This window comes from Aristolochia californica, unplaced genomic scaffold, assembly GCF_029961685.1.
Source record: "Aristolochia californica isolate CCGP_79_NKW_82.1479 unplaced genomic scaffold, dmAriCali1.0.hap1 SCAF_6, whole genome shotgun sequence".
Taxonomy (NCBI): Eukaryota; Viridiplantae; Streptophyta; class Magnoliopsida; order Piperales; family Aristolochiaceae; genus Aristolochia; species Aristolochia californica.
In genome coordinates this window covers 2172382-2278337 of record NW_027182257.1, presented here as the reverse complement: position 1 = coordinate 2278337, position 105956 = coordinate 2172382, and the positions used below count along the sequence as shown (strand labels likewise).

General features: G+C 37.9%; 10 protein-coding genes across 28 annotated transcripts; 6 read left to right on the top strand and 4 right to left on the bottom strand.

The window, feature by feature from the left end:
* The first annotated feature begins 1360 nt into the window (after window positions 1-1360).
* Window positions 1361-4177, top strand: LOC137934391 (WAT1-related protein At5g47470-like). Its single transcript, XM_068778680.1, has 7 exons — window positions 1361-1702; window positions 1836-1901; window positions 2013-2129; window positions 2697-2916; window positions 3456-3617; window positions 3744-3895; window positions 3978-4177. The coding sequence occupies exons 1-7, from the start codon at window positions 1503-1505 to the stop codon at window positions 4087-4089; spliced, it is 1029 nt and encodes a 342-aa protein (XP_068634781.1). The 5' UTR covers window positions 1361-1502; the 3' UTR covers window positions 4090-4177.
* An 8446-nt stretch (window positions 4178-12623) lies between these two features.
* LOC137935200 (zinc finger protein ZAT9-like) lies at window positions 12624-14167 on the top strand. The gene has a single exon (XM_068779892.1). It carries the CDS (start codon window positions 12624-12626, stop codon window positions 14088-14090), a length of 1467 nt encoding a protein of 488 aa, XP_068635993.1. The 3' UTR covers window positions 14091-14167.
* A 12906-nt stretch (window positions 14168-27073) lies between these two features.
* Window positions 27074-28661, top strand: LOC137934771 (zinc finger protein ZAT1-like). The gene is made up of 2 exons (XM_068779297.1): window positions 27074-27193; window positions 27286-28661. Exon 2 carries the CDS (start codon window positions 27291-27293, stop codon window positions 28269-28271), a length of 981 nt encoding a protein of 326 aa, XP_068635398.1. The 5' UTR covers window positions 27074-27193; window positions 27286-27290; the 3' UTR covers window positions 28272-28661.
* Window positions 28662-33294: 4633 nt separating this feature from the next.
* Window positions 33295-39662, bottom strand: LOC137934126 (asparagine--tRNA ligase, chloroplastic/mitochondrial-like). Its single transcript, XM_068778366.1, has 15 exons — window positions 39580-39662; window positions 39345-39413; window positions 38696-38806; window positions 38022-38129; window positions 37633-37770; window positions 37452-37532; window positions 37099-37176; window positions 36927-36995; window positions 36201-36275; window positions 35946-36029; window positions 35660-35746; window positions 35360-35455; window positions 35188-35262; window positions 34323-34449; window positions 33295-33705 (listed from the first exon to the last, which is right to left on the bottom strand). Exons 2-15 carry the CDS (start codon window positions 39384-39386, stop codon window positions 33590-33592), a joined length of 1287 nt encoding a protein of 428 aa, XP_068634467.1. The 5' UTR covers window positions 39387-39413; window positions 39580-39662; the 3' UTR covers window positions 33295-33589.
* Window positions 39663-40371: 709 nt separating this feature from the next.
* LOC137967188 (mediator of RNA polymerase II transcription subunit 15-like) lies at window positions 40372-49660 on the top strand. The gene is made up of 3 exons (XM_068813664.1): window positions 40372-40953; window positions 47741-49153; window positions 49245-49660. The coding sequence occupies exons 1-3, from the start codon at window positions 40387-40389 to the stop codon at window positions 49341-49343; spliced, it is 2079 nt and encodes a 692-aa protein (XP_068669765.1). The 5' UTR covers window positions 40372-40386; the 3' UTR covers window positions 49344-49660.
* Window positions 49661-49722: 62 nt separating this feature from the next.
* On the top strand, window positions 49723-53548 carry LOC137967189 (peroxisome biogenesis protein 19-1-like). Of its 3 annotated transcripts, XM_068813669.1 has the most exons (7): window positions 49723-50092; window positions 50183-50372; window positions 50465-50510; window positions 50638-50935; window positions 52625-52943; window positions 53147-53188; window positions 53321-53548. In XM_068813669.1, exons 2-6 carry the CDS (start codon window positions 50333-50335, stop codon window positions 53158-53160), a joined length of 717 nt encoding a protein of 238 aa, XP_068669770.1. In that variant the 5' UTR covers window positions 49723-50092; window positions 50183-50332; the 3' UTR covers window positions 53161-53188; window positions 53321-53548. The 3 variants fall into 3 exon arrangements, with proteins under 3 accessions (XP_068669770.1, XP_068669769.1, XP_068669766.1); XM_068813668.1 differs by lacking the exon at window positions 53321-53548 and having other exon boundaries at window positions 49726-50092; window positions 50258-50372; window positions 53147-53246; XM_068813665.1 differs by lacking the exon at window positions 53321-53548 and having other exon boundaries at window positions 49726-50092; window positions 53147-53246.
* Window positions 53549-54440: 892 nt separating this feature from the next.
* LOC137934493 (uncharacterized) lies at window positions 54441-61233 on the bottom strand. 3 transcript variants are annotated; one of them, XM_068778870.1, is made up of 13 exons: window positions 61019-61233; window positions 60879-60932; window positions 60692-60785; window positions 59952-60001; window positions 59554-59603; window positions 59217-59322; window positions 58266-58326; window positions 58087-58139; window positions 57485-57577; window positions 56430-56493; window positions 56063-56170; window positions 55239-55519; window positions 54441-54666 (listed from the first exon to the last, which is right to left on the bottom strand). In XM_068778870.1, exons 2-12 carry the CDS (start codon window positions 60903-60905, stop codon window positions 55284-55286), a joined length of 942 nt encoding a protein of 313 aa, XP_068634971.1. In that variant the 5' UTR covers window positions 60906-60932; window positions 61019-61233; the 3' UTR covers window positions 54441-54666; window positions 55239-55283. The 3 variants fall into 3 exon arrangements, with proteins under 3 accessions (XP_068634971.1, XP_068634972.1, XP_068634970.1); XM_068778871.1 differs by lacking the exon at window positions 54441-54666 and adding an exon at window positions 54935-55137; XM_068778869.1 differs by lacking the exon at window positions 54441-54666 and having other exon boundaries at window positions 54935-55519.
* A 393-nt stretch (window positions 61234-61626) lies between these two features.
* Window positions 61627-64989, bottom strand: LOC137934482 (putative glucuronosyltransferase PGSIP8). 2 transcript variants are annotated; one of them, XM_068778850.1, is made up of 5 exons: window positions 64546-64989; window positions 62952-63210; window positions 62640-62868; window positions 62412-62559; window positions 61627-62328 (listed from the first exon to the last, which is right to left on the bottom strand). In XM_068778850.1, the coding sequence occupies exons 1-5, from the start codon at window positions 64818-64820 to the stop codon at window positions 61788-61790; spliced, it is 1452 nt and encodes a 483-aa protein (XP_068634951.1). In that variant the 5' UTR covers window positions 64821-64989; the 3' UTR covers window positions 61627-61787. The 2 variants fall into 2 exon arrangements, with proteins under 2 accessions (XP_068634951.1, XP_068634952.1); XM_068778851.1 differs by having other exon boundaries at window positions 62640-62841.
* Window positions 64990-70259: 5270 nt separating this feature from the next.
* Window positions 70260-72750, top strand: LOC137934295 (QWRF motif-containing protein 7-like). The gene is made up of 5 exons (XM_068778579.1): window positions 70260-70853; window positions 71523-71759; window positions 71829-71918; window positions 72392-72499; window positions 72670-72750. The coding sequence occupies exons 1-5, from the start codon at window positions 70260-70262 to the stop codon at window positions 72748-72750; spliced, it is 1110 nt and encodes a 369-aa protein (XP_068634680.1).
* Window positions 72751-77040: 4290 nt separating this feature from the next.
* LOC137967211 (uncharacterized) lies at window positions 77041-99307 on the bottom strand. Of its 14 annotated transcripts, none has more exons than XM_068813704.1 (21): window positions 98466-99307; window positions 97175-97666; window positions 96988-97095; window positions 95063-96895; window positions 94397-94513; window positions 94104-94286; window positions 93951-94013; window positions 93628-93699; window positions 93278-93532; window positions 91990-92109; window positions 91453-91512; window positions 81368-81408; window positions 81119-81196; window positions 80932-81016; window positions 80516-80686; window positions 80146-80363; window positions 79967-80061; window positions 78498-78648; window positions 78090-78266; window positions 77823-77997; window positions 77041-77456 (listed from the first exon to the last, which is right to left on the bottom strand). In XM_068813704.1, the coding sequence occupies exons 1-15, from the start codon at window positions 99279-99281 to the stop codon at window positions 80531-80533; spliced, it is 4479 nt and encodes a 1492-aa protein (XP_068669805.1). In that variant the 5' UTR covers window positions 99282-99307; the 3' UTR covers window positions 77041-77456; window positions 77823-77997; window positions 78090-78266; window positions 78498-78648; window positions 79967-80061; window positions 80146-80363; window positions 80516-80530. The 14 variants fall into 14 exon arrangements, with proteins under 14 accessions (XP_068669805.1, XP_068669806.1, XP_068669804.1 ...); XM_068813705.1 differs by having other exon boundaries at window positions 78090-78211; XM_068813703.1 differs by having other exon boundaries at window positions 78512-78648.
* Window positions 99308-105956: the final 6649 nt, after the last annotated feature.

Here is a 105956-nt window from a genome sequence, read left to right as displayed (position 1 = left end):
GAGCTCGAGTCGAGCCCAGTCTCGAACCTAAAATTGTTATCGAGCTTGAGCCCAAAAATTTTAACTGAGTTCGAGCCGAGCTCGAGCTTCAACATACATTTAAATTTTTTAAAAATATATATGTCAAATAAATTGTATATAAAATTATGCATACATTTTACATAAAATGGGACATAACCTATATATATAATACATGTATAAGATTGGGCATGACCTCTACTTAGAATTGGGCATAATCTATGTATATAATACCTGTATAAAATTCGGCATGACCTCTACTTAAAATTAGGCACAATCTATATACATAATACCTGCATAAACACTCAATAAAATTGTATATACATTCCATAAACACTCCATGAAATTGTTTATACACTCCATGCACTCCATGAAATAGTCTAAACACTCCATAGAGTGCATAACATTATGAATAAACTCCATACAATAATCAAACACAATAAAATTAAATGAAATATCACTATTAATTTACAATCACCCAAATAAAATCTATAAATTCACTATAAATTTATAAACTATAGTTGTTTCTCATCATGTTAGAAAATAATATACGTCCCTGCATGAACAAAATCTCCACCTATGATAAAAATAAAAAAATAAAAAAAATTTATTGTCAGATAAAAAAAATATTATTCCACTACTAATTACTTAATATCAAAAAATAAAATATAAAAATCCATTAATTTATTAGGGTATTATTGATCATTCTTTAATGTCACCTATATATCTAGTTATGTGCATTATAGTATCATTATATTTTCATATGTATATAAAGCTAAATGAATGGTAGAATGGGTCATGTGGGATCAGCAAGTTTGCCCACCCTGATTCAGTTAAAGTTGATTTGATCAACTTCGTTACCTTTAACTCTTCAGCCTTCAACTACCAGACCTTCTGTTTGCTAATTGACGGCTCCATCACTGCGCTACAAAAACACGACTATGATTGAAACCCATTTTACTCAGAAAAAAGAATAACCGATAACAACCATGGTTTCACGGTGTGTGAATTATAAAAATAGCTTATATACCTGTCTACGGCAACGAAAATGGTTGAAAATATGATTCTTTCAATCAATCAAAAGCGAAAGGTTTTCATTCTTATAATTTTCTTTATTTTGCAAAAGTAGGACTTTCGGCCGGCGAGATTCAACCAGTATCGATACCTTACACTGGTATTTACAATATCCTTCATCCTTGCTTCCTTGGCGTGTGTTGGGTCGAACGAGTGGAGATCCTTGTAAGCCCCAGAATTCCCAGAAAGCAAACATGGACGGAGCGTATAAGCAACGAAAGGAGTCGTTGCCAGGAACCAAGGCTTCCAACGAACACCCTACCGCCATAGCTACAAAACAACGCTAGACTTCTCTTCCAAGGAAAGAAGCGTAAAAGCAGCAGCTTAGAAAACTAACAAAAGCAAACAGAGACAGGTCCGATTTTCATCTCACCTGCAATTACCGTTTCTCGGTGTGGAGAAAGAAGAAGATGGTGAGCGTCTCTGACGGTGCAATGGTCGAGCAGTTCCTTTTAGTAGTGGGGCTCATTGGTGTTCAGGTGGTTCTGGCGGTGTATGGAGTGCTCATCTTCAAGCTTCTTGCCACTGGGTTGAGTCTTTTCGTTTTTATCGTTTACGGAAGCTTGGTTTCTGCCGTCTTTCTCTCGCCCTTTGCAATCTTTTGCGAGCGGTGAGTGGAGAAGAAATGTACAGTCATGAAAAGAACTGGGAGAAGAACCGATTTTAATTTCTTACTTTTTAGTTCAGTTTCAGTTGGATCCAAGGGTTGTGTAAACTCTCTAACTTGGGTCGTCGCTGAACAGGAGCAAATGGCCGAGGAGGTTCAGTCCCACATTGCTGGCCCAGTTACTGTTCATCTCGTTTGGCGGGTAAGGAAAGCCGATATCTATTTTCTTTTTTCTTCCACAAGAACGATGGTCACATTAAATTTTGTGTTTATGGTTACTGGGTTTTGATTTTCTGATATGGAATTTGCGTAGAGTCACTGCTTTTCAATCCTTGTTGCTACTGGGAATGAGAAACACCTCCCCAGCAATCGCTTCCGCCATGCCCAACCTTGCTCCTGGAATCATCTTCACTTTTGCTTGGATCTTCGGGTATCTCTCTCTCTCTCTCTCTCTCACGAATGGACTTCGATCAACTGTGATTGATTAAAGTCGACGCACCAACTAAGTTGGTGGAGAATTCTGAACTGCCCCAAAACAGAAGAAGGTCAGGTTGTAAGAATTTCCATTTCAACTCCGACGACAATTTCCCTATCGGAGTTGCGTAAGCAAATTTAACTTTTTACAGCCAACTTTCCAGTACTTGAAACCGACCTTTGAAAAGCACAGCACAGAGCAGTTGATTTCCTTGTCATCCATTTCTGTTCGTTAGAGACACTCAGACAGAAGTTGCTGATACGCTTCTGTATCGTCTCTTTCGTCTCCACAGTTGGCAAAGAAAAGATAATAGATTCTGATTTGCTGAGGATGGAGGGATGGGATCCATCTTCACCGTGTAAATGGATCTGTTTATCCTCACTAACTTCTTAGAAGAAGGTGATTAACTAGGTTAGAGGATTTAGTTCAGGAGATTCTTAGACAAAAGCTTGTAACCAGAAATAGTTCGATATTAAGTAATGACCCTGATATGATTTTCTGCCATTCTTTCTGGTTTTTTAGATTTGAGAAAGTGAGCCTGAGATGTTCATATTCTAGAGTTAAAATCTTGGGGACGATTGTGTGCCTTGGTGGTGCCCTACTGATGAGCTTCTTCCAAAGATTACCATCGGTTCACAGCCTTTCCCCTCACCAGGACAATGGTTTTCAACAAGACAAGCTTCTGGGTTGCATTTATCTCCTTGCTGCTGTGGTTTTATTAGCCTCTGTAATGATCTTACAGGTATACTGGTTCTTCTTGGCAAGGTTATTCTTATATTTCAACTCTTTTTGTTTAATACCTCTCAATATTTTTACAATATTTTCTCTATTTTTTATAATATTAAATTGGGTTATAAATGATAATTTCTTCTTTCCTTTATCGATATTATTTACAACAATGCCACTACATTTTATCATTGAAAATGATAAAAACAAGAAAATTTTATAGCAAAAAGTCTCTAGCATTGATTATGAATACATAAACCAAAAGAAATTGAATATTCAATGTCATTCATTTCAAAATTGACAATTAGATACCACCAAACTTGGATTTAAGAGGCCACACATAGCAAAGTAATGTTTTTTGCAGTTGATAAGACTCGAATGCCTCAAAAAAATTTAAATAAATGGAAACGAAACAATGGAATCAATCCCCTCTTCCATAGTCAGGTCTAGATGTAAAAATCAACAGAAGCTGGTAATTCTTTGAAGGAAGGACTCAGAGTCTCCATGACACGTATTTGAACATTCATCGATTGTTCTCTTTGTTTCTTTTCACAGACTGCAGCACTGAAGGAGCTCCCTGCACCTGTAACCATGTGTGCGATAACATCTCTCGTGGGTGCCGTTCTCACTGCCCTTGTTCAGCTACTCCGGGAAGGAAAACTGGAGTTCAAGTCCGATCACCTGCCTTTGGGAACTCTAATTTTTTATGCCTTGGCGGTAATTGATTCTCCTCTCCTGCATCTGTAGCATTTGTTTTCCATGGTGAATTCGAATCTTCTAGGCATGAATCCTGTAAGAAGTTTCAGTTGAAATAGAGGTGATGGGTGGATTTTGAAAACGCAGGGAGGAGCAGTGAATGGCCTGTGCGTTGTATTGCAGACGTGGGCGGTGAAGAAGAGAGGGCCAGTTCTGGTCTCCATGTTCAGTCCGATCGGAACAGTCTGCTCAGTCATCATCTCTGCTCTGACACTTCGAGAGGGGATCACTCTGGGAAGGCAAGCCAATTCACATATCTTCTTCCAGTTTTTTCCTTGTTCCGTTTTTCTTTACTGAGTATACTATTTGATCTGGCTGCAGCCTTTTCGGAATGTGCTTCATGTTCATGGGACTCTATTTTGTGTTGTGGGCGAAGAACAGAGAGGACTACTTTCCAGATGATGAAGACAAGCAGAAGCCTCTCTTGGGTTGATTGGTTTTAGAATCATTTCTGTAAAATGCTTGTTTCCCGTTGTATAAAAGAAACAAATGAAGGTACCTTTCAAATATAATCCAAATAGCAAACCCATTGCTAGTCCCAACCATGGTTTTTTCAACTCATCAAGTCGATTAGCGACTCGGGCAAGTCAAATCCAGATTTTGAACCGGCCGAGTCTGAGTCATAGCAGGGACTCGATTCTTCTATTCCGACCGAATCCCTTCCGACTCGCCTTGAGTCATGTCACCAGATAGCCGAGTCCTGATCTGACTCAGCTGATTTGACTCGGATTTTCATGTGCCCAAGTCTAAGTCAGAAAACTATGATCCTAACAGGTCCAACTGACATGCCTTTGGGACTCACTTGACATGTTTTCAACAATACTATGATAGATTAGGATTTAGGTGAGACTGACAACAAATATTTAAGAAGATTATGCTTGGAGATTACCATATTAAACATCCAAAGGTCTTTCCCATAAACAAAAACAGACCTAAATTTTAGGTCCAAAAACATATGACAAGTTATACATATCAAATCTTTGTTTTTGCAAATGTTAGATGGAAATTACACCAATATAAAGATCTAAACGAATTCTGGTAATTTCAAATATATTCCTCTTAGATGCATATTTGGTTCAGTCAGTTAAACCATATGTATCATGTCAAAAATTTGATTTTTTTCCTTTCCCTTCTTCCCCCATCCTTGTGAAACAAACACCACTACTTCCCTCTTTTCAATTTCTTTTCTCTTTCTAACTTTTCCTCTCCTGTCATCTGTTTTTCTTTTCTCCTTCTGTCTTTCCTCTTACATTCTCCTGCTTATCCCCCATTCCTTCCTATCCCTACTCCACCCCAGCCTTTTCCCCCATCAGATCTGCCAGATGCTTACCAAATAACTACTACAGACATGTAAGCTCACTGGAATCTTCTCCAGCTTCAGCTACCAAAGAATCAAAAGGAGAGGGATTGCAGAAAATTAAACAGACAATGGTGGAACAGTAAGGAGATAGGGAAAAAATAAGAGAAACGAAAACAAGCAAAAGGTCGACAGAAAGATTGAAGAGGAAGACAAGTAAATGAGAAGAGAAAAAGGAAGAGGTAAGGACAAAGGAGAGAATGAAAAAATGATAAGAAGAGATGCATGAAGGCCAGTCAATGGAAGGCGACAATAAAGGAGAGGAAAAAGGGGGGTGGGAATGTATGAAAGGGATGGCAGCGCCACACAAACTTCGAATGAAATTGAACACCCACACAGTTTATCAATCAAGATAATAACTTTAATCAGGTTATAGAACATGAACATAGCTTTTTTTAAGACCAAGGAGCTAATTTACCAAAATATGAATATCACACAATTTCTATGCAGGAGCAGAAACCTGATTTGTCCAAATAAGTATGGATATGGATATTTTTCTTCCCTTGCTAGCTATACTAAGCTCTCTTGTTTTACAGCTAAAAGTTAATGGTTGAAGTGCTGAAGCTTGATCCTTTTTTATTCTACACTCAACATGAGGACCGTGACAGAAGGCTAACAAAATGATAAAGCTGTTATGTAATGACAGCATCAATCAATTCACTTAAAAGTTCGCTTGAAGCAAATACCTAGAAAAAAAAATCAAAGAAAAACACGGTGTTGGAAGATGTGCTGTTTCAATCACTGGAGGATCATTTTCCAGCTTCTTCTTGTTCAGGCCTGCCGTACCTGTGGTTAAACTTTGCAACTTGGCCAACACTTTGGGCCATCTGACGCTTAGCTCTAAAATGGTAAACTTTACCTGTGTGGTGTATCCTAGTCATCATTTCCTGAATCAATCTTCCACTTTAAATCACATATGAGATCCATTGCATTTGAGGGTGTATCCCTTTCCTTATCTTTCAATCTGATAATCACATAGTACAAGACTATCAGTATTATAATCCGACAAGACCTAGCTAGAGAACAGCAACAACAAACTCTATCTGCATATACAAACTTGACACATGAAGCATAGTTCACGAATACAGTTTCCCTAGATGTTTGGAAGGAAAGCAACAATATCTATAACCTTTGTTTTTCATTGAGAAATTGTCTACCACTTTTTTTTTGTAAAGGCAATGAGCAACTATATTTGATTTCTGGAGACATTAGTCTTCAGCCAAGTACTAGGTCAATATATCAAAAAGGATGGGCAGCAACATGCAAAGAACTTGGGCCCTGTCAACACCCAGATTTTAGGTCCCTCCTCAATACATTTTTTTCTTTTTTGATAATTCTACTTAGAACCTCGATGAAAGGTTATCAATTGTCTTTGCTGTAGTTGTTAGAAATAGATATTGCACTATTTGCTGTGGTGACTGGAGTGTATGAATATCTATGATAAAATTGAGACTATTTGTTGGCCTGTCTACAATACTATCACGACAACATTCTTCTGTCTCAAACTAATGATAGCATGAAATTAGGAATACCAAGGAAAATGTAGAAAAGAAGGGAAGACAACACATATGCAAATCTACAACAAAATCAGGAAAAGGACGGAGGGCATTATTGCAACAGTGATAGTCAAACTAAAATGACAGGGAAAACTAATGGACCATTGATCTTTGACACTTGGTAAGTTCAGAGATTTTATCTTTTTCTTTCTCCCATCTACAATGTATAGGAAAGAGGATAAATTTACATAGATTATTGACCTTCTGAACCAGCCTGATCATCAGCTTACTTTGGCTGGGTTTTGAAAAACAAAATATCAAAGTAGTTAACCCAATGTGCCACCAATAAATTTACAATCGTGTAGGAGAAAAACTTGGTGTGACTGGGTACTTGTGCTACCAAATCCTTCTTTTAAGGGATTGTAAGAAGCAGTCTGCTAAATAACTAATCGATCTCCATCAACTAAATAACTAAATGTATGTAAACTGTGATAAGTAAACGTCGTACAAATCAAAAAATATAATAAATTTTCATGAAAGGGCCAAAAAAAGGACTTAAATTCGTTAAGCAATAAGAAATGACATATAGATGAAATAAATCACCATGCACATTCACCATTTACGTATTTTCATCCACGGCCATCACTTTGAACACACAACAAAAATAGACATGTTAAATTCACTTAATCACAGAAACAGAAGACAATCTACTTGTAAGTTGCTACCATATTACATGATAGTCTACGGATCAACTGAAAGCCGATCATTCATGATGAACACAAGTAACACGAGTTTGGAGAATCAGCGAGTGTGGGCTGAGAAGAGAAGAAAAGCTACCATGCATGCTCCGTCCAAGGAAACTGGATGACAATTCGTCGCTAAAATGAAAAAAGTGTCAAACAAATTTATAGAAACTACGAAGATTTGTGAGAAAATCACAAGAAAATTGGCCACGTTGGAGTAATGCCTAATTGAAGGTAAATTAAATGCCTTTAAAAAAATCGATCAGAATGAAATTTAGAGAACAGATATCAACAAATTGCAGAAACCCCCTCTCCCATGGAAGAAATAGAGAATTGAGGATACACAATCCACCCGAGAGACCAAATGAAACTTGAAAAAAGTTCCAAGAAACACTGCTCACCTTTAGATTTATAATTCTTCAAAGTTCAATGAAATAACTCACACCCCCTTAGAGATTATAACAGTCCAAACTCTATAGAGTTTACAGTAACTGTTAAAAAGATCAATTCGCTTTCAAATTTCAAATCTTTGGATGGAAGAGACCAACACTAAACAAAGCTTGAAACAAGTGCCCGACTACAAAATAGAGAAACATCACTTTGATTTTTTTTTCCCGTGTTTGAACGACGCAAAAATGCTGTGTGAAACGAAGAGGACTAGTTCTTCTTGCAGAAAAATCCCATTAAATCCTTGATAATTCTTTCAGCTAAAAATCCTAAAAACTTCAGTTTTCTAATAGTGTCATCGCATTAAACATATTAAAGAAACGGATGCAAAGAGAGATGACTCGATCTGCATACCTGAAACCCAGACGAAGGGGAAGCGGGGGAGAAAAAAAATTGGATAAAGTAATGGAACCCAGACGGCCACGGGTCTGGAGTAGATGACGGCCTCGGCAACAATGAACGGAGGCGGGACTTGGGAGGCTTTCCGGCGTTCTATGCCTTTACTCGTCGGGTAACTAAAAAGGGTGCCCTCTGTAAGTGAAATGTTAGTGCCCTCTATGAATTGGGAGGGCTTGAATTCACTTTCCCTCCCGTGGGAGGGGTTGAATTCACTTTCCCTCCCGTCCTCCCTCCCGCTAGAGAAAGTGAAATACAGTTGTATTTTACTTTCCCCTGAATTTATTTTCTCTCCCTTAATTACATTGGGCGCTCAAGCTGGGGGCTGTCGGGAGGAGAAAAAACAGAATTCTCTCTCGCACACGACCGACCTTCGGCGATTTCAATCGCCCTCTATGCGACTTGTCTCCGGCGTTCAATTCTCTTCCTCTCACTGTTCCGAACACCGACAACCTTTGTTGTTTCCCATTTTTATATCCATCCTATGTCTTTCACTGTTTGGGAGGTAATTGCGGCATTTTTTTAGTCCCCATCCCCCCTCTTCTTCTCTCGGTTTCATCTTCTTCCTCATTTTTTTATGATCTAGTGTAATTTTCGTGTTTGATTTTGGCACTTTGTAGTCTCTCTACAATGTCTTTTCCCATGCTTGTTGTTTCCTCTCTTTTTCCCTCATTTCTCTCAATTTTTCTTTCATTCCTTGGCGCTCAAACAATTTTCTAGCATGGCAACAGTTGGGTCTCTGTCGTCGTAGCCCTTAGACATCAGCAGGCGAAACAGACCCCCTTCTTTGCATACCTTATTATTATTTTTAAGGCAATCAGGTGGAATTTTTAGAGAAATCTAACATTACCATTGTTAATAGTAATTAACAATGAATGATTAATTAATATTTAATTTCTAGTAAGTAATGAAGTAGTTTATAAAGTAATTAATAAAATTAGTGGTTGATAGTAGACACCTAAATAACTCATTAATCAAATCATGGTAATTATTGGCTAAAAATTAATGATTAATGATTGGTATAATAGTGAAATGTGTATTATAATTAATGTTGAATTTATGGTAATAAAAATAAAACATAATAGTTGTAATATAAATTACTAAAATATGTTTACCGATTAATACTTAAATAGTTAATAAATTATTTGAGTAGTTAAAAATTATATTATGTAAACATTAACAACTTAGATATTCCCACGTGCAGCACGGGGGAGCAAGTGCAATTCCCTCACGCCTCCCAACCATGTTTGAGTTATATTTGTATTATTTTTATTTTTTGAAAATCAGATATATCAAAATATTTTATTTAATAAATAATCTATCTGTATTTTACACCACACTTTTCATTGTACACACTAACACAAACAAGTACTTTACATGACATCTCACTTTCCCTACTTCACTTTCCATTCCACTTTTCCCCTACATTTACATTGTGCACTAACCCCCCTTTATGTTACTAAAACATCCAATCAAATTTGTAGCTGCTAAATTTTACAAACTATACCAACAAATTTCTATTTTACTGGTAAAAATTTAAATTATATTAGTGAAAAAGAAGTTTCGTTGGTGTAGAATTCCAAAATATGTACTAAAAAATTTGAAATTCGTTGTTACAGTGTTAAGCCTCTTCCAAAGAAAAAGATAAAATTCACTACAAAAAAGGTTTGTAAAGAAAATATTAAAAATAACCCTTGTAGTAGCTAATTATTACCGCTTTGAAAGAAAGCTTAATGGAGTTACCTTTTACTGAAACTCAAGAACAACAGTACGATGCAATTGAAAATATTTAATTTTACAGGAACTAAGCAATAGTCTCATATGGATTAGAGAGTACAAATAGTTCATTAGTTGAAAAAGATGTTTTTTTAAGTTAGTCATTTTGGGGTAAGTCTTGGACCCAACTTCACATGGTATCAAAGCAGGTACTCATATGTGCGTCTCTTCCCAAATTATCCACATGTAGAGACTCAAAAAAGGGAATACACCTCAATGAGGAGTGTTAAAGAGTAGTTTCACCTAGAGTAATGAGTACAAAGATCTTGAGTTGGAAAAGCTTAAAGTAGAGAAGAGTGGCTTTCAGAAAATTGTTGGCGTTTCTCACTAGAATGATTATAAAATGGTTGGAGGAAGGCTGGGAACAAGTGAAGCAAAGGGAATGAAAAGATGGTGCTTAGGCACTCAACGTGGCGTAAGCAAGCCACTAGCATCATAGTCAACTGTACTCAGTGTGGTTGTTGGGTTAATTAAGATTCAAGTTAAGTGAACACATCTCTTTATCACTTTCTACTAAAGAACCCAATTAGGGCTTTTCTCATCTTTTGAGTGGAAAACAATTCTCTAGTTGTTTTTCATAGAAGATTGACTTCAGGTTCTTCCAAGCATTTGCGAACAGAAATAAACTCGAGAAAAATTTTTCCATCCAAATGGTGTGGGTCCAATCTACTACTTCATTCAATTGACACGTGTACAAAATCGAACCACACGATGACTCCCACTCTCCTAGCGGCGGAAACTACAAAGGTAGCACACAGCTCGAAAAGGTGGATCATGGGATGTTCCGTAAAGCGGGAACAGGGTCCCGTGCGCAGGTTAGAGCAGTCGACACTCCATAGAAAAGTACCCGATTATCGACTGGACAAAAAAGAACCTGAAGCAACAGACGCAGTCCCGCTAAATTAAGCGCCGGCGCATCTTACGCCGAATACAACGTGGAAACTGAAATGAGCGGTGAATTATTTTGTTTATCATTTTGCTATTTACTGCCGTAGATCAAACAGGTCTTAAACAGACTCGGGCCCCGATAAACGGTTTCCGAGTACAGCGACTGAGTGTACACGAGGCTGATTCTGTAATCGCGAGATTACAGGCGGTTATGGGGCCCAGCTCGATTCTCGAAGGGAGAAAGAAGCGCTTCGTTCCGCAAAGATGCCTAATTAATGTGGACGATGTTGTGCCCCCATCACTAACATGACCTGCCGGCGTCCGGCCATAGCTTCACTCTCTACCAATAAATGAGATTTTTTAAACTGTAAATTACAAATTAATTAATTTTTTATTTTAAAGAAAAATGACTATAAATTACTTGAATAATACCATTTTGTTCACATTGTCTCATAATTTCGTCCACTCTTGTAGGTGGTAGTTTTACGCACCTAACAGATCAGTCTTTTGGGTGTATTGGCTAGCCGCTGTCATAGTATCAGAGCTGGGCATGCCACGTCCCGCGTTCGAATCTTGTGAGAGGCGGTCAAGAATAGGCAGGGTGGGTGTCAAAGTGGTTCTGTCCACTCTTGTAGGTGGTAACTTTCCACACCTAATCGATCGGTCTGTTGGATAGCATTGGCTAGCTACTGTCAGTTAAAATACATATTGAGAAAATAATTTATTCAAAACCGATATTATTATAATCGGGTCAATATTTAGACAAATCTAAGTTTAGAGGACTTTTTTCGGACAAATCATTATATAATTTTATGTGAAGTACTTAAATTATACAGTATTACAAGTATAATGATGGTTAAATAATATTTCTTAATTGCTTAATTAAAGCATCAAAGAGTGCACTCTTGCTTGCTACTACTATCTTCATCTTCAAGATATAAAAATATAGGGTTAAGAGTAACAACTTGTCTAGAATTGATGAGAGCCTTTCTTTTTTGTCAAACTCTTTGATTGGAACCAGGACAAAATGCTTGGGTTTTCTAAGCCAGATGGCCCTTTTCTTCCTTCTAACAAGGAAATTTCGTGTTTAGGCATCATGTAAACTCTAAGCAGACTTTAAACGTTACTTATTTATTACTTTTAGTAGTGTCGAAATGATTTTTGTTGTGACCGTAATATTTTTTTTTTTAGTTCTAGAGTTTGTATTCCACGTGAATGAGTCTCATTCATAGGATGAAACAGAGAGCGAATACGTTCGATATTATGGATTTTTTAATTAAGATTAAGAAGGGTGTTTAGAGTTTAATTGATAATAGGAGAAGAGTTGGTTTTGATGAAATTTAGATGGAGGGTTACAAAAAGGAGCGGACCAACCGACAAAGGAGGAGAAGTGAGGTAGTTTTAGTTTTCTTGGCTTGGAATTGAAGGGACATGAATAGGTCGGCAGTTGCATCGTCTCTCTCTCTCTCTCTGGCTTTGCGATTCCCATCTCTCGTACGCACGAGCGTCGCCGGAGGACACAGGCGTTGACCGGCGGCGCCACTGGAGAGAAAAAGTCTCCCGTCGTTATTACGTCCCTCCACTTGTCGCTCACTCGACTCTCACTCCAATTCCCTACATCTGCAACTAACCAATAACCCAACTAAAAACTAGGACTCTGACACCACCACTCCCCTCCAGACACACCGAAACTAACTTCGCGCTCTATCACCATACATACCTTCTCTTACAGCTACTAAAACAACAACAGACCCTCGCTCTCCTCTCCTTTTGTCTCTCTCCTTCCCTCTCTTTCTCTGTTCGTTTTGATTTTATTCGATTCGATTGATTTGGGGTGATTCGAGGCGCATCTGTGCGTGGTTTCATGGCGGTGTCCATCGATCAGCAACCCAGTTTCAAATTCTTTTGTAGAATCTGCAAGAAGGGGTTCGGATGTGGGAGAGCTCTGGGTGGGCATATGAGGGCGCACGGTATCGGGGACGAGTCGGGTCATATGGACGACGACGACCAACCGAGTGATTGGGAGGATAAGATGGGGGGTGGGACACCGCCGGCGACCAATAAAAGGATGTATGCTCTTCGCACCAATCCCAATCGATTGAAGAGCTGCCGGGTGTGTGAGAACTGCGGCAAGGAGTTCTCGTCGTGGAAGTCGTTTTTGGAGCACGGGAAATGCACGTCGGAGGAAGCTGATGCGGAGTCGCTGGTCTCTTCGCCGGGATCGGACGAGGAGGAGGAGGGGCGGAGGGGGTGTGGTGGGTGGTCCAAGGGGAAGAGATCGAGACGGGTGATCAAGGTGGGGAGCCTGCTTCCCAACTGTCCGTCCAGTGAGGAGGAGGACCTCGCCCATTGCCTGGTGATGCTCTCTACCGCCCGGGTGGAGCCCCCCGTGGCGGAGACGGAGGAGTCGTGCGCATCCGCCAGTAAGGAAGAGGAGCGGCAGCGGGAGGTGATGGGGGAGGGGAGCCGGGCGGCGTCGGCGGAGAAGGCCAAGGGGGTCCCGCGGGGGTTGTTCGAGTGCAAAGCCTGTAAGAAGGTTTTCAACTCCCACCAAGCGTTGGGCGGCCACCGGGCGAGCCACAAGAAGGTCAAGGGTTGCTTCGCCGCGAAGCTCGACGACCTGGATGAGAGCCTGGTAGACGAAGATGTCATCACCCACGACGAGTTCTTGATCGGCTCCAAAACCAGAGCCATCGTCCCCTTCGATCACCACCTCAACAACGGCGACAACCCTTCTTCGCTGATGCCGTCGAAGAGGAAATCCAAGGTACACGAGTGCTCCATCTGCCATAGAATCTTCGCGTCAGGGCAGGCACTGGGAGGACACAAGAGATGCCACTGGGTGACCTCCAACTCGCCGGATACTTCCATGGTGAAGCTCCAGCAGCTCCGGGAGCACGCCCAGCAGGTCCAACAGAGACCTGTCTTCAAGAAATCCGAACCCCTAGATCTCAACTTGCCGGCGCCGGTGGACGACGCTCCCGTCATCCAGCGTGATCACGAGGGGACTCCATTACAGCTTGAAACAACTCTCTATCTCCAACAATGGATAGGTTTGCACTCCACTGGCAACAACATCAACAACAATAATAACAACAATATAAATAACGTCAATAATCACAACAACAACAACAATGAAAACAACACCACCACTATCATCAACAACAGCAATATCTCACTCAACCCAATGATACAAGTGGACGATGAAGCAGATAGTAAGATCAAGCTAGCTAAGCTAAGTGATCTAAAGGACATCAACATGGGTGGAGGCTCTTCACCATGGCTGCAAGTGGGAATTGGTTCAACTGCTAATGGGGGCAGTGACCCCTAATGGTTGAATCAAACAAGAACCTGCTGCAACACTGTATTTTCATGTATCGAGAAACTGTAATTACAGATTCAACAACCCCAGATCATTTTTTATTCTTTTTTTTCCTTATGTTTTGTAATTTTCCCCGTTCACTATCGTTTCACCTCTTCTCTGTAATTTCTTTCATGGATTTTCGAGGAACCCTATTTTTGAGACCTGATGGGATTTTTTTTCTCAGGCGACTATTTTCAATAAGGAATGATTTTTTGACGACCAATTCAGAACGGTGCAGTTGAAAAACAGGGAAAGGAGACAAATCAATTTGAACTTGGAAGCAGTGCTGCCTTTTTCCCCTCTCTGATCTGTACTCTTTGCAGTTTCAGTGCTTGTTTAATTTTGTCTCATTATTCGCTACTTCAGTTCTCATGAGTCTTTTGGAATCTTTCCTCACGATAGAAAACGAAACTGGTCCACTAAAAAACGACAGAGTTCAGTAATCCTTCCAAGCGTACGTGCAGTGTTTTTCAACTGAATCACCATGAAAAAATCCGCAACCTGAATAAGACTTGTTACAGAAGGCAGGCCAACGAATGAACAGCTCAAAGCAACAAAGTAATCCGCCAGCCATGAAAGACGGTTGCAGACGATGCACAAATCAGAGTTGGGTCACCTAAAACTGAAATGGACGGTTTCTAAAACAAGGGTTGGGAGTCATGACTTGCGAGAGTTTCTTACGATCTATTCTTAGCTTAGCAGAGCCAGCAGGAGGCCTATCCTCCGGAAATAAAAATTAATCACAGGCGATAATTCAGCCGTGAGATGCCTTTAACAGAGGGTCAAATATAGAACGCCAGGCATCTCAGGCAAGCAACCACTTCGGCCGAGTCAGTGTCTGTAAGCCCACAAAAATAGCCAACCATCGCGCATCATCTCTGAGTTTTTTCATCTTTTAATGGCAGAAAAAATTTATCACGTCGCTATCCTATCTAATGGGTATTTGTTTTTTCCTTTTTCCAGTTTGAACCTTCCAAAAGTGACATTGCCATGGAGTAACCACTGGTTTCTGTCCCTTTCCTGTAGAAAAGGGGTTTATTGGTAGACACAGGCTCCTCTTCTTGAAAACTTCCATCAATCGGCTGTAGCTTGAATTACTGTCGCGCCAGTCACCAGTCACCACCAAACAGCCAAACCTCAGACCCGATCATGATCAAGTTGCAGACAATCATGGTCATGGAAACCTGAAAAAATCTCTTCTTTCGACTACAATTCAACTCCCATTAAGTTCATGGAAGAAGATTTACTACATATTTCTTCGTCTTGAGCAGCCCTTTCTGCACGAAGAAGAAACCAGACATCTTCCATAGGTGAAGACAAAAAATGGACGACGACCTTGGCACGTTGTGATCCTCGACTTCCTGTTCGACCCACCTTGCAGGTTAAGCAGACAGCAACAGGAGGCTTATGTTTTGACATTGTTGAGTCAAAGTCGTCACTGACCCATCTCACCTCTTCCATGAATCACAATTCTTAAACTGTGTATTCACAAGAAAAAAAACAAGAAATCTCCACTACTGAGCCATCCCTGTGATTTACATTTACTTTCAGTCAAATATCTGAGATCTCAGCACCCCATTCATCATTACCTCAACTTGAGTGGAAGTCACTTCGGATTGACTGGCCATGGTTAGAAGACTTCACATCGATTCATGTCCAGAAATTCTGCTAGAATGGCCGACATTTGACCTCGCAAAATGCCATCAGCATACCAGATTGAGTGAAAAATCAATTCGATTGACAGGCTAGATCTGAACATATATGCCCAGCAGCAAGTTTTGTGGTAGACATCTCTACTTGCATGGGCTAACAGCACCAGATAATGGAATGATGATGACCACTTAAGTTTTGTTAATATCTATGTTTGATCATAGAGAGAGGATAAATGGAATCCAATTCTTCAAATAAATGGGTTTCAATCATCTTCCCTATGTGATTACCTCGAACTATTACTGGCTAATACATGTACTAACAAACCTAAATTCAAAACTACGTAGATGAGATTAGTTAAAAACAATAGCGGAGCTTCTAATTGTTTCTCTTTTAGGGCAGAAATGAATTGAGATAAGAATTTTACAGGTAGAGAAATCGGCAAAAGAATTTTTAAGTTGGACCCTTTATCTCTATTCTGGACGGTAAACTGTGAAGCTCTTCTATGAGTACAAACGTGGATTAGAAGCTCTGGTTTTGTCCTGGTTAGTTTCAGAGAAGAAGAAATTCAGAAACAAGTGAAAAATGGAACGCGTTGATGCTATCTCTACGTTTTCATGTTCGATTTCTTGCTCCTTGAGAAGCTTACAGGCTGAGAGAATAGAAGGACGACCGATGTCAAAATCGCCGGTCACTGTAAGCAAGTTGCTGCTCCAGTCAAATGAAACCAGACCGGGAACTGGATTAAGGAAATCTGTGTGGAAGAGCTCTTTGCAGGGGTCCAATTTCCAGTGGTGATCGCTCAACTCACTGACGCTTTCATAGAGGTGCTTAATGTGAACTGAATACCAGCCATTAAAACTTCCAATATACCATCTTTTCTTATGTCTTTACTGCTTTCATTGCTACCTGTTTTTTTTTTTTTTGTAGTCTCTAGCCTGATCCAATACGAAAAGTCATTTGGTGCGAAATATGCGAAACGTTATATCAACTGTCTGATCATGTGAAACGCTATCTCAATCATCCGGTCATAATCAACGGCTATCTCAACTGAGATGACACTAATGAACTTGTAGATTTTACCATCAAATAAGAAAGGAATTGAGTTAAAATGGGTTACAAATCAAACACTAGCCAGATGGCTTAGTTCAAAAGTTGATATATGGTTAGTAAATGTTTCCTATGTAAGCAATAATAATTAATTTCACAATAAAAATGTAGTATTCCATAAAATATTCAATAAGTAATACACGAAAAATAAAAATTATTTTAAAAAATATTTAATCCTTGAATTACCTATAAATTATTTTAAAACATATGACATTAAATATGTAATATTTTAATAAAAATAATATATTTCAAACTTAATTAAACTAATATACTAAAATTATTATTATAAATTAAAAAAATTGAAATAAAACTATGGTTGTATATTTATTATATTTATTATTTATTTAATTTTCTTGAAATATTAATCTTAAAATGCTAACCTTATATATGTTTAAAAATTAGAATGCTTGCAAAATAAATTTGATTTTTTATTTGGAGTTTAGAGAGCTTGCAAACGCATAGAGAGAGAGAGAGAGGCGGGGCTCAATAGTGCATTTGAACTCGGCCATCTTTATGTTGGTCAGTTGTTTGTCTCCTTTCGTATCTGTTAAGGATAGTCTCACATACATTAGAAAATAAAGATCTTGTATTTATTAGTTGGCAAAACAGGTTTCCTAAGTGGCTAGTCATTTTAGGATAGGGTTTTCAACCCAATTTAACATGGAATCAGAGCAAGGTTCTCATATGCGGGCATCCACCCAGAACTACCCAAATTATCCATGTACCTACACATGAGGGAGTGTTAAGGATAGTCCCACATACATTAGGCTAGTGATTTTAGAATTGGGCCTTCGACCTAATTTAAAAGTATCTATCTAGGTTCGTCTTCCCTTCTTCAAGAGTCTCAACGTCAAACATATTCTTTGCACTGGTCAATCCAACAACAAAATCCAGCCCAACTACATCAAGGGGCACCGCTTCAAGGGTGTCGACACGGACTTCCTCAGCGACAGGATCTTCAAGGCTAACAGTGAACTAAAAGGCAATGCTCCGCACGAAGAAAGTCTCAGATCTTTAATGGCAATGGTTGACTGTGATCTGGAAGGCGAAGAGAGTTCTTGATGTTGACGATGACAAACGGCTCCGTTTTTGGTGGAGATCATGATTCCTGAGGAAGACACTCCAACTGAAAAGATTAAGTAGGATTTGTTATCAATATTTATTAAAGCATAGAACCTAGATATCATCCTAAGCTTCATATTTGCATAGAAAGACACCACATGGATTGCAATCTCGTGTCTTCTAGCTACTCTACAGACATATGATGTGAGAAACTAACAGGAAGATTGAGAAATTCTTCAAGCAGAAAAACTAGACTATTGACAATAGAGAAACACGCAAAGTATTAAAAACTGGGCAGAGAAGACAGAGGCACAAAAGAAAAAGAAAACGAATCTTCAATAAAGAGAAACAAGCAGAGAGAAACAACCGAACTATCGGCAATGGATCAAACTAGCAGAAACAAAAGAGAAAGACGACGAAAGGGAAAGAAACTCAAAAAGAATCTTGCCCATGTAAACAGAGAAACATCAGGATCAGAAACTGAGAAAATGGAAAATAATTGGAGCGTATTGAAAAACATAAGAAAGTAAACAAGAAGGAAATAGAAACAGAAAATCAATGTACTCAATCGATGGAAGCGAAGACCAACAAAGATTGGTTTAGAAATGAAAACGAGAAGAAAGAAATAGAGGAATGAACTTAGAAATGGAAATTTTATTAAAATATTACTAATTTTTCTTTTCTTTTCCATTTCCTCGTGCATTTAAACAAAAGAAACTATATTTTTCTTTCATTTTCTATCTATTTTTCTATGGGAATCAAAAAAGGTTTTTGCGAGTTTTTTCTCCTCGCCTTGTCCTTGTCTTGGGAGGGTGAAACACTAACCTTTCCTTAACTTTAATAGATTGGTGCAAAAAGGTTTCCCATACAAAATTTAACTGGGTCTGAACTCAACCCTAGTTATAAATCGTTGTTTGTTGATTTTCAGGACTTTATGGATTTAGCTCATGGAGAAATAGAGAGAGATACCCATTGGGAGCCCATCTTCCACATCTTTTGGATGTGTAAGCCTTCCTTGGTCTTATGGGTTTAAGCCCATCTTCTAACACATTTGGGTGTGTGGGCCTTCCTTGGTCGTGTGGGCGTGGGCCCATATTCCAACACTCCTCCTCAAGCTAGGGGTGAGGGAACATCATGAACGCCCAACTTGCTACAAAGAGTGTATATGATCTTCCCATATAAAATGGCAGTCCCCCATATCTTTCAACACTCCCCCTCAAACTTGTGGTCTCTTATGTGAGGCCTAACTAACATAATATAAGCGAGAGTAAAATTCTTAGCCGTAAGACATAGCTCCATACTCCAGTCAAATAACTCATGCTAGATGTTGAGCACACTCCTATCTTATGTAGGTAGTGGGTCTATATGCATTGCTCAAATGTGTAATAAAACTTCTTCATAGTGTCCCTTTCGGAGAGCTTCTTCTCATTGACAAAGAGAATTCAAACACAGATCTTGGTTACATGGATCAACTTTTGGATCTTGGACTCAATGAAAACACTTGATAATCCGAGATGGGAAGGCCCACATTGGAGAATAATTCCATCTCTCCAACAAGTGTTGCAGGGCAGCAGGAGAAAACGAGCAATAAAATAAAAAAAATGATGTTTCAGTTACTATGAAAAAAAGAAGCCTCAAAAAATAAAAAAAAATGACTTTCAGGAATCCTGAAAAACATAGCTATGAGACCTACAAAATCAATGCTCTAATACCATGTTGATTTTCAAAACTCCATTGATTTAGCTTATGGAGAAATAGAGAGATATACCCATTGGGAGAAAATAGGAAGATGAGGAGGTTATAGACTTGTGTCCTAACTCTTCCCCTAAAGTTTTATTTATAAATTAATAATCTTACAAAATTATAATTATTTCCCTAAAACTTAAACTAATTACATCAATGTCTTCTTTATGAAATGACTCTTTATTTACCATCCTGCCTTCATTGTATGGGCTTGTGGGCCTTCTCTTTGTTATGTGGGCCTTGAGCCCATCTTCCTTGGTCTTATGGGCTTAAGCCCATTTTCTAATACATTTGGGTATGTGGGCCTTCCCTGGTCGTGTGGGCTTGGGCCCAAATTCCAACAGTTTTAGGTGTCGGTTTATTCATCAAGACCTATGAACTCCTATCTTAATTGCTAAAAAAAATACTAATCAGATTCAACATAGTTAAATTGGATTGGACCCTTTTATTCATTTTTTTCATAACTTAAACCAATTCTCCACATATAGAATTCCTCTCTAAAATATGTATCTATTAATGTTAATTACTCACACACTCTTGTCATATTTTTAGGTTTTAAATTTTTAATATTTTAAGAGTGTTAACTCAAACCTCAATTGGGTTTACGTCTGTAGTTTATTTTCGCCTTTCTAGTGAATGGGTTGGGTTTGGATCAATTAATGTAATAACATATTTAAGTTAATTAGATTCGAACCCAACACATTGCCACCCTTAATTTGACCACAGTGTGTACACTCAAACTCAATTATGCAAGCTCGTATATGCCAAATGAGTGAATTTAAATAAAAAAATAAAGATATGAGCATAATTTTTAAGGTTTTCCATTGTAAATCAAAATTTGAACTTAATAAAACGTAGAACAAGGAGAGATCTATAACTCATAACATCCGTTCCATGTAAACTTAAAAGAGTGAAACATTCATGTGTTAGTGTGAGCCTATAGAAATCATAAAATTTCTCTTGAGAAGAATGAAGTCACTTCCTTGAACCATGCTATTAACTCACTCTTGTAAACTAGAAAGATAGAAAATGAGCATTTCCTCCGATTGCTATTAACTCTCTCTTGTAAACGAACTGATCTTGGCACTCATGAATTTCTAAATACAACATGAAATTCATAATCTGTGAATGTTCGCTTACCTTAAGCCATGACGATCAATTTCCATAAGAACAGACATCGGCTCGTCTATTCAAAGGCTCCTCGATGGAAAGCCACAAGCTCTCTTCTACACAAGATCTCTGAAACTTTAATTCCTCTTTTCCCATCAAAAGAGGATAAGTTGTAACGGAAAGACAGTTACAATTGTCCACTTCTTCCTGTATCTAAAGAAAACAACTTCCTAGGTCATATTTGAATGTGTATAACAGGGAAAAAACAGTAAAGCCTTTGTTTTTTTATTATAATATTCAAGTCTGTGCATATATGTATGCCTGTGTTTTCTTTATCAGAGTGACAACTAAGGCCAAATAAAAGACGAGGTGACATAACTTGGGAGAAGAAAAAAAGATGATGAGGATGACAAGAGAAAGAAAGAGATAGGATCGAGGGATTGGGCGATTCTGGTTGCCTCCAACGTTAAAGACAAGAACCAGCAAAGTGGAAGACTACCTTCCTTATCTTGTGCCGTGAGAACCTTCCTATTAAATGCTTCCTCCCACATCACTCACTATTCTCTACCGCTTTCGGCAGGAGAGGTGGACTGGATTCTGCTCCAATTATTCTAATCTATTCTCTCCCAGTACTTCCACCTTCTTCCCCACCTCCTACATCTTCCATCCGTGATCGCAACGAAACTAATCTTATCAAGGAAACCCACTGAATTAAACTGAGTCAAAAGAGCTATGTTTTGCTTGATCTTTTTCGTATAAACTCTCATTCTCATTCTCATCTTCAATTATTGGGTATACGATACGTATCGATAAACGCCAAAGAATGAAGATCACGGGGAACCATGACCAGTAGCGGGTTGGAGAAACCATGTTGTCATATACAGATTACCAGAAAAACTTGAGCAGCTGCGGAAAAGAAAAAAGGGTTCACAAGCAGCTGAAAACAAAACAGTTCCTATAAATAAATGAACAGTAGATGAGATAGAATACGGAGGAGGCCTGCATAAGTCCAACTCCATTACTGGCCTTGAGCTGCAAGGAATAGACCAGAAATCCAAAAGAGGTGATAACCGCCAAATCCGCAGGTAAATGGGCAACATAGCGCACAGGGAAGGGCCCCTCCTTGTCCTCAGCAAAAAAGCAAAAGAAGAGAGAGCGCAGAGATGGATTTGGAAGAGAATAAAAGTGGAGTTAGGAGCTCGAGTGGTGCCTTTGAGATCAGAAACAGAGCTGATATTCAACTTTTTTCCTTCGTCTTTCTCCGGACCAGCTGCTCTGGTTTCCGAGCTGGTGCACTGTAAGCTGTTTCTGGGTTGTCTGGACTTTTCGGTGTTTAAGGGTGAATAATTGCATGGAGTTAAGATTGTGTCAAATGATTAATCTTCCGCCAATCCAGCCGTTTCCTTTTCTCTCACTCAATTGCATGGCACATGACTTATGAACTAAATTAAGTGACAGATTGCAAATCTGTCTCCCTCCCAGGGCATGCTCCCTCTAATTAGGGGATCTTTTAATTTTGAGTCCCATGCACTTTTTTTAGTGTGGTCCTATAGGAACTAACATGTGGTAGATGCATCATAACATGTTTTGATTTCAACAATTTATCTTTTAATACTTCATCTAATCTAGAACTTTTGACCTAGTTTATATGGTATCAAAGCAAGCTACTCTTCGATCGCAAAAGGGGTTATCTGTGCCAATGTGATGGTCATCATATGAAAGAAAATTACTTACTTGATCAATAGTGAAATGTTATAAATTGGGTTGTCATAAACGTTATGATATGACCGTTAAGTCGAGTCGACTTCTGTGTAGGATAGGTTTTACGTAATTTTCTAGATTTGATAAAATAGTCGAGCTTTTGATGTATTGGTTATGTAACGGTTATTTCATTTCCAATACTTGTTTTATTTTGAACATATTTTTTATTTACCCAGTTAAATATAAATTTAGTAATTAAAAAAATATGAAACGTTACATTTGAAAAAATCTTATAAATCTAAAAAAACAAATTAGCCCAATATAGGATTGGTTCATTTTGGTCATTTCTATACATAATCAATTCAACCTTTCTACTTTGAATAGCTAATTTTTTTTATGTCACTTACATGTAATAAATTCAAGAATTAACTAGAAGTAAAAAAAAAAATGGAGAAAAAACAAAAAAATCAACTTGAGGAGGTTATCACAATTTTTTTAATAATTAATTAAAACTAAAAGGCTCATATAAGAAAAAAATATATACTCTTGCAGTTCGACTCAATTTCAATAAACCGACTTGATTTTTAAGTGTCTAGTTCTATTCCCAAGTCAAGTAAAAAAACTATTTCGAAAGCAAGTCATTAAACAACAAGCAGTAGTTTTGTAGTTGCATTACCTTCTCCAGTTTCATTTTTTCTTTCTTTTGTACCAATTTTGTTTTTATATTTAAATTAATATATTTTACTCAAATTTTTCATGGAAAATTACAACCATGAAAAGTAATTTTACCTTTTTGTTTGTGACAAACATTTCTAATAAAAATAACATGATCAAGATAAATCTATTATTTTCATATTATCAAATTCGGCCCCAACCAAACCGATAATGTTACTTCAACCCAGTAAAAAATAGTTTAATTTTTCTTTCTTTCTTTATTTCTTTCGAGGAAGAGAGAGAGAGAGAGAGAGAGAGAGAGAGAGAGGTGCTTGCTTGGTTATGATCACATGCATTGTTGAACATTGGTGGAGTATGTGGTGGGAGAGGAAAGTGGTGATGTTCCCTTAGTTACCTAATCACTCCATTACTCCACATTATATAAATCTACATCCAATCACCTTCTTATCATTGCCATTAGTATTTTTTATATAGCTACCTCTTGCCTTTTTGGTATGTATTTTCAATACACTAATGATTTTCTGACTAATTACTCTCTCCTCTCCAACAAATCCTCAGTTAATTTTCTTTTCGATAAGTAAATATGAATAAATTCGGGTCTCATTAAATTAATAGTTAAGGACGAGTCTGTAAAAAAGAAAATTACGAAATGTTTGTGTCAATTTTAAAGAAATAAAAAATATTTACCTCAATTCTTTTTTGTCTCACAAAGAATTATAGGGGATAGTCGAAACAAATTTCTTATTATTCTAATAGGAAAAATGAGAATTTTTTTTTATAATTAGGGTATTCTTGTGCCGATGTAAAAAAATTTAAAATAATTCCATAAAAATCATTGTTTGATAAAAAAAATCATTGTTTATGTCTCAATTTTAAAATTATTTTTAAGTATAAAATCTTTATCAAACTGAATATAATTTTCCCATAATTTTATTTACATATGATATGATAAGATGTGGTTGCATGGGTCCACAAATCACATGAAACTTTTGTACCATAGTCAATAAATATCTGAACCAATTATGAAGATTTATTTCATGGATCTACTTGCAATGGCTTCAATGATATTACTCATTTCATTCAAGATGGTCAGGGAATTATCCCTTCACTTATTTATTTACTCAATTATATTAGGCAAATAAAAAGATAAATTAAATTTTTAAAGGACAATTTATTTAATTATCAAGTGATAAAAATTTATAAAATACTTGTTAAATACCCTACCATATTTCTTACAATTATGAAGTGTAGGCTTAAAAATTAAAATCATAAATCTGCCTCTATCTTTATTTTCGGGTAATCAGGCGATCACGTATGGAAAAAATTTTATCGATATAAACCATGCAAAAAAAAGGAATTAATTTTAGAATTCTAAAGTAATAATATTTTTTATTTTATAAATAAACACATAATTGTCAAAGCTAGGTGGTTCTGGTCCACATGGGTTAAATTCCGTCCACCCCTGGTTCACCTAGGTTAGGTATTTGGCTTTTCACACTTAACAGACTGGTCTTTTGGGTTGTATTGGCTAGGCGTTTGATAATAATAAGGGCATACCGTCCCAATAATAACGCTAATGAGACGAATAATTAATTATAAATCAAGTACACTTTACAGTTGAAACTAGGGCACTTAACTAACCAAAGAGCAAGATTAGTTTGGTACCCTGAAGTGATATCCTACTCCTTGGTCGTTCAACAATCTAATCAACCCCATAATAGAACCCACACCTTCCTTAATTACATTAATTAATCAAATTTAATAAAAGAGAAAAGAGTGTAAATTAACAAAAAAGAAAATGAACCGGGATTTGTGAATCCCGGACCGGGTTTAACTCCATTAAATCATTCAGCCCGAAATTTGAGTCAACCCGACTAACTCACCGGTTGACTCAATAGTTTTTACGAAATAATAATGTTTAATAATTAAAAATAATAATGTAGAAAGATAGACGGCCATGATTAGGTCGCTGATTAGATTTTTTCAGCTTACCCCCCCTTTAAGAAAATATCAAGAAATTGGCGGCCAATTTGCGAACCCAAGGAGATACCCTGACCGTGACGTAACACGCCCAAAATGCTTGACAATGACCCCAAAATAAAAAAGATAAGATGCATCCATCTCCACCCCCCACGTGGCGGTCCAGTTAAGACCGCTCGTTAAGTCGTACCGGATAATTAATCTGTAGCGTCCAATGTGTTTGACTTAACCAATGGACGGTCGATGAGGCGGTGAAAATCGTAAGGGTGTATTTGTCATTTCAAGAGGGCGTTACCAGTGACAAGTACCCCAAGTACTTGAACATTACGTAAATTCTGTGTACGGCAAATATTCTATTTTTCGTTTTGGTACAAATTGTTAAAAGTATTTCTGAACCCTGCCCTCGCATGCTTCTTACTTGTCCTTGGCCGCATATCAGAGACTTTTTCTTTTCGTTTCAGAGCTGTAGACTTCACTTCTACAGGCCTCACTAACCTTCTCTGTGACCTACCTGTGACACTTGTCCTTCGCCTGTCCTCTCTACACTCTTTTTGGTATCGCCCGATATGTCTCCGATATGTTCCAAACATCCACTCGGTTACAACTTATATTTAAAATTTTAATAAATTATTTTTAATAAATAAATATAATATTATGATAAAAGAAAATATTAATAATTTTTATATTTATATTTATATTTTAGGTTTAAATAAATAAATTTATTAATTAAAAAAATAAGAATGTGAGTATCCGAAGGTCCAAATATTTTCAACTATAGAAAGCTGAACCTCATCATGCCTTCTCCCTATGGTCACGCCCAGCGTGCCAAACCAAGCCACGCCACGCACGACTCATCGAGTAAACGCCCTACATGTGTGGGCACGTGCATATCTATGCACTCATGCATGCATGTTGCCTCTCCATGGACCCACCCGACCGGGGAGATCCTTACCGTACATACGCCAGTGTTCCACAGATGACATGTCGCTTGAAGCCCTCATGAAAGACCCAGTCCTCCATCATCCATCTTCTTTCCACATAAAACTCCTCTATTTATGGAAATTCCGTTTTCTTATTTTTATTTTTATTTTATAAGTTCAATTTATTAGATAATTAATATGCAAAAGTACGATCTTAGCCCCCAATTGAATAAGACTTAAAGCATCGCCCGGCACGTCCCTGCTCTGAAAAGATCCTACAGGGACAGCTGGCGTGATCTGATTGGCAGACAATAACAACCAAAAATAGAAATTAATTAATTAAATTAAATGAGGCTTCCTGGACACGTGGCTTTATGATTTATCATCTTGCCTTGCGTCGTTACAACAAACCCAGCAGTTTTTTTTTTTAACTCCACTTGGATTCCCCAAATACTCCTGCTCAAATGAGAAAATGGCTATTATGTCCTGCCAGTTATTTATTACGGTAAGAAATAATCATTTTCGTGTTATTGAGTAAAACGAGTAAAAAAGTAAAAAAATCACAAGGAAAGCATTTGCTGGCTCAGCTTGAACTCGTGTCGCGTGGGCCCAGCGCTTCTCTAGAGGTGAAGTGAAAATGTCAAATTGCTCCTTGCGTGTTGCATGTTTTCGGTACAGCGATAGTAAACGTCAAGAGTATGCCGCGTGTGTGATTCTCCTCGAAACTCGCGGGGCCCAGTGGTACTTTCGCGTTTGAGATTCGTCTGGCCGTTCACTTGGTGGGGCCGAGTGGTTTTTTTTGTGAGCGTGGTTGAGTTGTACACGTGCTTCTCCGCGTGTAGCTTAACGAAGGAGCGTTTTTTAAATATTAATTAAGGAGATTAAGACTTAGATGAATGAGAATTAAATTTAATCTTTTTTTTTTTTTTTTTTTTAGGCTATTTGAGTGCGTGTCTTTTGGTGGAGGAATGCTTGTCACCAACTCTTTTTAGTTTCCACTCTCTGTGTGCTTCCTGAGCTCTTAAAGAAAAGATCAACAAAGACACAGACAGGGGGAGGAAGAAGACGCAGAGCCGCTCGCCTCAACCACCATTTTTGTTCTGCGCTTGCAGTTCTGAGGTTTGGGTTCTGTGGAGATTTGTGGATTTGGATTATTTTATTTTTTATTTTATTTTGTTCTGTTGTTTGACGTCGCTGGGGGGTTATACTAGTGTTCATGGAGAAACATACTTGCAAGCTCTGCTCGAGGAGCTTTGCTAATGGCAGGGCGTTGGGGGGCCACATGCGGTCCCACATGGCGACTCTGGCTCCGACTCCACAGCCACCGAAGCCCCAACTGAGGAATGAAATCACTTCTGCTTTGTCTTCCTCGTCGTCGTCGTCCTCGGAGGAGGAGGAGCACGAGGAAGAAGACGAAGGCAAAGGTGTTTATTATGGTCTAAGGGAAAATCCCAAAAAGAGCATCCGGCTCGTCGATCCCGAGTTCTCGTTTGCCGTCGATGCTGGGTCGGTCGTCCAGGACAGGGAGAGCGAGACGGAGTCGTCCAAAGCCCCCTTTCGCAGACGATCCAAGCGCAACCGTAAATCGGTCGACTGCGATAAGATGAAGCTCAAGGTGGAGGCGGAGGCTGAGCCTCTCAGCTCCGTTTCTGATACCACGCCGGAGGAGGACGTCGCCCTCTCGCTAATGATGCTTTCCAGGGACATTTGGATGCGTGACGCGGTCAAGCTCCGATTCGAAGAATCCGAAGACTCCGAGGAGTTGAAATTTTACGCCAGCGGGCGGTCAAAGTACCAGTGCGGCACATGCAAGAAGGTTTTCCGGTCTTATCAGGCGCTCGGTGGCCACCGCGCCAGCCACAAGAAAATCAGGGGATGCGTCCCCGCAACCAGCACTTTCCCTGCTGTTGCTTCCACTTCTAGAGTTCAGGAAACTGAATCCGAAGATAGAAATGACGCTTCGCCGCGTCAACAGAAAATTCATGAATGTCCGGTGTGTTTCAGGGTCTTCGGCTCCGGGCAAGCTCTCGGTGGCCACAAAAGATCGCATCTTTCCGGTTCCGGCACTGCAACCACTACTGCCAAATTCGGAGACAACTTGATAGATCTCAATCTTCCCCCGATTGAAGACGACGATGCAAGTCAAATCGAACTCTCCGCTGTGTCCGATGCGGAATTCGTCGATGCTGGCAACTGAGTCGGGATACTTATCCAAGTAAAATTCAGAGCTACATTTTGGTGGAAATTCCAACACCAAATCGGCGATTGAGGTAAATCAGTATTTTGCCGCTCTGGGATCTGCGAACACCTGTTCATTTTGATTGAAATTGGGAAGGTTGGAGCTGGTTTCTCTGTATTTAGTTATTTACAGATTTTTCAATCCTATGCTCTCTCTTCTTTGTTTATTTTTGTTACTTCTGCTGCTGCTGCTGCTGCTGCTGCTGCTGCTACTGCTGCTGACTGTAATTCTTTTTCCCCTTCTATGCTTCTTTGGATTTATTCTGTTTTAAATGCCGTGTTACTTACTGTAACAACTGATTACTGGATCGAATGATGGAAATGAGATTTTTTTCTTCTTTTTTCTCTCTTTTGCTCTGTTTATCTTCATTTTTGTTTTACTTGACAATGAAGTTCATCTGTGTTGTTACTTGTAAGTATCAAAGTCTCCAGCCATGGCTGCTGCTCTGCTTCCAGCTGTTGTTCACTGTTCGATCTTTCTATGGGCATCTGCAAAAAAAAAAAAGAATAAAGAAGAATGAAGATAAATGTGCATTGCGTTTATTTTCTTCGATTATACTAGTAGAGCTTGACATCTCACACTCCTGCATCTGTACAGTTGGTAAGCTAAATTCTCTCTCTCCCTTCATGCTTTCCTCCTTTTCTTTTTTCTGTTTGCTTCTCTTCCTTGCGTTGGACTGTAGCCTGCTCAGTTGATTGCCGGAAACTAGTAAAATCGCTGCTGGTTTTTTTGGCGTTTCCTTCACTCGGATTCCGATCCATAGAGCAGAAAGTAAGGTTTAGTTTTGAAGATGAAGTAACGTAGCTCTTCTTTTCATTGCCCGAGTGCAAAGAAAGTAGCCTTAGTAAGCCAAAACCTGCTGCTGTACTCAACTGGGTTTTCAGTTTTACTGCTCTCTCTGGATTGCTTCGTCGGAGAAAAAACAAAAATCAAATAAACAAAGCAACAAAAGTTCCCAATGCTTCGAAAGTTGAAGTGACCCAGATGAGCCAACTTGATTCTGGTCTGTCATCTAACACTGAAGCATTTATGAGCTCACAATTCACAAAATGGGTTCCGTTTCTGGATTCTGATCAATATCCTTCTTTTAAACTCTGTTAGAAGATACGGAGAGACTAATTGAAATGAAACCCATTACAAAACACTACCACAAGCCTTCTCTGTTTCGAGGATTTTGCCGATTTGATTTGATTAAACTGGGAAACCATATAAGCAGCAAACCTTTCTTAGATCTCTCTCCTACATTACGATATTCAAGTGTTCGGATGTTCAGATTGTTTAATGGGTTCGGGTCTGCCAAACTGTAAAATAGGGGGAGCAACCGGCTTCTTCGTTGGGTGGTGGTGGTGGCGGCGGCGGCTCATTCAATCCTCCCCCTCCCTAGCCAGTACCCACCCCGTCTCCTCTGTCTTCCCTCTCTATTCTCTTAAATACAGAGCTTATTTCCGTTACCAAGCCTTTAATGGCAATAAATATGGAAATCCATTAATCCAAGATGGCTGTTCTCGTAATTTCCAATATACGAAGTGGCCCTGCCTGGGCGAAGGTGGGCCCGGTGGCAATGACCAAACACGTACTTTCTATTTTAATATCTAGATAGTAAAGAATTATTTTTTCTTTTTTAATTTTTTATAATTTTAATTGGGGATAGTTTTGTAATTTTGGCATAGAAGATCAGGCTGTTCTGGGAAAAAATCGAACGGTTGGGATCGGAAAAGATCTCTCTTTCCGGAACTATCCACCTCGAGTCCCTCACTATTGCAGCTTTTATTGGTTGCTAACGATGAAACCCCGCCCCCCCCAAAAGAAAAACCGGAATTCTGATTGTGTGACGCGTGACCGCGAACCGGACCGGATTCCCTCTCTTTTTCTAGAAACAAAATAATGATAATTAATACTCTAACGTAACTTGCTCTTTTTAATGAACTTGTGGTGGGCCATGACACGTGGGAAGATGGAGACTGGATATAATGGGACCCGTTGCAACTGATTGAGCGAGACTGAAATGGCCCTTTCCCGTTTGTTTGGTTAACGGTTGGTAGGTCTTTGGATCATTGGGCCGAGTGGGCCTTGCAGCTCGCCCATTTCGTACTTTGAGTACAGCTGTTAGATATTCTGGTTTTCCCTCTTCCTACGATTGGACTGGTTAACCCCATGTATTACTTGTGATACCGAGTTAAAAGACCCAACTCTCCCAACCCTAAACACTTAACCCCATGGATAAATATTAAATATATTAAATAAAAAAGATGATCTAATACGAAAAACCATTTGGTACGAAACGGTTATCTCAACCGTTTGATGGCTGATATAACTGTTGATTGAACAACTACAATAGCCGTTGATCATGATTGGATCAAACGGTTGAGATAGTCGTTGATCGAGCAACTACAATAACCATTGATCATGATCGAATGGCCGACTGATATAATTGTTGATCGAACAACTACAATAGCTGTTGATTGGACAGCTGAGATAGCCATTGATCATGATCAGATCGGACGGTTAAGATAATCATTGATCGAATGGCTAAGAAAGTGTTTCGCATATTTTGCACCAAATGACTTTTAGTATCGGATCAGTCCTCAGATTAAATATTATAGAAAAATATGTATGAATTTTTTATTTTTTTCTAATTAATCTGCATATTCCATTGTGACCTAAATTTCTCGTATCATCCCATACACAACATGAATCTTACAACCTAACTCGAATTTATACCCAATAAAGGATTAAAAATTGTGAATCCTTGACGTGGGTTTCCTGGGTTATAACTCGGTGGCTCAGGAATTCTAAGGGCACTTTTTTTCAACAAAAAAATAGATTTCAGGTAAGAAGATCAGAGAAGTAAAGAAAGATTCTGAGATAAAGCAAAGCAAGCAATTGAGTTATGGGTCAAAAACGTGTTGCTGCTGCTGTTGCCTTTGTTTTCTCACTGAAATGCTTCTCACACCTGAGAATTCTAAAAGGCTCAATACCACCCACCATTTAACCTAATCACACCTGGGTTCAGAACACGATTCAATGCCCTCAGCTTTGGTTGAAAGACTGATTCCCATTTCTTTTTCTTTTATTTCAGAGTCATCTGAAGAGGTGGACTTGTTCCTGTCTTGATTGGGACAGGTAAGCTGCCAGCAACCATGGAAGCTGTGATTGATGCATTTATTGAGAAGATTTAATGGTAACTTGTTGTTCCTCACCTTTCAAAAGCAGCTTCAATGATTCAGTACCGACTGTAAGCAACTGGTTTGTATTCCTTCCTCCTATTACAATGCATTTAAGCAGAACAAGAACTGATTGATTTCACAGAAGAGGTAAAAAGTCAGGAATGGTGGTGAGATTTTGTTCTGAGAAGATGATGATGAGGACTGACCCTTTGGTGGTGGAATTCCCAGAATCAGAATATTTGCATAAACTACTGGTAAATGATTTATGGAAGGCAGAGATGAGATGAATCACTCAGTCAAGTTGGCCATTAGTGGAAGGTACTCTGATTAGTGGTCCCCAAGTAAGGCTTTTGAGGAATTAGGTTTTGCCTTGACTCTGGGGAGGTGCTCACTCCTTTTGTTAACTTTCACTGTTAAGTAAAATATTTTTTAGTCAAGTTAGATCTTCACCTCTCTCATATGCTAGATGGAGTGTAGCTCTGAACATAGAATTATTGACAATAGCAAGTTGTCCAATTGGATTGATATCAACCCTCCAATTAGAAAGAGGCATGCTTGGGATCCTTTCCCACTGAACAAAGTCACCTGCTTTTGGTTTTTTGCAATCCCCCCTTGACAACATTTTTGGATATGAAGCTTTTAAGAAGGTAAGACTTGTAAGCCAAGTATAAAAGATCTTTCTTTTCTTTTCCTTGATTGCTAAGATCCTTCAGACTGAGCATACAGCATCCAAAGCAACAGAGGAAATCAAGTAGAACTGAGAGCTCACAAAGATTGAAAAATAAAAAAAAACAGATCCCAGATGGATGTTAAAAGAAAAAGAAAGAACCTGGAATCCATTGACGATTGAAAGTTGAAAATCTCCCGGAGCATCTTCATCAAAGACTCTCAATCTCATGCTTCCCAAAAGTTGACTACTGTGGGAGGAATGAAGAAGGTAGTTGGCCGGTTTGAGTGAAGGGTAATTGAGTTACCGACAGGTTGGTCAACAATTGCCGACTCAATTGATTCTGATTTCTACTGTGGGTCTTCCATTTTCTTCGTCTTAATCTACAAAATGACGAAACTCCAAAAAGCCTAAATGGGTTAGGTCCACGGTCGACTTTTGTCATCTACAGAGTCAATCGAGTTCTCCTGTTCTCCTTTGCTTTTCGATGAAATAACTTTTGTCTGCTTTTCGTCTTAGCAGGTCTTCATCTGGGGTTTCTTTTTTTCTCCCCCCCCCCCCTTTTTTTTTTCTGGGTGAGGACTTGATCTGGCATTCTGAACAGTGCCATGTGAGCTTTGCTCTGTGGGACAAGACGAGAGACCCTACCTGACGCCGGGTACAGCCAAAGGAGATGGAGATGGAGTTTGTTTGATCAACATGTCCGGAGAATGAACAGTCGATTCTTCGTTAAAAAACACCAGGAGAAACCGCCACTTCGTATGAACTTACTTCTGTCTGTCTGTCCTTCATTACCGGTGATGGGATGGACATTGGTTCGGCATTCATCTGGACTTCAATTTTTGGCGGTAGCAGCGTGGGATGGAAAACTTTGACAAGACCAGTTAACCTCCCTCAACTTTTGACTTACCGTCTGATTAACCTAACTAATAAAGTTGAGTTTAACAAATTCTGATTTAATCTCACTAATAAACGGATCGAGTTGAACAGTAAACCTGAACTTTCTCTTCCACCAGAATAAGGGTGGCACTAAGACCCAGTTCAGTTTTTATTTGAGTTTGGCTGAGTTCAAACTTAATAAGAATCGTGCGTGATCCTTTTGGCTCCACAATGGGTGGTTTTAAAACCAATTTTGAAGATCCTGATATATTATGATCTGAGTCCACATTATTCAGAGAAAACTCATAATTAATACAGGGCACTCAGCCACCCTCCACCATTTGAAAGAGATTTACGAAAGAAAACCCTGGTCCCATTGATAATCATGGAGTCACATTGATTAATCTACAAGAAAACATAATTTTTTTAAAAAGAACTTATGAACCAAGGAAATATTTTATAGATCAAGCCTAGAAAAAGGTGGATACAAGAAATTAAAGACCTCTGATCACAAAATACCTGAACTACTCAAACACAATGATATCCTCAAGAACTTCCAAGCCCTAAAATTCTGCAGAACCAGGAGTTCGAGGGAACGGAATGGCATCTCTTATATTATCAATTCCAGTTGCAAATTGAATAAGCCTTTCAAAGCCCAGGCCAAATCCAGCATGTGGAACTGAAATTGCAACAAATACTCCAAATCAATAACATTCCATTTCCAGCTAAAGGTCATCTACAAGGAGAGATGCCTAATAAGGATTAGGGGAAAACTAGTAACAGCATTAGACACAGAAAGGTAAATATTCAAACTTCAGTCAAATTTCTGTCATAGTTTTTCTTCCATGTTTTCTCTTTGAAGATCAATATTCAACATCTCAACTGCACTACAGGATCAGTGCGTAGGTACCGGTTGAACGTTTGGGACAATTTTTTTGCTCAATCGGTTAATTAAAAAGAAACAGGAAACACAATTATAGTAGTAATACCAAATGTCTGTCTAGTATTTGCCTTTCAATTTTACAGGTAGCCAACCACTAACTAACAAGGATATCAGGTTTTGTTAAAGACATAAAAGACAGGTATGAACTCAAATAACCGGAGGCGTCAAACTAACATGTGGAGCTATACCAAAATTTTCAGCTACTCTTTCTAGTTTAATCTAGAAAATATGCCAACCAGAAACTTTAAAACACAAGATGAAGTTCATCAGGTCATCGTTCGTATATGAAGATGATTTGCATACTTCTAACAACATTAAGAAATCATTTATTTTTCAAAGGAAAAAGCTCAGACCTGAGCCATAGCGTCGGAGATCAAGGTACCACCAATAGCTTTCCTTATTGAGATTCAACTCACTCAACCGATTTTCAAGCAAGTCAAGACGCTCTTCACGTTGGCTTCCACCAATGAGTTCCCCAACCTAAAAAGGCAAGAGAAAGGTTTCATTTAAGCATCCAGACTGTAAATAAGAGAAGTGATTGATAAACCACAACCCTAAAGATTAGTCATGCATCTGCTTTTCCGCCCCTTGCACCTTGTCAAAAAGGGAAAAACATACTACATAAAATTCACTTGTAAAGGAATATAGATAAGGCAATGCATTAGTAATGATTATATTTGACCGATAACTCTAAAATGGCTTGTCCAGTAAGTACAAAGAGGAATATCAAGGATAAGATCAGGAGTTGATGATTTTTTTTCGATTACTTGTCACCAGAAAGAGAAAAACCAGGAGTTCTGGGAATTACTTTTTCAATTTATATTTACTAGAAATACAAAGATCCTGAAAGCTTCATGCATTTCCAAGCGCTAGCAAAGCCATGTTTAACGCATGCATTAGCCATGCAAATACCAATGTGCACATAATGATCGGTTTTTCTTATTTTAATAAATCATTCTTGGTGATTTTGAGACAGGTGAACCATAAAATTTTATGAGTTATAGCATTTCTCTGAGAATAAAATTACATGAGTTCATTACAAGTAAGAAGACATGTTGAGATAGAAACCTGCAATCCCCTGAACATTTATTTGCTTTAACCAATGACAGCAAAGCTCTAAGAGCAAAAGAATCTAAAATTGAGAACATGTAGAAGAAAAACTCATGGATGAAGAAGTTCGGAACTAAAAGTAGCAGATAAAGAATATCTGATGTTTACCCGTGGAACCAATAAATCCATTGCTGCAACAGTCTTTCCATCGTCATTTTGTCTCATATAGAAGGCCTTTATATCCTTAAAGTTTCAAAAATATTGAAAATTGTCAGACATTGTCAAATCTATTCATAGCCGGATACTGAAACCAAAGTCACAAGTCTAGAATATATGTTACCTTAGGGTAATCTCTGATTATTACAGGACAACCACCAAAAGCATCTTCAGTGATGTAACGCTCATGCTCACTTTGCAAATCACATCCCCAATTTACCTATCAAATTTGCACATTCTAAAGAATAAAAATTTCATGTAAAAAATAGCATAAATCTCTTCAAACAAAGTTTTAATTAGCTTATTTCAGGAACTGCCAGCCATTGTAATAGGATCCTATAAATGTTCAAAACACTTAAAATAAAGCTTTGAGCTTCAAATAAAAACAAGAGAAGAACAAGCAATTTACGACCAAAACAAATACCGGGAATTCAAATTTCTTCTTTGCTTTCGAAAGAAGCTCAATGGCATCAGAATATGTCAGCTGCACAAAGTCCTTTTCTGCAATGTTCTGTCAATAGTAAAAGCTAAATTACTATATCCAGTAAGAGGTACATTTCTGCTTCACAAATAAGTGCAGGAACTTCTATAATATTGATTAAAAATGGTAAATTAAATTGTAAGAAAAGCATATAACTTTTAGGCTTGCAAATGTAAGATAACTTGAACATATGCTATGTAAAAGGCTGGAAGTTACTGTGATCCCATACAGTCAATCTGTCAATTATCCCTTTCTCAATCCATGTATTGAAAAATTCCATGTCTTCCTTGCAGTTCTCAAGTAAATACCTCACCTGAGTTAAAAGATAACATCACATCAGGTGCATATAAACATAGCAATTGCCACTTGTGACAGAATATAATCAAATAGGATACAACTTACAAGCATAAAAAGATATGTATATAAAACATGCAAACCACAAAAACACTTGAGGCTTCTGAAATAGATATGAAAAGTAACCTACGACATACTGGAGATAGGCAGTTGCACATGCCATGTCATCATTTAGATCAGCAAAAGCAAGTTCTGGTTCAATCATCTAGAAAGCATAAAGAAATTTGGTTAGACATATTACCCATATTCTAGGGCCCAAAAATTATACTGACAGAAGCAAACAGAGAGAAATAACTATGCCTTTCCTATTTTTAAGGAAAACTTCAGTTTATATAAAATTGAACAATGTTGAAACATTTACAGTGGCATGCAGAGTGAATGCTGTAAAAGCATCACATAAGCCATCATGCAAGTCTTTGCACCATATCTTTATGTTCTTGACACTATTTTACATAGGATGATAAATATGAATCTTCCATTAATTTAAACTTTAACTGTAAAAGTTAAAATATCGCCTCATTATTCCATTTTCACACTCCCGTTTTTCAATTTTCAACATTCTCAACCCCTCCAGTAAACGAATAGAAACCATGATTTGAGCCATAAGGCTAAAGCATCATAGCTATGTGTCAGAGTGTTCACCCTCCTTTTTTTCTTTCATTCTCAAATATTTCTTACTTAAAAGAAAAGGGCCGGAAATCATTGAAAATCACTTATGGAAAAATAATAATAATAATAACTACCTAACTTAAGCATAACACAAAAAGGCTTGTATTCTGAGATTTCCACTTCTAAAAAGTCTAGTAACAGCAATTATATTCAAAAAGTGAAAGAAAGAAAGCCAGACAAAATATACCCAAAATTCAGCTAAATGTCTGGACGTGTTGGAGTTCTCTGCTCGAAAAGTGGGACCAAACGTGTAAACCTGCAACCCATGATTTAGTCACTATCCATTCTAGAAGCCATGATTTGTGATCAGGTTACAGCACCAAAGTATTATGAGACCAAGAAAAGGAATAAATTCTTACATCTGATAGAGCTGTTGCATATGTTTCAGCATTAAGCTGGCCTGAGACTGTCAAGAATGCAGGTTTTCCAAAAAAGTCCTAATCAAAGGGAAAAACAGAAGTATGTCAAAAACAATATATGAATTTTCTTCTGAATTAGTAGTTCTAAAGAAAAGCTGAATCCTGAAAAGAAATAAGCAGTAATTCAGTTCTAACCAAAATGATAGTTACAATAGCAAACTGAAGTTTTCGGCTCAAAGAGGAAGCCACGATGTTGAAGCATGAAAATAGTAAAGTACATTCTCATCTACTTTGACCCCCTTAAAATTAATAACATTCAAAGAACATAAATTCAATCAGTATAAGAAACCCACCAAGGACCAGTCCACTAAGCCATCTTTAGTCCTAGGAATGCTATTAACTGGTGAATTTGCATCATCTTGAGAACGTGGGATCTGGCATACACAAGCCGATTACATTAAATAAAAATCTAATAGGCCATTAGCACTTTAACGATAGCCAATGGTGATTTAGGCAAGAGATTGTTATGCATACCAAAGTAGTAACACAAAACTGTTCACCGGCTCCTTCACAATCTGAAGCAGTAATGATGGGACTAGTAATCCAAACAAACCCATTTTCCTGAAAGAACTTGTGGGTTGCAAATGCCAAAGCATTTCTCACTCTTGTAACCTCCAATATACAAAACAACAAAGTCAATTACTCTCTTTGAAGGAAGAATGATATTTTACCGCAGAGTTTAAATGTAAATAGAGAAGCCAGAACATACTGTGGTAATACATCCTTTTTATTTAACAAGTGGTAAAATTGCTAATAACAGTCAAATGTAACATAACTTTCCAATGGTTAAAGAAACATAGACCCCAGGGACGTCCAAAGAAGAACAATAGGCATAACATATTTAATAAAACATAGAGACATACCGCACCAAATGTGTTTGTCCGAGGACGAAGATGAGCTACAGTTCTTAAGAACTCCCTGCTTGCTCTCTTCTTTTGAATTGGAAACCTTGTAGGATCACTTGTGCCAACCTATGAAAGGCATGCAGCAAAAGGTATAGTGAGTGTTGTTTTTCAATTTAAAAATACATTTAAAAGTTTAAAAAAGGTGCAGTAAATGTAGCACCAAAACCTATATTCTTCATGGAGTTAATTCTGGCATTGGATGCAATTTCTTCCTGAAGTTAGAAGGTGAAAGAAAGAAAGAAAAAAAAAAGATCCAAACTCAGTATTAATGAAGCATCTAAAATCATCCTCTATGCCAATGAGTGCAAGGTATTCTACTTGACCCTGCATGGTGTAGTTTTCATTGCAATAAGGTACAACATGCTATTTGTCATCTCATCGAGAACATTTCATCCTAATTGTCTTTTACTTTCTTATGTTTCTATTAGGTCCAAACATTTGCATAATTGCAGCCAGTTATTATGTATATTGCATACAAGTCTACTAGAGATGACTTGAAAATAAGGTATTAGTACCAGTCAACTAAATTAGGTATTAGTGACAAATACAGAAGCCAGTTATCAGAAAATATGATTCCCATGCAGGGAGCCAGTTCAATGTTTTAGATTCCAAGAACAAGATAAATAACTTACTGTGACAAGTTTTGATGCCTTCAACTCAACCTTCTGCTTAGATCCTTGACTTCGCACCAAACTCCCCTCTATACAAACTGATGCACCAGTTGTCACGATGCCTGATTCAATCTAATAACAAATCCAGAATTGATGAAATTATTACTAACTCAACAGCCAATAAGTGTATGCCATCAAACTTTTGATAACCAAACTCTAATAACCAAACATGAGAGAACTCTAATAACCAAACTCATATAGTCACAGCACAATGTTTGCAAAATTGTTTGAATCAATAGAGAAAATGAAAAATTAACATATTTTTTGGTTAAAAGGGGTCTTTCATACTGCCTAAAATTGAAACTTCATAACATGATAAACTCTAAATCTGTGGATGGATGAAAGCCAAGGCTTTCTACTACTCCTAGGTAGAAAGATATATGCAACTTCAACGTTGACACCCAATTAATTATCGATGCCAAAAGACAACTCAGTCGGTTGGGATGTTCTGTAGTACTATAGTTCGAAGGACCAAAACAACGGAACGTATGTGGGAAGCAAATTCAAGCGCAGCTTCGGAACATTCATTGGAAATTAACTGTTCGCGTTATGCAACTGATAGAAGAATGTCAATTTGTAATTCGTAAGCTAGTACATAGTGCAGATATACCTGATCATAGCCTTCGACCTCTGGACTTAGCACACATTGCATATTGGACAGGCAGGAACCGTCATTCACCTTCAATTCAAAAAATTTGTAACGTAAGCGGATATTCCGAAATGTAGCTAAAATCATGACTGATAGAAGTAGCACAGATTTCTACATAACCACTCGGAAAGTCGGAAAAAAAATGCATTTTTCTATCAAAATAATTGCATCAAAGATGAAATAGTAGCATCTTTACCTCGATGAAAGTGACGGTACTCTGCACGCGACATGTCCGAACCCAGCCCTTCACTACAAAACACTCACCAAGGCGTCCCAGCCCTTCGTCCGGCCCCCCCTTTATATCAACAATTCTGAACCTCCTCCGGAACTCCCGAACTCTCTCGCCAGTCCCGCCAGTCCCCTTCTCGTCATATTCCGTGTTCGCGTTGGAGGAATAAACCGCCCCGGTAGTTCCGCTGCAGAAACACTTCCAACTGGATTGCGAGAGATTTGGACGTGTTGCAGACAAGTCGAAACGAAGGAAGGCCGGCGGATGTGAAGAATTGGTGAAATCTGTGAATGTTTGAAGGGGCGCCTTAGGGGTTGTGCCGGTGCAGAGACGGAGAAGGCGAGTGGCGGAAAATGAACGAAGGCGGGAAGTGGACGCAGGAGCTAGAGCTGCGGCCGCAGCCATCCGCTTCGAGGCTGTTATCTGGCCTCAATGGCCTTTGTCTTCGATTTTATAGGCGCCAACCTTTTCACTTTTGCGATGCGTGTTCATAAGATTCTTTATAAGAAGTAATTTTCATTCTAATTTAAATACCAATTATGGCATTATTGTTAATTTCGAATTGATTTTCATTTCCAAATTTTATTATTTATCTGAATTTTGTAATCTTAGTGGGCCTAGTTGGTCAAGATGGGCCTCCATGTCGGCGACTAGGATTGACCCAGAAGTGCAACCATGCTTGCGTACAGAATTTGATCTCCGCTAATAAGTAGAAAAATTCCCAAATATTTTTCGGTCTCTCTTCTTTTCCTTCTTCGTTCTTCTTCTATCGCCATGGATTACGCAGCCGAGGCAGAAACCCAGCAACATCAACTCTTCCTGCTGCAGCAGCAGCAAGATCAGCAACAGCAATACGATCCCAGCCAAGTCCAGCCCCTGTCTTACGATCAAACCGCTCAGGCATATTACCCCTACTACCCCAACGCCCACCACCAGTACGGGCCGCAGCCCTACCCGTACTATCAACCTGATTACTCCAACCCTTCTACGGTGCAAAATGCTTACCAACAGCAGCATCCTCCGGCGGAGAACCTTCAACCGCCGGGCATCTCCGCCCCTCCCGAAGCTGCTCCTCCGTCGGCCGGGGCAGCCCAACAGAATACGTATTACCCGCCCGAGCATGGTGCTTATCAAGTCCCTCACGTTCTTAATCCTGCTGCTGCTGCCGCCGTCGCTGCCCTGTCGGAGTTGCAGCACAACATGGATGCCGCCGAAAGAGCCGAGCGAGCTATGGCGGCAGGGATGCACGAGCGACACCATTGGCCGCCAAGGAATGGTGGATACCCTCCCATGAGTGGGCCTCCGCCTCCCTTCCACCACGTAGGTCATTCCCGTCCACCAGTAAGTGCTTGATTTTTCTTTTCTCCCCTGTAAGCAATTTTACTTGTCTATTGATGTCCATCTTGGCCGTTTTGTGCATTCGATGGATCTGCCACGAAATGCATAGAATGGTTATCAGAGACTCAGGGGTGGTCTCTTCTATTAGAGTCACGTTTGCTGTCATTTAGTTCGTCGTAGTTTTGCATGGAGCCGCCTGAGCAGCACGTTGCCTTTTTCCGTACTCTTTCGTTTCTTTCTACGTTTTATTGTCTGTGCTTTTGATCCCCTCACTAGTGGCCTTTTATCTTCTGGTATTATTTCTGCGTTTGTTGTTGTTATTATTGTTAAGAAGCCAATTCTGTCTTTGCATTGTTCTCGGATACGTCCGAGTTGGTTGCGTTTTAACCTTTACTTTATGAAGCAGCGAGATGATATGAAGCTATACTACGCGGTAGACAAGCGTTATTATGAAGGTTGACAGATAGGAAATTAGCAGCTGTAGATCCTCAAGATATTCTCGTTCTTTTTCAGGATAACCATTCATCTTGATTCGTGTGATGTCTGCTTATTTCTCCTGTTATTTCTTCATTTTTTTTGCATTTATTGGAGTATTGATTCTGTGTCTTTATTATCCTCTATTTATCTGAAGTCAGTTTACAATTTTAATTTATGAATTACGGTTTTACCTTTCTTTTTTTTTGCCGAGAGATACGTGAATATAGTCTCGTTGTGTTGGAAATCTGGTGGTGATTTACCAGCCACTTGATAGGTTAACTGTGAAATAGTGGGATTCACATGTTTGTTATAGATATATGAGAGCATGGAGAGTGGCTAACTAGTACTTCCTATCCAAGTCACAGTTTGTCACTTCATTATGGGGAGCCTAATCATGGTCTGGACTTATGTTCTTTGTTATCCACATTGCTCATGACAGCTAAAGGTTGGAGGTTTGCTGAAGTCGTAAACACCTTTTTTATAGGCATATGCAGCATGAGTTAATGGTTGTTATTTTCTGGTTGACAAAACTTACCTCCTTGATAGTGTTCACATCCATTGATGTTGAATATCATTTTTGTCGTCTTAATACTTTTAATATCCATTGGTTTGGAATTCTCGAATGGGAGTTAAAGATGATATCCATTGAGAAGATGCTGTAGAGAAAAATTACTTTAATGGTCTCTTGCCAACGGGGTTTTTGCTTTGCTTGGGGGGTAGTGTCTGATTAGCTCATTACATTGTATGTTGCTCTCTCTATGTTTTCTTATTTATTCTACATTATAAGTTTTGTTTTGTTGTTTTTATCTCCAAGAAAAAAGCTCACCATTTCCACTAAGAAATAGATGTAACATCAAAAGTTCAATCAGACTATGGCTTGTACGATTATTTTTTATGTGCCTTTCTCTTATTTTTCTGTTTCTTTTACTCTAGTTTCTCAAGCATTACATAATGCTAATGGCTCCTATTCTGAAAAATGCCCATGATTCATCTCTGTGACTAATGTTACTCTAGCAAAACAATCTCTAGAATAGAGGCTTGGGTAGGTGATTTCTCTCTCTTAAAATAGAAAAAAAAGTATATCTCATCTTGATCCATTACCTGCATATCTTTTAGCCATGGCGTATTCAACAAGTTAACTGTTCAATCTTTATAAAGTGGACTGGGAAACTGTTGGAACCCTGAGGATAGTTGATAGTGTACCAGCTATAAGTCCAGCGAGTCTTCCTCACCATGTTGAACACCCTGCCTGTTTCTGTCATCCTCTTTCTTCCCTCTCCCCCTTACATCCCTTTATTCTAGTTTTGTAACTAACTGTCCTCTAGAAGACAGTACTACTCATGCCAGGTGGAGCTCCCTCGTTGAGCTCCTGGGTATCCCACCTCCTTCTATTGGCGTTGTTTCCACTGTTTCCTCTTTTACCCCCTCTGGTGCAGACATGGGTTACCGGGGGTCTATCATTACCCCCTTTCAGAGTCACCTTGTCCTCAAGGTGGAAGGCTGGAAACTGGGACAGAATCGTGTCATACGGTTCCCATGTGGCTTCAAAATGAGGGAGGTCTTGCCATTTGACTAACACTTCATAGGTTCCATCCTGAAGTTGTCGGGTACGGAGGATGCTTGCTGGCTGGACAGAGAGTACCAAGTTATCTGTTAAACACCGGGGTAAAGGCTGGCTGGAAACTGGATGGCTGGCTGACATGGAAGACAGGGTGGGGGAATATGGAGCTAGGTCCAGCAGCTAGGCTACCTCTCCAATCCTCACCAATATCTTAAAGGATCTGTAGAAGCAAGCATCTAAGAAAGAACATAACCTAAGGCCGTTTGGTCTAGTGGTATTCTGTTTACATTAGGTGCGTAAGGTCGCGAGTTCGAATCGCGCCACGCCCCTCTCAAAAAAAAAAAAAAAAAAAAAACATAAGCCCATTGGTTTGTTGGTCTGCTTTCATCTGACATCTAAGAAGTATAATTTACTACTATTTAAAAAAAAAGTATATTTTACTGCTCCTTTATTCTATACGTGCAAACAGGTATATTTTGTTTACTATTTTTCAGGAAGTGATCTAAATTGTTTATTTAAGATGTCTTATTCTCTACCCATAAGAGTTGCAATTCTACCTTCCTTCAAATCATATTTTATATGTTTGTACTTTCAATTTTTTGGTTCTAGCTCAATCAATGTGGAATCTGAAGTGTCCCTCTCTAGTTATGCCAAATGCTAGACTTTTTTTTCTTGTGTTTTTGCAATAGTTGCTTTCTGTAATTTCACATGGTCCGGACTGGAATGAAGGCAAATTTTTTGGTCTAGAAACCTTGTAATATTTAAATTTTAGGTTTTCTGACTGCCTTTTATACGTTTGGATGACCAACATTTTCATATAATTTACTATTGTAGCCCTGGCAATGTTTGAAGCCATTGGCTACAGTAGTTAGAAGTTTTGGGATTTGATTATTTAAATCTTAGTACAGTTCATATCTTCATGAAAGTGGAAAAAGTGTGCAACACATCCGGTAGAATATGTCTGCATGTTGTTTTAACAGGTTCAATGCTCCTATTTTCCAAAGAATGCTGAGTATTAGTCTCTGTCAAATGATGCATATGCTGTGGCGTATAGGAACAACCCATTCATTTGAAGAGGTGTTACTCGACAACTCTAAGAATGTGAACAAAATGCATGCAAGCGTACAGGTACTGGATCTTTTTTGATATGTAATGTTAATGTTCTTGAATCGCATTAAACCAGATGCAATCCCAGACCAGTTTAACTACTTGAGGTCAACTCGAAACTCGATTGGATCGACTGAAGCCATTGATGAGTCAATAAATCTCTGGTGCTATAGCTTTCTCTCCTCTCTCAATTTCTTGAGCTCTTTGAATTTGTTGGGTCAAACAAAATTTCAGGCCTCCTGGCGAGCTTCGAGTTGAGTCTGAGCATTTGATCTTCCTCAATCGTTTCAAGTCAACTTAAATCTCCTTAATTTGACTAGAAGTTATTCTATTCATTTTCTGGGGATTATCTGATTAACTTGGAATGGAAAATTTTTCTGTCTTTTTTTTGGTCATAATGGGTTCTGAGGATGATTAAAGACAATGTGATTCATGTGCAGACCATGATAATGGTTTTGCTGGTTGTGGCCTGTCACACGATATCAACAGTATCAGTTGCTCCTCAAGAGTTGGAACCGTTGACAAATGGGTATATATACACTTGGTCTTACTGTTTTGTTACTCAAGAGATTATTTCATACCAATAGTGTGTCAACAGTGAGTTCCAGTGGTGATATAAAGATGTAAGCATCTCATTAAGTGGATCTGAGAATTGGTGAATCCTTAATGTGATGCTTGAGAATGGATCTTATGTCAACATGCTGCAAAGGAATCCAATTCTTGGAATGGAGTAGTTGGTTGACATCAAGTATTTGTCATTGTTGTCAACTGACGCTTCCTTGAACCAATAATTACGAATGCCTTCATGGCATTAAATATCTGAAGCTTGCCATTTTTCTAGTAGGAAAGTTGTCCTGGGAGCTGCGTTCTTGTCCTGCTACATTGGTTTTCTTCTTCAGCTTGACAGATGGTTGATCATTTGCCTGGATACCCCAAAAATAGGTATGCACTCCTTCATCACTTTTACTTTACTGTAGGGCTTCTTCCCTTGTCAGTTGCGGTTGGAGTTGCCTCAAAAATTGTTGTTCCACGACTCCAACCTGTTCCGGAAATAGATGATGGGGGGAATTCCTTTTTCACTCATGCAATACGAAGAGGTGTTCCTCTCCAAAGTCATTCAGAGATGAGGGTTTTGCATATTCTTTTGTCGCTATGCAAATCCTCTGTTTCTTGCCTTTTGGGTGCATTAATTTTGACATGAGTAGATGGATCTTTTAGTTTGTTTTGACATCTAAAATGCATTATTTCGTGCTAGATCTATTCTGTATGGATGGGCTCTTTAGCTAAGTTGATTAGAGTGGATCGACTGGTGAGGGGAAAAAATGGTGGTGATAGATCATGCTTATGGAAATTGCAGATTTTCTGCATGAATATGACACTATTTTTTTGGATTGTGACGAACTTAGTTAATCCTGATAGGCCATTGATCCCAGCCAGTTTATGATAGAATAGAGCTGAAGTTGCTTCAGCATTTTTAAGAGTAATAATAGTCCCCAGTTATTAGATTGAACCTGCAACTCAGTGGCTACATTGGAGGATTTCAAGTGTGAGGTTTTGGGTTCAAGTATTCCTGGGATTGGTGTATCGTGTACAATCAACATTCAGAAACAAAAGAAAACCCCCAGTTATGAAGTTGCATTGAGAAATTGGGTGAGATTACCACTGGGTAATGGTGGATGATTTTTTTCTTTTTTGCTTGTCATGGAGCTTATGTCTTTCAAGTCTAGCAAATTTTGTATATATATATTTTTATTTGGCTGTCATATTCGCTCACTTGTATTTATTTATTTTAATTTGCTAATGCCAATTCCTTTACTGTGTTATTCTTGAAGTAGTTAGGTGTTTGCAATCTTTTTTTTTATCTTGTGAAAATTTTATTATAAAGAATATGTACAGCATAGAGGGAGAGGCAAATGGATTTTGTATATTTTTTAAATTGCAAATGAAATTTATATCTACAACTGAGAATTAACATATGAGTTTTATATTTATATATTTAGCTATTGATGAGTTTATGACACAACAGTATGCTTGTTGAGTAATCAGCAATTTGGAGTGAATTTATCGGAACATTTGTAAGTTCAGAGCACCCCAGTTTGTTCATTCTTTCTCGTCTGAGAATCCAACACCTAGTTCCACAAATTGCATGCCTTTGTTTTCTCCCAGAACTTGACAAACCTTGGCATGAATTGTGATGATCTGCAAGAGGCAGCATCAGTTGGAACCTGTGCTTCTTTGTTAAAAAAGCTGTTGAGTCATATTTTTCTATATTATGGTCTCTCAGTAAATTCATTTGCATGGTCAACATACTGAAAGACTTTCTTTTGGTAGTTCTTCAACCTTTTCCAATTAGTCATCTTTGAATCATGTCAGGTGCAGAGGTTTGGTTATCTACACATTTACTCTGGAGGTTCTTTGTATCTTATAGAATCTTGTCTATGTTTAAAATCCTGTAAGTTGATTGACACATTTTTGGTCCCTAGGTTTCTCTTTTGCAGTAGGTGGTTGCAAGCTATTTCTCAACTGAGGTTTGATGTAGAGCCTAATATGAAATGGCCTAATAAGCCCAGTGATGCAGTAGAAGTGAGGATGGAGAATTTGATTCTAAACGAACTTATTATTGTATACTGGATCTTTTTACAATTTGACAACATTTGTTACGAGAGATTTGACCTAAAAATATATTGAGTAACCTATTCCTAACGGAAATTACCACGATTTTCAGTTATATTTAAAAGGAAAAAAAATACTGGTCTTGACCACTTTTCATCAGATCTTTTTTATACCTTGCAACTCATGGAAGTTGGTCTTTTTCCTCCTCCCTGTTACCAGGACAGTTTACCACTCAAGATCTTGTGATCCATTGAAGTTCACGAAAGTACATGTAGTTAGCTTTTGTGAGGACAAGATCTTTCTGTAATTATTCACTTCACTTTTGTTTCGGAATCTCAGATGGGGAAATGGAATGTGCTTTCTTGTGCACGCATTGTTTACTTCAATATTCTAATCTTCTCTCGATGTGAAAATTAACTAGCATTTGAAGCTAAGGACACTCGTTTTCAGTTTTATATGGTTATAGACATCATTCCCTTGTGAGACACCCAAGTAGGTTGGAAAACAATTACCTAAAAGCCATCATAAAGTAGCTTTAGATAAAAAAGTTGTTTTACCTGTTGAATTTTATAATTCTTTTTCCTTTGATATTTTAGTAGTTTTTACAAGCTGTTGCCATTGCCTGTGTGTCAGCTGGTACTATTTTTTTAAACCCGCAGATGTTAATTTCTTTTTTGGTTTTTTTTATGGTTATGATTGTGACTGCTTGAAATTCTCAGCAAATGGGCTGCTTTTGATTAGTGATGGTACTATCTGGTAACATAGTTGTGTTTTTTAAACTTCTCTGGGTTAGGTGTTCATGGTGTTTAACCGTTGATTTTATAGCTAGTTTCTTGTCAAGAATGTGTGTGATGATTAAACTGTGCTGTAGGAAATCATGTTGTTGTCACCTTTTTGGTAGTTTTTTTTATGATAAAATTGTGATTACTTTCCTGTAATCATGACATGGTACCTTTTTGATAGTTTGATTGCATTCACACGGATACTTCTTCACATATAAATGACTAAGATCCATAGGGAGTGTTTTCGCAGGTTGCGAGGCCTCCCTACAGAGGTGGTGGCAGGCCATACAGGGGAGGTGGCAGAAACAACTATGGGCTCCATCCCTACAAGTCGGATTCTTTCAGAGGAAGGGGACGTATGGCTAGGGGTGGTGGTCGACGCTTTCATCCTTCTGGCTCAGCAGCTCCGCATCATGAACCTGGTGCAGAACCATCAACAGGAGCGGCATCAGAAGAGGTCCCGATAGCTCAGCGACCAGTGCCAGCAGCAACCTCTCGCCAGATGCCTCAAGTTTCTTGGTGTGAGCTCTGCATGGTTGATTGCAACAGCTTGGAAATTCTTGAGCAGCACTTGAATGGAAAGAGACACAAGAAAAATGTCCAAAGGCTGCAAGAGTTTGAAAAACATAAAAAAATGATGGCTGGACTCCAGCAGAAATCAGGTGTACCACTGCAACAGGAGCAAACCCAGCCCCAGCAGGAGCAGACTGAGACTCATCCACAGCAGCAAGAGGCCCGTCCCCATGAGATCGAGTCCCAGCAACAACAGAGTGAGCCCCAGCCCCAGCCCCATCCCCAGCAGCAGACAGAGACCCAGCCTGAGCAGCAGGAGCAGCAAGCCCAGTCTCAACGGCAGGAGTCTCAGCCTCAGTTGCAGTCAGAATCCGAGTCCTTGCCTGAGAAAGAAGTTCAGAGCGGCGCTGAGGAACAGGAAAGCAAGCAAATCTCTGCCGCTCCAGAAACCTCCCCACATCCTACTAATGAGGAAACAGCTAAGATGGAAACAGAGGGAAAGCAGCAAAATCAACCTGGAGAACAACCTATTGCAGAAGTCTCAACTGCTCCAACAAGGAGGCCAATGCGAGGTAGGGGTCATTGGGATGATCGGAGGCGTGTACCCAAGCGGGGAAGGATGATGAGATTTGTTCGGGGTGCCAAGCGAATGAGGATGTCAGAAAGAATGATGGATGAACAGTTTCCTAGAGAGGCCAAAGAACCCAAGGAGGAGCCCAAGTTCTGTTCTTTGTGCAATGTTACATGTGATACACAGGCTGTGTTTGAGTGTCATCTAGCTGGTAAGAAGCACAATTCTCGGGTGAAGCGAACTCAGGGCTCATTTGGTGCATACGGTCTTCATTCTAACTATGCCTCACATACTCAACCTGCTGGCTATGTCCCTCGAGGTTATCATCAGCCTATAATTTATAGCCATCCAGGACAGGAAATAACAAGGCAGCAACCTGTTGTTGAATCCGAAAGTATCACAGAGGCAACCTCTGATTCCCATGGTGAGAAGAAATCCGAACCCTTTCAAAGGCAAGTTATTGTGGGATCTGGAAGTCAAGAAGCACACACAATCCAGCCTGAAGGACAGAGTAGTCAACATTCATCTAATGTGGAGCCAATTGGTCGGTTTTCTGTTTCAGAGCCCAAAATAACAGAGGTTTGTATGAACATCATCCAGTAATGAGCTTTCTTACTCTGAGATGGAATAATACTGTAAACTGTCTAATCCTTTTCCTCTGGTTTTGCAGGCACGCCCTCTTGATTTTGGAGCTCCCCCAGTTGAGAATGTTGTCTTGCCTGGTCTGGAAACGAAGGCAGCTGAGATCGTCTTAAACAGCGAAGGGTAACCTTTGAGTAACAGTTGAGAATGTTGTCTTGCCTGGTCTGGAAACCAACCATAGATGCAGGTTCTCAGGAGGCCCAGTGGTCAGCATATACTTTCTGATACTAAATTGTTTTGCTCGTCTTTTCCAACCCCAAGAGTAACCTCAACGAGCTTTGGCTGCATGCTGATCAGATTGTTTCACTTTTCATTATCATGAAATTACTAGGGAGGTCTTCTTTGGAATTGATTGCCATCTCCCAGCCTAGCTGGATAATTCTGGCTCAGGGTTAAACTGAGAGAATGGGATGAAAGAATTAACTAATTAAACGAAGATATATTTGTTGATCTATTGCAAAAAATCAGATTAGATAAAGAGTAATTTCTACATTTTAAAGGCAGTGACAGTAATTATCTTTTTTAATAATTAACTAATGGAAAATTGATGGAAGATTTGTACGCCAGTGGTCACACTCGCCCCTTGTCCACCGGGTCCCAATCCGTCTGGGGCGGCGCTACCAATCGGAACACCTTGCTCTATACGGCGACCGCCAAAACCTTGATTGATTAGAAAACCGCCGTTCCGTCCAGTGAACAAGCAATCGAATGTTTGCAAGAGCGACAGAAGTTACAGCTGCCTAATTCCGTTTCACTGCCGCCAAATGCTTCGGGATCCGTCCGCCAAGAGGGCTCACCGCAGCGACGGCCCTCTTACCGCGAGGTCGGCGAAGCTCTATGTGTTTCAGAAAACTCGGAATTCAAAACTCGAAACAGGTCTCTCTCTCTTTCAGTTTTTCTTGTGACCTCGCATGCTTTGTCTTTCGACGCGCTGCTAACCGCCAACTTTATAAAATTCTGTTATAGGCTCCTTTAAATGACCTTTCCAGCGCTTACATTAATTGGATATTTGCATTCCTTCTCACTGCTGTTGCGAAACAGAGCGGAAAACCCGTGCCAAAGTTTTGGCCTCGCGCTCTCGTTGGAGTTGGAGGCTTTTATTACTAGGAGCTGACCATGGCCGAACCGACCGATGATCTGGAGGAACTGCTCGACAGTAGCCTTCTTCTTCCCCTTTCTTTCGCCTCTTTTTTTTTTTTTCGCGTATCTGTCAATTATTTATCAGTGGGTTCTGCTATCCTTCTTCAGGCGCTTTAGATGACTTCGGGAAGATTGATCTCGGTTCTTCTCAAAAGTATCTCTCTCTCTCTAATTTCTGCTCTATTTTCCTGTGTTTGGGTTCCTTTTTGCCTTTTAAATTCGTTTTATCTCTGGCTTAATGTCTCTTTCTTCTTCTTCTTCTTCTATTCCCTTCTTTTCAGAAAAACTAGCAGCATCGAGGACAGAGATGCAGAGAAGACATCGTTTTCAAACTCTGTTCCGGCTCCCCAGGTCCAGGGTTTGGGCCTTGGATTGCCTGATCTGAAGAGCAAGAAAAAAGGGAAGCAGAAAACCGTTAAAGACTCACATGTGACTGAAGCGCTTGATAAGCTCACACAGCAGACACGGGAGGTGGTGAAGGGTTTCGAATCGGCTGTGCCGCCAATGTCTCAGGCCGATTTGCTGAAGGATGGGATGGAAGATTTTGTTAAGCAGTTTCAGGAGCTTGCTGGCTCTCAGGTTCCTTTTCTGTTTGTCTCTTTCTGTAATTTTGTTTTATTCAATGTTGGTCTATCGGTTTTGCTCATATCTTTGTTTACCTCTTTTCTCTCTCTCTCTCTCTCTCTGGTTGGTTCAATTCTACGCTTGAGCAGTATAGGTGCGTGATATGTTCATCTTTGATCGAAGCCTAGGTTGCTTAGCTGGGGCATTGAGTTTTCTCACGTAGGACGTAGGCCGTAACTACTATCATTCTAGGAATCCACAAGGATATGATTCAGGAATAGGGTAGCATTCCAGTTTTGTCTCTCTGTGAATTTTTAGCTGACCTTGACTAAGGTTTGGTAAGTGACCAGAACAGATAGATGCTAACATAGTGGTGTAGACAGACCCTTAATCCAGGTGTTGAGAGATGTATAGAAAGGCGGAAGACTGAATCCATATTCTCAATTCATGTTTTGTCATTTGAAGCCAAACATGCTTTTCAAATTTTAATACCTAGTTCGTATTTAATGTGGAAAGAGAGATCTCTGAGAGGGGGTTTCTCACTAAGAAGGTGAGTTGCTAGGAACATTCTGATGAAACACTAAAGGACATGGATTGAGATGATGAGAGGAGTGCGTGCAATAAAGTAATGCAAGTATTTCTTCTTGTCAACTTCCTTTTTTAGTTGTGTTTATTATTAAATGAATTTTAATCCTCTTTTTTGAGTCCATCTAGTTTATTTTATCATTTTAATTAGTGAACTGTTGTTGTGTGGCAATGCAGTTGCACAACATTTTAAGGATAACGCTACGACAGTGCTAATACTACCATGCAAATAATTTTTACATCGGTTGTTTTCTTTTAGAATTCTGGTACAGCTTTAATTTTTACTTGTTTTTTGTGTAACCTTACTTCCATAGAGATATATGGTAGTATTTTCTATGTTATTTTCTTTTAGGTTCTTATTCTTCACTGTTTTGGAGTCTTCCCATGAGCTATCCCTTTAGCAGAAGTATCCAGTTATGTTATCATAGAAAAACTTGCCTCCTATGTATGTGAATGTATCCAGTTATCTTATCATAGAAAAACATGCCTCCTATGTATGTGAATGTATCCAGTTATGTTATCATAGAAAAACATGCATCCTATGTTTGTGTCTCCTACATGGGTTGGTTCTTGAGGGAATTTTCAATCTCATCCCCAGGAACGGAGAGTCAAACTCAGTGCTGATGCCCATGATTAGTGATATTCTATCTGCACCCATGCTCTATCAGGATTTTCATTCTCCTCTTTAGGAACAGTTCCCCCCCCCCCCCCTCTCTTCAGTTTTATTTTAGTGGAGATCACATATTATACTTTTTTTTATATATCACTATGTATATTTACTGTTCATGGATGTCTCCTCCCTCTATCTTCTCCGGAAAAAAAAACTAGCGTATCAGGAATGATGCATTATTGTTCTATAAATTGTGTCATAACCTTAGCATTTGTCACTGACTACTCATTGTTCTGCCCTTACACAAAGGAGAAAGTTACATTTAAAAAGCATAAAAAAAGAAGTTTGAAGATTGTGATGTTGTGGACACAGTCCTGCTAAATTCTGGTTGCTGTTTAATTAGTAGATTTTTTTCTGCTTCACTCTATTTTTGCATGATGCAATTTCCAGTGCATTTGTTGTCTTTAGACTCTCTGCTAGCGGGTTCTTATGATCCTCTCATATGTTAGGACATGGATTCCATGGTTGAGACTATGATGCAGCAACTTCTGTCAAAGGAAATTCTTCATGAACCCATGAAAGAAATTGGGGAAAGATATCCCAAGTGGTTGGAAGAACACGAGGCTGAACTGAAGCAAGAAGAATATGAGCGCTATAGCCATCAGTATGAGCTCATAAAAAAGTTAAATGAAGTGTATGAAAATGATCCAAGCAACTTTCCCCAGATTTTTTACCTCATGCAGAGGATGCAGGAATGTGGTCAGCCTCCAAATGATATTGTGCCAGAGCTTGCTCCAGATTTTGATCTAACGAGTCTTGGCAACCTCTGTAAGTTCTCTTCTTTTAAAAAAAACCACGAAAAAATTGTACTAAGTTTCATTCACTGGTTATGTCTAATGAGTGTTTTATCTGTTATATGGCATTTGGTTTATCTCTAAAAGATCATTTTATTGCTTAAGGTTTGCAATTTATATTGTTTCTTGTTGTTTTTGCTGAATCTAACATGGCTTCTGATAATTTGGTTTGTGCAGATCTCAGGAGATGACTGATTCCAATGCCAACTGTTGTATAATGTGAGATGCTTGAGTTTTCCAGCTCTGTTTAATTTCTGAAAATTTTATTTTCTTTTCCTTGGATTCGGAATGAAGAAAAGAATTAATGCCCTTTAACTTGAAGCTGATCGTGCATCGTTCGGGCCCATCCAGTGCCTCTCCGGATGGGCCGTCTCCTAATCCAGCACCCAGGCCCATGATCTCGCTGTACCGCCACGACGCCTGGGCCTCAAATAATACGGTCCTGTGGAAGTACAAATATAGGTTTATTTTTATATGTACAGTGTCGGAAGAAGGAACAATTGCAGCTGTTGGATTGAGAATCTTGGAAGTTTACGTGCGAAGTGAAAAAAAAAAAAAATTCTAGGGACTATTAGTGGTTTTTTTAATAAATGTTGAAAAAATAGTTTTTAGTAGAAATACGTTTTTAGGGATTATTAGTGTCTTATATTTTTTTAAAATATTTTTTAATTAAAAATTTTTATTAAAAAATTATATAATTTTCTAAGTAAGATTTTCATGAAATATTTGACAATTGATGCTGTAATAATTTTAGGACGAGGCAATTTTATGTTTGATATTTTATTTGATTAAAATTTTATTTATAAGTATAATAATATATTAAATTAATTATTAGTTTTTATTTATTTACCTAGAAGAGGTCCATTTAATTTTCCTAAAAAAATTTTAAAATATTTCTTGTAATTTTCTAGTAAGTTACTAATAGTAATAAGATTTTATTTAAAGGTTTTTTTTGGAAATATGTATCCAAGGGCACTAAGGAAATCGTAGTAAATTTATGGCCAGATTCAAAATTACAAAATAAGTTCAACATTTGGGGTAAAAAAGATTAATATTAGTGCGTTTTAATCCATTATCGAGATTCAATCCCGAACTTCTCTTATCATTTTTTTTATAAAATGTATGCATAATTTTATATATAATTTATTTGACATATATGTTATGTAGAGTATTAGATATAGGTTAAGATCGAACTCGGCTAGAACTCGAATTTGAACTCGGTTACAATTATTAGGCTCTATGCTAGGGTTGGCTCGAGCTCAAGTTTGAAATATTTAAATCAAGCTCGGCTCGAACATAGGAAGGTTCGGGTTCAACTCAATTTGATGTCACCCTTATGCCCAATTTTAAGTTAAATTTATGCCCAATTTTATGTAAAATGTATGCATAATTTTATATACAATTTGTTTAACATATATTTTTTAAAAAGTTTTAAATGAATGTTGAAACTCGAACTCGGCTTGAACTCGGTTTAAATTATTGGGCTCGAGGCTCAACTCAGCTCGAACTCAAGTTTAAAATATTTAGATCAAACTCAGCTCAAACATAAACATGTTCGGGCTCAATGCCACCCCTAATGACAACTTACAAGTAATATCCCGGGCTGATCAAATGGTCATATGGCAGCGTGGACGGTGATGAACCGGTGACCTGAGGGCCCTAGCCACTTGTGGTAGCGCTTGGTGGTGGTTGCATTTCTGCAGAAAGTGAAAAGCAGACGAAGAAGATAAGAGTTGTTGTTGACATGGGCAATGTAAATAAATGCTTTGGGAATACCCAAGAAGCGAATCGGAGAAAAACAGAGAAAGTTGTCTCGGACATGGAGGTATGGGTAGGAATCAGAGATCGAATCTGCTTTGTCGGTCAGGCCCCAACGGTCTGATGTTTCAGAAGCGAAGCTCGACTCCAACGGTCGCCTTTGGAGTGAAACAACAGAACACTGGGATGGGAATGTCCCGACATATATGGTTCTTATATTTTGTTTTTTATTTGATCTGAAATACCACAACTAGGATTCTAATTCTAGTAACGAGCAACAATCTTGAATTAGTTTCAAGTTCTCATCCTGCTTCTCATGTTCCTTAATTACTACAAGCAACACTGGTCAAGATACAGAGATCTCACCAAACCCATCAAAATGCACAGCATCAGTTAGACATGGAATGGGTCTGAAAAGAAAAATCAAAACCAATAAATGATTGAGGTTGTTTCACAACATATCTGATGAAAAGGCAGAATCATGGCTCTTTTGACTCTTCGTAGAACTCACCTGTTAAATCTATATGAAAGATTGCAATGCAGAATGGCATCAGGATTATAAGGAGAGCTTTCCAAGCTCTTTGACTGCATGAGAAGCTTTCTTCAGTTCCAGAGCTGTTTTATAAGGAGGAGCTATGGGAGGTTGTACTGGTTCCAAGCTTTGGTAACTGGTACCTTCCACAGGAGCTGGAAGTGGGTACGAGCGATCGGAGTCGTAACCCCGTAAGTCTCCACATGCCAAAAATGGAATGTAAACTTTGTTTGGTCCTTCCAACCGACCACTACTGCAATCTGTGTTAAAAGTTAAACACATAAATGCAACTAATAAGAGCAAGTAAGAATTCAACACTTAAAAGAGAGGAAAAAGAAAACCCAGATCTTTATAGTTAACTTGCTTGAAAGTTAATTCAACCGACATGTGAAGTAAGGAAAACATGTATGGTTCATCATGGGGGCTTTCATACATTACCATTCACTGGTCGGACAAAGTTCATTTCATCTTAAACATGTATGCTTCATCATAGGGGCTTACATACCAAGGAAAAATAGCTAGCTGTTACAACCTTTGAAACTTGAATTATCATAAAACAGATGAATATTAGTCAATCAGGGAAACTCTGGAGCATTAACTGATGCGCAACATGGCAACTAGATGTATATTCAGATCATCAGATGGAATGTTTAAATAGTGACATTTCTTACAAAAGGTGTGAGAGTCCACTACATAATTTCTCATAAGATACCACGATACTATTAAGTACATATTTGTATATCTGAGTTGCTTGGTCTCATGAACAAAGAGTTATGAAAGAAGCAAAAAACTAATTGGATTACCTAAATTGTCTTCCCCAGAAGGCGTGCCTACTTTTTCCAACAGCTGATGTAAATCATTCTCATTAAAACCGTCAGGTGGGGAATAATTTTCACATACTGCAAAAGCTTCTGTACCACAGACACAATAGAAGGTCATAATCAATGTAACGTGCCATAAAATGAATTGGAAAGATTATTTCTACAGAACTTATAGGTTGCCTTGATCTCGTACATTAACATTTGTTTGAGTTCAAACTCCAACTTGCCATAGCTTACTGTTGTACATATACGATCTATGAAATCCAATGGCAGGCTTTTCTATGCAGTTTCAAGTACAGATTTATAGTTATAGCAAGTAAAGAGGAAAAAGTACAGTTTGTTTTCACACCTATACTTGAGTTGCGGCTACTCTTTGGTTTTGCAAAGGTTACAACTGGGAAGAATAATTTAAGCTGCAATTGAGAAGTTTCATAGGAATTAGAACCATTCTGAATGAGAATACAGTAGATGGTAAAAAAGAGACACGCATATTGAAGACAAATATCTAGAAAATACTCGAGAGATTAATAAATTAAATATTTCTGTAGTCAGAACTTCTCTATCAAAGACCTTGCATTTGTTGAACAACATATTTACTCTGGTGAAATAATAATTCATAAAACTAGAGACTCTGGCGGAGCAATTTATCCTCGATACAAAGCTTAGAAAACTGGAGCCATCAACGAAGCTTACAGGGTACTAATTAACTCTTGATTTGTAAATTGCAAACAGGGGAGAATAGACTTAAAGAGTTAGAGAAACAGTATGATAGAGAAGATGAAAAGACAAGAGAACCATATATTGGGGCAAGACAGGGAGAGAGAGAGAGAGAGAGAGGAAGGAGTTCCTTGTCCCTAAACAAACCATTATGTTCCTCAATGTTGATATCAAATTGTATAAAACGAATAGCCCTCACTATTACAGCTTATTCCATCTCAACTACGATCGACAAAAACTGTCAATTCTACTGTAGAAACAGAACATGTTCACAACTCTCAGATATTTAAAAACAACAGCGGAAGAGGGCAAGGCCAAAAGCTTCAGAGAGAGTTTTTTTTTTTTTTTTTTTTGAATGTTGATAACACAAAATACACACTACAACCAATACTCCTGGTGAGACTTGAACTCAAGACTTCAATTCAGAAACCCTCTCATGTGGCTGTTGAGTCAAGCCACAGAAAATTAGAAATACAGGTCAGAAAGGGAGGAGAGATGCCAAGATCAAGCTGTTAGCCACGAAAGAGATAGAGGTTGATAAATAAAATACTAAAACCAAGGGAGGTGAATCAGAACTTCCTGCAAAAGTGTTACCAAAAATAAGCAAAGAACATGACATATAATGACTTCATGGGTTGAGAAGTTTCAGATAAACACATAACTATCATTGAGAGATCACGGCCTTACTTGGCAGTAGAGGAGACTTGTATCTTTACCACGAAATATCTTAGCAACAAACTTTCCTCCTTTTCTAAGCACATGAGTAACAATGTTCAGAGCCTGCATTCAATGCAAGAAATCTTAGGCAGATGAACAACACTGAAAAGATGGGCAAGCCAAGAAAAGTTATAACACCAGCATCAAATAATGCATGTTCCTAAAAGCTCGAAAGACAATGGCTATCTTTGCACTAAATCTGGTAAAGAAATCCAAGCTGATAGATGACTAGCATGCAATGTTGACAAGAAGTTTGGATCTAGTGGTGCCAGCTTGAGCACACACATACATTTAGTACTATCAGATGTAATAATTGGAAACTGGTTTGTGAAAATTTCAGCTCGTCACTTTGAACTTTTTGGATTCCATGAAACTTTAAGAAAATACATGCTTTCTTAAAAAAATAAAAATAAAAATAATTTGAAGCAAAAACATTTCTAAAATGGCAATATTATATCATCCTTCTTAAGGCGCCCTGAAGTCTGATCTGATGTTGGAAACACATACAAAATAAAGTTCTAAAATTTGGGCAGAGATATAATCTGGAAATAGATGCCGGACTCAAAACTCACTGCAAGTATAAGCTGTGACTGTACAAATTCATCCATATCATGAAGTCCGGTGACTGCAACAAAAACAGAAGCATTTTAATTACTCTACTTATAACATAAATGTTATAGCTAGTATACAAGTCGGGGGAGGAAATCACTAATAAAAAAGAAATAAAAAGCATAATGCAGATCTTTCTCACCATCAGGGGCCCCATCACAGACAACTAAGTCAGCTTTGCATCCATCAAAATGTTTAATAACCTGGAAAGCATTATAAACAACTCAAATACAAAAATTTCACCATTTCTAGAACAACTATAGGTGTTTTAGTTGGGTCTACCACCAATTATGAAGGAGGGTGGTATCAAAAGTTGAATCAAACAGGTTCATCAGCAGAAAAGGACTTGTCTATTTATGGGCCTAAAGGATCGTTTGATCATGCCAATTGGATTAGAGACAAGTCATGGTCACTCAGGCCCATCAAAGCAGACTTAAAGACTCTCTCTCTCTCTCTATTCAAAATATGTCACAATGCTTTTGAGTTGTTATGACTCAGAAAACATGTTTATGAATTGGGACTATTGTGCTTTTAATCCATCTATGTTTTTCCGAAAGGAAAAACCCAGTGCCACCATTGCCTCACATTGACTAAAGGGAGCGGAGTAAACAGAAAGGATATTACTTGTTAAAGAGTCATGTCAGAGAGAGAGAGAGATCTGTGAATTCGCTTGGCTAAATTTATTGTTAGATCAATCCTTCTAATATTTGTAACCGATTGAATTAACAAGATAGGAAGAAGATTAATTTTGAGCTCTTGGATAGTCTGACTTTGTGTTCCATTTCTCTCTCTCTCTCTCTCTCTCTCTCTCTCTCTCTCTCTATTCAAAATATGTCACAATGCTTTTGAGTTGTTATGACTCAGAAAACATGTTTATGAATTGGGACTATTGTGCTTTTAATCCATCTATGTGGTTGGTTCCAAACTCTTTTAGCAATTGAAATTAGTGACCATGTTTGAATACCACAAGACCTCTATGGGAATAATAAGAGAAGTGGTTCCTGTGAAGTGTTGAACAAATATGTGCTCTTGAAAGAACATGATAGCACTTAATTTCTATTGAAACATAAGTAACACACATCTGATCTGTTACCACTTCAGCTGTTCGAGCATTTGTGATGTCCCCCTGGACTTGAATTACACCATCTATGGGTGCCATTGGCTGTAAATCAATTGCGACAATGAGTGGAAGGTCATCTCTGAACAAAAGAGTACAAGCAAGTCAAGCAATTGCTGGCCCCAGACAATAACATCGAGAATCAGAAAGATTATTGTTGCAACAAGACTTTTGTTTGGAATAGTCCAAATTGACAATATTAGCCAGAAGTTTTACAATATTGTTTTGTGAAAAAATGAAGATTCACAACATAAAAAAAAAGAATATACGATTTTCCTCCTATGCATATATAGAGATAAGCATTAAACTCTACCTTGTCTCATTTGAAGATTTAGCTGGTAGATACAACTTTCGGCTGAGTACCTGTAAACATCCTAAAAATCAGACCTAAAGAATTTTTATCACCATCAGAATTTTCTTTTGAATGGTTCTCCCAGAGAGTCACAGGCAGATTATAGCAGTATAACATCAAAACATCAAATGACTGGAGTTGTTCTCTGTCTCAAGGACTCAGATCTTCTCTCCACAACATTTTCTATTCACCAGTGAAAATTTCAGGCACCACCAAAAATAAAAAATAAAAAATCCAAACTCATAAAAGCACCTTCGCTTTCCAGAGTAAAGATGGAATAAAAGTCATCTAATATAATTCGTAGACCAATTTAAATCGAAGTTTCTCCAAGGATATTCACAGAATGGCCTACTTCATACCTGGCTCCAGCTGCCAGGAGCTGCGCAAAGATCGACAACTCGTTTCACTCCTGGACAGTGAGATTATAAGAATTTTAAGCATCAATACATTTACAAATAGATATTCAAGAAAACAATAAATCAGTAAATGTTCTCTAGTTAAGAATTAGAAGACCCAGAAAGGTTCCAGGTAAGTAAGGGACAGATTGAATGAGAAAACAAACAAAGTAATTGTCTCAAGCTGTAGCTGCACCAATAATTAGAAAGCAAGGGCAAAACGGGTATAAAATTGGGTTCCAAATGATTGACTATTCTAAGCGTGTGCATCAAGCCCTTTTTTTTATACTTGATACTTAGACTTACACCATTAGCTTATCTATAGACAAATGTTACTTCTAAAAAAGAATAACTACAACTACTATTAAATCTAATGAAGTCATGAACAGTTAATAACTGTTGTTCTTGCATGCTCTTACAAAAACAATATTTTGTATCCATCTAAGAGTGTTTATCCAACAGTTCAACTGTCTTGTGCTCTCAAAGATATAAAACATTTGTTTCTAAAATAGATGAATGAACTATAACATACAAATAAACAATTAAAACGAACAAATCTTTTGCCCATCTTTTAATATCTTCTTCATCCCTTCAAAAGTAGAAACATTATGATCATACTTACAAATAAAACCATAAAAAAGGGCTGAATCCAAAGATGTCAGGCACCAAAAAAAACATATGGAAGAAAATGGTCTAACTCTTGCCTTGAAAAATGTTAAATTCTTCATCTATCTGCAACAGTTTGAAGGCACTTCGAGCACGCCAACCTTCTTCCTTTGCTTTCCGATAATAGATATCCTAAAAGGCAAACTAAAGAATAAAGGAGAGCAACTACAATTTATAAAAAAAAAAAAAACAAAATTTTATCAGACAGAGTGAGTGAACTTCTACCCTTTTGTCCCTAGAAGCTTTTCCCATGAACTCTGCCCACGCAAATCAACAGCTCTGCATGTTTATCAGCATCGAAGCATAAACAAATAAAACAAAATATGTCAAAAGGCGAGGATAAAATGCGGACTACGAGCACTGACCACTGGGAGGCGTCGGCGGCGAATTCAACTAGTGTTGACCGGTTGGAAAATCCGTTCCGATGGCGCAGACTCTTCGTCCTTCCGATACTCACAGTCGCTTCTATGTAGATGAAATTTCGCTGAATGGAGCAATGGCTGTAAAAAACTCTCAAAGAAGAACGAGTTGAAGATCGTGTATAGGCGTAACCCCTATGGCGGCAAATCTCCGAAAACAATTATTTGAGTGTCCCCAGTTTCAACTTATAACCCTAGCAAATATTTAAATTAAAATGCGTTCAAAATCTCCAAATTAATTAAAATATGTCTCATGGGTGGGCATGGGTCGAGTTATATGCTGGGCCTGGCCTTGATTTTGGGTATCCGGATGTCATCTAATTTCCATCATCCTCGTCAGGTTTATAAACAAAATTTCTCACCCCCGTAGGTGTGCGAGCTGCAGGTAGCAGAAAATTATACCTTAGGCCGACTGGAAACTGAATCTCCAGGTGAAGACTATCACGGCAGAAAGTGTAATAGCTTCTTAATTTTGTTCACCTATTTTTGTTCTTTAAATCGCTCTATTACTGTCGATAGGTTGAAGAATAATTCTTACTGATTGCTTCCCTGAATGCACAATTGTGGGTCTGCTCATTTGAATCAGATGTATTAAAAAGAATGATATAATATATACATAAAATGCATACAGGAAAGAAGTCACCCGGTCAAATGTTGTAGCGACAATGTCATAACATGATTTAGTGCCTTCTTATGTTAGAATCGTCTTTGTTTTTCAGTAGAGCTTACTGCTAAACTGTGGCTGTGGAGACTCTCCCAAAATTGGAAAGAAGGCTTCCCTCTCAAGTGTGGCATGCAAGCTAGTCATCACCTTCTGCAGAGAGTTCCAAGCTATTGGTGCAAAACAAAACGCATAACCAAAAACTGCTAGTGCTCGCACTATACCATTTGGATACCAAGGGCAGGCCATAACTCCAAGAGTGCCAATTATGCCCAGCCATGGCACCATTACTAGAAGCACTGGCAGCAAGAAAGCGTTGATTGGAATGGAGGCAAGAGCTGCGGACCCAAGCAAGTATAATGCCCAACCCACAAGTGGGTGGATCGTTTTTGGGATGAGGAAGAAGGGAACAAAATAAGCTGCTAAGATGGTCCACATGACCACCAATTTGAGCATGTTGTGGAAGAAGGTGGGGCTCTTGTCATCGCGACGGTAGCACAGCTTTGACAGGTTTGGACGTGTCAGCTTATTGAGAGCCATGATGATTATGTACATCACTGATTGGATTAACACCATTGGAATCTCTCCTCCATACCTTTAATTAGGGAAAATGAAATCAGAAATTTTGATCATCACATTCATACAATTGGAAGACAACTAGTATATTGATCATGTTACCCGATGGTCTGCCGGCGCTGCTCATGCCAAGAAAGGCCTAATGGAAGGACAGGCCATGACCACCAATACCATGGCTTCAACCATAGTGCACTTGGGAATGTGATGACACTGTTAGGCCCGCAAGGTATGCTCCATCGAAGCTTGAGATCTGCAGTCAGTCATTATCAAATTATTGTTCCATGTGCTTTTGTGAAAGAAATTTATAGGGACTAAGTTGCTTTTACTGACAGTAGTAGGAGGCGTCCATTTGGTAGCCGAGGGGGAGCCGGTAGTGACCATTAAGCTTGCTGCCATTGGGAGGTGGATGAAACATGGGCTGATCAAGAAGGTCTGAGAAATAACTAACAAGAAAGCCTTGATCTGCACCGTCTGGGTTTCTTCGTCCAATTTGTAGCTCATGAAGCATGTCTTTAAACACGTACATAGATGGCTGCATATCAGAGCATCGAAAGACATTCTTTTAAGGAGATGGAATGGTAATGGTAATGGTCATAGAAAGTGCATATTGAAACGAAGGAACCGGTTTTTGTTGTGTTTGACCTGCAAGACGAATAGTCCAGTGTGGAATATGCAGGGGTTGATGAAAGCAGCGCAGAACTGGCCACAACTGAATAGCTCGTCAGTGTTTTGAAGGAAGAGGTTATCTGAGTCAAGCATGACTACACGGTCATAGTCAAGAAGGCTCCACGCATAAAGCTTGTTCAAGGTTAGCTTAAATCTGTTGTTGAAGTTGGACTGCGTCTGGTATGGGTTCTTCATGTTTTCCACTCTCACCACGCGCACCTTGTCTTCTTCGGTCCTGCATTTGAAGACATTATGAGCCTATCCTTAACTGAAAACATGGAAATCCAATCCCGTTTTTTATTCGGTGTATAGTTTTTTCAATTAGAGAGCTTCGAGGCAACCCTTAGTCTCCCCAGGACCCAGATCTCAAATATTCGGATCTTTTTGGTTCACAACTTCGAATATTCGTAACATTCATTCACGTTTCTGGTGATATTTCCATTTTTTATAATTTTCTAAATAAATTATTATTTATTTTCTACACATTTATAGAAGTTCCCCAAGAACTCTTTACAATTTATAAAATTTTACTATATTTTGTTTTTTTTTTTTTTGGGGGGGGGGGGGGGGCTCTCTGGTCCTTATCCTAGCGGTACCGGACAACCGCTACCGATCGGAGATTGGGGTGAGTCAACCAAAGTGTTGTTCAACTGTTTTCTCTTGTAGCGTCCCCTCGTTTTTTCTCAAGCGGAGACGAAACGAGAAAAGGACAAATCGAGTCACTTTCCACTATCCAGAGTTGGACATATCGACCCATACTGGGGACCATTTTCTCTCTCCTCTCCTGTCAATTTGGTCCCTTGTGTCCGCGTTGTCCCAAGCTACAGGCTGAGCACTCCCGGCTTCCTCTGGTTTCTATCTAATGTGACATTATAGGGTTTATCCGCACGTCCGGTACCGATATTTTCAGTGAAAAGGAAGGCCTTCTGTGGTTCATGTTCTAGCCCTCCGTGAATTTTTTATCGTTCTGATAACAGTCGTTTCTTCTCAGATTTGAGCTTACTGAACTGTTTCTATCTTTTAACCAAATGAAGAGTGCAGAAACAGACAATAATACGACCGCAGGCAGCAGCTTTTTGAAATTCGAAGAATAAGAAAAGAAAAAAAAGGATTTCATTTATTTTAGTATCCTACAGATCAAAACTGCAGAGGAGAAAAAACGAAGAAGAAAGAAGAAGAAGAGGCGAGAGACCACTAATTACTGTATTTATTCAAAAACTTAAAACGCTTTTGAGGTAAAGCGCTTTGAAGCAAAGAATTAAGAACTGTCCAGAATGGTGTAATAAAATAAAAACGAACCGTCCAGAAAGGAAATTTCATTTCTCTCTGTTCTGGAACAGAAGAACAGAGACGAACATAAAAAGGAAAGCGAACTCAAAAACTGTAGATCTGACATCAGTTTCCATCCACACGAACTCGTTTTGAAAATCCAATCCAATCTAAACTTTACTCTTTCATAAGAAAAATCTAACTCTCAAATATTGCCGAGCTAAAAGCAAGGAAAAATCGCTAAACGTCATCAGATATCAAGCGGAGTAATCAACAGATAAAGGAAAGTCAATGCACTTACAAAGTTTCAATCCACCGCATAGGAACATCCACAGACGCAAGAAGAACAAGATCCGCGTCAACATCGAGCTTCGCCAGAGATCTCAGCATAACCCTGGCCGCTATGTAGAACTCATAATCCCTCGGCGTGCCCATATACATCATCGCCGCATAAGCATTCCTGTGCCGCCTCTCCTCTCCGTGTCCCTCCGCCTCCCACACCCCCACACCAACCACCAAAACCAGCACCACCAGCAAAACTCTCCTCACTCCGCACGGCATCAACTCTCCCGCCATCGTATCTACCTCACCGCACCGAATGCGGAGAAACTCCCTTTCCGCCGTCCCAGAAGAAGGGAAACAAGGAAATGGAATAACTACAGCGGCCGGCGACGACGAGACCCGGCGCCTTGTTGTCTTCTTCTTCGAATGAGATTCCGCCGTTTATGTGTAGTATAAATGGGTATTTTATAAGGGCATGGAGCGGGCACCGGTTCAATAAACTCCACCTGGCATTCTATGATTGGTGACCAGCGTTCCTGTTTGAGGGACTTTTGAGGGTGACCAAGTGCGTTCAGAGATGAGAGAGAACCGACACTTTTTGCTTGTTTTAAATAAATGTGGCCTTTTTTTTGCGTTCCGGAGACTCGGTGGTGACGCTTGACAATGTTGACCCAGCAATCCCGTTTTAGGTTTAAGCCCACCGGTCGGTTCTAACATCTACCCGGTTCGTACCACCCGGTCGTGCCTCCGATTACCTTTTTTTTAAATTATAAAAAAATTAGTTGGGGTAATTAAATGCTGGGTCATGTTCGGATGTTACATTACCACTTCATTTCTGAAATCGTTTATTTAGTGAAAATAAATGTTAAAATTAATTATATTCTTTTAATTTTTTTATTAAAATATTTAATTAATTTTCTAGAATTCATTGTTAAGTACCTAATTAATACTATCCAAATTACCGATGGCATGATAGTTAACGAAAAGTTAAGAACTTAACCCCAGGATTATAATAATACTCGTATCGTTACCCGTTGACCCACCGAGCATCAAATGAGAAATAAAAATGTTATTAATATTTATTTTCATCAAAATAATAAAGAAAACCACTGAAAGGGCCCACCTGAATTACAAATTAAACTAAATTAATCCAAAACATGCCGCTTTGCGTGAGGCTTAGACATAAACTAAGCCCGTCGAGATGCTTATCCCGATAAGAGGCAACATCCGTTCCTTCTCCGTGGATAAGTACGATCTGGGGATGCTAAGCCTGAATCTGTCTTCCCCGCGTCGACCCTTCCCAGAAAAATATCTCTCGTCTCTTATAGAATAATGGTAGGAGTGTCGATTGGACGAGCAGGAAAAGATTAATGTAAAGGGGAAAGTCAGATCACTAGCGACCGAACCGGGGGAGATTCCATTGATGAGAAGGAAAAACTTGCTGAAAATGAATGCGAGCGCGTTGGTTTCTTCCGCAGTTGACTGAGAAACTGAGCAAGCGATAGAGAACCCACTTGTCTTGCTCTTCTCGCTCTCTCTCTCTGCAGGATTTGGTCTCGACCGTTGAAATCGCGGAGATCAGATTATTGATTTCTTTCAGCTTTGACTGGTTTGGTTTGATCTGAGGAAGGAACGATGACAGAAATGGATTATAGCTGTTCCGTTTGTTGACCTTGTATTGGACTGGTTGGTTCGTATTTCAGTCGGGTCATCCGGTACGAAGAATCCGATACGGGGAGATGTTTCGGTGGTGAGCCTGAGCAGACAATGTGGACCGTTCTATTCATAGTACCGCGTTGGCTCTGCTTGTTACATTTATAGTGATGGGGATGCAACTTGCAAGCCCCATGTGGATAGATTGTTTTCAACATTTATAATATGGATATTCGATTTAAATAAATATGACGTCGATATAAGGGATCATTTGTGTCAAAAGGCTTAAAAACCAAAATGACCAAAAATTATTTTTTGAATAAATTCTTCATTAATAATTTCTATTATTTAAAAATTGGCTGATTTTCTCTTCTTTGTATTAATTAAGGATTATTTTATTTATTTTATTTTTATTATTTCTTAATGGAGTCATTAGAGATTCATTTCCTTATTTTTTAAAATATTTTTATAAGAGGAATCAATAAAAAAATTATTTTCACTATATCACAAAAAAAAATTACTTGTTAATTTTTAATGATTTCTTATTAGCACAAACAAATAGTAAAATTAAGAATTTATATAAAACCAAAAAATATAGTAGTTCAAATGCTTCACTTTAGATTTTACAATTTTATACTAAAATGTCATCCACTCTGATACCCACCCCGTTCATTCTTAACTGCCTATGACGGGATTCGAATGAGGGACGTGGTGTGCCCAGCCCTGATACCATGACAGCGGCTAACCAATACAACCCAAGAGACCGATCTATTAAGTGTGAAAAACTAACGCCTACAAGAGTGGACGGAACCACTCTGACATAAAAAACTATATGAAAATTTTTTGAATAATTATTTGATAATTGATGCTGTAATACTTTCAACACAAGGTAATTTTTAATGGCAATTTTGTATTTAATAATTTATTTTACTTAAATTTTATCAAATAAGTATAGTAATGTATGAGATTGATTATTATTTTTCATTTATTTCTTTGAAAAAAGGCATTAAAGGATGTTTATTATATATAATAGATTGTTAGGTTTATTATATGGTTGTGGCTTGAGGCATTTTTTAATTATTCTTTTGTATATAAAAGTTTAAAGCTTAAAAATAAATAAGCAAACACTCACTCATATGGTGTTTTTGTTTTCCAAGAATGAATACGCTTGATCAATTTGAGTTTTATTATTAGAAATACCAGAAACCCAATTCTAGCAAGAAAATAATGTTCAATTAATGACCCTTTTTTTTATTTTATCAATCCATTTATAAAATAAAATTGAATGGCATTCTTACATGATATTTTATCAGTCCATTTGTAGCAAAAATCTAGGAGAGGGCGAAAACCCAGCAAATCGATAGGATTTGCCGGTTTAACAAGGAAACCAACTAACTCGCTTCGATTAGTTGGGTCGCTTTCCCCACTCAACACAGGAATCGGAATGGCTTCCTCCTAAGGCATCCTCTCATTTCCATTCAAATCCCCCTTTTATTAAAGTGAAAGTAAATTATTTTTTTTTGTTAGTGTGTGCAATGAAAAATATACTGAATTTTTTTGTTTTTGTTAGTGTATGGTAAAAAGTATATAAAAAATAATTTAATAGATTTAACTTTATAAGATAGTTTTTATTTAATTTTTTTATTAATAAGACTTCAACTTGTCTAAATTAATAAATAATTTTAAATTTATAATATTTAAATGTTTAATCAAATTTTTACTTTTTAATGTCTAAATTCTCACTCATAAAATATTATTTAAATATAATATTAAAAATTATAAATTTATGTAAATAAAAAAGAGGGTATTTTACTATACAAAATTACTTTTATGGATTTAATTTATGAGATAGTTTTATATAACTAAACTAAAATATATTTTATCTTGTTTTAAATGAATAAATAATTTAAAATAAATTCAAATAAAATTTAAAATAAATAAAATTATTATTTTATTTAATATATAAAATGATTAAAAAATACTTAATTTTATAATATCCAAAATTTAATCAAATTATTAATTTTTAAATATCTAATTTCTCACTCTTAAAATAGTCATTAAATATATAATATTAAAAATAAGGAATTTATATAAATAAAATAATTGTTTTATTATATATTACTTTAATAGATTAAAATTTTATTTTATATAGTTTTTATAATAAACTAAAATAAAAATTAACTAAACTTAAATTATAAATAAATAAATATAAATTTTATTATTTTTAATTAAATAAAAATAATAATTAAACGAATACTTACTTTATAATACCCAAATACTTAAATCAAATTGTTACTTTTGTAATATCTAAATTCTCACTCTTAAATTAGAAATCAAATATAATATTAAAATTAGGAATTTATATAAAGAAAAATATAATATTTTATTATATAAAATTACTCTGATTGATTTAATTTTCATAAGACAATTTTATTTAAATATTCTGTTAATAGACTAAGATAAACTTCAATTTTTTAATAAATAATAAATATTTTAAATTTTAAAATTGATATTTATAATTTAATTAATTAATTAAATTAAATACTTAAATAAATAATATCCAAATAAAAGAGTGAGACGAGGAGAACAAGAGTGAGAGAGTAAGGGAATTCACTAACGTCAGGGAGTTCATTCAATTTCATTTTCATTAGTTCCACAATCAACAAACCCACTCAAACGCTGGAACCCTAAATCCTTCCTCTGAAGGTTCCTTTCCAGAAAAAAGAGCCAAAAGAGAGATTTCAGCACCTCCATTCCAGAAATAAGAGACAGAGAGAGATGCCCAGCAGTTGCGTTCCAGAACTAAGAGACGAGAAAGAAAGAGAATGGGATTGCAGGGGGAGGAATAAGTCAACGGATTTTGAAAAGGGCGAAATACGAACATCAACTGAAGCAATAAGAAAGGCCACCGGATTTACAGAGAGATTTACAAATAGGGCTATGTTTTGAAGCCAAGCCTTTTCATATCCCCAAGGGTTCCTCGGGACTCTGAGCAACGAGCAGCCACGATCTCTCGTTCTTCAGAGGGGATGACCACCGGGAGTGAGAGCGGAATCGATATCCTTCTTAAAGTCATAGGTGTTGAAGTAAGCTAAGGATTAAAAATTCTCGTCTTCTTCAACAAAATTCAACTTCTGGAGAAAACTGGCACATTTGGTATAAAACAGAGGAAAGAACAAACAGTTGCATTATCTGCGGCTTTCCATCACCTTCTGTAGACGACAAGAAATTGCTGTTCTCGTTTATCCCTAAAAAAAAAGACAGGTGAAGCCAGCACTAAGCAAACACTTCGGATTGGAAGATGATTCAGTGCTCACTGAGCAAGCATTATAATCAGGGAGAAAAAGGGTTAGGCCAATTGGAAATCAACTCTGCTAATGGATATCTTTTGCCAGACTGTAGAATATAGTCTCTCTCCCACCACGATCATGCGCTGAAAAGAGTTCTGACTATGTCTGAGCAATATCTGTGGAGAAGTCACAAACTCTCAATTACACCTTTCACTAGTTCAAATTAGGCGAATCAGATCAGGGCTTGCCAGTTGGCAGACTCAGCCTGAGTTGGGAGGGAGTTGGCCATTACACAACCGGCTCTATCTAAAATCCGAGTCAACCCAACTAAATCCTAAACCGGTAAAAGTTGTTAGTCAGAACAGAGGAATCAAAAGTCTAAGCAAAAGTCACACTTTAACTGATTAACCAAATTAGACCTTTTCTAATAGTTCTCATATTGTAACCCTAATAACCAAATTACCAGAGATCGTGCTCTCCAGTTCTATTTTTTCTTCCCCAATTTGCCCTCGTCATAAATTTCGAATTACCAGGTGAGATTCATTGTACTTTCAGAACTTTAATGGAAGATTCTTTCACAATTAATAAAATAAAAATCCAAATCGACGTGCAAACAATTCATCGCTTCGTGCCACCAAGCAAATGGCGAATTAAGTAAATTCAGACCAGTTCGTGGGCGCTAATGAAGAACTTAAGGCAACAAAAACCTGAAGGAGGTCGTACTCCCTGCAGAGAAACGAGAATGTCTGTTTCGTCTTCCTTCTGCTAGAATTTTCCGACTCGCCAAAGAATGGAGAACAGTCGCCGGAGTTTCAGCTCCGGGACTTTACGGTCTCCAAGACTACAGAGAAGTCACAGCGTAACTCCGGCCACTCCGAACACCGGCCGAAGCTCCAATGCTACTAGCTCCAAGTCCAGAGCACGAATCAACAGAGACAACGAGAACCGAAATCCTAAAGTTCAAGAATCACTTCGAAGATCCGACGTGTTTCATTCGTTTAGAAAGCTACCGGCCGATAATCGGGAGAGTCTCAAAGGAGTTTCGCAGTACCGGCAGCGTATCTCGGACTCGATTCCGGTGTGCAAGCAGCAGAGGAAGGTGAGATCCGCGACGACTTCTCCGTCGGCGTGGGCACTTTCGCCGGGTAGGTCAAGGTCACCTGCTATAGCTCCGGCGAAGGATTACGTAGAGTACTCGGCTGCACCGAAGGAGAAATTCGGCGGTCTGAGTGGCGTTTTGAGGCTCTTCCGGCAGACGAAGACGTCGGCGGTGGAGAAGGATGCGGCTCATCGGATTAGGCTTTTTTATAATAGATATTTGCAGTGGAGATTCGTGAATGCACGGGCGGAGGCGGCGGTGATCACCAGAAAGGCTAACGCCGAGGTAACGTACGAACGACTTTTTCATTGGTTTTTTTGACAGTTGATACACTAATTGACGAAGATGAAGTTTTTACGAGATTCAGATGATTAACGAAAAGTCTGCAATCCATGTCTCAATCTATTTGGTGATTTTATAGATGAAAATGCATCCATTCACAAGTAAAATTAACTCTGTTCCTTGCAAGTTACATCAAATAAATCTCCATGATTTGATCTTCCTATATTTAGAAATTTCTCCTATATTGTTCTTTGATATTTTACGATATTCAACTGTCAAGTCCAAGTAGCTGAGGGCTGGGTATCTACGTGTAGGGCAATACCCCCTCTAAAAATCGGATATGTGTCACCTGATACGGGAGACATTAGGAAAGATGTCCACCCATGATCAAGGATTTGGTGCGCCACATTTTAAATGTCAAACATTAAAGTTTGTTTGTGGCAAAAGGCAATCATAAACAAATTATTAATGAAAATTAAAATTTTTAGTATTTGGCATGGGTTCACTTAATTCCTGTTGCTTCAATCAGAAATGACAAAAAATATAAACCACGAAGGTAAAAAAGGCAAGAAAATCTCAATTTCTTTCTTTTTCTTTTGATATCGGGTGTGACAAAAGTCGTTCTACAATCTCATGTTATCAAATGTAATCTGTAAACTTGTTCTTTTGCAGATGAAGCTATTGGGAGTCTGGACAAGGGTTCATCAGCTACGAAACTCAGTTGTGGAGAAACACATTCAGGTTCAGAAATTGAAGCAGGAAATCAAACTACACCACATTCTCAATTTGCAAATCCCGTACCTCAAGGAGTGGGACAAAGTTCAAACAGGGAACCTAGAATCTGTGTCTAAACTTGGAAGAGCCTTGCGAGCAACCTCCATTAAAGTTCCCTTAGTTGCTGGTGCTAAGGTAAAAATGAAGCAAATCCTTCACTTTTCATGATTTGTTAGTTACATACTGTTACATATAATTCTACAGGCGGAAGTGCTTTCAATGTATAAAGCGGTTTGCATGGCGATGGATGTCATGAACAGAATCGGGGCCACGATCTCGATGTTCTATTTCCAGGTTCGACTATGTCATGAACCTTAAATTTCTTCTAGTAGCCATGGAATGAACAAAATTGAGAAACTTTAGGGACAATTTTCATTTCACTGAATTCACCCAAAATCATCTATTCAGCTGAGCATAGCTCTGCCAATAGATTTAATAAAAATAATAATCATAATAACAATAATAATAATAATTAAAAAAACGGAAGAGAAATATAGTTTTTATTGTTTGGATATACATGAAAAATAAAAAATAAAAAATAGTAAATTTAAAAATTTTGATGATTAAAATTTTCTCTCAAATTTCTTTTCCTTTTCTTTCTTCCCAAATTTCCATCATTTTGTGAGGGACAATTCATTTTGTGATTTTCTTTCTTATTTTCTTTTCTCTCAATGATTCTCTGCTGTCAAACAACAAAAAATATCTCTCCCCTTTTCTTTTATTTTATTTACTTTTTGTGAATTCCGAAGTTTATTCCTCTTGAATAGATGGAAGAGATGAACTTGTTCCTTAATGAGCTTAAGAAGATAACAAGGCAAGAAAGGGAAGGCATGGAAGATTTGATAGATAGACTCACTAAGGTGGCTACCCTTGAGGTGAGTGCGGATCAGTTCATGTAAGCTTTATAAAATAAAATAAAAAATCATTTAACTGCAGACAACTTATGTAAAGAGAATAAACGACAGCTGCCTTCAAATATCAATAATCAAATGTCTAAGTTTCTACCTCTTATCCACAAATCTTACTACTATTTTTTCTGGAACAGGCAGAAGAGAGATGTCTAAGGACAATTATCATGGATGCAAGGCGAGAAGAGATTGTAAGCTATGTACCATTCCTCCTATAGATATCTAAATCTTTTAAATAGAAAGCCTAATATTTTATTTATTAGAATGTTACAATGAAGGTACAATGCCTAATTTCACATATCAAAATTATCGAAAAGAAGACAAATTGATATAAAATGACCACCAATTGGTTTTAAAATTAGTGGTTGATGATCAAGATCACGAAAAATAAAAAAAAATGAGTAATGTTTAAAGCCGTATTGGAGTTTCCACCCATTACAAATGATATCCTTTAGTTTATTCATGCAAGCAAGGTGAGAAGAAATCATTTTTATAGTTGTGCTCCACCCTTCATTTTATAGTTGTCGGAATGAGAAAATAAAAAATAGGAAGGGCAAGATTTTTATCCATCGTATCTTATAATAAAATTATTGAAAAAAAATCAAACAAAATTCACAAAAAATATTGCTAGAGTCGGTAAATCTAGTTGAAATAACTTAATGGCTTATATGACCTTAAAATTTGTCTCCATGCATTCTTGAATCACAACAAATATTTGTCCACATAATCAAGAAAATTTTGTAATGGTAATGCTAATTAAAGATTTGTTATGGAGTCGACAAGAAATTCAAACCTTCTAGGGCTATTTGGAGACATTTCATTTGTATAGAGTTTATTGTCATTTTAGAGTAGATGGTAGCTAAATGCATGGAAAATAAAAAAATGATGTTTTATAGTAAATGTACACCTTTATTACTAATACGAAATGCACAAACTACATAAAGAAATTGATTTTCTAAGCAAAAAAAAAAAAAAACCTATAAATATTTGTCCTATTTTTTTCGACAAAAAAAACTCATTCGACTGATAGTAATGCACTGTCTTATTTAGTTGTATAGATGAAGCGTAGAGAATAATAATGTATGTTTAAATTTTGGTGATCCTAGGTGAGCATTTGGAAATTCATTCATAAATATATGTTGCACATATGGTTTTCATTCAAATGAGAGTTGTATTGTGATACATGGGAGGTAATACTTGTCCTAAATAACTTATCATCAATATTCGTGCAATTTAATCTTTTTATTTTGGATATAAGGATATTATGTTTATGGGAAAAAGTTTTGAGAATGTATCAATACTGAATACATATTAAGTATTGAATGGGTCAAGTGGGAGAATGTTAACAATTCTCTCTTTTTAGTTTCACCCATTATTCCCTTAGATGTAGGGGGATAGTTGGTAGTTATAACTACTCCCTCTTTTGTTGATGGTAAAAGAGGCATTTAAGAAATTCGGATTTGGTTTTTAGATGGACTAAACAGTTTCTTGCAAGTTCTGGAATTTGATTTTCGTGGCTGGAAGTATGCATCATTGATTCCTTTTAATTCAGATTTATAAATTTCAAAATATATTTAAAATTTCGGGTTTTTGTATAAGTTACCTAGGAAAATGTTTCCATACATATTTTTGTGACCAAAGTGAATTATTTTAAAGTTGTACTCAAGACATTTGTGAAAGTTTACCTTCACATTGATCACATAGTATGTAAAATCACAAAAAGAAAACCTACCATGCATATAGGTATTTTTAGCATAGATATCATATTTGAGTTTCCATTGTTAATAATGTCAGAGTGGTTTCGTCCACTCTTGTGAACGGTGGTTTTCCGCACTTAACCGACTAGTCTTTTAGTTTGCATTGGCCAGCCTCTTGACATAGTATCAGAGCTGGGTACTACGTTCCACGTTCGAATCCCAGGTAAAGCGGTAGGGAACGAGAACGGTGGGTATCAAATCTGGGTGGTTCCGTCCATCACTGATGGGTTAGGTACTTGGCTTTCCGCACTTAACAAACGGGTCTTTTGGGTTGTATTGGCTAGGCGTTTGACAAATAAACGAGAAACTATGTTTAAGGATTATCCATGTTACTGATGGGATTTTTTATTGGAACCACTAGAACAGTTATCTTTATAGAGTTCAATCCTCAAAACTGCTAGTTAATCACAGTTCTATTTATCGGAATATGATTATAAGCTCAGCTCCTCTTACATTCTCTTGTTTCCACAGCTGTGGTAAGCCTAAATTTATAATTACAGTCTCTTTAGGTCTAACATGCACACCAGAGGATCACTCGAATAAGAATCCTTATCCTCTATATGATTCTAATAGCTTGCTCAAGGACAAATAATGCCCTGTCTTTTAGTATCAAATACAGACACCTTACAGACATGACATGTACTCAGCTCAGCTGCCTTGTTCCAGAGTTGCCTGAACCTGGCTAATTAAAAATCGTTTGTAGCTTCCAAGTTACTGGTGTTTGATAGTCTTAAGATGTATTCAGATTAGCAAAGTCGCAACAAAAAAACAAAAATTCTGAAACTAATGAGTAAACTACCCAAGTGACTGTAGAGAGCTGCTGTATTCAAACATTGTTTGAGTTTGAGGAAATGAAGATTGAACTCTAACTGTATAAACCAGAGGAAGAGAAAGGAATACAGACCAGGTTTGGATGAAGAAACCCATGAGCTCATTACTAAAGGGTTTTCAAGTACCGTTTACAGCGCAAGCATGGATGCTTGATGGAAGCTGGCTTCATTCGACTCAATTCTCGCCAACGAAGCACGGTTGGCGGTCGTCACTCTCTCCTGGAACAGCCGAAGAGCTCTCTCCCATCTCCTACCATTCCGCTGGGGCTGTTCTTGGAAAACGATCTGAGTTAGCCGGAAAAGAAAGAGAATGGAAGAGGCAGCGAAGTCTGCATAGAGCTTGGAGATGCGACCATGAAGAGGGAGCTTCAGAGCGAATGGCCAGACCAAGGCTGCGACCGGAGAAGTATGAGCGTGGCCGGCTGCGAGGAGCTTTAGCTTGGCCACGGCCAGGAAATGGATCCCCATGTTTTTCCTTCGGAGTGTTGATGAAGACGGTGGAGATATTTAAGGGGAAGTACAGTTATTGCAGGAGACGGCAAAAACGACAAGAGAGCGGCAGCTAAAAACTGATGCAGGACATGGTTTCAGCTACTGTACACCCATACGATGATAATCATCTCCTGGTTAGCGGACATTAGGGAGTCATCTTCATATATAAATGAAATGAAAGCACTAGCTAGCCTGTATTAGAAGTTTAACCAGATTAGATCTGCTTCTTCATGGATTACCATTGGAACTAGCAGGAAATGTCAGCATTAGAGTTAGTCTTTTATAATCACATGAACAAGATCAACATGACCCATTTATATTACGAAATTTTCATATTATTATGTGATTTTTTTTTAGTAAAAATCAGGTAGTCTTCATTTTCTGTTGACCGAAACTGAAATAAGTTTTTTTCTGAAGTGAGTATTCGTTTTTTTTTTTTGGTTCCTTTCACTAAGAATGTAGAACAATAGAACGTTGTGATTGACTGAAGTTTTTAAAATTTTTACAGAAGTTTTCTACTTTTGTTGATGACAATTTGACGAACAGGTGATCCAAATTGGAGTTTTGGACAAGATAGAAGGAGACAAGATGGTCCAAATTGGAGTTTGGACGAGTTAGGAATTCTAGAGACAGGACGCTCCTTCAAGGAAGCTTCCTACTGGACTCCTTTCTTCGGATTCTTCTGCATTCATTCTGTCACCTTCTGGCCATGATGTCGTCTGCAAATCTTCTAAAGCATTGGATTAGAAAGGAATCCATTGGAATAGTTTCAAATAATTGGTTAGGCAAGGCTATAATGTTTTATGTAATATGGTACAGCCAAGGCACGTCTTGCATTATTTCTTTGGGAAACTGGTACAATCAAATAAGAAGTGTTTTTGTTTAAGCAAAAATTTAGTAATATGTTTTTTATTGTAAAAAAATTTAATGAATTGATTAAGGAAGACAAAGAACAACTCAAAATAAACTCCAAGCCCAAAACCTCTTGTTATATTCCTTAGGACCACTAAAAAATTTGGAAAAAAAATTGTAGTCACACATGAAAGAATTACTAGAGTTAAAACTCTAGAATTAACTTATTGATAGCCCGATGAATTTAAAATAAAACTAGATAAATCAATAAGTAAATGAACTCAAATTCACTCATGTAACCTAAACTACCCTTGTTGCTCGAACTTCTCTTGCGGTCTGATTTTTACTGTTTTAAATATTAATTTCTCTTTGTAGAAAATTCTGATTACCAAAATTATTTTATAATTATATAACTTTAATATAAAAAACTCCATATAGAGGTATAAATAGCAAAAAAACAACGGCTAGTAAGATAAGTTTGAAAGAAAAAAGATATATACAAACCTAAACTACTCGAGATGATAGATAAAAAAGCAATATTAATTAGAGACGACACAACCATGGATTAAATGGGAACTCGTTGTGGAATTGCAGCAGATTGGAAGGATTCATAGGTTTTTGTTACTTTTTACACCTCATATTTTGCAAATTAACATAGATTTAGAACAAGAATTAATTTTTTCCAAGAGGGTAGTCATGAAAAGAAAAAAAAATTATTAAAGTTTGAGGAGATTGCTGTCGCGGTATGGCACACAGTAAGAAATCCAACTTAAAAGGAGAGCAGCATTTGGGATTCGTAATAGCATGAGGTGCACCTTTGCACTGTATATCAAGTCCCAAACTTTAAAAATCAGATGTGAAATCCAGCTACTCGCTTCTTTGCTCAAGTAATGGACGACCTGTACACAACTTCTCCCAGCCAACCAAACGCAGAGGCAGAGAAGAGAATGGTGCTGTTGCCCATGTATTCAACCATTTTCGTTCATCTGCATACTGTAGCAATTTCATAAGTACAAAATCAGACGTAAAAAAAAAACAAGCTTTACGTGTCTGGAAGCTGTGGATGCTAAATATGAAAAGCCTGGAAAAAGCTATCTGCTATTCAGCTAAATGTGGCCAGTCGAAGAGCCTCTTAAAGTAGTTTACCAATAGGCAGGTATATACAGGAGGCTCGTGAATGAGATCTCATAAAAACGCAGTATTCCAAGAGAAAAATGACTCCTAGATAAAATTTCCAACGACCCATCTCAATTTGTTCTGAATGTAACTTCTCATTTGCAGGTTTGACAATGATACGTCTGCCACTCATAAAATTTAAATATATACAAGTTAATAAGAAACTCCAAACATTGGAAGTACCTCAGTCAGAAGTGTACTCTTCTGTGAGTACAAGCACAAGAAAGTGCAGGGTTTGGAAGCATTCACGACCAGCATGGAGATATCCTAGGAGAATACCAAAATAGCAACCTAGGAGGAGGCTTGGAAATTGGCTTCTTCTTTTCATTTCAAGACTGTTCAAATGCCATCTGGAAGCCTGTCAAATCCAGAGACCATTCTTGTTAAAGAAATTGAATATATGAGTTAGAAAATAAACCATGTGGTTTGACCAGAATGATTCTCTTTGACCTTCATTCTCCAGACTTCTGGTGGGTCGTAACCAGTCATTGGAAATGTGGCAAGGATTGAAGCAAATAACTATCAATCTGAATGTTGACCGACCCCAATGTCTTGATGCCCCAAAGCCAGCACTTACAGCGGAAGTGAAACATGATGGAAATGGCAAAAATGATCGATTGAAGGAAACTTCCGAGGAATTAAGTTCATAACAGTAGAATAAGCATAAATAGGAAGATATTTGTTACAGATACAACTGTATTAGGTGTGTGAATGTGTGAATGAGTGAGTTTGTGAGTGAGTGAGTAGGGTTTTTTCCTCATTGTAGATACAACTGTATTAGGTGTGTGAATGAGTGAATGAGGGAGTGAGTGAGTGAGAGAGAGAGAGAGAGAGAGAGAAGGGTTTTTTTTCCCATACAATGAAAAAGATACTTCGTTATTTATAACACTTTGACAGTTCTTGCCTTCCCTCTTGGATATTTGGTGATATATTTGTTGGCTGATTTGCTTGCTCATAAAAAAGTTTGTACTTCCTCTAGTCTCCGACAAAGAACTTTAATAGTATATTCCTAAACAATCAAAAGGAATTAGAATTTGGAGCAGAAGATAACATTTTATTAGGAAGTTACCAAAAGAGAATGAGAAGATTGACTTTCATAGTAATAAACTAGCACAAGTAATTACTCAAAAGTATCCCTCTTCTTATCCCTTCTCAACTAACTAAATCTAGTACAACTAGACACTTTGACAGCCCTAAGGACAGGCTGAATTACCAAATACCTTGTTATGCAAATAACTGTGGAACCTTCAATACTGCTGCTTTATTAACTTGATTAAAAAGGCTGAATCTCCTTAATAAGCATCACGTTAAGCACCTAGCCAATACATCCCAAAAGACCGGCCTGTTAAGAGCGGAAGACATAGGTACTTATCGCCCAGGACCCTAACATTACACCCCCCTTCGCGAGCCGACGTCCACGGCGGCCAGCACCAGCAGTGGCCCACTCAAGCAGCTGCCCCACTCCTAGTGCCCCATCGCAGTTCTCCAGGTCGGCCCCTTCCACTTCGGTAGCACACACCAGGATTCAAACTCGCAACCGAGCGCTAGCTCTAATACTAAATGTTAAGCACCTAGCCAATACATCCCAAAAGACCGGCCTGTTAGGAGCAGAAGACATAGGTACTTAACCTCAGGACCATAACATCAAATATTAAGCACCTAGCCAATACATCCCAAAAGACCGGCCTGTTAGGAGCGAAAGACATAGGTACTTAACCCCAGGACCATAACATCACACCCCACCTTCGTGAGCCGACGACCACGGCGGCGCAACGACACTGGCCCAACTGTGATAATACCTAGACGCGACCTACCAGTAATTTTAATCCAGCCTCTACGACCTACTAGTAATTATAATCCAACCTTTGCGAGCCCCAAAACTCGAACTCGCGACGTGGGAGCCCGCTCTGATACCAAATGTTAAGCACCTAGCCAATACATCCCAAAAGATCGGCATGTTAGGAGCGGAAGACATAGGTACTTAACCCCAAGACCATAACACATCAACAGTATTTTCTCACAGGAGTTTCTGACGGGTTTTTAGCATTGATTCTACTATGTAAAACACTCCATAGGACACATTCACCGCCAGAGCTGACAATGATACTGACCAACCTTCCCACTTTTGATGCATTGAACAAATTTGTACCAGAAGTACAGATTTTAACTAGCCTCTGTATTATGGCAAGTATATTATAATTACCGATTCAACTACTTGTAAAATTGTTCAACTCATCAACTCATAAAATGACATAACCCTTAGTGAAAAAATAAAATTTCAGACATAAATAGAGCAACCTAGCATGACAGAGTTGATAATAACTAACCTCCAGCAGCCACAGCTCATGCAGGAACAGCCGTTTTCTCTTGGACAATGTAGAGAAATCCAGAAATATCTCAGCAGTCTCGTACTAATTCTCATCTGCAGAATTCAACCTCAGTTAGAAGTCCAATATATGCACTTCAAACCACACTGATGCATGAAAACTTTAAAGAAAGCACTAACCATTGATTCGTGATATTGTACCAAATATCTGACACCAATATGACTCTTATATATTTGATAGAGATCAATGAACACTTTAAAATTCAACTTGTGCCATCAAAAGAATCTTGTGCTCTTTACTTCACGTCTCTACCAAGGATTCTTCAAATGCAGCCGCACCTCTTCAACAGGATTCATTGAACTGAGTACAACAGGTTCTGGCCTTCGCAAGATACTTCCTGACAGAATGTACAGCCTGACTTTAAAAAAAATTGAGGTGGAATATACACATTCAACATTGATCATGAACCAACAAAATATACAAGCAACCTCACTAGTAAAACATTAAGCTTCATTGAGTTTTTCTTCAAAAGGTATTCAGAATACCTACAGGATGCATGGATCTTTAGGTAGCTATAACTTTTTTTATTTGATCAATGCTTGGGATGATCTTGGAAAGCAGTCTAAAAGGAGGCTTTGTAGTAGCACTAGGATCATCTCCATGAGGATGAGGAAGACTCTCAAGTTCATTCTCCAGTACAGTATAAGCATCTGCAAATGCCTGTATAGAGCAATATATTACTATAAAAACAATAAGCATGAAAAAAACACATGTTCTGTTTCTTCAACAAAATATTGCACACGAAAAAGAAATCTGCTTGCAGGGCAATATCCTGAATACCAAAATTTTCCTAAAGTAAAGAACCATAATGCCAAAAGAAATTTGCATCGCTGTAGTCTCTGTCATCCATCAGTTTGTCCACTTCTCTAGACTCCATTAGACACAGAGACAAAGTAGAAGCTTACCTTGATGCATTGATGAATACGGAAACAATTCCTTCCAACATTATTAATTGGACAAAGTGGATCATCAATATGAAGTGGATCAATGCTACAAAACAAACAAAGGAAAAATAGTGAGACATAAGAAAGCAGAAACTTGAAAGTTGGTAGAACTTTTACAGTGTCTGCCTCAGCCAAACCATAAAAATACCTGTGTCCTCGTTCTCTATTTACATAAATCCCACTTCCTTGAATTGAAATACGCATCTGCCGTGGGTCAAACACATTCCTAGACAATACCACCACCACATCATTAGGGTAAATAAGGAGCTACAGCCACCTGTGGGGCTTATATGAAGGAATAAGCAACTCAATCCCATAAGAGGAACAGCAAATGCTTTTTGGTGAATGTCCAGTTAATACTGAAGAAAGATAAGATAAAAATAGCTTACATACATACCCAAAGAAATAAAGAAAATCCATCAATAGGCTTCCTAGTTTCTGCAAGAGGAATTTTTTTATTAAGAATAGTACAGGAGGTCCATATAAATAATTCTTTGCCAGAAAAGAACCATGCAAAATAAATAAGCAGTTGAGTAACAATAAAAACTAACATTATATTTCCAGTTCATGTGTTTTGTATGATGAACCTAGATGCAAGCATTACTCTTAATTAGGGCTGTCAATGGGTTCAAACCCGACGGCTTAGGGGGGGTTAGTCCACAATGAAGTGGAATGAATTCCCCCGGCATTACTTAGTTCATTAAATAATGGCGTTAGTGTAGAATGAATTACATTAAAGTGAGATTACACCACTTCATTCGCTTAGGCAAAAATCGGGGAAAACTGATTCATACCTATTTTTCGAATCAACCGATTGAAGCGCGCGACACGCGTTGCTCCTTCCCCTCTCCCCCTGCGATCCTTCAGCAAAGTTTTTTTTCTCCTCCCTCTTCCCCCACCCCCGTTGGCCTTCCTCCCTCTCGGCCTCCCTCTCCTCTCCCTCTCGACCTCCGTCGCAGAGCCTCTCGGCCTCCCTCTCTTCATTTTTTGTTAATATATTATTAATTAATAATATGTAAAATATATATTATGTTATTGATAAATTAATATATTTATTATGTATTTTTTATTTTGTATTAAAATAGTGAGTTTTAATGTTAAACTATATCTTATGTTATTAAAAAATAATTTATTTATTTATTATATTCACTTATGTTATTTTTAACTTTTTTATTTATTTTAAATAATTTATTCTAGTCACATGTAATTATTGTTTTAATTTATAATAAACTATAATCATTAAGTAATGTAATATAGTTTTTCATTAATTAGGATATTAATATATTCTAATACTACACATTAAATCACTTATAAGTGTAGTAACCATGTTTATTTTGGTTAATTATTTGTTTAGGTATATATTCTATTTAAGTATATTATAAAAGATTACTCATTCTCTTCTTTATATCATACTTTTCATTTGGGGGCATTAACACTGGAATCTGTTTTCTAGTGCACTTGAACTCGTCTACACTAACACCCAAAGATGAGTTGAAGTTGAATCAATTCATTTAAGTTCAATTCAATTCTTCACTTCAATTCAAGTTCTTTGTGGACTAACCCCCCCTTAGTTGAAAACCTGAATCAAACCCATTAAGAAACGGGCACCCAATAAAAGTCTTATTGGGTAATGTTACAATGAGTTGTATAATTTGTTAATTTGTTACCGTAATTTTAGGATCTGTTTATCAAAACGATTTGTTTCCCTGATTTTAGGATCTAATTTGGACCTAATTTTAGGTTGTAATTGTATCGATAAATAGCCTCCATTTGAGAGAAGAATACATCGGAAAAATTATTCTTTTGAGACTTTGTTTGACATGGTATCAGTGCAGGAGAATTCTCTTCTCCTTCCAATCGCTGAAGAGCTAGTGCTCCCGTTTTCATCTCCGTCGCCTGCAAAAGCCGTTGGAAAAAAAAAAAAAAAACAGAGCAGAAGTTTTGTTTTTTGTTGTGCCCCACGGAGAAGTTCTAGTGCCAAACCACCTTTCAGTGCTCCCATAAAACATCACCGTTGCCACCCGAACTCCGCCGAAAGCTAGCGCCGAACCACCTTGCGACCTGCACCAACGTCACCGACGAAGAAGACGAAGGTGCGATCGTTTTAATTTTCACGCTCCTCTCGGTCATCATCGTAACACAGACTCGCCGCCACCCAAAAGCCACCGCCGAACCACTGCTCGGCCTTCCAGCTAGAAGGAGCAGTGTTGTCTCCACACTGTCTCGACGAAGACGAAGGTACGGAAAAAAAAATATTTTTTTGCGTAAATTAGGTCCGTTGGTTTATTATTCGCCGAGCGACTTGAGCTCGGACCAAATCACGTTCAAAGGCCCAAACCGGGTCAACCCAACAAATAGAAAGCGGAATCCACCGCCGCTGCACAATCCGTTGTTGCCGCCATTGTTGTTGGCTCTACGAAGAATCGAAACTCTCCGTCGAATTTTTTTGTTCTCGAATTTCATCACCCTCGTAAAACTATTGTGAATTTGATGGCTACCACTACAGGTGCATCAACCGAACTTATCCCAGCACCAACACCACAGATTATCGTACACCAAGACAATTTTGCCTTTCCAACTGGAATCATCCTCGATGAGACCAATTACCCAGTATGGTCTCAGCTCATGGAGATGCGTATTGGCGCTCGCAACAAAGCTAGATATCTCACTGGAGAAATGAAAAAACCAGAATCTGGAGATCCCAATTGACCGTTCTTTCCTGAGATGTAGTTCTACGATCAATCTCCTAGAAAATAGCAACAAGTTCATTATAGTACGTTGATAATGGTCTATGATTTTGTTTGGTAGAAAAAGACCTCTGGTTCAACTCAAATATATAGGTTTCGTCTAATCCATCATAGAACCTTTTTTATATAGCTTCCCATATCTCCTTGGCGGTGGAGAGGCGGATAAATCATTGCATTAGCGATAGACTTATTGAGTCAATAAGCCAACTTTTCACTCTTTGATTTTCAGTAATCCATGCGCCAAGAATTCTCTGCAAATTCTAAGAATGGAACGTGGATTATTAATACAGGTGCATCCGATCACATGACGAGGGATTCCAGTCAGTTAAAATTTGTCCTACCTTCTCCTCAATCCGTTATTTCCACAGACAATAGTAGTACCTCTCCTATTACTGGGGAAGGATCTATTATCTTGTCTAATAATCTTACATTAGATATTGTCCTTGTTGTTCCATCTCTTGAATACAATCTTTTGTCTGTTAGCCAAATTACTTCAACTCTTGCTTGTACTATAACTTTTTGGCCCTCATTTTGTGTCTTTCAGGACATTCTAACTTAGAATATTCTTGGTTATGGTGTTAGACGGGGCAAACTCTACTATTTGGAGTTAACAGAGAATGGGGGATCGAAAATCAGTTAGGCAAATCAAGCTAGTAGTAAAGACAGTGCTCAAGCAACTAATGGTTATGGCACCAAATATTCGGTCATCTTTCCTTTGGTTATCTTAAGAAATTACAACCACAACTTTTTTAATGTTTGAATGATTTTGAATTTCATTGTGACACTTGTGGACTGGCTAAGAGCCAGCGTATCTCTTATTTACCGAGTTTGAATAAAAGTTCTGAACCTTTTGAGGTTATTCATTCTGATGTTTAGGGTCTTGCAAAAGTTGCCTCTATTTCTAGAGCTCGTTACTTTGTGACATTTATTGATGAATGCACTCGAATGATTTGGGTATCATTGCTCATAAAAAAAGTGTTGTGTGTCTAGTATTTCAGAAATTTCACCAAATGATACACACTCAGTACCAAAAGCAGATTCGTGTTTTGCAATCTGACAATGGTACTGAGTTTGTTGATGCTTCTCTCGGTAATTTTCTAAATAATCATGGAATTCGTCATCAGACCTCATGCACCTATACTCCCCAACAAAATGGATTAGCAGAGAGGAAGAATAGACAACTTTTGGAAGTAGTGTGTGCTTCCCTGTTTGGCATAAACATGCCTCGATTTTATTGGGGCGAAGTTATCAAATCTACTGTCTACCTCATCAATCAAACACCTTATCGAGTAATAGACTTTCAAACTCCTCAACACAAATTGCAATCCCTAATTTTCATTCCCCATCTTCCGAATCTTGAACCCCGGGTTTTCGGGTGTACCGTATATATTCATACCCAAAAATCTTGCGAAATAAATTTGATCCATGTGCCAAACGATGTGTTTTTGTTGGCTATTCTGAATTTCAAAAAGGAAATCAATGCTATGATCCACACACCCGAAAGCTCCATGTGATTCTAGATGCCTCTTTCCATGAATTAGTGCACTCAAGGGGAGTCTCTCGGAATTCTCTTCAGGGGGAGAGCTCAAGTGAAGAGAATGTTCAACAAGAGAATAGCGAAGGTGCTGAGTTTATTGAGTTAGAAGCGGTGAATGAATGTTTTAAGTAACCAGGTAGTCATGATGTGCAACAAGACTGTGATCACAATCACAACCATAAAGCCGAGAGTGAATCCTTAATTTCTCCTAAAGAACCCTCAGAGTTGCCTCCGTCCGCACCATCAACTGAAGAATCAATCCAGAATGTTCCTCCTCAGGTAAATACAAATCTTGTGTTTGATGAGTCGAATGAAACATGTGTTCCTATAGAAAATATAACTCCTAGATATCCACAAAGATTGAATAGGGGAGTTCCACAAAAACAGTATGAATCTGATCCTGAAGCCAAGACCAAATACTCAATCAACAACTATGTGTCCTCCCATACGTTGATTAAATCGTATGCATTTACTGTTTATCAATTATCTAGAGTTTCTATTCCTAGTAATGTGCAGGATGCATTAGCTGATCCAAAATGGAGAAAGGCGATGAACGAAGAGATGGAGGCTCTACAAAGGAATGCCACTTGGGAACTTGTTCCACAGCCTAAAGGAATGAAGACAATTGGATGTCGATGTGTGTTTATGGTGAAACTTAAATCGGATGAAAATATTGAAAAGATATAAAGCTCAGCTAGTTGCGAAGGGATATAAGCAAAGGTATGGGGTAGACTATCAGGATACTTTTGCACCAGTAGTTAAGATCAATACAATTCACATTCTTATATCTATAGCAACAAATCGAGATTGGCCTCTATAACAATTTGATGTTAAAAATGTTTTTCTCAATAGAGACTTAGAAGAAGAAGTCTATATGGAGCTACCACCAGGAGTTAAAAGTAGTTCTTTGTGTCAAGGTAAAGTTTGTAAATTGAAGAAGTCATTGTAGGGGCTGAAACAGTTACCTAGAGCATGGTTTGGGAGATTCTCGATTACAATGAAGGAGTTTGGCTATAAGCAAAGTAACTCAGATTATACTTTGTTTATAAAACGCAAAGAAGGAAAAATAACAACTTTCATTGTGTATGTTGATGTTATGGTCTTGACAGGAGATGACCCAGGTGAAATGCAAGCTTTACAGGAGTATTTAGCCACTAAATTCGAATTGAACGATCTTGGACAGGTTAAATATTTTTTGGGAATTGAGGTAGCAAGATCAAAGCATGGAGTCTTCCTTTCATAGTGAAAATATGTGTTAGATCTTCTATCCGAAACCGGAATGCTTGATTGTAAACCAGTAGAGACGCCCATAGAAATGAATCATAAGCTCAAAATTCTCCCAGATCAAACCCCAACAGACAAAGGGCGTTATCAACAATTAGTTGGAAGATTAATCTACCTATCACACACAAGGCCAGATGTAGCATATGCGGTGAGCGTTGTGAGTTAATTCATGCATGCACCAAGTGAAAAACATATGGAAGCGGTCTATCGAATCTTGAGATACTTAAAGAGTGCTCCAGGAAAAAGGTTTATTATTCTCAAAAAAAGGTATCTCTAACATTGAAGGATACACAGATTCTGATTGGGCAGGTGATCAGACAACCAGAAGATCCACGTCTAGTTACTTTACTTTTGTGGAAGGTAATCTTGTCACTTGGAAAAGCAAAAAACAAAAGATAGTATCAAGATCAAGTGTTGAAGCTGAATTTTGAGGCATGGCTCATGGTGTATGCGAATTGTTATGGATAAGAAATATACTAAGGGACTTAGGGATTGAATATGTTGAACCTATGAATCTCCACTGTGATAATAAGGCAGCCATCGAAATTGCACAAAATTCTGTTCAACATGATCGCACTAAACATTTTGAAGTTGATCGTCATTTCATCAAGGAAAACTTCGATGCAAAGATTATACAATTTCTTTTTATTCAATCCGAGAGTCAGCTGGCTGATATGCTCACGAAGGCAGTATCAGGGAAGGTATTTCATGGTATAATTGACAAGTTGGACATGATCGACATCCATGCACCAACATGAGGGGGAGTGTTGCAATGAGATGTACAATTTGTTAATTTGTTACCGTAATTTTAGGATTTGTATATCAAAACGATTTGTTTCCCTAATTTTCCCTGATTTTAGGATCTGATTTGGACCTAATTTTAGGTTGTAATTGTATTGATAAATAGCCTCCATTTGAGAGAAGAATACATCAAAAAATTATTCTTTTGAGACTCTGTTTGACAAGTAACTATTTCTTAACGGGTTCGGGTTTGGGTATGGATTTTACCCAATAAGTTAACAAGTTTTATAAAAAACTCGTTCAATGAGTTGCTAACACAATGGGTAGTTTTTATATTAGATTACACACATATACATACATTTTTTTTATAATTGAATTTTTACATACAAAATGTAACACATGCATGCACGTGCACACACACGCGCTCACTCTAGGCGCGTGTGCAAACACATTCACATACTTGTGGCCTAGGCTCATATTCACACACACACATGGGCCCACACAAAATCATATATGCATCTAGGCCCATACACACTCTAACCCACACATGCATGAGCCCATACACAATCATAAACTAATGGGCTCACATCATCATACACATATGAGTCCACACACACTTAAACTCAAACACACATGGTCCCACACACAATCATAGACATCTAGACCTAGGTAGTCATTCACATTTGGGCCCACACACACTTATAACTAAAATATGCACACACACACACACACACACATTTATACAACGCATGAGCTCACACACGTGTAGGCTCATACATATAACACTTGTTGCTCCCCATTACACATGCATGCACAAGTGGCTCCACACACATACGCAAATGTGTGAGACTACACTTAAATACATGTGTGAGTCTACAAATGCACACATATTTGACATATGGTTATGTGCCCACTCACACATGTCGGCTCATATTGCACATGCATGCACTTGTAAACAAGACTATTTTTTGTTATTTTATATAATACTAAATGCATAAATTATATACAATAATATTTTTATTATACTATATTGTATTAAATTCATAAAGTGTATATAAAGGTATTTTTGTCATTTTAATGTATGAAATGCATTTAATTAAAATCATTTTTGTTAACAAGTTATTAATAGGTTTCCATTAACTAACTACTAAGCTTATCAAGTATTTATTAAGAACACAATATGGTTATTCTTACTTGATACCCATTGAGTTTTTTTAATAATTTGGACTTAGGGTTTTAGGGTTTTTTAACCCAACCAATTGACAGCCCTACTCTTAATACCTGCACAAGCATAATTTTTGTCTAATACTTAATGATTTTTTTTTTTAATAAAGATGTAGTTATATTAACAAGAGAAAATTTACAAAGGAAGAGGGAGCAGATCCCTAACAACAAGAGATTGCAGGGACGCTCCCTACTTGGCTAGCACATCTACTGCCAAATTTGCAGATCTCGGAATTTGAGAACAAATACAAGAGAGAAGTGAGGTAATATCTAAAATCTCTCGAAAGATGTCCCAATGGCGCCACGGTGGAGGGGAAGCACACTCGCACCATCCAATGACCACCTTCAAGTCTCCTTCAATGTGAATGGGACCACTGCAATTGTCTCTTGAAACACATAGCCCATTGAGGAGGCCATAGAGTTCAGCCAACGTTAAATCAGAAATGCTTAACGAGCCCGCATAAGAGAACACTGATTGCCAAATGGATCCGAAATAACTCCCCCAAAACCAGCAATCCCGGATTGTTGAGAGAAGAGCCATCAAAATTTGACTTTAGGTAACCAACTTCTGAGGGAGTCCACTCCTGCATAACTTGAATCTTGGTCACAAAGTGCACCTTTGCCAAATTGCTCCAGTTATCACGAATAGAGGTACCCTTGAAGGAGGAAAAATATTTCTTAGTTATGAGCCAGGTGGAGATTTGCCCCGACACCTTGTCCACTACTCTTACCTCTGATTCACTTCTAGCATCGAAACGCCTCCGGTAACGCTCATTCCAAAGCCCCCACAGTATGAAACTGGCACAGGCAGAAATCATCACTTTATCGAGACTAGGAAGGAGATAGCCACTGATCGACTTGCAGAAGGAGATCAAATCAGCTGATATACAGAATTGCAGCCCCAACTTGTAGAGGACAGAGGTCTGCACATTCCATGAGAAGGAGCACTATAGAAGAATATGATTGGTGGTTTCAGCCTCAGCATTGCAAAAAGGATAGAGGGGGTCGATAGATGGGTGGCCCCTTCTTCTAAGCACATTTGTCGTGAGAATCTTACTTTGGCAAGCGCTCCACATGAAGAATTTTATCTTTGGAGGTGCATAGAGACGGCATACAAAGCAGATATCATGCTCCCTTTGCGTCGAATCCCAACCATTAATGTAACTGTATGCAAATGAAACTGAGAATGTGCCGTTTTTGTCAGGCTACCAAATGAGCTAGTCCGCATCGAAAGGTCTCATTCTAACGGAATTCAAAAAATCCAATAAACGGCTCACTTCCAAGGCTTCCGAGTCAGAAAGACCCCTTCGGAGATGTAGGCTCAGACCACCCCCCTCAAAAGCATCGGCTACTGATATCTCCCTTTGTGTAGAAAGGAGGAATAGATTCCTTAAGGAGTTCCGCAAAGGTTCCTGCCCTGTCCACCAATCATGCTAAAATTTAAGAGATCTACCGCTTCCAACAAAGAATCTACTGGCTGAGGAAAATTTCTAAAGAAGTGAGTACAGTGATCTCCATATTGAGGATAGCCCTCTCCGATTTCCACCAGACATCCACCATGGAGAATTCCAACCCAACTTGACACGAACCATATCTTTCCAAAGGTTAGAAGAAATAGTGTTGAACTTCCATATCCATTTAAGGAGCAAAGCTTGGTTCATTTCCTTTGATTTCCGAATCCCCAGTCCACCCAATCTCTTTAGCAGACATACTTCATCCCATCTGACCAGGTGATATTTAAATGAATCACTTGACCCCCTTCAAAGAAACCTTCTTTTCATCTTATCCATGGCATTACATACGGAAGAAGGGCAAGGCATAAAGGACAAAGCATAATTTGGGATGCCCACAATACAAGACTTAAGGAGGATTAGCCTTCAATACTTAATGATTTTCTCCTATTCTGAATGCAAATCCTGAAGATTTATTTTAGCACTAAGTAATTCAAAGAAACTGCAAATAGATCATATTCAAGTTCAACTCAGAACCCCAATAAATCAAATTTTATTGTTGCTTCAAATCCAGCAATAGAACTTGCCCAGATGACTGCGAATAGAGTATTGTATTGTGCATGGACATCATATAATCATCATCATTATCATCATCCTCCTTCCAGCCTCTCAACCATAGGTGTCATCCTACTTATTTTCAGCCTTACCCTACTTCTCAGCCTATCAAACTACTTAAAACCCTTCTTAAAGTACTTTCATGTGGTTTGTGTCTTTGGCTCAATGGCGAACAGGGGTTTCTATTGCGAGGTCTTGGGGATCAGGTCTTGGGTCAAGTATGATCAAGTTTTGGTTCATCATCATCCTTCCAGCCTCTCAACCATAGGTGTGATCCTACTTAGTTTCGGCCTTCCCCTACCTCCCACTTAAAACCCTTCTTAAAGTACTTTCATGTGGTTTGTGTCTTTGGCTCAATGGCCAACAGAGGGGTTTCTATTGTGAGGTCTTGGGTCAAGTATGATCAGGTTTGGGAAGAGTGTGTGTGTGTCACAAACATCCAAATAAATGATAGTCATGCACATAGTAGGACAAACAAAGGATTTCCTTCGCGTTCCTGTTACACCAACAAAAATAAACCAATATAACAGTCTTACCTGTTTAAGAGGAAAAGTAATGGTAACATAAGAACAAGAAAAATCAGATGCTGAGCAAGCCCCAAGTGTAGACAAAGTATTTCATTATCTTCTTTTTCAAATGAAGTATTTCATTATCTTTATTGTGACAAACTCACATAAGATCCCACATTGGAATAAAAGACCACCCAGTGCTCCTACATGGGGCAGTGGGATAATATTAAGCATCAAAAGCCTATGGATATATTGATTAAATGCAACATACACAACCATTTGCAAAGTTAGCATGGAAGGAGTCGAGGATATCTAAAATTATACAGACAGACATGAATCTCATCCATAACAGCAAATGGGCATCAATACATTACTTGGTTAATAGTGCGGCAGACATGGTGTTCATGCTGAAGAAATCGTGTAATCAATAACACCTGCATAATGTGAAGAAGTATGTCAGTTATGTCCAAAAGTTCCAAGAGCAGACGCCAAAATTAGATTGAAGGAAAAGAAGAAATGAGAAAATTGCTGGTTAAAATCCAGATATAAGCTTCCTCTGGGGCAACGGGAATACAGGAAACAAGCTATTCAGGAGGAGAATGTTATACTAGTAAATGTGTAAAACGTGATATAGGGTATTTGGGTCTTTTGATACTGTAATTTTAGTTGTCAGAGGCACATTTCTGTCAGTTTCATGTAACTGTAAGTTATTTTAATAAAAGAGAAGCAGGGGCCATCCATTTTGTCAGTTAGAGAGCCACTCTACTAGCCAAACTTCTTCCTTTCTCTTCTCTCTCTTCTTTTCTCCATTTTCTGCTTCTTCTCTCCTTGATCCTCTTGGTTGATCTCTCTAATCTGTCTACAACATAATACTTTTTTCTTTCAAGGGTAACCAAAATACTGAAACTTACCAAACAATATGAACTCAAACCACCTGAATAGGAACGGTCCAGGCTACGATCAGCCAAAAACTGTTTTAACACCAGGGCAAGAGGTACAGCAGCAGGGAACTGCTCAGTGAGCTCCCTAACCTGTATGTGAAAATTCAACTAAAATAAGAACACTAACAGCATGAATCTCATCAAGCTTGCACAATGACCGAAGAAGAAAATAATTTGTTTGATAAGCATCCTAGCATACTAAGTTTACAACATGAAAAGCAGCAGAGAAGAAGTGTAAGCAAATCAGAAGCCAAGTCTTTTCATCCCGCCATTTTGAGCAATCATTATCCTAGTCAGAAACTTGTCCAGCATTCTTGTCGTCTACATAATTCCGTGCGTAGCAAAGATAATAACTTTTTTAGTATACTACACCCAATACACCCGGCAAGACTTGAACCCAAGATCTCACACCAGAAAGCCTCATGAGCAATGATAATATTGAAGCTCCTAAATTGCTGTTTTTCTTTTTTAGCCTGTGTATATCCTCCTGTAGAGGCTTTTGTTCCATTAACAAATCGATTTCTCAGTGTATTCAGAAAAAAATTGTACTTACATTAGACCCTTTACATCTTCCCAATCTACCTCTAATCTCTTCAACTGATTCTCCCTTAGACATCAGCATATAAAAAGGTCACATTTACAAATAAAATAAAAAAATCCAATGCCTGAATACCTCTGGCAAGACCTGAACCCAAGATCTCACACCCGAAAGCCCCATGAGAAACAATAATATTAAAGCTCCTAAATTGCAGTTTTTCTTTTTTAACCTGTGTAAATCCTCCTGTGGAGGCTTTTGTTCCATTAATAAATCGATTTCTCAGTGTACTCAGAAAAAATTATACTCATTAGACGCTTTAGGTCTTCCCAATCTACCTCTAATCTCTTCAACTGATTTTCCCTTGAGACATCAGCATACGAAAAAGTCACGTCCACAAATAAAAAAATAAATTCCAATGCATAATTTAGAACCACATTAAGAACGCTGAAACAGTTTACAGTTTTTACTTAATACAATGGAAATAACAATACACAAATTGACTTTATCTAAACAAATTGACCTTTTCTAATAAGCTTGCCCTCCATTTCAATACATACATATATATATATATATATATATATATATATATATATATATATATGAGTGTGTGTGTGTGTGTGCCCCAACGTTAAAATTTCAATGAGAATAAATCACTTTCCTTTAATCAAAATACTGGGATAGCCAAAGTTAAAAAAATTTGAAAAGAATCTAAAGAATCACCAGTTCGGTTGTTTGAAGTCCAGTATGAGATGGTGACTTGAAACTAATGTCAAGACGAACTGATTTCCAATCCTTAACATCCCCAGCTTTCAACTTCTTCCCTGACAGAGACGAACCACCATCTGTACCAAGTAAGTTTGAAAGAGGTAGACCACTTTGATCCAACTCAACATTTGATAACTTCCCAATTGATAAGCCTCCACTAGAAGTAACAAGATCCTGAGGCACTTCAACCACTAGCATGATAAGAGGAATCTGAAACAAAATGGCGCAGCGTATGGTAAGAATCAGAAGAAAGATATTAGCTTATAATAATACTAGATAGAGAGAGCAAGCTTTGAACATCTTACAGCAGTATTTTCTATGGTTTTAAGAGAATCATTCTTAACCCACTCTTGGTTCGCAAGGTATCTAGCTGCATGCTGGAACCCCAAATTATAATGGTGTAAGTATTTGTGTGAATTGATTAAAAAGAAAAGATAATTAGACTCCATTCAGGAGCCAAGAACCAATAACAGGAAGAGTTCCCAAAAGGAGAGGAAAAAAAGGGCACAATCACAGGATTCTCAGTCCAAGGTTTTGTCCAGAATTTTGTTTTTTGGATAAACCTAATGACCACAAGAAGAAATCAGTAAACAGTGAATAATGGTAAAAAATGTTCACATGCACACACCTGAAGGCAGGTTTCTTTGATTCCATTGCGACCCTCCAAAATCCCAGCTTCCTTGATAGGTTCCTACAGGATATATTCCATTTGCAAGTTTTCAAAAAGAACCAACAAAAAAACAGACTACTTAGTAAGCATTTTACCACTTATTGTTCTTACCAAGTTTCTCACGGGAGGAAGCCGTACCACAAGGTCCACATCACTGGTTGGAAGAGCCAAACCAGTTGCATTTGACCCAAAGATGTTTATCCTGGATCTCGGCCAGAGTACTTGTAGAGAACGAGCAACCCTCTTGACAGCCCAAGTAATGTAGGGCTTCTTAATCAGATTATCCACAGCAATCTGAAACAATGAAATATATTATAAAGCAATTACATATTGGAGAAACAAACGTCAGATTGCCATAAATTCATTAAGCTTCAGAAAACATCCAAACTGACATGAAAAGATACCTGTTTGCAAAAGGAATCAATCTCCTCGTGAAGGAGATTATGCATCAAAGACAAAGACATCTTCCGAGCAGGGCAACTCTGTGACTCAGGAGGTTGAAGGGATAATGTCACATCTGGCTGTGATGTAAAACTTTGCCAGCATTCAGAAAGCGACAGAACACTAAAACATAACAGAAGTCGCAGAACAGTGCATGCAGGACTAGTGTGAAATTTGCTATGCAATTTACGAATATTTGGCGATACAATCTGCACCATTTTGGCATTAAGATTATAGATGTCAAACTACAGAGTCTACTGGAAGGTCTTAAGCTTGTTGCCAGCACTGGAGCAGATTTTGTTTAGGGAAGGGTGAGTTGATAATGGTCATCAATCTCCTCCATGGCAATTTTTAATATAATGGACAAGGTCCAAGATATTAGCCACTGTACAAGGATCTCCTAATTAACCCTCCCTAAACCTAATAGCTTGCTCTAACTATATAAAATCATTTTAGAGCAAACATCTTCAATTGGCATCTTCTTGTGGATTCTTTGGCCTTTTTCACTTAGATTTAGATTTTAGTTTTTCCATAATTGTATTTTATGTGCTTAGACAATTTTTCAAAATTGATCTAAGACAAACAAACCTACATCCTCTGAAGATTAAGTCATACAAAATGGGACTTACATGTTCTTGATCAACAGCTAGATGAGAAAGTGGAATCAGGCAGTCTTGGACTAAAGATCCCGGTAAGGGCTGAATCATCTGAGTGGAACCTAGGCTTTTATTTCTCCATGATGGCCAAAAAACTTCAGGAGCATCCATACATATGCGAGTGTCCTCATAATTCCCATCATGGTACCAATTTCTCATACCCCAATTCCTTGGGCTAGAACTACCAGATCTCACAGCTGGAAAGCCTCTTTGCTTCCTAGATTCACCAACGGGAGATGGAGGAGCTGGAGCTGGAGCTCGTGGAACACAAAGCACAACAGGTGATGGTGGTCTCTTAATTCGAGGAGTTTCCCGCCTAGAAGGAGGTACGCAAGGGCTCTTTTGTTCATGACAAAGCTTAAACTCCGAACCAGATCCCTTTCTTGATATATTTGAAACAATTATGGGTCGTAACATGGGGTTACAATGAGAGTCCCCAATCAACCCTTCCATGACACCACAACTGGATTTGCTCACAGATCCAGAGGCATTCTCCTCTGACATGACATCATTTGTTGTTATATCACCTCTTGACATCACATAACCAAGTGACTGGTGGGCAGGACCCAAGGAATCAAAGGGTGAACAAAAAGAAGCAGAAGTTGGAGAAGCCAGACCATTATAAGGAGGAGGCAAGCCAACCATATCGTCAATGGTTCTGTTGAGTTCTGCTTCACGCCAAGCCCAAGAGCTGTCTTCTGAACTTAGAGAAGGAGGGCGGGAAACACCTGCGGCCCCATGATCAGAAGTGTTCCAGTACATAATCCCTCCACCAAAAAATTGATTGTAATCTCTGCCAGAAAATGCTTGCACTCCAGACTCTACTTCAGTGTTCCAACGGGACATCTCACAGTCATCTGCTAAATCCAATTCAGATTTTGTCTCAGAAGATTCAATTGATAGAGGCCAATCTAAACTTCCTGGCAAGGGAAGAGAGGGCACTATCCGACCAAATCCTGCTTCCACTAATGTTTTTCTTGCCTGATGCCTCGCAGAGAGAAAAGATTGATGCAAGTGGTTGTGCCAGTTGAAGCCTACTTCTAAATGTAACCTATCTGTGGCAGCTGGGAGATGTGTAGAGTTGAGAGATGGAAAATAAACAGGTGTTAAGCTTGGCCATTCATATGAGATACCACCCACTGAAGTAGGTAGACCATGACCACAATTGCTTTTGGTTTCCTTTTTCTGAAGTAATGCAGTTGCACCAATATCAAAAGTACCTTCATTCACTTCTGTAGAAACTAAACCTACAGCAGAGTCATGTGTGTCGGAATTTTGGCATCCAAACTCCTTTTTTTGAAGATCTTTTGCTTCTGAACCTGCAACAACAGGATCCTCCTTGATGGTTATGATTGCTTTTAAGCCTTTGTCGAATTCAGGCTTATCGGCAGTATATAAATTGTCATGATTTGCCAATGAACTGTCTTTTGTAGAAGAATAAATTGATTGGTGCTGAGAACTTGAAGCATCGAGTAACTGATCAATTGCCGGATATTCGCATTTTGATGTATCAGATATGGCAGTCTTCATGGCACAAGGCTTATCAGCAGCCTTGACAACACTAGAATTGGATACTGTATTTTCATCAATAGAAAAAAAATCTGATTGGTGATTACCCATTGAAACATTTCCATTAGGTGACAAAGAGCCACGGCATGAAGTGGTAGATAAGGCAATATTGAGGATGTTTTCTTCAGGTTTTTCAACTGCAGCTCCTTTTGAACGCAATTTGTTACGCCTACTATTACTTTTTTCAGTCTTCTTTCCAACTCGAGTTTTGCATCCACCAACTCCCTCAGAACGTCCCTATGCAAGAAGAACAGTAAATAAATATTTTGCATGATGAAACAGTCTTAAAGAACAACTTTGCAAGTAAGAAGAACAAATGAGGTTACTACCCCTGATGTCGAGATTGGTTCACATGTATCCTTTTTGCCAGGAACGGTAGCATTTAAAGCATCCACTGGTACAGGCTGACATGCAAACCTATCCTTAGTCCCATTTACCTGAAAACAAGTCCTTAGCCACAATTAAAATAAGCTTGTGATTTAGTCAACTAATCAATGCAATAAGTGCTGATAATACCGTAGGTGGTTTTTCAGGTCTGACAGACTTTGGGATAGTATTATGTTTTTTCAAATTCTGACCTCTGTTCTTCCCTTTGCCTATAGGTTTATTGACTGGGACCTTCAAACTTTCATCCCTCAGAAGTTCAAGCTGTAAATACTTGCTTGACACCACCATGAGGACCCCCCTCAATCTTCTCAAAATGCAATCTGAAACTGTACTCACAGAACCTAATGTACTAAAAAAAAGCTTTTCATTTTCAGTCTTGGACAGCTTGCACACTGATAACATGGTAGATATATCCCGAAGCACAAGTAAATTACTAAGTGCATTGGCCAACTGATAAGGCTTTCCAGAAACTGAGGCAGGAATTATGCCCAAAACGAAATCTACATTATATCTTTCATGCAATGCTGTGGGTACATGTCTAAGTCTCCTGTTGCTTCCTGCACTGAAGGACCGCATTTCACCCCTCGAGATATCATTTGCTCCCTTAACAATCTTGAATGCCTGACAACTTACAATATTCAAAAGTCATGACTCGTCAATCCGCAAAAACAGAATATCTTTAAAATTTCAAATTTCAAATTTTAAAGGATGAATAAAGAAATGGATGCAGCAATTATTGAGTACATAAAAAAATAATGCAAAAAAAATCAAATAGTCGAATTAATGAATAATGAAATGACTTTTGAGGATGTATACCGTAATGAATGCCATTTCATTCTTCAGTTTATATTGTTATGCAGTTAGATCTGTTTCCAACATTGTCCTGTCCAATGGTTCATCTCAAGAACGGCAATTTTTTCCTAATTAGCTTCAATACAAGTATCATCACATTATTATTTGTTTTCTTAAAATTCACTCTGAGCTGAAAGTTCATTTTCAAATCAAAAGTCTGTTACGTGTCTGAATGTTGCTGTTACTCCACCAAGAGGGTTGGTTCAACATTTGCCACATTACAACAATTGCAATTTACATGACAGAGGTTTATCAGTCTTGCTGAGAAAAACAACACAAGTTCTCCGGATTTTCATAGAGTTTGTATATTCATGGACCTAATCACAGAACGCCCGCATGCTTTCATGCGTGAAGCAGAAATGCCCCTCATCAATAGGCAGTAACATATTTTCCTAAATTGGACCATCATTGACATCATGGTACTGTCAACACCGATACACATTTGCAATTTTCATCATCTCTGGAAAAACTAAAATACTGGAAGTTTTGCCATGTTGTCCTCACATAGGCTCACTAAACTTAAAATTCCAAATGGAAAAGCATGTGAGGGTCTAAATTAGCAGAGTACCAGTGACTTAGCCGTTTTGCCTAAAAACGCTCGAAATATATCATTCCTAAGTCCCGGGTCCAACGCGCTCCACCAATCCAAACATCCCTTTGTCCGCCAAAAGGCATTAGCGGCTACTCCAGCAGCCCCCGCCGCCTTCTCATTGGTCTTGGGACCCCGCTTCTTGGGCCCATTACGATTTCTCCACGACAATCTTAACGCCTGTTCCAGCCGATTGGCCACAAACGCCTCGGCGCTATAATACCCCTTCGCCCGGAGCCACTGGAATTCCAACCACGATGAACCCAATTCCTTATCTTCACCTCTCAGAAAACCCCCGTCGGACACCCCGTCAAATACCGCAACGAACCGATCCAAGTCCCCAACAAAGTCCTCCGACACAGTGCATGCATCGATCTCGTCAAGCGAGCAGCATTTTTCAGAAACATCAGCATCTTCACTGGAGGAGAACAACCGCAGGGAGTCAGAAATGCGCCGCTCTGAATCATTCGAGGCGCTCGACCGGGTCAAGAGTCCATGAGATCGACGGAAGCAGAGAGTCGGAAGGGAATCGGAGGGCAGATCCGGAAGAATGATGAAAAAACCGTGGCCGTTTACTCTGAGGCGATTTTGCATTTGGAGGACGACCTGAACGAATTTCGGATCCACGACGGTAAGCGCTGCCTGTCTCTGCGGGATTGACAAAGAGGAAAACCATCGGAGAATGGAATTCCTAGGGTTTGCCAGTAGCGAAGAAGAAGAAGAAGAAGGATGAATGGATGAATTGTAAAGAGAGATGTGAGCAGCGAGAGCGTCTACGAGCTGGTGGGAATCCATCGGTGATTGTTCGTCCTTTCCCCTAGTCCCTGTTATTCGCGTCTTCATTTTCAGCTCCGATACGAGTTTTAATTCCCTCTAATACGCCTGGATGGTCGCGAGAGGGGTGGCATCCAGCCGAGCCGAGCCAAACATGCATATGCTAGAGCCGAGTTTTGTATTTAGCCTAAAATTGTTATTGAGCCAAAATTTTAACCGAGCTCGAGTTGAGTTTCGAGCTTCAACATATATTTAAAAATTTTTAAAAATATATATCAAATAAATTATATATAAAATTATACATATATTTTATATAAAATTGGGCATGACGTCTATATAAAATTAGGCATAACCTATATATATAATACATGTATAAGATTGAGGCATAACCTCTTCTTAAAATTGAACATAATCTATGTATATAATATCCGTATAAAATTCGGCATGACCTCTACTTAAAGTTGGGCATAATCAATATACATAACACTTGCATAAACATTCCATAAACACTCCATAAACACTCCATAAAATTATCTATACATTCCATAAACACTCCATGAAATTGTTTATACACTCCATATAATAGTCTAAACACTTCATACACTGCATAATATTATAAATAAACTCCATACAATAATCAAACACAACAAAATTAAATGAAATATCACTATCAATTTACAATCACCCAAATAAAAAAAAAATATACATCCCTGCATGAGCAAAATCTCCACCTATGACAAAAACAAAAAAATAAAATTAGTTATTGTCAGATAAAAAAATACTCTTCCACTACTAGTTACTTAATGTCGTTAAAAATATTAAAATTACCATGATGAGATAAACATGAAAAATCATATAGCTGGTAGCATTATCTCTACACTATTCTTCTCAGGCTGTAATCATAAAACAAAATTTTAATAAATAAAACTAAAAAATATCATAATAAATAATTAATCACATAAATTCACCTTTTGATTTTTCTTTACACCGTGAAGAACCCGAACCCAATCACTGCGACAAATCAAAGCTTGAACTGTATTTGGTGCAAAGGAAGAACGATACGAGTCTATTACTCTACTACTAGCACTAAATGTAGACTCTAAAGCTATTGTGGATATCGGAATTACAAGGATGTTAGCTGCTATCTTAGATAATACCCAAAATTTCATATGATTCACTTTCCACCATTCTAAAATATCAAAACCATATTGTGAAGTTTTCTCACAACTATATACACATTCTTCAAGATAATTTTCCAATCCTGACCTTGGTGAATTAACTACATCCTTTTGTTTCATATAACTCATTAACTTTAACCAACCTGAACTTGATGAAGGCCTACGACTTGTCGAAACACCCATAGAACTAGTACTTGAAACAATCTCTTCATTTCTAATATCCACATTATATAAGGATACATATTCATTGTAGATCTCATATAAGGTGCGTAGAACTAAATTTATATTTATTGTAGCTTCCTCCTTAGAATATATCATTGGAAAACATATTTCGATCAACTTTAATTTGACCCTTGGATCCAAAACTGAAGTAACAGCCACCAATAAATTGCATTCACCCTAATATTTCTCAAATTTCTCTTTCATTCTACTAACCATTGTCCTAATTAAAACATTTTCATTTGTAGAATGAAAATCCATAACTTCTTTTACCCTTTATACCTCACTAAGGTACAAATTAGGAGTAGGGTAGTCACTCCCATAAATTATATTAGTAACTGCATTAAAAACTTCTAGAATCTCACACACCATGTCAACCTTTTCCTATTCATCAAAACTTGGCAAACAATCATAAGTTAGTTCTCTAACTTTAAATCTAGATAATGCATCTTTGAATTTTAATGCAAAAGACAACATGTCATAAGTGGAGTTCCAACGAGTTGGACAATCAATAACCAACCTCTTTTCACCAAGTTCTAATTGTTGTACAATTTCAGAAAAAGTGTGAAGTCTAGCCTCAGATAGATTTATGAATTTGACACTTTCACACACATTATCAATGATATCCTTAATCTAAACAAGACCATCTTGGACTAATAAGAAGTTCAAAATATGAGCACAACAACGCACATGAAACAACTTTCCACCATATACCAAATTTTTTTCCTTGAAAAATCTTGTTTCAAAACTCTGATACAAACACCATTATATGCAGCATTATCAATTGAAATACTAAAAACTTTATTTTCGATCTCCCACTATTTCAAACACTCGTAAATAGCATCTGCTATATCAACGCCGCGATGAGGAGGAAGAACATGCACAAAACTCAAGACTCATTTTTGTAGCTTCCAATTACTGGCAATAAAATGCCCAATAATAACCATGTATTCATTTTTTTTTATTTTGAGACTTCCAAAGATTCGTAGTAAGACTAATCTTGTTAATCTCTTTTAACAAAATTTTTAATTTATTTTTCTCTGCCTCATACACCTCCATACACTCCTTCTTAATGGTCTTGCGGGATATTTTCTCATAATTCATATTTATTATCTTCATTACAAAATTAAATCTCTCCTCTTCCATTATCATGAATGGATGCTCATGCATAAGAATCCAATGAGCAATGAGTACTCTCATTTTAGCTTGATCATATTTTCCTCCAAAATCCATAAAAGGAAGTCCAAATGGACTCTGATCAACATTAGACCCCGCTCCCATTGGTTGCAAGTTTAAGATTTTTTGTTTTCTCATTGTCACTTTTCTACTAGTGCAACGTTTCAAATGTCGACTCATATGTGTGGTCACTCCACTACTAATAACACTCAAATTGATTTTACAATGCATAAAGAAAAGAAAGTTATCCAAACAACAAATATCCTACACATAATTTAAGATACTTGTCTATTCTTATAGGAAGGTACGTGACGTTGTGACAATCGGGAACGACCCTTGTCTTTCAATGCAGTGGGGTCTCTTTGAGCCTGTAGCCCTGCACCCAATAGTTTCCAGTCCAATATACCGATCATTTTTTTATATATAATTTTAAAAACTTCTAAGAGAAGGAAATAAGCACACCAACATTCCCTTTTAATATTCTGATGAAATTCAACCTCAATACCAAGAAATTAATGATAAAAATGAAAAAAAAATCAACACTTACAGAACCCGAAAGTGTGTTCGCCGTTTAGGGATATTTCCAAAAGCCTTTCCAAGAATGAAGGAGCATTGCTGAAACAAAGCGAGCGTTAGAAATTTTGTAGGGTTATGTCGGCGATGAAAAAAAAAAAGCAGAACATTAAATAAAAATCTTACCTCCCGTCGGACCGTCACTTTTGTCTCGTCAGCGAGGAAGAACTTCGGATGAAGAAATCGAAGAGAAAGGATCAAAATCGATTGTAAAAAAGAGAGATAATTTACAATTTACATCCATCTATATCTAACGTATCAATTTAACGAAATACGAACATTTGACAAGGTTTAGGCATCATATATCATCCAATGAGTAAATTTAAGACATCAAAGGTTCACACACAATATCTCAATTTCCAAAAAATAGAAAAGGAACTATCAAATCACTTTTGCTAATACATCAAGCCATATAACATTTTAGAACAACAACAGATATAAGTTCAATGAGAATTAAGAAAGAAGGACAAAAACTAATATTTTTTATTCGTTTTTATAATAAAGAGAAGTTGGATGCAATTAAGAGAAATTGGATGCAATTAAGAAAGCTCCTGATTCCATTAACTATAATAAAGTATTATTGAACAGAATATGTTATCAACACTCAAAATCATGAAATAAAATTCCATTGCTAAAATATATCAAGTAACAATTTGAATACTATTGTTGTTTATTGCTGAAATGTATGATAAACATACAAAATTTTATAAGAGGTCAGACACCTAAAAATAAGAAGGCAAAAAAGAAACAAGATCCCAAAACATAAAAATATTTGAAAGTCTAGAATAATAACTTCATTTATGAAGAGCAGTGGAATTTGAGCAAAAAAATCATCGATAACCAACTATTTTCCAAACATTATAGTACATGAGCTTAGTAAGTCATTATGAGATATACAAAAACATAACAAATGACAAGGTAGGGGATTTTTCTCCCCCGCCCTTCCTCTCCTTCTTGAATGTCATAACTCAATATGAAGTTTTCTGGCTCTCAGCCAACTAGAATGCAATTGATGGCACACTCAAGCAAAAAATAAATAAAATAAAATAAAATAAGAGACTAAAATAGGTCAACCTCTAGTAAGAACAGGTGTCACTGAAGCACCATTGCACTATTTGAGATGCAAACAATTGCAAGAAAAAGAGAGTATACCAAAAATTCATCTAGTGGAGGAACCTATATTACAATACCAACTGCCAGATTTTGAATGTTCCTCACCCACCAAAACCACTTAAAACTAACTTTAACATTAACATTAGGATTGGAATTGTAAAGGAGATTTCCTTGAAACAGTGGAGGTTGTGCAGATGAGACTTGAAATAAGACATGAGAACAAAGAGAATAATTATGACTATCTCTATTGGAAAATCCATCCCCCAAAACTCTTTTTCTTTAAGTTATAGAGGAAAAGGAAATATCCTTATACAATCTGTATAAAATGATCTTCCCAATACGTTGTGACAGTGTATTTCCTTCTACCCTTAAATCAAGAACTCACCGTTTAAAAAAATCAAACAGTATCAACACTCAAAATCATGAAATAAAATTCATACCGGCAGTTTTCTTCCAAGGATTTATTCCCGAGTGTACTTTGTAAGTTCAAGAAAACTGTCAGCTACAAATATCTGCAAAAAAAAAAAAAAAAAAAACAGATCGTTATCTTTGCTTAGGCATAACTGCATTCTAATACAAAATATTTCACTTACAGAAACAGAGTGTTTGCCGTTCGGATATCCAAAAAGACTTTCCAATAATGAAGGAGCACTGCTGAGAAACGAAACAAGAGTTAGAGATTTTGTAGGTTAGGTTGGCGACAAAAAAAAAATAGAAGATTAAATAAAAATCTTACCGTCGGATCGTCGATTTCGTATCTTTGGCGAGGAAAAACTTTAGATGAAGAAATCGAAGAGGAAGAAGAGAAAGAAATCGCAGAGGAAGAAGAGACAGAAATCTCAGAGGAAGAAGAGACAAAAATCGAAGAGGGAGAGGGAGAACGAGGGATTTGAAGACCAAATCCCCCATTTCCCTTAAATACCTGTCGACGGACAGCGATTTCGGCAAGAAATCATGCTGAAACAGTATGGAAATGGCAGAGTGAAGTATGGGTTTCGCTGGAGGCAAGACCAAACAAAGAGAGGTTTCCCTAAAAATTTCCAAATCTCCCGATCCCCGAATCGCTCGTTAAATTAACGAGTCGGCTCGCGAGCCGATGAGCCGAACCTGGCTCTAGTCGAGCTCGACTCGTTAATGTAAACGAGCCCATTTATGAGTTCGAGCTTGGCTCGAGCTCAAAATATAACGTATCGAACCGAGCTGAACTCGAGTGGCTCACGAGCCGGCTCGGTTTGAAGTCACCGTTACCCGCGACTCATTACAGCAGCGCACCCAACTGGACTTGTTTCTTCCATTTCAGATTGAAGAAGGCCCACATGATCGAACGACTGCGATTACGAGCTAACAGCTTTTGTCGTTTTACTGGAGAGGAGACGTAAATAAAGATGAAACGGAAGGGCTTTCCCGTCAAATAAAATTTATAAATGACTCGTACGTCTTGACTGGTCGAGTAATTCTGTTACGAAATCCTGACGCCATTGGCCCAATTCGTAAAGGGGGGGTTAGTCAACAAAATGAAAATTTGATCTTCATCTTCATCTTCATCTTATGTATCTACATGATCTTCATCTTCGAAATGGGTGTTAGTCAAGACAACTTCATCTTCGAAATCTTTGAAATAGGGTGTTAGTCAAGGCAACTTCATCTTCATCTTCATCTTATAGAAATTTAAAATTATTGATTTTAATAATTATAAAAATGAACTAATTAAACCAAAGTGTCTGAGTTAACAATATTTTAATTACCACTATTAAATCACTAATACAATAGAGTGAATAAAAAAATTTTGATTAATGAATAAAAAATATTATATTAATAACATAAGATAGATTTGTATTGTATTAATTATTAATATATTTTGACATAATTAATGATGATATATTAATCAAATGCATACTTTAATTATATTTTATTTACCAGAGACTTAAATATGAAGTTTAATATAGTAATAAAATAAAATAAAATAATAAATAAATACATATACAACTTTTAAAATAACCTAAAAAAAATTATTCAAATAACGAGTTCGTGCCTTTAATATTACAATCAACGAGTTACAAGTTTAGTACATATAAATTACGCATGTTCAAAAGTAATAAGAGTAAACCATCATTTATCGTTCCACATGGATGTCGATATGGCATCTCGAAATTGTGCGGCTCTTGTGGATTCTAATGCACTCTGCCTCCGAATGCTTGTTACTTGGTTACCCACATCCTCAAGATCATCGCAATCGTCACTGTCTGTATCATCCATTGCACCTAATTGGACCGCATCACCTCCTCCACCGAGCTCGCCACCCGAATCATCATCTTCATCTTCAAATATATCATCATAATCTTCTGCACGTATATAATTGTGCAATATGCAACAAGCATGTACAATTTTCACCTGGATCTTAAAAGAAAATGGAGGAGTGCCTTTTAATATTTGAAAT

Bases quoted from the DNA above. Each gene is read 5' to 3' on its own strand.
- LOC137967188 (XM_068813664.1), top strand. From the start codon at position 40,387: ATGGATTACGCAGCCGAGGCAGAAACCCAGCAACATCAACTCTTCCTG. The intron at 40,954-47,740 runs GTAAGTGCTTGA...GTGTTTTCGCAG, and splicing joins TAGGTCATTCCCGTCCACCA to GTTGCGAGGCCTCCCTACAG. The intron at 49,154-49,244 runs GTTTGTATGAAC...CTGGTTTTGCAG, and splicing joins CAGAGCCCAAAATAACAGAG to GCACGCCCTCTTGATTTTGG.
- LOC137935200 (XM_068779892.1), top strand. From the start codon at position 12,624: ATGGCGGTGTCCATCGATCAGCAACCCAGTTTCAAATTCTTTTGTAGA.
- LOC137967189 (XM_068813669.1), top strand. From the start codon at position 50,333: ATGGCCGAACCGACCGATGATCTGGAGGAACTGCTCGACA. The intron at 50,373-50,464 runs GTAGCCTTCTTC...ATCCTTCTTCAG, and splicing joins TCTGGAGGAACTGCTCGACA to GCGCTTTAGATGACTTCGGG. The intron at 50,936-52,624 runs GTTCCTTTTCTG...CTCATATGTTAG, and splicing joins AGGAGCTTGCTGGCTCTCAG to GACATGGATTCCATGGTTGA.
- LOC137967211 (XM_068813702.1), bottom strand. From the start codon at position 99,281: ATGGATTCCCACCAGCTCGTAGACGCTCTCGCTGCTCACATCTCTCTT. The intron at 81,409-91,452 runs GTAATGTATTGA...TTCCTCTTGCAG, and splicing joins TCTGCCGCACTATTAACCAA to AAACTAGGAAGCCTATTGAT. The intron at 81,197-81,367 runs GTATGTATGTAA...GGTATTGTCTAG, and splicing joins GATTTTCTTTATTTCTTTGG to GAATGTGTTTGACCCACGGC.
- LOC137934482 (XM_068778850.1), bottom strand. From the start codon at position 64,820: ATGGCGGGAGAGTTGATGCCGTGCGGAGTGAGGAGAGTTTTGCTGGTG. The intron at 63,211-64,545 runs GTAAGTGCATTG...CTTCAAATGCAG, and splicing joins ATGCGGTGGATTGAAACTTT to GACCGAAGAAGACAAGGTGC. The intron at 62,560-62,639 runs GTCAGTAAAAGC...GACTGACTGCAG, and splicing joins AATGGACGCCTCCTACTACT to ATCTCAAGCTTCGATGGAGC.
- LOC137934391 (XM_068778680.1), top strand. From the start codon at position 1,503: ATGGTGAGCGTCTCTGACGGTGCAATGGTCGAGCAGTTCCTTTTAGTA. The intron at 1,902-2,012 runs GTAAGGAAAGCC...GAATTTGCGTAG, and splicing joins CTGTTCATCTCGTTTGGCGG to AGTCACTGCTTTTCAATCCT. The intron at 3,618-3,743 runs GTAATTGATTCT...TTGAAAACGCAG, and splicing joins TAATTTTTTATGCCTTGGCG to GGAGGAGCAGTGAATGGCCT.
- LOC137934295 (XM_068778579.1), top strand. From the start codon at position 70,260: ATGGAGAACAGTCGCCGGAGTTTCAGCTCCGGGACTTTACGGTCTCCA. The intron at 70,854-71,522 runs GTAACGTACGAA...GTTCTTTTGCAG, and splicing joins CCAGAAAGGCTAACGCCGAG to ATGAAGCTATTGGGAGTCTG. The intron at 71,919-72,391 runs GTTCGACTATGT...CCTCTTGAATAG, and splicing joins TCTCGATGTTCTATTTCCAG to ATGGAAGAGATGAACTTGTT.
- LOC137934771 (XM_068779297.1), top strand. From the start codon at position 27,291: ATGGAGAAACATACTTGCAAGCTCTGCTCGAGGAGCTTTGCTAATGGC.
- LOC137934126 (XM_068778366.1), bottom strand. From the start codon at position 39,386: ATGCAATGTGTGCTAAGTCCAGAGGTCGAAGGCTATGATCAG. The intron at 38,807-39,344 runs GTATATCTGCAC...ATTTGTTATTAG, and splicing joins AGGTCGAAGGCTATGATCAG to ATTGAATCAGGCATCGTGAC. The intron at 37,177-37,451 runs GTGGGTTTCTTA...CCCTTTGATTAG, and splicing joins GCTTAGTGGACTGGTCCTTG to GACTTTTTTGGAAAACCTGC.
- LOC137934493 (XM_068778870.1), bottom strand. From the start codon at position 60,905: ATGGGAAAAGCTTCTAGGGACAAAAGG. The intron at 58,327-59,216 runs GTAACAGATCAG...AATGCTTTCCAG, and splicing joins ATGCTCGAACAGCTGAAGTG to GTTATTAAACATTTTGATGG. The intron at 56,171-56,429 runs GTGTGAAAACAA...TCTGTGGTACAG, and splicing joins TAGCCGCAACTCAAGTATAG to AAGCTTTTGCAGTATGTGAA.